This window comes from Cherax quadricarinatus, chromosome 48 (assembly GCF_038502225.1).
Source record: "Cherax quadricarinatus isolate ZL_2023a chromosome 48, ASM3850222v1, whole genome shotgun sequence".
Lineage (NCBI taxonomy): Eukaryota > Metazoa > Arthropoda > Malacostraca > Decapoda > Parastacidae > Cherax > Cherax quadricarinatus.
This window is the reverse complement of record NC_091339.1, coordinates 31571952-31714451: the sequence shown is the minus strand read 5'-3', so window position 1 is coordinate 31714451 and position 142500 is coordinate 31571952. Positions and strand designations below refer to the sequence as shown.

At 42.5% G+C, this 142500-nt stretch overlaps 1 long non-coding RNA gene across 1 annotated transcript; it reads left to right on the top strand.

The window, feature by feature from the left end:
- Positions 1 to 43922: 43922 nt before the first annotated feature.
- On the top strand, positions 43923 to 120903 carry LOC128696156 (uncharacterized). Its single transcript, XR_011393289.1, has 2 exons — positions 43923 to 44007; positions 116288 to 120903. It is a non-coding gene; the product is annotated as an uncharacterized lncRNA (long non-coding RNA).
- Positions 120904 to 142500: the final 21597 nt, after the last annotated feature.

Sequence of the window (142500 nt, the reverse complement as noted above, 5' to 3'; positions counted from 1 at the left end):
TGCAAGAGAAAGCAAGACTGAGGGACAAAGAGGGGTACCAGAGAGTATACCTCGACCGCGACAGAACACAAGAAGAAAGGACTACACTGAAAGAGAGGGTACAGAGACGCAAGGAGGAACGAGAAGCAATGAAAATGAGCAGGACCCAGACACAGGAGGAAGGGCAAACACACCCCACAGAATCTCCCACCAAAAGACCCCACCCGCAACATTCCCAACGCAACTGAGCAACCTATACTACAACCCACTCACTGTTCCCTCTGCCACCAACCCCCATATCACAAACCTCACCCCCATCAACACATACCCCACCTACACCACAGCCCCATATAGGCCCCCACCAAGGCTCTCGCTCCCCCAACCCCAATATACTTGCATGACCACAATGATAGAAAAGAAACTAAAGGTTTGGTACACAAACGCGGATGGAATAACGAATAAACATGAGGAGTGGAATGAAAGAATCAGTGAAAAATCCCCAGACATCATAGCAGTCACAGAAACAAAACTCGCTGAGACAATAACAGACACAATCTTCCCAACAGGATATCAGATCCTGAGGAAAGATAGAAGGAGTAGAGGGGGAGGAGGGGTTGCACTGCTCATAAAACACCAATGGGGATTTGAGGAAATGGAAGGCATGGACATGATTGGAGAAAGAGACTACATTGTAGGTACAATTCAGTCCGGAGAACATAAAGTAGTCATTGGAGTGATGTATAACCCACCACAGAACTGCAGGAGGCCAAGAGAGGAGTACGAAGAAAACAACAGGGTGATGGTGGACACACTGGCTGAGGTGGCAAGAAGAGCTCACTCGAGCAGAGCAAAGTTACTGGTAATGGGCGATTTCAACCACAGGGAGATCGACTGGGAAAACCTGGAGCCACATGGGGGTCCCGAAACATGGAGAGCCAAGATGTTGGATGTGGTACTTGAAAACCTCATGCATCAACATGTCAGGGACACAACCAGAGAGAGAGGGGAGGATGAGCCAGCAAGACTGGATCTTGTGTTCACCCTGAGCAGTTCAGACATCGAGGACATCACTTACAAGAGGCCCCTTGGAGCTAGCGATCATGTGGTTCTGAGTTTTGACTATATAGTAGAGTTACAAGTGGAGAAGGTAACAGGAACTGAAGGGGACAGGCCAAACTATAAAAGGGGGGACTACACAGGTATGAGAAACTTCCTGCAGGAGGTTCAGTGGGACAGAGAAATGGTAGGAAAATCAGTAAACGAGATGATGGAATATGTGGCAACAAAGTGCAAGGAGGCAGAGGAAAGTTTTGTTCCCAAGGGAAACAGAAATAATAGGAAGACCAAAACGAGTCCTTGGTTTACCCGAAGGTGTAGGGAGGCAAAAACTAAGTGCAACAGAGAATGGAAAAGGTACAGGAGGCATAGGACCCAGGAAAACAAGGAGATTAGTAGAAGAGCCAGAAACGAGTATGCGCAGATAAGGAGGGAGGCCCAGCGACAGTATGAAAACGACATAGCATCGAAAGTCAAATTTGACCCGAAACTGCTGTATAGCCACATTAGGAGGAAGACAACAGTCAAGGACCAGGTGATAAGGCTGAGGAAAGAAGGTGGAGAACTCACAAGAAACGATCAAGAGGTATGTGAGGAGCTCAACACGAGATTTAAGGAAGTATTTACAGTAGAGACAGGAAGGACTCTGGGGGGACAGACCAGATGGGGACACCAACAAGGAATACACCAACAAGTGTTGGACGACATACATACAGATGAGGAGGAGGTGAAGAAACTGCTAAGGGACATCGATACCTCAAAGGCAATGGGACCGGACAACATCTCTCCATGGGTCCTTAGAGAGGGAGCAGATATGTTGTGCGTACCACTTACCACAATCTTCAACACATCCCTGGAAACTGGGCAACTACCTGAGGTATGGAAGACGGCAAATGTAGTTCCCATTTTCAAAAAAGGAGACAGAAAAGAGGCACTAAACTATAGACCTGTGTCATTGACGTGTATAGTATGCAAAATTATGGAGAAGATTATCAGGAGGAGAGTGGTGGAGCACCTGGAACGGAACAGGAGTATAAATGCCAACCAGCACGGATTCACGGAAGGCAAATCCTGTGTCACAAACCTTCTGGAGTTTTATGATAAAATAACAGAAGTAAGACAAGAGAGAGAGGGGTGGGTTGATTGCATCTTCTTGGACTGCAAGAAGGCTTTTGACACAGTTCCTCACAAGAGATTAGTGCAGAAGCTAGAGCATCAGGCGCATATAACAGGAAGGGCACTGCAATGGATCAGAGAATACCTGACAGGGAGGCAACAACGAGTCATGGTACGTAATGATGTATCACAGTGGGCACCTGTGACGAGCGGGGTCCCACAGGGGTCGGTCCTAGGACCAGTGCTATTTTTGGTATATGTGAACGACATGACGGAAGGGTTAGACTCAGAAGTGTCCCTGTTTGCAGATGATGTGAAGTTAATGAGGAGAATTAAATCTGATGAGGACCAGGCAGGACTTCAAAGAGACCTGGACAGACTGGACACCTGGTCCAGCAAATGGCTTCTCGAATTTAATCCTGCCAAATGCAAAGTCATGAAGATAGGGGAAGGGCACAGAAGACCACAGACAGAGTATAGGCTAGGTGGCCAAAGACTGCAAACCTCACTCAAGGAGAAAGATCTTGGGGTGAGTATAACACCGAGCATGTCTCCGGAAGCACACATCAATCAGATAACTGCTGCAGCATATGGGCGCCTGGCAAACCTGAGAACAGCATTCCGACACCTTAGTAAGGAATCATTCAAGACACTGTACACCGTGTATGTCAGGCCCATACTGGAGTATGCAGCACCTGTTTGGAACCCGCACTTGATAAAGCACGTCAAGAAACTAGAGAAAGTACAAAGGTTTGCAACAAGGTTAGTTCCAGAGCTAAGGGGAATGTCCTATGAAGAAAGATTAAGGGAAATCGGCCTGACGACACTGGAGGACAGGAGGGTCAGGGGAGACATGATAACGACATATAAAATACTGCGTGGAATAGACAAGGTGGACAAGGACAGGATGTTCCAGGGAGGGGACACAGAAACAAGAGGCCACAATTGGAAGTTGAAGACACAAATGAGTCAGAGAGATAGTAGGAAGTATTTCTTCAGTCATAGAGTTGTAAGGCAGTGGAATAGCCTAGAAAATGACGTAGTGGAGGCAGGAACCATACACAGTTTTAAGACGAGGTTTGATAAAGCTCATGGAGCGGGGAGAGAGAGGGTCTAGTAGCAACCGGTGAAGAGGCGGGGCCATGAGCTAGGACTCGACCCCTGCAACCACAAATAGGTGAGTACAAATAGGTGAGTACACACACACACACACACACACACACACACTCGTTCACCCTCTCCCTCCCCACCCCTCCCCACTCCTCTTCCACATAGTCACAGTTCCTCCACTACCTTCCCCCCCACACTCTGACATACACACTACTAACCTAACATACAGAGCTACATAGGTTTCCCACTCTGAGGCAATCTGGATAAAACAAAAATGGGTTGCCAGAGAGCAACAAGAAAAACCAAGGGACAGGAGGAGGAAGCTGCAAAGGAAGATTGGGCAGCAGAGCTCATAAAAAGGGATCATGAATGTGAAAAGAAACTAGAAGAACTCAGCATGAGAATGAAAGAGAGGATAGATATGGAAAGCAGGAAGTGGGAGGTGCATGTCAAAGCAGCAGAGGCTAGGATACAGAGTTTAGAAGAGGAACTGAAAAATCTGAAACAGCCTAAAGAACTAAAGAACATTTTGGGATTGACAACAGAGACTGCTACCTCAGCCACAAATAAGGGGACAGTAGGGAAAGAAGGAACATAACTGCATGGAGAAGCTCTATCAGAGGAGACTGTAGTAAATGAAAGAGCTAAGCTTTATGTGGAAGCCCTAACAGACAACAACAGAGCCCATGGAAAGCCAAGAAGGGAAAATGACAGGCCACTGAGCCCAAGTACATTAGCTAGTGAAACTGAAGAAAGGAAAGCTGCAGTGGAGGAAACCAAATTAAATGAGGGGATACACAGGGATATGCAGTGGGAGAATGAAAGGGTGAGGTCAGTCTTTGTGAATGGGCTCCAGGAAGTTGAAGGGGAAACATATGAAGCAAGAAAACAAGGGGAAAAAAAAGCAATTGAAAGCATCATGAAAGCAATAGGAGAAGACGACATGACCCAGCTGGAAAATTTTCGGAGAATAGGGGGGTTTGTAAAAAAAAGAACCTGGCCAGTGAAAGTGACCTTCAAGGCAGAAGCGACTCAGAACAGGATCCTGCAGGAGAAAGCACGATTAAGGGACATGCCGGCATACAGGAAGGTGTATCTTGACCGCGACAGAACACAAGAAAGGCAGAAGCTGAGAGAGATGGTACAAAGGTGAAAGGAGGAAAGAGAGGGGATGGAGAAGACAGACAGGAGATCCCAGACCCAGGAAGAAGATCAAATACAGCCTCCCTCACAACTTCCTATAGAAGCCTCCCAACCAGATCAACCCCAGTGCAACCAAACATTCTAAATCAAAACACCCATGCCACATCCAATGCCCCCACCCACTACATTACAAACTCCACCCCCACAGCAACAACCCATAGTTCCTTATCAGGTCTCCCACTTCCCCAACCCCAATACACCTCCCAGACCACAGTCTTAGAAAAGAAGTTGAAGGTGTGGTATACGAATGCAGATGGAATAACAAACAAGTATGAGGAGTGGCACGAAAGAATCAAGGAGACATCCCCAGACATGATAGCACTCACAGAAACAAAACTCACCAGAATAATAACAGATTCAATCTTTCCATTTGGATATCAAATCCTCAGGAAAGACAGAGGGAGGAGAGGGGGAGGAGGAGTTGCACTGCTCATTAAAAACCAGAGGGGTTTTGAGAAAATGGAAGGAATGGATGGCATGGGCGAAAGGGACTCCTTAGTAGGAACAATCCAGTCTGAGGGACATAAGGTGTTAATTGCAGTAATGTACAACCCACCACAGAACTGCAGGAGGCCAAGAGAAGAATATGATGAGAGCAACAGAGCAATGATCGACACACTAGCCGAGGTGGCCAGGAGAGCACACATGGGGGCAGCAAAGTTACTTGTTATGGTTGATTTCAATCACAAGGAGATTGACTGGGAAAACCTGGAGACCCATGGGGGTCCCGAAACATGGGGAGCCAAGATGATGGATGTGGTACTGGAAAACCTCATGCATCAACATGTTAGAGACACTACCAGAGAGAGAGAAGAGGATGAACCAGCAAGACTGGACCTTGTATTCACGTTCAGTAGTTCGGACATCGAGGGTATCATGTATGAAAGGTATCATGTATGAAAGGCCCCTGGGAGCTAGTGATCATGTGGTTCTGTGCTTCGACTACATAGTTGAGCTCCAAGTGGAGAGAGTAGCAGGAATAGGGTGGGAAAAACCAAACTACTAAAGGGGAAACTACTCAGGCATGAGGAACTTCCTTCAAGACATTCAGTGGGAGAGGGAACTGACAGGAAAACCAGTACAAGAAATGATGGACTATGTGGCAACAAAATGCAAGGAGGCAGAGGAAAGGTTTGTTCCCAAGGGAAACAGAAATAATGGGAAGAACAGAACGAGTCCTTGGTTCACCCAAAGGTGTAGGGAGGCAAAAACTAGGTGTACTAGAGAATGGAAAAGGTACAGAAGACAGAGAACTCAGAAGAGCCAGAAACGAATATGCACAGATAAGAAGGGAGGCTCAGAGACAATATGAAAATGACATAGCATCAAAAGTAAAGACTGACCCGAAGCTGTTGTACAGCCATATCAGGAGGAAAACAACAGTCAAGGACCAGGTAATCAGACTGAGGAAGGGTGATGGGGAATTCACAACAAACGACCGAGAGGTATGTCAGGAGCTCAACACAAGATTTAAAGAGGTATTTACAGTGGAAACCAGTAGGACTCCAGGAAATCAGAACAGGGGGGCACACCAGCAAGTGCTGGATGAGGTACATTTAACCAAGTAGGAGGTGAAGAAGCTGCTATGCGAACTTGACACCTCAAAGGCGGTGGGACCAGACAACATCTCTCCATGGGTCCTTATAGAGGGAGCAGAGATATTGTGTGAGCCATTAACAAAGATCTTCAACACATCATTTGAAACTGGGCAACTCCCTGAGGTATGGAAAATGGCAAATGTAGTCCCAATTTTTAAAAAGGGAGACAGACATGAGGCACTAAACTACAGACCTGTATCACTAACGTGTATAGTATGCAAGGTCATGGAGAAGATCATCAGGAGGAGAGTGGTGGAACACCTGGAAAGAAACAAGTGTATAATTGACAACCAGCAAGGTTTCAGGGAAGGAAAATCCTGTGTCACAAACCTAATAGAGTTTTATGACAAGGTGACAGAAGTAAGACAAGAGAGAGAGGGGTGGATAGACTGCATATTTTTGGACTGCAAGAAGGCCTTCGACACAGTTCCTCACAAGAGGTTACTGCAAAAGCTAGAGGATCAGGCACGCATAACAGGAAAGGCACTGCAATGGATCAGAGAATACCTGACAGGGAGGCAACAACGAGTCATGGTACGCGACGAGGTGTCAGAGTGGGCGCCTGTGACAAGCGAGGTTCCACAGGGATCAGTCCTAGGACCTGTGCTGTTCTTGGTATATGTGAACGACATAACGGAAGGGATAGACTCAGAAGTGTCCTTGATTGCAGATGATGCGAAGTTAATGAGAAGAATCAAATCGGATGAGGATCAGGCAGGACTACAAAGAGACCTGGACAGGCTACAAGCCTGGTCCAGCAACTGGCTCCTTGAGTTTAACCCTGCCAAATGCAAAGTCACGAAGATTGGGGAAGGGCAAAGAAGACCGCAGACACAATATAGTTTAGATGGCCAAAGACTGCAAACCTCACTCAGGGAAAAAGATCTGGGAGTGAGTATAACACCGAGCATATCTCCTGAGGCGGACATCAATCAGATAACTGCTGCAGCATACGGGCGCCTGGCAAACCTACGGATAGCGTTCCGATACCTCAGTAAGGATTTGTTTAAGACTCTGTATACCATTTACGTCAGGCCCATACTGGAGTATGCAGCACAAGTTTGGAATCCACACCTAGTCAAGCAAGTCAAGAAATTAGAGAAAGTGCAATGGTTTGCAACAAGACTAGTCCCAGAGCTACGGGGATTGTCCTACGAAGAAAGGTTGAGGGAAATCGGCCTGACGACACTGGAGGACAGGAGGGTCAGGGGAGACATGATAACGACATATAAAATACTGCACGGAATAGACAAGGTGGACAAAGTCGGGATGTTCCAGAGAAGGGACACAGACACAAGAGGTCACAATTGGAAGTTGAAGACTCAGATGAATCTAAGGGATGTTAGGAAGTATTTCTTCAGTCATAGAGTAGTCAGGCCATTGAATAGCCTAGAAAGTGACGTAGTGGAGGCGGGAACCATACATAGTTTTAAGGCGAGGTATAATAGAGCTCATGGGGCAAGGAGAGAGAGGACCTAGTAGCAATCAGCGAAGAGGCAGGGCCAGGAGCTGTGAGTCGACCCCTGCAACCACAAATAGGTGAGTACAAATAGGTGAGTACCAGAATACATGAAGGTAGGGTCCACACACCTTCAGGGTCACCAGAATACATGAAGGTAGGGTTAAGATTAGATAAGATAAGATTTCGTTCGGATTTTTAACCCCGGAGGGTTAGCCACCCAGGATAACCCAAGAAAGTCAGTGCGTCATCGAGGACTGTCTAACTTATTTTCATTGGGGTCCTTAATCTTGTCCCCCAGGATGCGACCCACACCAGTCGACTAACACCCAGGTACCTATTTGCTGCTAGGTGAACAGGACAACAGGTGTAAGGAAACGTGTCGAAATGTTTCCACCCGCCGGGAATCGAACCCGGGCCCTCTGTGTGCGAAGCAGGAGCTTTAGCCACCAGGCCACCGGGCCACCTTCATGGCCAACAGAATACATGAAGGTAGGGTCCACACACCTTCTGGGCTACAGATGAGCTAGAGAGAGGAGACAGCGGAGAAGAAAGCGATTACATAGCGGGAACGCTTCACACTTGAGGTCCCAAAGTGGTAATTGCAGTGATGTATAACCCACCACAGAACAGCAGGAGGCCAAGGCAATAGTATGATTAGAGGAACAGTTAGTTTAATATCTTTATTATGCACCCCATACCCATCCTGTGGGCGGTAGTCACCCCATACCCATCCTGTGGGCGGTAGTCAAAAGATTACAAAGGTACATAATGGGTCCAGGGACTGGACCCCAAAGTTATGATAGCTGAACTAGTTACAAAGGTAATGAACTCCAGGTAGATCTGGTCACAATCATGACCAAGTTACAGAGGTAATGAATCAGTCTCACTCCTATACATGGTTACAGTCATGAACAAATTACAAAGTAATGAGCCACTGATACGTCCACACCTGGTCACAATTGTAATGAGTTATAAATACAAATATTAAGTGTATCATACACCCACACGAGCGCACGCGCACACACATACACATACGAGGGCGCACGCACAGACACATGCACATGAGCGTACTAATATATGAATACACACAAGCATGCACACCCACACACACACACACACACACACACACACACACACACACACACACACACACACACACACACACACACACACACACACACACACACACACACACACACACACACACACACACACACACACACACACACACACACACACACACACACACACACACATACACACACACTCACACACGTGGTAATGCATTATTTATAGCTAGCAAAGTCAGGGTATTTCTCCAGAATGGTCTGTAATATACCACTGTGGATAAAATACTTTAAGAGCAATAGAGCGATGGTTGACACACTGGCTGCAGTGGCCAGAAGAGCTCATGCATGCAGGGCAAAGCTCCTGATCATGGGTGACTTTAACCACAAGGAAATCGATTGGGAGAACTTGGAGCCACATGGGGTTCAAGGTACATAGAGGGCTAAGACGATGGAGGTGGTACTGCAAAACTTCATATACCAACACGTAAGGCACACTACAAGAGAGAGAGGAGAGGATAAACCAGCAAGACTGGACCTAGTATTCACCATGAGTAGTGCAGATATTGAGGACATCACATATGAAACACCCCGGTGGCCTGGTTGCTAAAGCTCCCGCTTCACACACAGCGGGCCCGGGTTCGATTCTCGGCGGGTGGAAACATTTAGACACGTTTCCTTACACCTGTTGTCCTGTTCACCTAGCAGCAAATAGGTACCTGGGTGTTAGTCGACTGGTGCGGGTCGCATCCTGGGGGACAAGATTAAGGACCCCAATGGAAATAAGTTACACAGTCCTCGATGACGCACTGACTTTCTTGGGTTATCCTGGGTGGCTAACCCTCCGGGGTTAAAAATCTGAAGGAAATCTCTTATTCTCTTGGGGCCAGCGATCATGTGGTTTTAAGCTTCGAATACACGGTAGAGCTACAAGTGGAGGGGGGAGCAGGAGGGCCAGGGCGAATGAAGCCAAACTACAAGAAAGGGGACTACACGGCAATGAGGAACTTCGTGAACGGGGTTCAGTGGGACAGAGAACTGGCAGGGAAGAGAGTTGATGAGATGATGGAATATGTAACAACAGTGTGCGAGGAGGCTGAGGAAAGGTTTGTACCCAAGGGTAACAGGAATAATGAAAAAGCCAGGATGAGCCCATGGTTTACCCAAAGGTGCAGGGAGGCAACAACCAAGTGTGCTAGGGAATGGAAGAAATATAGAATTCAAAGGGCCCAGGAGAATAAGGAGAGCAGTCATAGAGCCATAAATGAATATACACAGATAAGGAGGGAGGCCCAACGACAGTATGAAAACGACATAGCAGTGAAAGCCAGAGCTGACCCGAAGCTGTTATACAGCCACATCAGGAGGAAAACAACAGTCAAGGACCAGGTAATCAGGCTAAGAAAGGAAGGAGGAGAGACAACAAGAAATAACCATGAAGTATGTGAGGAACTCAACAAGAGATTCAAAGAAGTGTTCACAGAGGAGACAGAAGGGGCTCCAGAAAGACGGAGAGATGGGGTACACCACCAAGTGCTGGACACAGTACACACAACCGTGGAAGAAGTGAAGAGGCTTCTGAGTGAGCTAGATACCTCAAAGGCAATGGGGCCAGATAACACCTCTCCATGGGTCCTGAGAGAGGGAGCAGAGGCACTATGTGTACCCCTAACAACAATATTCAATACATCTATCGAAACAGGGAGATTGCCAGAGGCATGGAAGACAGCAAATGTAGTCCCAATCTTTAAAAAAGGAGACAGACATAAAGCACTAAACTACAGACCAGTGTCACTGACATGTATAGTATGCAAAGTCATGGAGAAGATTATCAGAAGAGTGGTGGAACACCTAGAAAGGAATGATCTCATCAACAGCAGCCAACATGGTTTCAGGGACGGGAAATCCTGTGTCACAAACCTACTGGAGTTCCATGGCATGGTGACAGCAGTTTCTTGGAATGCAAGAAGGCGTTTGACGCAGTTCCACACAAGAGATTAGTGCAAAAACTGGAGGATCAAGCAGGGATAACAGGGAAAGCACTACGATGGATCAGGGAACACTTGTCAGGAAGACAGCAGCGAGTCATGGTACGTGGTGAGGTGTCAGAGTGGGTGCCTGTAACCAGCGGGGTCCCACAGGGGTCAGTCTTAGGACCAGTGCTGTTTCTGGTATTTGTGAACGACATGACGGAAGGAATAGACTCCGAGGTGTCCCTGTTTGCAGATGACGTGAAGTTGATGAGAAGAATTAATTCGATTGAAGACCAGGCAAAACTACAAAGGGATCTGGACAGGCTGCAGACCTGGTCCAGCAATTGGCTCCTGGAGTTCAACCCCACCAAGCGCAAAGTCATGAAGACTCTGAAAACTCTAAGAAAACTCTAGAAAACTCTAGAACTGCAGACACATTCATCACTTTCAAAACTACAGTTAGAAAACATCTTATCTTTCTGATCCACCCCGACAACTAACTACATGATAACCACCTGGTGGTTCACAATTACACTCACTCACCCACTGACTATAAACCCAGAAATATTAATCTTAATCTTAAAATAATAAATCCTAACTAGTCATAAGTTTGCCTATGATACTCCAATATAGACACTTCGTATTGTGCCAAAACAAAAACATCCACATTGCTAAACTCACAAATTATGATGTAGTCACTTAGCCTTAATACCATAATCTGTAAGGATTTAATGTTAAGAATTAATCTAAGTCTGCTTGAAATTCCTAGCCATGCTAGGTGTCCTAGTTGCCCCCTCTGTAATTAGTATTTTATAACATGTAAACCACACAGTATCCAAAACCTGTAAACCCCACATTGTAACCCTTATAGAGAATAAACTTGAATTGAATTGAATTGGGGAAGGGCAAGGAAGACCGCAGACAGAGTACAGTCTAGGGGGCCAGAGACTACAAACCTCACTCAAGGAAAAAGATCTTGGGGTGAGTATAACACCAGGCACATCTCCTGAAGCGCACATCAACCAAATAACTGCTGCAGCATATGGGCGTCTAGCAAACCTCAGAACAGCATTCCAACATCTTAATAAGGAATCGTTCAGGACCCTGTACACCGTGTACGTTAGGTCTATATTGGAGTATGCGGCACCAGTTTGGAACCCATACCTAGCCAAGCACGTAAAGAAACTAGAGAAAGTGCAGAGGTTTGCAACAAGACTAGTCCCAGAGCTAAGGGGTATGTCCTATGAGGAGAGGTTAAGGGAAATCGACCTGACGACACTGGAGGACAGGAGAGATAGGGGGGGGACATGATAACAACATACAAAATACTGAGAGGAATTGACAAGTGGACAAAGACAGGATGTTCCAGAGATTGGACACAGTAACAAGGGGACACAGTTGGAAGTTGAAGACACAGATGAATCACAGAGATGATAGGAAGTATTTATTCAGTCACAGAGTAGTCAGTAAGTGGAATAGTTTGGGAAGCAATGTAGTGGTGGCAGGATCCATACATAGCTTTAAGCAGAGATATGATAAAGCTCACGGTTCAGGGAGAGTGACCTAGTAGCGACCAGTGAAGAGGCGGGGCCAGGAGCTAGGACTCGATCCCTGCAACCTCAACTAGGTGAGAACTAGGTGAGTATAGAATACATGAATTCCTGAATTTCAGCACCCATATCCAACACATATGAAAAAAAAAAAGTATCCAAAACAGTTGGGATCCTCTCAAAGATACGATACTACGTGCCGCAAAATGCCCTTCTCACACTATACCATTCACTCATTTATCCATACCTCACTATGCTATTTGTGCTTGGGGATCACCTGCAGCAATACACCTAAAGCCAATAATAACCCAACAAAAAACCGCAGTAAGAATAATCACTAAATCCCATCCCTGGCAACACCCCCCCAACTATTCATAGATCTAAACTTACTCCCTGTTCATAGCATCCACACTTACTACTGTGCAATCTACATATACAGGACCTTAAATTCCAATATTAGCCTTGACCTAAAATGCTTTCATGATAGTTGTGACAGGACCCACGAGCATAACACCAGACACAAACATCTCTATGACATTCCCCGTGTCCTACTAAACCTTTACAAAAGTTCAATGTATGTCAAAGGCCCTAAAATCTGGAACACCCTACCTGAAAACTCAAGAACTGCAGACATCAAAACTACCATTACAAAACATCTTATCTCCCTGATACACCCCATCAACTAACTACATAAAAACCACCTGGTGATTCACACCTGCACTCACTCACTCACCCATATGACTGTAAGCACAAAAAAACGTATTTTAATCTTAAAATAATGATTCCTAACTAGTCACAAGTTTGCCTGTGATACTCCAATATAGAAACTATGTATTGTGCAAAAACAAAAGCATTCACATTTGCTAAACTCACAAACTAGAATTTAGTCACTTAGTATTTAGTCAACTTAATCCACAATTTTTAATAATTTAGGGTTAAGAATTAATCTAAGTTTGCCCGAAATGCCTAGCTATGCTAGGTGTTCTAGTGGCCCTCTCTGTAATTAGTATTTTATTACATGTAAACCACACAATAACCAAAATCTGTAAACCCCGCATTGTAATCCTTATAGAGAATAAACATTGATTTGATTTGATTTGATTTGATTTGATGAAGGTATGGGCCACACACCTTCAGGGCCACCACAATACATGAAGGGAGGGTCCATACGCCTTCAGGAGCACCAGAAGACATGAAGGTAGGGTCCACACACCTTCAGGGCGACCAGAAGACATGAAGGAAGAGTCCACACACCTTCAGGGCCACCAGAATACATGAAGTTAGGGTCCACACATATTCAGGGCTACCAGAATACGAGAAGGAAGAGTCCACACACCATCAGGGCCACCAGAATACATGAAGGTATGGTTCACACACCTTCAAGGCCACCAGAATACATGAAGGTAGGGTCAACACACCTTCAAAGCCACCAGAATACAAGAAGGTAGGGTCCACACACCGTCAGGGGCACCAAAATACACGAAGGTAGGGTCCACACACCATCAGGGCCACCAGAATACATGAAGGTAGGGTTTACATACCTTCAAGGCCACCAGAATACATGAAGGTAGGGTCCACACACCATCAGGGCCACCAGAATACATGAAGGTACGGTTCACACACCTTCAAGGCCACCAGAATACATGAAAGTACGGTCAAACCACAATCAGGGCCACCAGAATACATGAAGGTAGGGTTCACACACCTTCAAGGCCACCAGAATACATGAAGGTAGGGTCCACACACCTTCAGGGCCACCACAATACATGAAGGGAGGGTCCATACGCATTCAGGGCCACCAGAAGACATGAAGGTAGGGTCCACACACCATCAGAGCCACCAGAATACAGGAAGGTAGGGTCCACACACCATCAGGGCCACCAGAATACATGAAGGTAGGGTCCACACACCATCAGGGCCTCCAGAATACATGAAGGTAAGGTTCACACACCTTCAAGAACAACAGAATACATGAAGGTAGGGTCCACACACCTTCAGGGCGACAAGAAGACATGAAAGTAGGGTCCACACACCTTCAGGGCCACCAGAATACGAGAAGGAAGAGTCCACACACCATCAGGGCCACAATAATACATGAAGGTAGGGTCCACTCACATTCAAAGCCACCAAAATACATGAAGGTAGGGTCCAAACACCGTCAGGGGCACCAGAATACATGAAGGTAAGGTCCACATTCCATCAGGGCCACCAGAATACATGAAGGCAGGGTTTACACACCTTCAAGGCAACCAGAATACATGAAGGTAGGGACACACACCATCAGGGCCACCAGAATACATGAAGGTACGGTTCACACACCTTCAAGGCCACCAGAATACATGAAAGTATGGTCAAACCACAATCAGGGCCACCAGAATACATGAAGGTAGGGTTCACACACCTTCAAGGCCACCAGAATACATGAAGGTAGGGTCCACACACCTTCGAAGCCACCAGAAAACATGAAGGTAGGGTCCACACACCATCAGGGCGACCAGAATACATGAAGGTAGGGTCCACACACCATCAGGGCCACCAGAATACATGAAGGTAGGGTTTACACACCTTCAAGGCCACCAGAATACATGAAAGTAGGGTCAAACCACAATCAGGCCCACCAGAATACATGAAGGTAGGGTTCACACACCTTCAAGGCCACAAGAATACATGAAGGTAGGGACCAAACACCATCAGGGCCACCAGAATACATGAAGGTAGGGTCCACACACCATCAGGGCCACCAGAATACATGAAGGTAGGGTCCACACACCAACAGGGCCACCAGAATACATAAAGGTAGGGTCCACACACCATCAGGGCCACCAGAATACATGAAGGTAGGGTCCACACACCATCATGGCCACCAGAATACATGAAGGTAGGGTCCACACACCATCAGGGCCACCAGAATACATGAAGGTAGAGTCCACACACCATAAGGGCCACCAGAATACATGAAGGTAGGGACCAAACACCATCAGGGCCACCAGAATACATGAAGGTAGGGTCCACACATTATCAGGGCCACCAGAATTCATGACGGTAGGAACTACACACCAACAGGGCCACCAGAATACATGAAGGAAGGGACCAAACACCTTCAAGGTCACCAGAATGCATGAAGGTAGGGTCCAAACACCAACAGGGCCACCAGAATACATGAAGGTAGGGTCCACACACCAACAGGGCCACCAGAATACATGAAGGTAGGGACCAAACACCTTGAAGGCCACCAGAATACATGAAGGTAGGGTCCACACACCATCAGGGCCAGCACAATACATGAAGGTAGGTCCACACACCATCAGGGCCACCAGAATACATGAAGGTAGGGTACACACACCATCAGGACCACCAGAATACATGACGGTAGGGTTCACACACCTTCAAGGCCACCAGAATACATAAAGGTAGAGTTCACACACCTTCAAGGTCACCAGAATACATGAAGGTACGGTCCACACACCATCAGGGCCACCAGAATACATGAAGGTAGGGTGCACACACCATCAGGGCCATCAGAATACATGAAGGTAGAGTCCACACACCATCATGGCCACCAGAGTACATGAAGGTAGGGACCAAACACCATCAGGGCCATCAGAATACATGAAGGTAGGGTTGACACACCATCAGGGCCACCAGAATACATGAGGGGAGGGTCCACACACCATCAGGGCCACCAGAATACATGAAGGTATGGTCCACACACCATCAGGGCCACCAGAATGCATGAAGGTAGAGTCCACACACCATCAGGGCCAGCAGAATACATGAAGGTAGGGACCGAACACCATCAGGGCCACCAGAATACATAAAGGTAGGGTCCACACACCATCAGGGCCACCAGAATACATGAAGGTAGGGACCAAACACCTTCAAGGCCACCAGAATACATGAAGGTAGGGTACACACACCTTCAGGGCCACCAGAATACATGATGGTAGGGTCCACACACCATCAGGGCCACCAGAATACAGGAAGGTAGGGTTCACACACCTTCAGGGCGACCAGAATAAAAGAAGGTAGGGTCCACACACCATCAGGGCCACCAGAATACATGAAGGTAGGGTTTGCACACCTTCAAGGCCACCATAATACATGAAGGTAGGGTCAACACACCATCAGGGCCACCAGAATACATGAAGGTAGGGTTCACACACCTTCAGGGCCACCGGAATACATTAAGTTAGGGTACACACACCATCAGGGCCACCAGAATACATGAAGGTAGGGTCCACACGCCTTCAGGGCCACCAGAATACATGAAGGTAGGGTTCACACACCTTCAAGGCCACCAGAATATATGAAGGTTGGGTCCACACACCATCAGGGCCACAAGAATACATGAAGGTAGGGTACACACACTCTCAGAGCCACCAGAATGCATGAAGGTTGGGTCCACACACCATCAGGGCCACCAGAATACATGAAGGTAGGGTTCACACACCTTCAAGGCCACCAGAATACATGAAGGTAGGGTTCACACACTCTCAGGGCCACCAGAATGCATTGAAGGTGGGGTCCACACACCATCAGGGCCACCAGAATACATGAAGGTAGGGTTCACACACCATCAGGGCCACCAGAATACATGAAGGTAGGGTTCACACACCTTCAAGGCCACCAGAATACATGAAGGTAGGGTTCACACACTCTCAGAGCCACCAGAATGCATTGAAGGTGGGGTCCACACACCATCAGGGCCACCAGAATACAGGAAGGTAGGGTTCACACACCTTCAGGGCCACCTCAGGGCCACCAGAATAATTGAAGGTAGGGTTCGCACACCTTCAAGGCCACCATAATACATGAAGGTAGGGTCAACACAACATCAGGGCCACCAGAATACATGAAGGTAGGGTTCACACACCTTCAGGGCCACCGGAATACATTAAGTTAGGGTACACACACCATCAGGGCCACCAGAATACATGACGGTACGGTCCACACACCATCAGGGCCACCAGAATACATGAAGGTAGGGTGCACACACCATCAGGGACACCAGAATACTTGAAGGTAGAGTCCACACACCCTCAGGGCCACCAGAGTACATGAAGGAAGGGACCAAACACCATCAGGGCCACCAGAATACATGAAGGTAGGGTCCACACACCATCAGGGCCACCAGAATACATAAAGGTAGGGTCCACACACAATCAGGGCCACCAGAATACCTGAAGGTATGGTCCACACATTATCAGGGCCACCAGAATACATGAAGGTAGAGTCCACACACCATCAGGGCCACCAGAATACATGAAGGAAGGGACCAAACACCATCAGGGCCACCAAAATACATGAAGGTAGGGTCCACACACCATCAGGGCCACCAGAATACATGAAGGTAGGGACGAAACACCTTCAAGGCCACCAGAATACATGAAGGTAGGGTCAACACACCATCAGGGCCACCAGAATACATGAAGGTAGGGTCCACACATCATCAGGGCCACCAGAACACATGAAGGTAGGGTTCACACACCATCAGGGCCACCAGAACACATGAAGGTAGGGTCTACACACCATCAGGGTCACCAGAACACATCAAGGTAGGGTTCACACACCATCAGGGCCACAAGCACACATTAAGGTAGGGTTCACACACCATCAGGGCCACCAGAACACATGAAGGTAGGGTCCACACACCATCAGGGCCACCGGAATACATTAAGTTAGGGTACACACACCATCAGGGCCACCAGAATACATGAAGGTAAGGTTCACACCTTCAAGACCAACAGAATACATAAAGGTAGGGTCCACACACCTTCAGGGCGACCAGAAGACTTGAAAGTAGGGTCCACACACCTTCAGGGCCACCAGAATACGAGAAGGAAGAGTCCACACACTATCAGGGCCACAATAATACATGAAGGTATGGTTCACACACCTTCAAGGCCACCAGAATACTTGAAGGTAGGGTCCACACACCTTCAAAGCCACCAGAATACATGAAGGTAGGGTCCAAACACCGTCAGGGGCACCAGAATACATGAAGATAAGATCCACATACCATCAGGGCCACCAGAAGACATGAAGGTAGGGTTTACACACCTTCAAGGCCACCAGAATACATGAAGGTAGGGTCCACACACCATCAGGGCCACCAGAATACATGAAGGTACGGTTCACACACCTTCAAGGCCACCAGAATACATGAAAGTACGGTCAAACCACAATCAGGGCCACCAGAATACATGAAGGTAGGGTTCACACACCTTCAAGGCCACCAGAATACATGAAGGTATGGTCCACACACCTTCAGGGGCACCAGAAGACATGAAGGTAGGGTCCACACACCTTCGAAGCCACCAGAAAACATGAAGGTAGGGTCCACACACCATCAGGGCCACCAGAGTACATGAAGGTAGGGTTCACACACCATCAGGGCCACCAGAATACATGAAGGTAGGGTTTACACACCTTCAAGGCCACCAGAATACATGAAAGTAGGGTCAAACCACAATCAGGGCCACCAGAATACATGAAGGTAGGGTTCACACACCTTCAAGGCCACAAGAATACATGAAGGTAGGGACCAAACACCATCAGGGCCACCAGAATACATGAAGGTAGGGTCCACACACCATCAGGGCCACCAGAATACATGAAGGTAGGGTCCACACACCAACAGGGCCACAAGAATACATGAAGGTAGGGACCAAACACCTTCAAGGCCACCAGAATACATGAAGGTAGGGTCCACACACCATCAGGGCCACCAGAATAAAGGAAGGTAAGGTCCACACACCATCAGGGCCACCAGAATACATGAAGGTAGGGTCCACACACCATCTGGGCCACCAGAATACATGAAGGTAAGGTTCACACACCTTCAAGACCACCAGAATACAGGAAGGTAGGGTCCACACACCTTCAGGGCGACCAGAAGATATGAAGGTAGGGTCCACACACCTTCAGGGCCACCAGAATACATGAAGGTATGGTCCACACACATTCAGGGCCACCGGAATACGAGAAGGAAGAGTCCACACACCATCAGGGCCACCAGAATACATGAAGGTATGGTTCACACACCTTCAAGGCCACCAGAATACATGAAGGTAGAGTCCACACACCGTCAGGGGCACCAAAATACACGAAGGTAGGGTCCACACACCATCAGGGCCACCAGAATACATGAAGGTAGGGTTTACACACCTTCAAGGCCACCAGAATGCATGAAGGTAGGGTCCACACAGCATCAGGGCCACCAGAATACATGAAGGTACGGTTCACACACCTTCAAGGCCACCAGAATACATGAAAGTACGGTCAAACCACAATCAGGGCCACCAGAGTACATGAAGGTAGGGTTCACACACCTTCAAGGCCACCAGAATACATGAAGGTAGGGTCCGCACACCTTCAGGGCCACCACAATACATGAAGGGAGGGTCCATATGCATTCAAGGCCACCAGAAGACATGAAGGTAAGGTCCACACACCTTCAGAACCACCAGAATACAGGAAGGTAGGGTCCACACACCATCAGGGCCACCAGAATACATGAAGGTAGGGTCCACACACCATCACAGCCACCAGAATACATGAAGGTAAGGTTCACACACCTTCAAGACCACCAAAATACATGAAGGTAGGGTCCACACACCTTCAGGGCGACCAGAAGACATGAAAGTAGGGTCCACACACCTTCAGGGCCACCAGAATACGAGAAGGAAGAGTCCACACACCATCAGGGCCACCAGAATACATTAAGGTATGGTTCACACACCTTCAAGGCCACCAGAATACTTGAAGGTAGGGTCCACACACCTTCAAAGCCACCAGAATACATGAAGGTTAGGTCCACACACCATCAGGGCCACCAGAATACATGAAGGTAGGGTTTACACACCTTCAAGGCCACCAGAATACATGAAGGTAGGGTCCACACACCATCAGGGCCACCAGAATACATGAAGGTACGGTTCACACACCTTCAAGGCCACCAGAATTCATGAAAGTACGGTCAAACCACAATCAGGGCCACCAGAATACATGAAGGTAGGGTTCACACACCTTCAAGGCCACCAGAATACATGAAGATAGGGTCCACACACCTTCAGGGGCACAAGAAGACATGAAGGTAGGGTCCATACAACTTCGAAGCCACCAGAAAACATGTAGGTAGGGTCCACACACCATCAGGACCAGCAGAATACATGAAGGTAAGGTTTACACACCTTCAAGGCCACCAGAATACATGAAAGTAGGGTCAAACCCCAATCAGGGCCACCAGAATACATGAAGGTAGGGTTCACACACCTTCAAGGCCACAAGAATACATGAAGGTAGGGACCAAAGACCATCAGGGCCACCAGAATACATGAAGGTAGGGTCCACACACCAACTGGGCCACGAGAATACATGAAGGTAGGGACCAAACACCTTCAAGGCCACCAGAATACATGAAGGTAGGGTCCACACACAATCAGGGCCACCAGAATATATGAATGTAGGGTCCACACACCATCAGGGCCTCCAGAATACATGAAGGTAGGGTCCACACACCATCAGGGCCACCAGAATACATGAACGTAGGGTCCACACACCATCACGGCCACCAGAAGACATGAAGGTAGAGTCCACACACCATCAGGGCCTCCAGAATACATGAAAGTACGGTTCACGCACCTTCTAGGCCACCAGAATACATGAAAGTAGGGTCAAACCACAATCAGGGCCACCAGAATACATGAAGGTAGGGTTCGCACACTTTCAAGGCCACCAGAATACATGAAGGTAGGGTCCACACACCTTCAAAGCCACCAAAAAACATGAAGGTTGGGTCCACACACCATCAGGGCCACCAGAATACTTGAAGGTAGGGTCCACACACCATCAGGGCCACCAGAAAACATTAAGGTAGGGTTCACACACATTCAAGGCCTCCAGAATACATGAGTGTAGGGTCCACACACCATCAGGGAAACCAGAATACATGAAGGTAGGGACCAAACACCATCAGAGCGACCAGAATACATGAAGGTAGGGTCCACACACCATCAGGGCCACCAGAATACATGAAGGTAGGGTCCACACACCAACAGGGCCACCAGAATACATGAAGGTAGGGACCAAACACCTTCAAGGCCACCAGAATACATGAAGGTAGGGTCCACACACCAACAGGGCCACCAGAATACATAAAGGTAGGGTCCACACACCATCAGGGCCACCAGAACACATGAAGGTAGGGTCCACACACCATCATGGCCACCAGAATACATGAAGGTAGGGTCCACACACCATCAGGGCCACCAGAATACATGAAGGTAGAGTCCACACACCATAAGGGCCACCAGAATACATGAAGGTAGGGACCAAACACCATCAGGGCCACCAGAATACATGAAGGTAGGGTCCACACATCATCAGGGCCACCAGAATTCATGACGGTAGGAACCACACACCAACAGGGCCACCAGAATACATGAAGGAAGGGACCAAACAGCTTCAAGGCCACCAGAATGCATGAAGGTAGGGTCCAAACACCATCAGGGCCACCAGAATACATGAAGGTAGGGTCCACACACCAACATGGCCACCAGAATACATGAAGGTAGGGACCAAACACCTTGAAGGCCACCAGAATACATGAAGGTAGGGTCCACACACCATCAGGGCCAGCAGAATACATGAAGGTAGGTCCACACACCATCAGGGCCACCAGAATACATGAAGGTAGGGTACACACACCATCAGGACCACCAGAATACATGATGGTAGGGTTCACACACCTTCAAGGCCACCAGAATACATAAAGGTAGAGTTCACACACCTTCAAGGTCACCAGAATACATGAAGGTACGGTCCACACACTATCAGGGCCACCAGAATACATGAAGGTAGGGTGCACACACCATCAGGGCCATCAGAATACATGAAGGTAGAGTCCACACACCATCAGGGCCAACAGAGTACATGAAGGTAGGGACCAAACACCATCAGGGCCACCGGAATACATGAAGGTAGGGTCGACACACCATCAGGGCCAGCAGAATACATGAGGGGAGGGTCCACACACCATCAGGGCCACCAGAATACATGAAGGTATGGTCCACACACCATCAGGGCCACCAGAATACATGAAGGTAGAGTCCACACACCATCAGGGCCAGCAGAATACATGAAGGTAGGGACCGAACACCATCAGGGCCACCAGAATACATAAAGGTAGGGTCCACACACCATCAGGGCCACCAGAATACATGAAGGTAGGGACCAAACACCTTCAAGGCCACCAGAATACATGAAGGTAGGGTACACACACCTTCAGGGCCACCAGAATACATGATGGTAGGGTCCACACACCATCAGGGCCACCAGAATACAGGAAGGTAGGGTTCACACACCTTCAGGGCCACCACAATAAATGAAGATAAGGTCCACAGACCATCAGGGCCACCAGAATACATGAAGGTAGGGTTCGCACACCTTCAAAGCCACCATAATACATGAAGGTAGGGTCAACACACCATCAGGGCCACCAGAATACATGAAGGTAGGGTTCACACACCTTCAGGGCCACCGGAATACATTAAGTTAGGGTACACACACCATCAGGGCCACCAGAATACATGAAGGTAGGGTCCACACGCCTTCAGGGCCACCAGAATACATGAAGGTAGGGTTCACACACCTTCAAGGCCACCAGAATATATGAAGGTAGGGTCCACACACCATCAGGGCCACAAGAATACATGAAGGTAGGGTACACACACTCTCAGAGCCACCAGAATGCATGAAGGTTGGGTCCACACACCATCAGGGCAACCAGAATACATGAAGGTAGGGTTCACACACCTTCAAGGCCACCAGAATACATGAAGGTAGGGTTCACACACTCTCAGGGCCACCAGAATGCATTGAAGGTGGGGTCCACACACCTTCATGGCCACCACAATACAGACACAGTATGGTGGCCCGGTGGCCTGGTGGCTAAAGCTCCCGCTTCACACATGGAGGGCCCGGGTTCGATTCCTGGCGGGTGGAAACATTTCGACACGTTTCCTTACACTTGTTGTCCTGTTCACCTAGCAACAAATAGGTACCTGGGTGTTAGTCGACTGGGGTGGGTCGCATCCTGGGGGACAAGATTAAGGACCATAATGGACATAAGTTAGACAATCCTCGATGATGCACTGACTTTCTTGGGTTATCCTGGGTGGCTAACCCTCCGAGGTTAAAAATCCGAGCGAAATCTTATCTTATCTCTAACGTAGGGTCCACACACCATCAGCGACACCAGAACACATGAAGGTAGGGTCCACACACCATCAGGGCCACCAGAACACATGATGATAGGGTCCACACACTATCAGGGCCACCAGAACACATGAAGGTAGGGTCCACACACCATCAGGGCCACCAGAACATATGAAGGTAGGGTCCACACACCATCAGGGCCACCAGAACATATGAAGGTAGGGTCCACACACCATCAGGGCCACCAGAACACATGAAGGTAGGGTCCACACACCATCAGGGCCACCAGAACACATGAAGGTAGGGTCCACACACCATCAGGGCCACCAGAATACATGAAGGTAAGGTTCACACACCTTCAAGACCACCAGAATACAGGAAGGTAGGGTCCACACACCTTCAGGGCGACCAGAAGACATGAAGGTAGAGTCCACACACCTTCAGGGCCACCAGAATACATGAAGGTAGGGTCCACACACATTCAGGGCCACCAGAATACGAGAAGGAAGAGTCCACACACCATCAGGGCCACCAGAATACAAGAAGGTATGGTTCACACACCTTCAAGGCCACCAGAATACATGAAGGTAGGGACCACACACCTTCAAAGCCACCAGAATACATGAAGGTAGTTTTCACACACCGTCAGGGGCACCAAAATACACGAAGGTAGGGTCCACACACCATCAGGGCCACCAGAATACATGAAGGTAGGGTTTACACACCTTCAAGGCCACCAGAATACATGAAGGTAGGGTCCACACAGCATCAGGGCCACCAGAATACATGAAGGTACGGTTCACACACCTTCAAGGCCACCAGAATACATGAAAGTACGGTGAAACCACAATCAGGGCCTCCAGAGTACATGAAGGTAGGGTTCACACACCTTCAAGGCCACCAGAATACATGAAGGTAGGGTCCACACACCTTCAGGGCCACCACAATACATGAAGGGAGGGTCCATACGCATTCAAGGCCACCAGAAGACATGAAGGTAAGGTCCACACACCTTCAGAGCCACCAGAATACAGGAAGGTAGGGTCCACACACCATCAGGGCCACCAGAATACATGAAGGTAGGGTCCACACACCATCACAGCCACCTGAATACATGAAGGTAAGGTTCACACACCTTCAAGACCACCAAAATACATGAAGGTAGGGTCCACACACCTTCAGGGCGACCAGAAGACATGAAAGTAGGGTCCACACACCTTCAGGGCCACCAGAATACGAGAAGGAAGAGTCCACACACCATCAGGGCCACCAGAATACATGAAGGTATGGTTCACACACCTTCAAGGCCACCAGAATACTTGAAGGTAGGGTCCACACACCTTCAAAGCCACCAGAATACATGAAGGTAAGGTCCACACACCATCAGGGCCACCAGAATACATGAAGGTAGGGTTTACACACCTTCAAGGCCACCAGAATACATGAAGGGAGGGTCCACACACCATCAGGGCCACCAGAATACGTGAAGGTACGGTTCACACACCTTCAAGGCCACCAGAATTCATGAAAGTACGGTCAAACCACAATCAGGGCCACCAGAATACATGAAGGTAGGGTTCACACACCTTCAAGGCCACCAGAATACATGAAGATAGGGTCCACACACCTTCAGGGGCACAAGAAGACATGAAGGTAGGGTCCACACAACTTCGAAGCCACCAGAAAACATGTAGGTAGGGTCCACACACCATCAGGACCAGAAGAATACATGAAGGTAGGGTTTACACACCTTCAAGGCCACCAGAATACATGAAAGTAGGGTCAAACCACAATCAGGGCCACCTGAATACATGAAGGTAGGGTTTACACACCTTCAAGGCCACAAGAATACATGAAGGTAGGGACCAAAGTCCATCAGGGCCACCAGAATACATGAAGGTAGGGTCCACTCACCATCAGGGACACCAGAATACATGAAGGTAGGGTCCACACACCAACAGGGCCACGAGAATACATGAAGGTAGGGACCAAACACCTTCAAGGCCACCAGAATACATGAAGGTAGGGTCCACACACAATCAGGGCCACCAGAATACATGAATGTAGGGTCCACACACCATCAGGGCCACCAGAATACATGAAGGTAGGGTCCACACACCATCACGGCCACCAGAATACATGAAGGTAGAGTCCACACACCATCAGGGCCTCCAGAATACATGAAGGTATGGTTCACGCACCTTCTAGGCCACCAGAATACATGAAAGTAGGGTCAAACCACAATCAGGGCCACCAGAATACATGAAGGTAATGTTCGCACACCTTCAAGGCCACCAGAATACATGAAGGTAGGGTCCACACACCTTCAAAGCCACCAAAAAACATGAAGGTTGGGTCCACACACCATCAGGGCCACCAGAATACTTGAAGGTAGGGTCCACACACCATCAGGGCCACCAGAAAACATGACGGTAGGGTTCACACACATTCAAGGCCTCCAGAATACATGAAAGTAGGGTCCACACACCATCAGGGAAACCAGAATACATGAAGGTAGGGACCAAACACCATCAGGGCGACCAGAATACATGAAGGTAGGGTCCACACACCATCAGGGCCACCAGAATACATGAAGGTAGGGTCCACACACCAACAGGGCCACCAGAATACGTGAAGGTAGGGACCAAACACCTTCAAGGCCACCAGAATACATGAAGGTAGGGTCCACACACCAACAGGGCCACCAGAATACATAAAGGTAGGGTCCACACACCATCAGGGCCACCAGAATACATGAAGGTAGGGTCCACACACCATCAGGGCCACCAGAATACATGAAGGTAGGGTCCACACACCATCAGGGCCACCAGAATACATGAAGGTAGAGTCCACACACCATCAGGGCCACCAGAATACATGAAGGTAGGGACCAAACACCATCAGGGCCACCAGAATACATGAAGGTAGGGTCCACACATTATCAGGGCCACCAGAATTCATGACGGTATTAACCACACTCCAACAGGGCCACCAGAATACATGAAGGAAGGGACCAAACACCTTCAAGGCCACCAGAATGCATGAAGGTAGGGTCCAAACACCATCAGGGCCACCAGAATACATGAAGGTAGGGTCCACACACCAACAGGGCCACCAGAATACATGAAGGTAGGGACCAAACACCTTGAAGGCCACCAGAATACATGAAGGTAGGGTCCACACACCATCAGGGCCACCAGAATGCAGTGAAGGTAGGTCCACACACCATCAGGGCCACCAGAATACATGAAGGTAGGGTACACACACCATCAGGACCACCAGAATACATGACGGTAGGGTTCACACACCTTCAAGGCCACCAGAATACATAAAGGTAGAGTTCACACACCTTCAAGGTCACCAGAATACATGAAGGTACGGTCCACACACCATCAGGGCCACCAGAATACATGAAGGTAGGGTGCACACACCATCAGGGCCATCAGAATACATGAAGGTAGAGTCCACACACCATCAGGGCCACCAGAGTACATGAAGGTAGGGACAAAACACCATCAGGGCCACCAGAATACATGAAGGTAGGGTCCACACACCATTAGGGCCACCAGAATACATGAGGGGAGGGTCCACACACCATCAGGGCCACCAGAATACATGAAGGTATGGTCCACACACCATCAGGGCCACCAGAATACATGAAGGTAGAGTCCACACACCATCAGGGCCAGCAGAATACATGAAGGTAGGGACCAAACACCATCAGGGCCACCAGAATACATAAAGGTAGTGTCCACACACCATCAGGGCCACCAGAATACATGAAGGTAGGGACCAAACACCTTCAAGGCCACCAGAATACATGAAGGTAGGGTACACACACCTTCAGGGCCACCAGAATACATGATGGTAGGGTCCACACACCATTAGGGCCACCAGAATACAGGAAGGTAGGGTTCACACACCTTCAGGGCCACCAGAATTAATGAAGGTAGGGTCCACACACCATCAGGGCCACCAGAATACATGAAGGTAGGGTTCGCACACCTTCAAGGCCACCATAATACATGAAGGTAGGGTCAACACACCATCAGGGCCACCAGAATACATGAAGGTAGGGTTCACACACCTTCAGGGCCACTGGAATACATTAAGTTAGGGTACACACACCATCAGGGCCACCAGAATACTTGAAGGTAGGGTCCACACGCCTTCAGGGCCACCAGAATACATGAAGGTAGGGTTCACACACCTTCAAGGCCACCAGAATATATGAAGGTAGGGTCCACACACCATCAGGGCCACCAGAATACATGAAGGTAGGGTCCACACACCATCAGGGCCACCAGAACACATGAAGGTAATGTTCACTCACCATCAGGGCCTCCAGAACACATGAAGGTAGGGTTCACACACCATCAGGGCCACCAGAACACATGAAGGTAGGGTGCACACACCATCAGTGCCACCAGAACACATGAAGGTAGGGTTCACACACCATCAGGGCCACCAGAACACATGAAGGTAGGGTGCACACACCATCAGGGCCACCAGAACACATGAAGGTAGGGTTCACACACCATCAGGGCCACCAGAACACATGAAGGTAGGGTTCACACACCATCAGGGCCACCAGAACACATGAAGGTAGGGTTCACACACCATCAGGGCCACCAGAACACATGAAGGTAGGGTCCACTCACCATCAGGGCCACCAGAACACATGAAGGTAGGGTTCACACACCATCAGGGCCATCAGAACACGTGAAGGTAGGGTTCACACACCATCAGGGCCACCAGAACACATGAAGGTAGGGTCCACACACCATCAGGGTCACCAGAACACATGAAGGTAGGGTTCACACACCATCAGGGCCACCAGAACACATGAAGGTAGGGTTCACACACCATCAGGGCCACCAGAACACATGAATGTAGGGTCCACACACCATCAGGGCCACGAGAACACATGAAGGTAGGGCTCACACACCATCAGGGCCACCAGAACACATGAAGGTAGGGTTCACACACCATCAGGGCCACCAGAACACATGAAGGTAGGGTTCACACACCATCAGGGCCACGAGAACACATGAAGGTAGGGCTCACACACCATCAGGGCCACCAGAACACATGAAGTTAGGGTTCACACACCATCAGGGCCACCAGAACACATGAAGGTAGGGTCCACACACCATCAGGGCCACCAGAACTCATGAAGGTAGGGTTCACACACCATCAGGGCCACCAGAACACATGAAGGTTGGGTGCACACTGTTGCAACCCCTGAATGGGTTACAATGATTATTATGTATATATACCTGGAGTTTACCTGGAGAGAGTTCCGGGGGTCAACGCCCCCGCGGCCCGGTCTGAGACCAGGCCTCCTGGTGGATCAGAGCCTGATCAACCAGGCTGTTGCTGCTGGCTGCACGCAAACCAACATACGAGCCACAGCCCGGCTGATCCGGAACTGACTTTAGGTGCTTGTCCAGTGCCAGCTTGAAGACTGCCAGGGGTCTGTTGGTAATCCCCCTTATGTGTGCTGGGAGGCAGTTGAACAGTCTCGGGCCCCTGACACTTATTGTATGGTCTCTTAACGTGCTAGTGACACCCCTGCTTTTCATTGGGGGGATGGTGCATCGTCTGCCAAGTCTTTTGCTTTCGTAGTGGGTGATTTTCGTGTGCAAGTTCGGTACTAGTCCCTCTAGGATTTTCCAGGTGTATATAATCATGTATCTCTCCCTCCTGCGTTCCAGGGAATACAGGTTTAGGAACCTCAAGCGCTCCCAATAATTGAGGTGTTTTATCTCCGTTATGCGCGCCGTGAAAGTTCTCTGTACATTTTCTAGGTCGGCAATTTCACCTGCCTTGAAAGGTGCTGTTAGTGTGCAGCAATATTCCAGCCTAGATAGAACAAGTGACCTGAAGAGTGTCATCATGGGCTTGGCCTCCCTAGTTTTGAAGGTTCTCATTATCCATCCTGTCATTTTTCTAGCAGATGCGATTGATACAATGTTATGGTCCTTGAAGGTGAGATCCTCCGACATGATCACTCCCAGGTCTTTGACGTTGGTGTTTCGCTCTATTTTGTGGCCAGAATTTGTTTTGTACTCTGATGAAGATTTAATTTCCTCATGTTTACCATATCTGAGTAATTGAAATTTCTCATCGTTGAACTTCATATTGTTTTCTGCAGCCCACTGAAAGATTTGGTTGATGTCTGCCTGGAGCTTTGCAGTGTCTGCAATGGAAGACACTGTCATGCAGATTCGGGTGTCATCTGCAAAGGAAGACACGGTGCTGTGGCTGACATCCTTGTCTATGTCGGATATAAGGATGAGGAACAAGATGGGAGCGAGTACTGCGCCTTGTGGAACAGAGCTTTTCACCGTAGCTGCCTCGGACTTTACTCTGTTGACGACTACTCTCTGTGTTCTGTTAGTGAGGAAATTATAGATCCATCGACCGACTTTTCCTGTTATTCCTTTAGCACGCATTTTGTGCGCTATTACGCCATGGTCACACTTGTCGAAGGCTTTTGCAAAGTCTGTATATATTACATCTGCATTCTTTTTGTCTTCTAGTGCATTTAGGACCTTGTCGTAGTGGTCCAATAGTTGAGACAGACAGGAGCGACCTGTTCTAAACCCATGTTGCCCTGGGTTGTGTAACTGATGGGTTTCTAGATGCGTGGTGATCTTGCTTCTTAGGACCCTTTCAAAGATTTTTATGATATGGGATGTTAGTGCTATTGGTCTGTAGTTCTTTGCTGTTGCTTTACTGCCCCCTTTGTGGAGTGGGGCTATGTCTGTTGTTTTTAGTAACTGTGGGACGACCCCCGTGTCCATGCTCCCTCTCCATAGGATGGAAAAGGCTCGTGATAGAGGCTTCTTGCAGTTCTTGATGAACACAGAGTTCCATGAGTCTGGCCCTGGGGCAGAGTGCATGGGCATGTCATTTATCGCCTGTTCGAAGTCATTTGGCGTCAGGATAACATCGGATAGGCTTGTGTTAATCAAATTTTGTGGCTCTCTCATAAAAAATTCATTTTGATCTTCGACTCTCAGTCTGGTTAGCGGCTTGCTAAAAACTGAGTCATATTGGGACTTGAGTAGCTCACTCATTTCCTTGCTGTCATCTGTGTAGGACCCATCTTGTTTAAGTAGGGGCCCAATACTGGACGTTGTTCTCGATTTTGATTTGGCATAGGAGAAGAAATACTTTGGGTTTCTTTCGATTTCATTTATGGCTTTTAGTTCTTCCCGCGATTCCTGACTCCTAAAGGATTCTTTTAGCTTAAGTTCGATGCTTGCTATTTCTCTGACCAGTGTCTCCCTACGCATTTCAGATATATTGACCTCTTTTAGCCGCTCTGTTATTCTTTTCCGTCGCCTGTAAAGGGAGCGCCTGTCTCTTTCTGTTTTACATCTACTCCTCCTTTTTCTTAGAGGAATAAGCCTTGTGCATACATCGAGTGCCACCGAGTTAATCTGTTCTAGGCATAAGTTGGGGTCTGTGTTGCTTAGTATATCTTCCCAGCTTATATCGGTTAGGACTTGGTTTACTTGGTCCCACTTTATGTTTTTGTTATTGAAGTTGAATTTGGTGAATGCTCCCTCGTGACTAATCTCATTATGTCGGTCTGGGGCTCCGCGCATACATGACTGAACCTCAATTATGTTGTGATCTGAGTATATTGTTTTTGATATGGTGATATTTCTTATCAGATCATCATTGTTAGTGAAGATGAGGTCTAGTGTATTCTCCAGTCTAGTAGGCTCTATTATTTGCTGGTTTAAATTGAATTTTGTGCAGAGATTTAAAAGCTCGCGTGAGTGTGAGTTTTCATCAGAGCTGCCTCCTGGTGTTATTACTGCAACAATATTATTTGCTATATTCCTCCATTTTAGGTGCCTTAAGTTGAAATCCCCCAGGAGCAAGATGTTGGGTGCAGGAGCTGGAAGGTTTTCCAGACAGTGGTCAATTTTTAACAGCTGTTCCTGGAATTGCTGGGATGTTGCATCCGGAGGCTTGTAGACTATCACAATGACTAGGTTTTGGTTCTCGACCTTTACTGCTAAAACTTCCACTACATCATTTGAGGCATTTAGCAGTTCTGTGCAAACAAGTGACTCTGCAATGTACAGGCCAACCCCCATCCCTTTTGCCTGTTCACTCTGTCACATCTGTATAGGTTGTAACCTGGGATCCATATTTCGTTGTCCAAGTGATCCTTTATGTGGGTCTCAGTGAAAGCCGCGAACATTGCCTTTGCCTCTGCAAGCAGTCCACGGATGAAAGGTATTTTGTTGTTTGTTGCTGGCTTTAGACCCTGTATATTTGCAAAGAAGAATGTTATCGGACTGGTGGTATTGTTGGTACTGGGGGGGGATTTTTTTTCCGGCATTAGTATCTGTATCTGTTGGTTTGGAGTGGAGGCCATCGACTGTGGTTCCACTCCAGGAATGACTGGATTTGGTGTACGATTTCTGCCATTTCCTGCCAGTTTTTTTTCCTTCCTGGCACTAAAAAACCTCTCCCTCTTGAGTGGCTGTGGCTACCCAAGTTTTCCCATGGCCTGGATGTTTTGTATCTCTTTGTCCCCTTTAGATGGTATGCCTGGCAATTTAAGTTATAGCACAGTCTTTCCTGTACTGAAGAGGTACACAGTTCAGGGTGAAAAAGCTTACAGGAAGGGAGTTTGCGTTTTCCTGTTGTCATATGGGCATGGCATTTCCTAGGGTGGTCATAGTTGCACGTCCCATCTGTTTTTCCAGATTTCCCATGCCAGCAGATACCGAGTGCATAGTATGTGCACAGGCTTGGTTTCCGTTTGCCTTGGGTTTCTGTGACTGTATTCCCTGTTGGTGCATGTTTCCCTGTCTTACTTCTATCCTCCCTAGCACCAACAATGGAGCTCCCACCATTTGTTTTTGGTAATATATCCTCACTATTGCTAGTGGAGTCCTCTTGTTTGCTATTTCCTGCGGTATTTCTAGTTTGCAATATTGGTTTTATCTTATCTTTGACTACACTTGTTTCCCTACTATGGCTCCTGTCCCCTATGGGGTCATTTATATGTATTCCTTCCTGCGTATAATTCCCGACTACCTGGACAAAATCTCCAGCTTCACCATTACTGTCTCCCAGGACAGCATCTCCAGCTTCCCCATTACTGTCTCCCAGGACAGCATCTCCAGCTTCACCATTACTGTCTCCCAGGACAGCACCTCCAGCTTCACCATTACTGTCTCCCAGGACAGCACCTCCAGCTTCCCCATTACTGTCTCCCAGGACAGCACTATCAGCCCCCCATTTACTGACTACCAGGACATCATCTCCAGCCTTACAGTTTCTGACTACATGGCCAGTATCAAGGGCAGTACCATTCAGCCCGGACTTTTTATGTTCCCATCTGTTGTAGGAAGCTTCCAGGTTTTCTATGAAAGCAGCTTTGATGTTGACCTCTTTTAATACCCTTGTGATTTTAGTCCACAGATTTATCTCATTTGGGCATACCCAAAAACACTTCCCTGTTTTAATACTGCTTGTAGCTAGTTCTTGGATATCTGCACAAGGGGCGTGACACCAATTTCCACAGAAATGACAATTTATGCATGTGGAAGCCCGTTTGTTTGACTGACCACAAACTACACACAGCTTCATAATGATTTGAATGGTTGATTTACTGCAATTCTACTAGCAACCTCTTGAATATTCTATTAATAACCTGCTAGGTGGTGCACAGCGAAACCGTTTGAAACCAGTCCAGGGTTCGGACCAGTCAAGGGTTCGAACCAGTCAAGGGTTCGGACCAGTCTATCTGATCTGATCAGTGGGTCACTTATTTAAACCATACTGGTCGGTGATTTGAGCTAACACATGAAGGATCTACTGGAAATTATCTACCCTAGTAATATGTGATTTGATTGATACAAAAGTATAACTTGCGTGTTGAAGAGCCGGTGACTGCTGGCACTCCTACAATGACGAACGGTCGAGCCTCCACCCTTGTTTATCAATTGCTGTATCTAGCTTCTCTATTTTTTTTTTTTTTTTTTTTATTTTTTTTTTTTTTTTTTTTTTTTTTTTTTTTTTTTTTCCCGTCTCCACCACAATAAATGCTATATTATCACTATAGTTGACTGGTGCAAATTTTGGAGGAAGGGCGCTTTTTCTGTAGTAATAATTGCTTCTCGTTGTGTATATTGCGACCGCTGGTAACTACAGGTTATATGAAATTTCACAGTAACGTCTGGTATTTCAAGAAAAAGAAACTAATGAAAGTCACTCCACTCCACTAAGTACCATTATAATACTGGTTAGTTGCTACTACAACACTGTATTCTGCTATTCACTGGTATCACTAGATTATATGCGAGTACACTAGCAGGCCAGGAAGATTATTAAAAACAGCTGACCTGTGGTAAGTTTCTGGCGACTTCTGGCACCTGCCTCTATAGGCTTATCACTTCATTTACAAATTCACCTGTTTTCAAATGACACTTTAGCCTTTATCATCAATATACTAGGGAGCCACTGTAGTATACACTATACACTATGTATACTCAATGCTTTCAGGGAGACTTTCTTTCCTCTGACACAAAGTTCAATTATTATTATTTTTCCACACGGGACAGGCCTATGATTCCCCTCTGGCAGTAAACTCTGTTAGGTAGTGCACACAATTCTCCTTTTTTTACTCAGTATATAATGTTTTCCGCCCAAGATTGGTTCCAGGCGCTAGAGGGTATATGTAAAGAACCACTTGTGATTGATAATACCACTGATGATAATTATGCCATTGAAGCTTGTAGAGAGAAACCTATTTTATTTCCTCTCAGCGCAATTACTAGAGCTATGTCAAAGATTCAACAACCTTCCTTGTCTCCTGTTGAGTTAGTGGATGATAATGATTTGGGGTTGAATATGTTGTTTAGTGATGCTCTGCGCCCCGGATCATTAACACTGACTCCCCCCGGTCAACAACCTAGTCAGGACACAACTGACGTTAAATTTCTAACTCATGATGATTTAATCAAGGATCAGTTTATTGATCAGTCACTGGAAAGACTGAGAGATATAGCAGTTACTGAGAGTGAAGCAAAGGATCTCGATAATTGTTACTATTATAGTAACGGTGTACTGATGGAGAAAAATACATGTAAGTTGTCAGCTGATAGTGTTTCCACCACAGTCAAGCATCTAGTTGTGTTACCAGTTACATTTCGTGAACAAGCCATTGATTTTGCTCACAATAGTCCCATAGGAGGACATTTGGGTGTCAAGAAGACACTCGGTAAACTGGCAAAACATTTCACTTGGCCAAAGATGAAGGAAACAGTAGCTGATCATGTGCGACGTTGTCACGTGTGTCAAGTGACAGGCAAGCCAGCACACACACCTCCACCTGCACCTCTCACTGAGTTCATTAGTAACAAAGTTCAGTTCACCTGGACTAGTGATTGTTCAGATTTGTTCAAAAGGTTGAAGCATCTGCTTTCCTCTGCTCCAGTGTTGAATCCTAATTTCAATCTTTCCATCTTTTTACATATAGATGCGAGTTGTTATGCAGTGGGCGCTGTGCTGCTCCAACAGTCAACATCCACTGACATTCTCCATCCTATATGTTACTATTCATCTAAGTTTAAACGACACCAGAAAAATTATGCCACTATTGAGAAAGAGGCTCTAGCTCTTGTGGTGTCCTTGGAACATTTTGACGTGTATTTGGGCACTTCCCCATTTAAAATTAACGTTTTTTCTGACCACAATCCACTCACCTACATAAACACTATGAAAAGTAAAAATGCTAGGATCATGAGGTGGGCCCTCAGAATCCAACCTTATTCTATTAGTATAAAACACATAAGTGGTCATTGGTAATTGCTGACGCTCTGTCTCGTCCTTAATAATTATCAATTACATTAAATTAACGTAATTTTATGCCCAAATACCTTTTGTTACTTGCTATGTCAAATTCAGTAAAGTAACTTAATCCCTCCAGCCCATATTAACTATATATACTCATGTCATGTCTAATTATTATATTTATATATTCACAGTATTGTTGTGTGAGGAGGAGACAAGCTGAGTGTTGAGTGAGTAGTGTCGTGTGGGCGAGGTACTGTGTGACGCAACACTGTCCTGCCGCAGACCCCCCCCTTCACTAAACTCCTTAAGCTGTTTCATACTCAGATGTTCATACTGCCTCGCATTCCACAACCACTACTTAAGAGTGGAATGCAGTCTCCTCTACTATGATCGAGCCTCAACGTGCCCTCCTTGTCAGCGCTATCTTGTCTCTACACTGATGTACATAACCACGAGTATGAAGAGATACGATACTGTGTACTGCCCTAGTACTAGGGGCATATCCTAGTGACGGACGCTGTGAAATTGTAGAGGTGCTTGGCACAAGAGAGACTCGTTAATATTTATATTGATAATTGTATTGACATGAGTAATCAGAAATAATGTGAAAGACATTAATGCAACTCCTAGTGCGACCCTCTGTCGTGTTGGGGGGGGGGGGTGTTGCAACCCCTGAATGGGTTACAATGATTATTATGTATATATAATGTATTACCTTCTCATTTAATTTTATATTGCTTATATTTGCGATAATAGCTAAATCGTAAATATATTGCTTTATATTCTTATTTGACTTATGTTGTTAGGATGTATATAAAATGTGCTCAGTTAGTCTTGATTGTCAAACTACTGTAATTATCGCTTGTCGCTTGTTATACTGCCGGCTTCTGAGCTGTGCTGCCCACGGAGCTATCACGTGATCGAGGGGGGGGTGTCCTCACCTCTCGTGAAGTTTTCAGTCTGCTGGAGACTCGCTTGCTGGTTGGACAGATTGTCTGTCTCATTATTCTTGTTAGTTCTGTAGAACTTTGTTCACAGAACATTGTATAGACTTAGTGATTTTCGACGTTGTACTGAGGTTGTGTGTCACATTGACACTCTGAACATCTCAGGTCCCGAGCTATAGCTTCTGACCTAATTTTGTACTGGTTCCTGTGTATTGTCACAGTCACAGTTTTTCCTATGCTGAACATAGATTCAGTATTATGGGAGTTTTGTAACTTTTGTGGAGGATCTGCTGATGGTCCCTACTTAGTGTCGTTATATTATTTCCCAGTTCCTGATTCTGTGTCGCAGTCGCTTGATATTGCATTGCTATTGGGCTTAGCATTCTTTGTTGCTCAAGCAGACTGTTCGGGTTGCCAGTCGGTCAAGAAGTTAGTTTATTTGAGGACTTTGTCAGTCACTTGTTTAAGTCTTATTCGAGTCTTGAGACATAGCTAACTACTTAAGAGCACTTGCACGCATACACACACTTGTACATATTTGTAATATCTTATTAAATGTTAATGTACCTGACGGTACTTAAGAATTATAAATGTGATATGTGCTTTCAGCACAATAATATTGAACTCGAGAGATTGATTTTATTTTGATTGCTGTGATTTAATTTACTTTGATAATATACCTCTAGACAACTTATAGACTTAATAAATTTATTAAATTTTAATTTCTCTAGTTAGTAGCCTACCAGTTGTAATCCTAAAGCACTATTGAACCATACTGAATTTTAATGGATAATTGGACAAGGATACTAACTACTTGTTACGAAAACCCAGTAACAGGCTGGATGCTAGAAGGGCAGTCCTTTCTAATATTCACTGGAGATCTCTAAACTTTTAGAATCGCGTTTTTTGTAACACACACACCATCAGGGCCACCAGAACACATGAAGGTAGAGTTCACACACCATCAGGGCCACCAGAACACATGAAGGTAGGGTCCACACACCATCAGGGCCACCAGAACACATGAAGGTAGGGTTCACACACCATCAGAGCCACCAGAACACATGAAGGTAGGGTTTGCACACCATCAGGGCCACCAGAACACATGAAGGTAGGGTCCACTCACCATCAGGGCCACCAGAACACATGAAGGTAGGGTTCACACACCATCAGGGTCACCAGAACACATGAAGGTACGGTTCACACTCCATCAGGGCCACCAGAACACATGAAGGTAGGGTTCACACACCATCAGGGCCACCAGAACACATGAAGGTAGGGTTCACACACCATCAGGGCCACCAGAACACATGAAGGTAAGGTTCACACACCATCAGGGCCACCAGAACACATGAAGGTAGGGTTCACACACCATCAGGGCCACCAGAACACATGAAGGTAGGGTTCACACACCATCAGGGCCACCAGAACACATGAAGGTAGGGTTCAAACACCATCAGGGCCACCAGAACACATGAAGGTAGGGTTCACACACCATCAGGGCCACCAGAACACATGAAGGTAGGGTTCACACACCATCAGGGCCACCAGAACACGTGAAGGTAGGGTTCACACACCATCAGGGCCACCAGAACACATGAAGGTAGGGTTCACACACCATCAGGGCCACCAGAACACATGAAGGTAGGGTTCACACACCATCAGGGCCACCAGAACACATGAAGGTAGGGTCCACACACCATCAGGGCCACCAGAACACATGAAGGTAGGGTCCACACACCATCAGGTCCACCAAAACACATGAAGGTAGGGTTCACACACCATCAGTGCCACCAGAACACATGAAGGTAGGGTCCACACACCATCAGGGCCACCAGAACACATGAAGGTAGGGTCCACACACCATCAGGGCCACCAGAACACATGAAGGTAGGGTCCACACACCATCAGGGCCACCAGAACACATGAAGGTAGGGTCCACACACCATCAGGGCCACCAGAACACATGAAGGTAGGGTCCACACACCATCAGGGTAAGTAAGTAAGTAAGTAAATTTATTCAGGTATACACAATACAGTTACATAGAATTATCATACATAGCAGCATATGTGTAGAGAACCTAGGATAACCCAAAAAAGTCAGACAGAGTGACTTATTTCCATTGGGGTCCTTTTACCTTATTATTATAATATAAAGGTTATAATATTTTCTTATTATTCTATAATGAAGATAACATCTTATTATCATACTAAAAAAACTATCTACTACACGGGGGTCATTAAGACTATCTACAATACGAAGGTCAGATAAGATAAGATAAGATAAGATAAGATTTCGTTCGGATTTTTAACCCCGGAGGGTTAGCCACCCAGGATAACCCAAGAAAGTCAGTGCGTCATCGAGGACTGTCTAACTTATTTCCATTGGGGTCCTTAATCTTGTCCCCCAGGATGCGACCCACACCAGTCGACTAACACCCAGGTACCTATTTGCTGCTAGGTGAACAGGACAACAGGTGTAAGGAAACGTGTCGAATGTTTCCACCCGCCGGGAATCGAACCCGGACATTAAGACTATCTACTACCCGAGGGTCATTACGACTATCTACAATACGAGGGTCATTACTAGGGATAAGGTAAAATTTACACGTATTTTAGCTAAAAAATAGAAAATGATTCCCCTCCCTTTCTGTTGCTTCATTCATCAGACACTTTTTGGCAGTCTTCTTGAACTGGTTCAAGCTATGACTGGCCTTGACATTTGTGGGTAGTCTGTTCCATTCCTTTATTGCTGTACAATAAAAGGTGTTTGAAGCCTGGCCACTGACTGTGGGTACTACAAAGTTGTGCTGTCTCCCCCTAGTACTATGATTGCTTTGGTTCCCAACCTTGACAAAATTGACAGCAAGATATTCTGGACACTGTTCGTGAGCAATTTTATAAACATGATTTAGCTTCAGTTGTTTTACTCTGTCTTCAACATTCAGCATATCCAACTGCTGTAATTCATCCTGGCCTACATGTTCTCTTGGTCCCAGCCCCAGGATGAATCTTACGATTTTGTTCTGGGTGATTTGCAGTCTATCTTTCAGTTTTTTTGTCAAGGCAGAGTACCAAGAAGAGCAAGCGTAATCCATATGGCATTGCATAAGGGCTAGACATAGGGTCCTGCGAGCCTCAGTAGGTAGACACTGTGCTTGTCTATACAGGAACTTCAGCCTGGCATTCGCTTTCTTTACTACACTGTTACCTATCAATTCTCCTGACATGCATGGGTCAAAGGGGATTCCCAGATATTTAACTGATGAAACCAAAGTGATGGACTCCCCATTACACTGAACATTAAAATTATTTACCCTTCTCAGTTTATGTTTCGTTCCAAAGAGAATGGCTTCAGTTTTCCCTAGGTGTAATGATAGTTTGTTGTCTACTAACCATTTGCTGCAGGACTCCAGTTCCAGTGTTAAAACATTAGCAATATCTTGTGGGTCTTTACCTGTCACTAACAGAGCACTGTCATCTGCATACAGTAGGAGTTTGCACTTGACACTGATAGGCATATCATTGACATAACATAAGAATAGTAAGGGACCCAGAATACTACCTTGGGGAACTCCACATGTTATCGGCAGGGGTTCTGATTCCGTTTTGTTGATTTTGACTATTTGTCTCCTGTTGCTAAGGTAGGACTTAAACCAGTCTACAGAACCTATACCGATAGCTTGAAGTTTCTTACATAATATATTGTGGTTGACAGTATCGAAGGCCTTTTGCAGGTCTAAGGTTACCATACCTATGAGGTTCCCTTTTGACATTTCAGTTCTCAGGTAATCCATCAGATTAATAAGGGAGGTATCGGTTGAGTAGGATCTTCTAAAGCCCGATTGATAGCTATGGAGAATGCTGTTGTCATTAAGGTACTTAACTACTTGAGAATACACCGCCCTCTCCAGAATTTTAGATATTATACTGAGTATACTAACAGGTCTATAGTTGCTTACATCAGACCTATTATTTTTCTTGAAGATAGGAGTAACTCTGGCCTCCTTGAACCCCTCCGGTACGGTATTAGTGGTGATTGATAGATTTATTATGTGAGCAATAGGGATTGACAGTTCAAAAGCACCATCTTTTAGGAACTTAGACGGGATGTTATCAGGGCCTGTGCTCTTAGTTGGGTTTAACCTGCTTAGTTCTTTTTGAATGAAGTCATGAGATACACTTACTAGGTGACAACTGTTTAGGGTTACCCCTTTATTGGTATAGTATGTTTGAAACTTATCAGAGTCTGTGTTAAAGGTATTTGATGCAGCTGGTAGTTTACTTACTAGTGTTGATGCAACAGATGTGTAGTAGGAATTAAAGCAATTTGCCACCTTAGATGTTTCGTGGCATACCTCATTATCGATAGTGAGTACTATGTTAGACCTATCTACTGGCTTATGGCTATACCCCAACTGTTTTAGTTGTTGCCAGAGCTTTCTGGGGTTATGCTAATATTCTTCAATTTTTGAGCAATAGTGCTTTGCCTTTGCTCCTTTTATAAGTCTCCGCACTCTGTTCCTCACCCTTTGGAATTCATTTAGTGCTGCAATATCCTGTCTGTTTGCTTTAAATCTTTTTAGCAGCTGGTCTCTGAATTTCATATTATCTAATATCTCAGTAGTCATCCAGGGTTCAGTTCTTCGTTTAATCCTAACCTCTTTAACTGGTGCAATATTATTAAGAATGGTAGTGAACATTGTTTTGAATTTTTCCCAGGCATCGTTTACGTCCGTGCAACTTGTTATCTCTGTCCAGTCACAATTGTGTAGCCTATTTACCAGTGTTTCTTTACTGTAGTTTCTAGTTGACCTCATTTTTATTGTCCTGTGTAGGCCTATCCTATCCCTAGTGATTTTCCTGGTGCAGTAAATGATGAAATGATCACTAAGACCTGTGGTAATGACGCCTGACTGACTAATGTTCTCAGCGCGGTTGCAAAGTATGTGGTCAATTAGGGTGGCTGAGAACCGTGTGATCCGGGTTGGTTTATTAATTAGTTGGGTGTAGCTATTTAATCCTAGAATTTGCTTATACCTTTTGCATAGCTCGTTATTTTGTTGCTGAAAACAGATATTGAAGTCGCCCAGTATTATTGTTTCGCAATTGCTTTCAACTCCGGACAAGACTCTGGAAAAGTCTTCTAAGAACTGGTCCTGGGTAGGAGGGCGGTAACTAGTTCCTACTAAGATAGGTTTGGTCTTGGGAAGCAGCACTTCAAACCATAGAATCTCCAGTTTATTGTTATTTAAATCAGGTCTTGGGTTGTAAGCTAAGTCATTTCTAATGTAGGCACATACTCCACCGCCCTTTCTGTTCCTATCTAAGCGTTTTATATTGTAACCTTCTATTTTGACCTCGTCGTCAGTCACCGTATCATCCAACCAAAATTCAGAGATGGTTATAACTGCCGCCCTAATTTTGTTAGCTAGAATCCTAATCTCTGCCAATTTAGGAAGAAGTGATCTTGCATTGACATGAATAAAGTGAAGGCCTGTTTTCATAAAACAATCATAATCATCAATATATGGCAATGGGTCATTTGTATTAAAATTAGGTAAATCAATGTCATCACTGCTAAAGGGTAACTGTGCCAAAGTGCATTTGTTACACACAAAATGAATTCTGGCACCGTTACTATAATTGTACATACATCCATCATGCACCCACCCCTTACACATTTTACATAAGGTGCCTTTTCTGTTTTTCATGCGTACTTTAGTACAGTGTATGTACCTGTTTGGTAGTGTTTGAGATAATAATGGCTGTATTGTCTCACATTGACCTATGTATGCATTACATATGGAGTTAAGGTTATCATCCCTAGCTACTAGATCGTCATTATCGCCGTCATTTATCTGTCTGTTTTGCCTCTGCACAATAGTTTGAGGTCCTGGATTAATTTGGATATCACCAATTAAGAGCGCTACAATAAGAGCTGTGTGCCATTGTTTTTGTTTGGGTATGTGGTGTTGCCATACCTTGCGGCGATAGTGAGGTTTACTTTTCTGGTAGGATGGCAACTGTTGGGCTTTTACTGTCCAGGGCACTGTTACTCCATTCACCTTTTCCAACCCCCATGACTGATTTCTTTCTTCATGGAATTGAAGAAGAAATATAAATAAAATTATGGCAGCCTGTACCCCTCTAATGCCTGCCATTTTCACTCTTCGTTCTTTTACTCGTACACAATAATATTTATTTCTCTTTTCCAGTCCCTAGTACACTCAGTATCTGCTTTAATTACACTGAATTACTACACATTATTATTACACTGAATTACAGAACACATGAAGGTAGGGTTCACACACCATCAGGGCCACCAGAACACATGAAGGTAGGGTTCACACACCATCAGGGCCACCAGAACACATGAAGGTAGGGTTCACACACCATCAGGGCCACCAGAACAAATGAAGGTAGGGGTCACACACCATCAGGGCCACCAGAACACATGAAGGTAGGGTTTACACACCATCAGGGCCACCAGAACACACGAAGGTAGGGTTCACACACCATCAGGGCCACCAGAACACATGAAGGTAGGGTTCACACACCATCAGGGCCACCAGAACACATGAAGGTAGGGTTCACACACCATCAGGGCCACCAGAACACATGAAGGTAGGGTTTGCACACCATCAGGGCCACCAGAACACATGAAGGCAGGGTCCACACACCATCAGGGCCACCAGAACACATGAAGGTAGGGTTCACACACCATCAGGGCCACCAGAACACATGAAGGTAGGGTTTACACACCATCAGGGCCACCAGAACACATGAAGGTACGGTTCACACTCCATCAGGGCCACCAGAACACATGAAGGTAGGGTCCACACACCATCAGGGCCACCAGAACACATGAAGGTAGGGTTCACACACCATCAGGGCCACCAGAACACATGAAGGTAGGGTTCACACACCACCAGGGCCACCAGAACACATGAAGGTAGGGTTCACACACCATCAGGGCCACCAGAACACATGCAGGTAGGGTTCACACACCATCAGGGCCACCAGAACACATGAAGGTAGGGTTCACACACCATCAGGGCCACCAGAACACATGAAGGTAGGGTTCACACACCATCAGGGCCACCAGAACACATGAAGGTAGGGTTCACACACCATCAGGGCCACCAGAACACATGAAGGTAGGGTCCACACACCATCAGGTCCTCCAGAACACATGAAGGTAGGGTCCACACACCATCAGGGTCACCAGAACACATGAAGGTAGGGTTCACACACCATCAGGGCCACCAGAACACATGAAGGAAGTGGCCCGGTGGCCTGGTGGCTAAAGCTCCCGCTTCACACACGGAGGGCCCGGGTTCGATTCCCGGCGGGTGGAAACATTTCGACACGTTTCCTTACACCTGTTGTCCTGTTCACATAGCAGCAAATAGGTACCTGGGTGTTAGTCGACTGGTGTGGGTCGCATCCTGGGGCACAAGATTAAGGACCCCAATGGAAATAAGTTAGACAGTCCTCGATGACGCACTGACTTTCTTGGGTTATCCTGGGTGGCTAACCCTCCGGGGTTAAAAATCCGAACGAATCTTATCTTATCTTATCTTCACACACCATCAGGGCCACCAGAATACATGAAGGTAGGGTTCACACACCATCAGGGCCACCAGAATACATGAAGGTAGGGTTCACACACCATCAGGGCCACCAGAATACATGAAGGTAGGGTTCACACACCATCAGGGCCACCAGAATACATGAAGGTAGGGTTCACACACCATCAGGGCCACCAGAATACATGAAGGTAGGGTTCACACACCATCAGGGCCGTATCAACCCATCAACCCAGCAACAACACTAAATGACTAGTTGGAAAATTCTGAAGTCTGAGGGACATCACCGGAATTTACCTCCCGTAAGACACAGTGCTACATCACAGTCACAGTGCTACATCACAGTCACAGTGCTACATCACAGTCACAGTGCTACATCACAGTCACAGTGCTACATCACAGTCACAGTGCTACATCACAGTACTGTATTACAGTGCTACATCACAGTACTGTATTACAGTGCTACATCACAGTACTGTATTACAGTGCTACATCACAGTGCTACATCAGTCACAGTGCTACATCACAGTCACAGTGCTACATCACAGTCACAGTGCTACATCACTGTCACAGTGCTACATCAGTCACAGTGCTACATCACAGTCACAGTGCTACATCACTGTCACAGTGCTACATCACAGTCACAGTGCTACATCACAGTACTGTATTACAGTGCTACATCACAGTACTGTATTACAGTGCTACATCACAGTGCTACATCAGTCACAGTGCTACATCACAGTCACAGTGCTACATCACAGTCACAGTGCTACATCACTGTCACAGTGCTACATCAGTCACAGTGCTACATCACAGTCACAGTGCTACATCACTGTCACAGTGCTACATCACAGTCACAGTGCTACATCACAGTACTGTATTACAGTGCTACATCACAGTACTGTATTACAGTGCTACATCACAAGTGCTACATCAGTCACAGTGCTACATCACAGTCACAGTGCTACATCACAGTCACAGTGCTACATCACTGTCACAGTGCTACATCACAGTCACAGTGCTACATCACAGTCACAGTGCTACATCACTGTCACAGTGCTACATCACAGTCACAGTGCTACATCACAGTCACAGTGCTACATCACAGTTACAGTACTACATCACAGTCACAGTGCTACATCACTGTCACAGTGGTACATCACAGTCACAGTGCTACATCACTGTCACAGTGCTACATCACAGTACTGTATTACAGTGCTACATCACAGTGCTACATCAGTCACAGTGCTACATCACAGTCACAGTGCTACATCACAGTCACAGTGCTACATCACAGTCACAGTGCTACATCACAGTCACAGTGCTACATCACAGTCACAGTGCTACATCACAGTACTGTATTACAGTGCTACATCACAGTACTGTATTACAGTGCTACATCACAGTACTGTATTACAGTGCTACATCACAGTGCTACATCAGTCACAGTGCTACATCACAGTCACAGTGCTACATCACAGTCACAGTGCTACATCACTGTCACAGTGCTACATCAGTCACAGTGCTACATCACAGTCACAGTGCTACATCACTGTCACAGTGCTACATCACAGTCACAGTGCTACATCACTGTCACAGTGCTACATCACAGTCACAGTGCTACATCACAGTACTGTATTACAGTGCTACATCACAGTACTGTATTACAGTGCTACATCACAGTGCTACATCAGTCACAGTGCTACATCACAGTCACAGTGCTACATCACAGTCACAGTGCTACATCACTGTCACAGTGCTACATCACAGTCACAGTGCTACATCACAGTCACAGTGCTACATCACTGTCACAGTGCTACATCACAGTCACAGTGCTACATCACAGTCACAGTGCTACATCACAGTTACAGTACTACATCACAGTCACAGTGCTACATCACTGTCACAGTGGTACATCACAGTCACAGTGCTACATCACTGTCACAGTGCTACATCACAGTACTGTATTACAGTGCTACATCACAGTGCTACATCAGTCACAGTGCTACATCACTGTCACAGTGCTACATCACAGTCACAGTGCTACATCACAGTCACAGTGCTACATCACTGTCACAGTGCTACATCACAGTCACAGTGCTACATCACAGTCACAGTGCTACATCACAGACAGTGCTACATCACAGTCACAGTGCTACATCAGTCACAGTGCTACATCACAGATACAGTACTACATCACAGTCACAGTGCTACATCACAGTCACAGTGCTACATCACAGTCACAGTGCTACATCACAGTTACAGTACTACATCACAGTCACAGTGCTACATCACTGTCACAGTACTACATCACAGACACAGTGCTACATCACTGTCACAGTGCTACATCACAGTTACAGTGCTACATCACAGTTACAGTGCTACATCACAGTCACAGTGCTACATCACAGTCACAGTGCTACATCACAGTCACAGTGCTATATGACAGACACAGGCTACATCACAGTCACAGTGCTACATCACAGTCACAGTGCTACATCACAGTTACAGGACTACATCACAGTCACAGTGCTACATCACTGTCACAGTGCTACATCAGTCACAGTGCTACATCACAGTCACAGTGCTATTTCACAGACACAGGCTACATCACAGTCACAGTGCTACATCACAGTCACAGTGCTACATCAGTCACAGTGCTACATCACAGTCACAGTGCTACATCACAGTCACAGTGCTACATCACAGTCACAGTGCTACATCACAGTCACAGTGCTACATCACAGTCACAGTGCTACATCACAGTCACAGTGCTGCATCACAGATACAGTGCTACATCACAGATACAGTGCTACATTACAGTCACAGTGCTATATCACAGATACAGTGCTACATCACAGTCACAGTGCTACATCACAGTCACAGTGCTACATTACAGTCACAGTGCTATATCACAGACAGGCTACATCACAGTCACAGTGCTACATCACAGTCATAGTGCTACATCACAGTCACAGTGCTACATCACAGTCACAGTGCTGCATCACAGTCACAGTGCTACATCACAGTCACAGTGCTATATCACAGTCACAGTGCTACATCACAGTCACAGTGCTACATCACAGATACAGTGCTGCATCACAGTCACAGTGCTACATCACAGATACAGTGCTACATCACAGTCACAGTGCTACATCATAGTCACAGTGCTACTTCACAGATACAGTGCTACATCACAGATACAGTGCTACATCACAGTCACAGTGCTACATCACAGATACAGTGCTACATCACAGTCACAGTGCTACATCATAGATACAGTGCTACATCACAGTCACAGTGCTACATCCCAGCCACAGTGCTGCATCACAGACACTGTGCTACATCACAGTCACAGTGCTACATCACAGTCACAGTGCTACATCACAGATACAGTGCTACATCACAGATACAGTGCTACAGCCCAGTCACAGTGCTACATCACAGACACAGTGCTACATCACAGTCACAGTGCTACATCATAATCACAGTGCTATATCACAGACACAGTGCTACATCATGGTCACAGTGCCATATCGTGGTCACAATACTACATCACAAACACAGTGCTATATCACAGTCACAGTCTACGTCAGTCATCGTACTACATCACAGTCACAGTGCTACATCACAGATAAGAACCTAAGAAAGAAGGAACACTGCATCAGGCCTTCTGGCCTTTACGTAATTAGGTCAGGTCACGTTCTGTTGAGAAAGGAGCATTGCATCTGACCTAGTAGCACAAGATAGTCAGGTCAAACTCACACCCACTCATGAATTTTTCTAACCTAGTTTTTAAAACTACACAATGTCTTAGCTTCTACGGCTGTACATTGGAGTTTGTTCCTATTGTCCACATCTCTATTACCAAATTATTGCTTTCCTATTTCCTATATCCATTGCTGCAAGTCCTGTCTAGGCTAGATATTTTTAGCACGCTATTTACTTCCCCTTTATTCATTCCATTTTTCCACTTATACACCTCAATCATATTCGCCCATATTTCTATACCTTTCTAGAGAGTGCAATTTCAGGGCCCTCATAGGGAAGATTTCTGATACATGGGATCAACTTTATCATCATCCTTGGTATGTTTTCCGGTGCATTTATATCCATTCTGTAATACAGTGACTAGAGCTGAGCAGCATAATCTAAATGAGGCCTAACCAAAGATATATAGAGTTGAAGAACAGCCTGAGGACTTATATTATTTATACTTATTGATATGAAGCCAAGGATTCTGTTAGCTTTATTGTGAACAGTCATGCACTTTTGTTTTGGTTTCAGATTACTGCTAACCAGAATTCCTGAATGTTTTTTGCAGTTAGTAAAATTAAGATCTACATTATTTAGTTTATGTGTGGCATGGTTATTTTCCTGCCCAGCATTTAGAACTTTGCATTTGTCTATATTAAACTACATCTGCCACTTCTCTGACCACTGCAGTAGTCAGTTCAAATCATCCTGGAGTGCTCTAATATCTTCATTAGAATGAATTGGACAGCATATTTTGGTGTCCTCAGCAAATTTGCTTATGTCGCTATTTATTCCTTCATCTATATCGTTTATATAAATTGTAAGCAACAAGAGGCCCAACACTGACCCCTGTGGAACACCGCTTGGAATGTGCTCCCATTCTGATTTCTCTCCATGTATGCAAACTCTCTGCTGCCTATTTGTCAACCATACCTCTACCCAGGAAAAAATTTCTCCTATTCCATGTGCCTTAAGTTTCCTTAGTAGCCTTTGATGTGGAACTCCATTGAAAGCCTTACTGAAGTCCATATACACAATATCAAATATCTTAGTGAAGAAAGTTGGTAAATTCGTAAGACAGGAGCGCACGCCCCTTTGTAAAATCTTGCTGAGATTCATTAATTAATTTATGCCTTTCAAGATGGCAATTATTGATTCCTTAAATTTTCACAGTCTGGAGGAAAGGCTTATTGAAGCTAAAGACCTGTCACCTGCCTTGTAAATAGTTGTTACTTTTGCCATTTTCCACTTGTCTGGCACCATTCCAGTTTGCAGTGATATATTGAAAAAATTAGTAACAGGTATGCAAAATTCCACTCTACATTCCTTTAAATCCCTTGCAAATGGTTCATCAGGGCCTCATGAACCATCTGAGGTTTTTAGTTTAATATGTTTATTATGCACCCCATACCCATCCTGTGGGCGGTAGTCAAAAGATTACAGAGGTACATAATTGGTCCAGGGACTGGACTCCAAAGTTTTGATAGCTGAGAAAGTTACAGAGGTAATGAACTCACAATTTACAAAGGTAATGAACTCACAATTTACAAAGGTAATGAACTCACAATTTACAAAGGTAATGAACTCACAATTTACAAAGGTAATGAACTCACAATTTACAAAGGTAATGAACTCCAGGTAAGTCTGGTCACAATCATGACAAGTTACAAAGGTATTTACAGATTACAGAGGTACGTAATGGGTCCAGGGACTGGGCCCCCAAAGTTTTGATAGCTGAACTAGGTACAAAGGTAATGAGCTCACAAGTTACAAAGGTAATGAATTCTGTAGAATGGTTACTTACGTTTATACTTTGGCTACAATCATGAACAAATTATAGAGTAATGAGCAATTCACACTTCCACACCCGGTCACAACTGTAATGAGTTATTGGTGCAAATATTGATTGTTGAGTCACACACACACACACACACACACACACACACACACACACACACACACACACACACACACACACACACACACACACACACACACACACACACACACACACACACACACACACACTCACACACTCACACACTTTAGTTTAATATCTTTATGCACCCCATACCCATCCTGTGGGCGGTAGTCAAAAGATTACAAAGGTACATAATGGGTCCAGTGACTGGACCCCAAAGTTATGATAGCTGAACTAGTTACAAAGGTAATGAACTCCAGGTAGATCTGGTCACTAATCATGGCAAGTTACAGAGGTAATGAATCAGCTTCACTCCTATACATGGTTACAGTCATGAACAAATTACAAAGTAATGAACCACTGATACGTCCACACCTGGTCACAGTTGTAATGAGTTATAAATACAAATATTAAGTGGATCATACACCCACACTAGCGCGCGCGCGCACATACACACACGAGGGCGCACGCACGGACATGTGCACACGAGCGTACAAATATATGCATACACACAAGGACGCACACCCACACACACACACCCACACACACACACACCAACACCCACACACACACACCCTCACACACACCCACACACACACCCTCACACACACACACCCACACACACCCACACACACATACACACACACCCACACACCCACACACCCACACACGCACACACACACTCACACACGCACACACACACACACACACACACACACACGCACACACACACACACACCCTCACACACACCCGCACACACACCCTCACACACACACACACACACACACACACACACACACACACACACACACACACACACACACACACACACACACACACACACACACACACACACACACACACACACACACACACACACACACACACACACACACACACACACACACACACACACACACACACACACACACACACACACACACACACACACACACACACACACACACACACACACACACACACACACACACATGCACACATGTGGTAATGCTTTATTTACAGCTAGCAAAGTCAGGGTATTTCTCCAGAATGGTCTGCAATATACCACTGTGGATAAAATACTTAGCCATTTCTTGAACACTTCTGAGTGAGTTGTTTCTAAATTCATTAATTTTATCACACTCCAGTACATAATGACGCAATGTGTGACAATAGTCCATCTGGCAAAGTTTACATTTCGTTTGGTCTACATCTGGTGGTGGTGATTTAACCTGCCAAAGATACTTGTAACCCAGCCGGAGCCGGGCAGTAGTGACATCCAAGAGTCTGCTTATCTTGTTGGATGCACCATAGACATGTGGCTCCTCCTGCATGATGGAATGATGATAGATGGACTGACTTGTGTCAATCTCCCTAAGTCTTAAGTCAATAAAGTTCATTTGAAGTTCTTTTCGTATTATTGTTCTCAAACTGCTAACTGACAACCCAAGATTGTAATCTACCCCCTCTTTGAAAGCATACAGCTTAGCCAATTTATCAGTTCTATCATGCATCTGAAGACCAATGTGAGATGGAATCCACAGCATGTGCACTCTGACTCCACTGTCCACAATCTTACCATATCTATGTCTGGCTTCTGACACAAGCATGCCACAATTTATACTTAATGAGTTGAGAGCATTTATGGATGACAGAGAATCAGTTACAATTAAAGTGTCAACCTTAGATACATGGACACATTTGAGTGCAAGGAGTATGGCAAACAGTTCTGTTTGAAGGGTAGAGGCCCAGTTATTGATGCGTGCTCCAATTTCTTTATGAGAGCCATCACTCTGTGTGACAACAGCAGCACTACCAGCTGCACCAGTGGACTGGTGAACAGAACCATCGACGTAAATAATTTGTGAAAGATTGTTCTGTGTGACTAAGTTATCAATACAGCTTAAGGCATCATGTTTGGCTTCAAGACGAAGCTTTGGTTGTGATTTAAGAAGAGTTTTGGGGGGAAATGGAGGAATGGTAGTTTGGAATGGGGTAATATCCCATGGAGCAGGGAAATGTCTCTGTTGTCCAACTTGATATAGATCATGTAGCTGGTTCATGCGGAGGTCGGTTCCAGTTTTTTCGATCCATCTGGAAGGATGTTCACCAGTGCTGAGGAAAGTTTGGAGGGCTTCTGTGCAGGGGTTTGAATGGGCTAGCCTAAGCATATTGACCCCAATAAGGATATTTCTTTCAGTAACACGATCTCTAATGCTTGGAATATTAAGTTCTTTCCGCATATTTAAAATTTTGGCAGTACGAGGGCATCCTAGGATGATCCTCATTGCTTCGTTTTGCAGTTTTTCCAGCCCTCCAAGCTTCCAGTCAGACACGAGTGCAAGTAGTGGCGCTGCATAATCAACCAATGATCTAATATAAGCAAGATACATCATTTTCACAATTTTAACATTAGCACCATACCTGGGATGAAAACCTGCCACAACTCTAAGTGCTCTCAGCCTTTCTTTGTATTGGCGACAAAGTCTCGTTACAACAGGTCCAAGTAGTGGAACCTCAAAGCCTAGATACCTGTATCTGCTTACATATTCTAGAAGAGACCCATCATGCAACTGGATCTGACGAACTGTGCCTCTCTGCCGAGGAGGACGCCTGTTGAGTATCTTTGTTTTATCCCCTGAGATTATTAACCCCAGGTCCTGACACGAGGCTAAAACATGATTAAGAATGTTTTGGGTGTTGGAGAATCCGGTAGTGTGAATCATTATGTCATCAGCAAAACTAACCATATAATGATGGGGCTGGCTAGGCATGGCATTAAGTAAGGCATTAATCAAAATGTTGAAAAGGGTGGGACTAAGCACACCTCCCTGTGGGGTTCCTAATTCAAAATCTTTAGTTACACTTCTATGTCCCTGGAACAACACAGACGACTTTCTGTTGGACAGGTAACCTTTAATCCAGCGGAGAAGCCATCCTCCAACATCCATTCTGGCAAGTTCACTAATGATTACATGTCTGTTGGCTACATCAAAAGCGGATTTAAGGTCAAGGAACGTAGTGTATGAGCTGTCAGTGTGCAGAGTGAGAAAGGTGGTAATGCAATGATGCACATTCCTTCCATGCATGAAGCCATGCAACCGGGGTGACAAGAATTCCTTAATTCTGTGCATAAGACGATTAAGAATCATCCTTTCAAATGTTTTACACAAGCAGCTAGTAAGGGATATTGGGCGAAATGAGTTTTGTTGATTGGGCTTTGGAATGGGAATAATGAGGCTATTGGTCCATGATTTAGGGAGCTCCCCAGTGACATAACTCATGTTATATAATTCAAGTAAAGGATTACCTGGTACTCGACACAGCAATCTGAGTATGTTGTAAGTAATACCATCCTCACCAGGCGACGTGGAGTTGCCCTTAGTTAGTGCTGCATCAAGTTCATAATTAGTGAAAGGAATGTTGCAGTCATCTGCCTTGCTGAGCATAAAGCAAACAAGTCTCTCCCTTGCATCATATTTGTCCATTAATTTCTCCTGTGTGGTCCATCTGAGGACCATGTCACTAGTTACCCTAATCATGCATAGTTTATTATCATACTGTTCTCCATAATTTATTATTTCAGGAATTTCACTAGTATTTTCCTGAGTAAAAACTGAGAGGAAGTAAGTGTTGAAAAGTTCAGACATTTCCTTATCACTGTTAGTGATCTGACCTGAGTTACTCTTAAGTGGGCCTATCTTGTCCCTAACCTTAAATCTGTATACCTGAAAGAACCCTTTTGGGTTAGTCTTCAAATTCTTTGTGACTTTAGCCTCTTAATCCCTTTTTGCTTTTCTTATTCCTTTTTTGATTTCTCTCTTTAATTGAATATATTGATTTCTTAACTGCCCATCCCCTCTTTTCATATGCCTATATATGCCTCTCTTTTTTACCAATGAGATTTTTAATCTATTGTTTATCCATTTGGGATCATTTCTGATAGATCTAATTTCCCTACTCGGAACAAACATTGTCTGAGAAGTTATAACTGTGCTCTAAAACACATCATATTGGCATCCAACACCACCTACTTGACCCAAAGTCAGATCATCCCAATTTAGCCCACCCAGGTAATTTCTGAGTCCCATGAAGTCGGCCAAGCGAAGTCTGGAACAGAGACTTGATTGTAGTTATCTGGGTACTTCCATGATATGTTGAAACTAAGTGATTTGTGATCTCTTTCCCCCAGGCTCATCATTAAATATGAAAAAAAGGCACAATACCGTGACTAAAACGCTACACAAATAACCCGCACATAGAAGAGAGGAGCTTACGATGATGTTTCGGTTGTGCACCACCTAGCAGGTTATTAATAGAATATTCAAGAGGTTGCTAGTAGAATTGCAGTAAATCAACCATTCAAATCATTATGAAGCTGTGTGTAGTCTGTGGTCAGTCAAACAAACGGGCTTCCACATGCATAAATTGTCATTTCTGTGGAAATTGGTGTCACGCCCCTTGTGCAGATATCCAAGAACTAGCTACAAGCAGTATTAAAACAGGGAAGTGTTTTTGGGTATGCCCAAATGAGATAAATTTGTGGACTAAAATCACAAGGGTATTAAAAGAGGTCAACATCAAAGCTGCTTTCATAGAAAACCTGGAAGCTTTCTACAACAGATGGGAACATAAAAAGTCCGGGCTGAATGGTACTGCCCTTGATACTGGCCATGTAGTCAGAAACTGGAAGGCTGGAGATGATGTCCTGGTAGTCAGTAAATGGGGGGCTGATAGTGCTGTCCTGGGAGACAGTAATGGGGAAGCTGGAGGTGCTGTCCTGGGAGACAGTAATGGTGAAGCTGGAGGTGCTGTCCTGGGAGACAGTAATGGTGAAGCTGGAGATGCTGTCCTGGGAGACAGTAATGGGGAAGCTGGAGATGCTGTCCTGGGAGACAGTAATGGTGAAGCTGGAGATTTTGTCCAGGTAGTCGGGAATTATACGCAGGAAGGAATACATATAAATGACCTCATAGGGGACAGGAGCCATAGTAGGGAAACAAGTGTAGTCAAAGATAAGATAAAACCAATATTGCAAACTAGAAATACTGCAGGAAATAGCAAACAAGAGGACTCCACTAGCAATAGTGAGGATATATTACCAAAAACAAATGGTGGGAGCTCCATTGTTGGTGCTAGGGAGGATAGAAGTAAGACAGGGAAACATGCACCAACAGGGAATACAGTCACAGAAACCCAAGGCAAACGGAAACCAAGCCTGTGCACATACTATGCACTCGGTATCTGCTGGCATGGGAAATCTGGAAAAACAGATGGGACGTGCAACTATGACCACCCTAGGAAATGCCATGCCCATATGACAACAGGAAAATGCAAACTCCCTTCCTGTAAGCTTTTTCACCCTGAACTGTGTACCTCTTCAGTACAGGAAAGACTGTGCTATAACTTAAATTGCCAGGCATACCATCTAAAGGGGACAAAAAGATACAAAACATCCAGGCCATGGGAAAACCTGGGTAGCCACAGCCACTCAAGAGGGAGAGGTTTTTTAGTGCCAGGAAGGAAAAAAAACTGGCAGGAAATGGCAGAAATCGTACACCAAATCCAGTCATTCCTGGAGTGGAACCACAGTCGATGGCCTCCACTCCAAACCAACAGATACAGATACTAATGCCGGAAAAAAAATCCCCCCCCAGTACCAACAATACCACCTGTCCGATAACATTCTTCTTTGCAAATATACAGGGTCTAAAGCCAGCAACAAACAACAAAATACCTTTCATCCGTGGACTGCTTGCAGAGGCAAAGGCAATGTTCGCGGCTTTCACTGAGACCCACATAAAGGATCACTTGGACAACGAAATATGGATCCCAGGTTACAACCTATACAGATGTGACAGAGTGAACAGGCAAAAGGGGGGGGGGGTTGGCCTGTACATTGCAGAGTCACTTGTTTGCACAGAACTGCTAAATGCCTCAAATGATGTAGTGGAAGTTTTAGCAGTAAAGGTCGAGAACCAAAACCTAGTCATTGTGATAGTCTACAAGCCTCCGGATGCAACATCCCAGCAATTCCAGGAACAGCTGTTAAAAATTGACCACTGTCTGGAAAACCTTCCAGCTCCTGCACCCAACATCTTGCTCCTGGGGGATTTCAACTTAAGGCACCTAAAATGGAGGAATATAGCAAATAATATTGTTGCAGTAATAACACCAGGAGGCAGCTCTGATGAAAACTCACACTCACGCGAGCTTTTAAATCTCTGCACAAAATTCAATTTAAACCAGCAAATAATAGAGCCTACTAGACTGGAGAATACACTAGACCTCATCTTCACTAACAATGATGATCTGATAAGAAATATCACCATATCAAAAACAATATACTCAGATCACAACATAATTGAGGTTCAGTCATGTATGCGCGGAGCCCCAGACCGACATAATGAGATTAGTCACGAGGGAGCATTCACCAAATTCAACTTCAATAACAAAAACATAAAGTGGGACCAAGTAAACCAAGTCCTAACCGATATAAGCTGGGAAGATATACTAAGCAACACAGACCCCAACTTATGCCTAGAACAGATTAACTCGGTGGCACTCGATGTATGCACAAGGCTTATTCCTCTAAGAAAAAGGAGGAGTAGATGTAAAACAGAAAGAGACAGGCGCTCCCTTTACAGGCGATGGAAAAGAATAACAGAGCGGCTAAAAGAGGTCAATATATCTGAAATGCGTAGGGAGACACTGGTCAGAGAAATAGCAAGCATCGAACTTAAGCTAAAAGAATCCTTTAGGAGTCAGGAATCGCGGGAAGAACTAAAAGCCATAAATGAAATCAAAAGAAACCCAAAGTATTTCTTCTCCTATGCCAAATCAAAATCGAGAACAACGTCCAGTATTGGGCCCCTACTTAAACAAGATGGGTCCTACACAGATGACAGCAAGGAAATGAGTGAGCTACTCAAGTCCCAATATGACTCAGTTTTTAGCAAGCCGCTAACCAGACTGAGAGTCGAAGATCAAAATTAATTTTTTATGAGAGAGCCACAAAATTTGATTAACACAAGCCTGTCCGATGTTATCCTGACGCCAAATGACTTCGAACAGGCGATAAATGACATGCCCATGCACTCTGCCCCAGGGCCAGACTCATGGAACTCTGTGTTCATCAAGAACTGCAAGAAGCCCCTATCACGAGCCTTTTCCATCCTATGGAGAGGGAGCATGGACACGGGGGTCGTCCCACAGTTACTAAAAACAACAGACATAGCCCCACTCCACAAAGGGGGCAGTAAAGCAACAGCAAAGAACTACAGACCAATAGCACTAACATCCCATATCATAAAAATCTTTGAAAGGGTCCTGAGAAGCAAGATCACCACGCATCTAGAAACCCATCAGTTACACAACCCAGGGCAACATGGGTTTAGAACAGGTCGCTCCTGTCTGTCTCAACTATTGGACCACTACGACAAGGTCCTAAATGCACTAGAAGACAAAAAGAATGCAGATGTAATATATACAGACTTTGCAAAAGCCTTCGACAAGTGTGACCATGGCGTAATAGCGCACAAAATGCGTGCTAAAGGAATAACAGGAAAAGTCGGTCGATGGATCTATAATTTTCTCACTAACAGAACACAGAGAGTAGTCGTCAACAGAGTAAAGTCCGAGGCAGCTACGGTGAAAAGCTCTGTTCCACAAGGCACAGTACTCGCTCCCATCTTGTTCCTCATCCTTATATCCGACATAGACAAGGATGTCAGCCACAGCACCGTGTCTTCCTTTGCAGATGACACCCGAATCTGCATGACAGTGTCTTCCATTGCAGACACTGCAAAGCTCCAGGCAGACATCAACCAAATCTTTCAGTGGGCTGCAGAAAACAATATGAAGTTCAACGATGAGAAATTTCAATAACTCAGATATGGTAAACATGAGGAAATTAAATCTTCATCAGAGTACAAAACAAATTCTGGCCACAAAATAGAGCGAAACACCAACGTCAAAGACCTGGGAGTGATCATGTCGGAGGATCTCACCTTCAAGGACCATAACATTGTATCAATCGCATCTGCTAGAAAAATGACAGGATGGATTTATTTATTTATTTATTTATTTATAATTTGAGCACACTTACAGAGGTACAAAAAAAAATACAGATAAGAGCAGCATGCCAAAGCCACTTATACTATGCATAGCATTACGGGCTGGCTTAAAATTAACTTAAGATTAACTAAGCAATGATGAAATCAGTGAAAAACATTAATGTAAACTGATTACTATAAAGCACAAGTGAGTATTACAAAGACAGGTCATATGGTTGCATGCATTGTTGTAAATTCAGTAGAATGGAGTATTCTGTTAGGTAGTGAATTTAAAAAATAATAAAGTTAGATTGGGTTTTAGGTTTAACATTTATGTGATATAATTGTGAGAAACATTTAAGATATACAATTTATAAGGTTCAGTTATTCAGTATTTATTTGGTTTTGGGTGAGTAAGTGATCTTTGAGAAGAGACTTGAATTTATAAACAGGTAGTGTTTCTTTTATATTTACAGGTAATGAATTCCAGATTTTAGGGCCTTTTATGTGCATTGAGTTTTTGCATAGCGTGAGATGGACACGAGGAATATCAAAGAGTGATCTGTGCCTTGTGTTATGGTCATGTGTTCTGTTGAGGTTGGCAAGGAGATGTTTGAGGGGAGGGTTAATATCAGAGTTTAGTGTTCTATGTATGTAATAGGTGCAGTAATAAGTATGGATGTTTTGTATGGTGAGTAGGTTGAGTGTATTGAATATTGGTGGAGTGTGCTGCCTGTAGTGAGAATTTGTTATCATTCTAACTGCAGCCTTTTGTTGGGTAATTAGTGGTCTGAGATGGTTACTTGTTGTTGAGCCCCATGCACAAATTCCATAGGTGAGATAGGGGTAAATAAGAGAGTGATATAGGGCCAGGAGGGCTGACTGTGGAGCATAGTACCGTATCTTCGATAGTATGCCTACAGTCTTGGAAATTTTCTTAGAAATTTGTTGTATATGTGTATGAAATTTGAGTCTATTATCAAGGTGGATTCCTAAGAATTTTCCCTCTGTTAGCTTTGTGATAGGTGATCCGTTTATCATTATGTTAAGAGGGACATCTGTAGCTCTGTTACCAAACTGAATGAAGTAGGTTTTGTCAATGTTTAGTGTAAGTTTGTTAAATGAGAACCTTCAAAACTAGGGAGGCCAAGCCCATGATGACACTCTTCAGGTCACTTGTTCTATCTAGGCTGGAATATTGCTGCACACTAACAGCACCTTTCAAGGCAGGTGAAATTGCCGACCTAGAAAATGTACAGAGAACTTTCACGGCGCGCATAACGGAGATAAAACACCTCAATTATTGGGAGCGCTTGAGGTTCCTAAACCTGTATTCCCTGGAACGCAGGAGGGAGAGATACATGATTATATACACCTGGAAAATCCTAGAGGGACTAGTACCGAACTTGCACACGAAAATCACTCACTACGAAAGCAAAAGACTTGGCAGACGATGCACCATCCCCCCAATGAAAAGCAGGGGTGTCACTAGCACGTTAAGAGACCATACAATAAGTGTCAGGGGCCCGAGACTGTTCAACTGCCTCCCAGCACACATAAGGGGGATTACCAACAGACCCCTGGCAGTCTTCAAGCTGGCACTGGACAAGCACCTAAAGTCAGTTCCGGATCAGCCGGGCTGTGGCTCGTATGTTGGTTTGCGTGCAGCCAGCAGCAACAGCCTGGTTGATCAGGCTCTGATCCACCAGGAGGCCTGGTCTCAGACCGGGCCGCGGGGGCGTTGACCCCCGGAACTCTCTCCAGGTAAACTCCAGGACCATTTACAAAGTCACACTAACGAGAACTGAACTGAACTGAGGACTCACAGGTAAGGGCCCACTAGGGGCGAGGGGCAAGTGGGGACAGGATGAAGAAGATAGTTGTAGAGAGGAAAAAAATCTTAAGAAGGAGGAAAAGTGTCAGGACTATACCCAACTACTAATCAAAGAAAACATAATATTCAGCATTATCTCTCTCGTGAGCATATCAACTCGCAATGACTGGATATGGCTCAGGGACATGTTACTGCAAAAGGCAACGCAAACGAACGTCGCAAGCAATTCAGCTTGAAACGCACAAAGACACAGCTCTACGACAATGGCACTTTTAAGTTATTTGAATATTTAAGCTAAATAAGTCAGGTAGTTTATTTGTATTGTGGTGGAGGTGCCGGATCATACAACGTTTGAAAGAGATTTACATCATTGTAAGGACGTCTGAGAGTATCAGCTAAGTATGTAGTCCAGTGGTCGTGATATGCTTCAAGTCTGTCAAGTTGTTTGTCACTGAGTGTCTTCCAGTATACGTTCAAAGCTGGTGTGTTTGTCGTGAGGTGGAGAGATTCACTGGTGGCAAATTCGTCCCACCTCACTCCCAACACCCAACGTAATGCTTGATTCTGGATGCGTTGGAATTTTAGTGCGTTTGTCTTGGCGGTTAATGTCAGAGCGAGTGGAGAGTAAGAGAGTAGAGGACGAATGAGTGCTTTGTAGAGATGTAGTTTTGTCTTGGGACTGGCTCCTCTCAGCTTATATAACCTTGAGAGTGCAATTCCCGCCTGTGTGGTCTTAGCAGTAATGTGAGATTTTAGGTTCAGTGTGTTGTCGAGGGTAACACCAAGGACAACTGTCGAGAAGGAGCGTGGGATGGGGGTACGGGAGGTGCTTGTTTTGAGTTCGACAGGAGTCGGGACATCACGCATTCTATGGAAGTAAGGGATCTTTGACTTACTTGGGTTGGTTTTGATGCACCATAATAATTCCCAGGCGGTAATCCTGTCGACCTCTCTTTGTGTTCTGCGTGCTAGGAAACGAATGTTTTCATGTGTTGTGAGTTGAGTGATGTCATCTGCCTAAGAAAGGGTAAGTGTGTTTGGGTAAAGAGGTTCAGGTAAATCATTCGTGTAGAGTATATATAGGGTGGGAGACAGGACAAAGCCTTGGGGTACACCCGCTTTTAATGTGAAATAGTCCGAATAATGATCTCTGAACCGTATACGCATCGTTCGGCCATCTAAAAAGTTACATAATTTCATCATATTTACAGTTAATTCAAAGGACGTGCAAAGTTTGTATTTTAATCCTTCATGCCAAACAGTGTTAAAAGCTTTCTCAACATCTTTGGTGACAAGGGTGGAGGTACAGTTCTGGGCTTTATTGATACGTATATAGTTCAGGATTATATTCAAAACGTCTTGAGTAGAACGTTGTTGTCGGAAACCGAATTGTCTTTCAGTAAGCAAGTTATTTGTCTCTAGGTGAGTCCTGAGTCACATATTTACAAGTCGTTCAAAGGTCTTACCCAAAATTTCAAGGAGGCTAATAGGTCTATAGTTCTTGGGGTCAGTCAAGTCTTTTCCAGGTTTTGGTATGAGACATGCAGTTGCAGATTTAAAGAATGGAGGGAAATAGCCAGATGCAAGGGAGGCATTAAAGAGGTCAGTGATAGCGGAAGCAACAGAAAGTGGAAGGTGACGAAGGACTGAATATGATAGACCAGAAGCACCTGGAGCTTTTTTTGGAAGGTGTGTTAGTAAAGAGCGAACATCATCTACAGTAAAAGGAGAGTTTAGAGAATGCATGGAAGATAGGGTGTTTAGGCTTATGATTGGATCAGGATTGGTTAAATCTTCATGGTTGGATACCCATCTCTCTATGTCTAATGTATGTGCTATGACAGCTTGGTCTGGTGGATGTGGGTGGAAGATGTTTTCCCATATGTCTTTGAAAATATGTACAGCTTCAGCAGGGTCAAAGATCTGTCTGTTGTTGTGATTTATGTGTCTAAAGGTTGTGGATCGAGGGGTGCCTGTAAGTCTCCGAATGGATGACCAGAATGCTTTGGGATCTCTTGTACGCTGGACATCTGTTGTGTTTATAACTGATTGCCAATGTCGGGCATGGTCATCATCTAGGCTATGGATGATATGTGTACATAAAATAGTGAGGTCCCATCGGATGATATTTAGTCTGCTTTGGTTTGCTAGGAAACGGTGTCTGTAACATGTGAGTAGTCTTTTTGTTCTTTCTGATGGGTGGAAAGAGTAATGTACTTTGTGGCGTGTCATTGGGACAACCTCTGTAGCGGTTTGGGTAATTGATTGTTGAATGCGTTGAATTTGTGTGTTTATGTCTGATACTGGTCTATTGTCATAGTTGTGTGTGAGATCAAGAGTATTTAGGCGTTGTTTGAACAGATCCCAATCCGCCTGAGAATAAGCTGGAGAGGGGCGAACTGGAATGAGTATAGGATTTGAGGAAATATGGAAAATGATAGGAATGTGGTCAGATCCAGAGAGCAGTCCTGGTGTTGTGTAGTGATGTAAGCGATTACTAGCTCTGTTTGTAAAAATTTTATCAGGGGTGCCTTGGCCATTGTGTGTATAGACTGTTGGGAAGTAAGGTCCAAGGTGTATGAGATGTTTCTGTGTTACAAGTGTATGAAGTTGCCTACCATGCAAATTTGTGGAGTTGTCATGGAAGTCAGTGTGTTTGGCATTGAGATCGGCAAGTAGGTATACAGGGAGATGTGTGTGATTAAAAAGAATTCGTTAAATCATGAATGTTATGTTCTGGTTGGGTCTGGTATATGTCATGTACAGGATGATGGGTCCGTGTATCGTGTAAATTTTCACAGCCATGCTGTGAGAATATGTAAATGGAAGGGATAAGAACTCATGTTTAATGGTGCCTTTAACAAGAATAGCTACGCCATTCCAGTTTTCAGCAGGGGATTGACGGGCTGTATATCCTAAGTGTCTGACACGTTGATCATCACGAACACACGTGCTGTTTAATAACAACATGTGCTGTTTAATAACACGTGCTGTTTAATAACAACACATGCTGTTTAATAACAACACGTCTGGTTGTTCAGATTCAACGAGGTCAGCAAGAATGTGTTTGTTTGCGTTATAAGCTCGTATGTTAAACTGAATAACCTTAAGGGCCATGGTTGGGGTTACTTGATGGTGGGAAATGTAAGTCTTTATCGTGATAACCCATCATGTGTGTACCATCACCTGATCTGTATTTGATCGGTTGTGTTTTACGGTTTCTGGATTCAGAACGGGGAGGGGAAGATGAGAGAGGGCGGGAGGAGGAGGTGGGACTAGATGTAGTGGTAAGATGAGAGGATGAGTTGGGGCGAGAGGGAGAGGACGAGGGTTGATTTATTAAGTGCTGAACTTTATTCAGACAGTCGTTGAATTTGGGAGAGTCAGTATAATTTGGTTTCATAGTAGGAGATCAAGACTTGTGAGTAGGAGAACGAGAAGGACGAGTAGAGGAAGAACGAGATTGAGATCTTTTGGAGCTGAGGCCAGAGCTGGTGGAAGGATTAGAAGGAAAGGATTTTGGCATATGGGTGGAAAGAGAAGGGTCTGCCTGAGTAGAAGCATGAAGAGGAGTTTCTGGAGTGGAGAGAGAGGAGTTGGGAAAAAGTTCATCCTTGGGAAGAAAGAAATCAGGAGGGAAAATGATGGGGTCAAAATTGTTGGCTTTCAAAAGATCATTCAGCATCGTGGGATAGTTGGCACTTTTAAATGCTTTATGACAGTATACAGCAGTGAGCACAATGGTCTCAAGGATATTAGATTGTTTTGAGGATGTAGAAGCCGAGGGAAGGTTTGTTTGTGCAGCAGCAGCATAGGAAGGATAAGTTGTAGAAGTGGTAGCAGGAGGAACAGAAGAATTTGGTTGGTAAGTGGATGAGGAAGTTGTCTGTGTTTGTGAGCATGGAGTCAAGACTGGGTTTGGAAGGTTCAGAGGTTGATCTTTTCATAAGGAAGAAACATATTCCTTACGAGTAGGGCAGTTGAAAGAAGTACCAGAATGTGACTGAGAGCAGTGCAAGCATTTAGGAGGGTTGATACATTTCTGCCATGTGTGGCCTGGAGAAGAACACTTAGAACACAGCTGGTGCTTGTTACAAGTATTCTTTAAATGTCCAAACTCAAGGCATTTGTAGCACTGATGAATAGCAACATAGTTAGGTAGAAACAATGAAGTAGGTGGAAGAAGAAAGTAGTTAGCTCGAACACCATGTTTGAACAATTTATCAGCCTCATCTGGAGTGGAACATCTGATCTTAAGAATGTTAGAACGTTCAGGATGGAAAAGTTCCTCAACTGTGACATGATTTTGAGATGAAATGTCTGTCACCAAGGCGTCTTTGTTCTGGTTGTATTCGTTAAGCAGGGATGAGTCAACAAATTTTGCCACAACTGTACTCCTGGCCTTATGATCAGGAGCCCAATTGATAGCAAAACTTGCCTGAAAGAGCTTTTCTCGGACTTCCTTACTGGTACATAGGTCATAATTGACAGGATCAAGATTTACTTTACATCCGGTTTGTGTCTTGAAGATGTTTATCATCCGAGCCTGGGTAATGTTGAAAAAGGTAGATGCATAATCAATCGTATCCTTGTCAGCTTTAGAGTACTTTAACATCAAGGCCATTGTCGGAAAACTGGGTCTCTGTGCAGTTGCCATGATGACAACAGCACAGGTGAGTATGCTGCTTGAATCGTAAGTGGCATCTAAGGGGCGTCAAGTGCGTAATTCTGACAGGTCATGTTTGTGTTGTACAGTGTACCTGCCAAGATGAGGCTTCCCGTGCGTTAATTACAAGGAATGCAGCCACGGGCACCGGACCAGATGAATACTCCTACCGACGCAGGAGCAGGTCCAGCCGATCCAGAAAAAAAGAAGAAAATTTTAGAGGAGAGAAAGGTGCTGGTGTCTCCAGAGCGATGTAGTCAAGCTGATCCACTGTGTGGGGATCTTTAACCACCTCAATGAAGAGGGCTTGACTGGCCTCTGAGGAGATTACGGCACAACAGAGAGCTAAACCCGTGTCACACAAAAGAAAGATATTGGTTTAAAAAAAAAGCTGTCTAATTCTCCGAGATGCCTTCACAACCGAACATGGGTAAGAGGATGTCGGTACGCAAGGATTACACATACACAGAGTGCAGAGGTGTGGTGGTGTTGCTCTTGAACAATATATCAGCAGGTGACATCCAACAGGATGAGGTGGGAAGACTTCACCCAGCTGCAAGAGTGCAGAGGCCAACAGTCTGCCCTGGGGCAGGCAGCCAGCGACGCACAGAATCCTGGAGCCAAGATGAAGAATCTCCAGAAACCAACCAATCAGGCAATGTCTTCTTGAAACAAGAAAATCAATGCAATATTTCCTCAACAAACACACCAAAAGCTTCTTCCAGCATGGGGATCGCAAGGCAGCCAATCAGGAGCAAGCAAAGCATGCAGCCAATCAGGAGCAAGCAAAGCATACAGCCAATCGGGAGCAGGTACGTCTGTCCAGTGCGGAAGCTAGCAGAGGAATGCTTCTCTTCCTCTTCCACTAACGAGAAGTAGAGCAGGACGGGTATATATAGGCAGGAAGTGGCAGCGGCGGCGGAAGGAACTAGTAGTGGGGAAGTAAGGAGGAGGAGCCAGTCAAATACAGAAAAAGGGGAGCACTGCAAGGGAGCTAGGTGCCCACAGAGGGAGAGTGAGAACACAGAGGGGGGGATTAATAAAATAAATAATGAAGGAATGGAAACACAAAGCAGGGGAAAGAAAGGCAACCCAGAAGAGAAAAAGGAAAGAGGAAAGGGGAAGAGGGAGAAGAAGAAAAAAAAAAAATGCTCCAAACTTCAGAACACCCATGACTTAACCTGATTCCCCCTTTTTTCTTCTTCTCCCTCTTCCCCTTTCCTCTTTCCTTTTTCTCTTCTGGGTTGTCTTTCTTTCCTCTGCCTTATGTTTCTGTTCCTTCATTATTTATTTTATTATTTCCCCTCCCCCCACCTCTGTGTTCTCGCTCTCCCTCTGTGGGCACCTAGCTCCCTTGCAGTGCTCCCCTTTTTTTGTATTTGACTGGTTCCTCCTCCTTACTTCCCCACTACTACTTAATTCCACCTCCGCTGCTGCTGCTGCCGCTGCTGCCGCCACCGCGCCACTGCCGCCACCACTTCCTCCCTATATATGCCCATCCTGCTCTACTTCTCGTTAGTGTGACTTTGTAAATGGTCAAAGTCGGACCGAAACGTCGTCGAAGCTCCTCTCTTCTATGTGCTCATCATTAACCACAAGAATATTAATTAGTGATTCTTTGTTGGCAAGAACCAAGTCAAGCAGGTTGTTTCCTCTAGTTGGTTCTGTCACAAAGTGTTTTAAAAAGCAATCCTGAACTGTATCAAGAAAATCACTAGACTCAAGATTTCCTGTCACATTGTTCGAATCAATTTGTCTCAAGTTAAAATCTCCTATTAACACAACATTTTCATATCTAGATGCTTTATGAATTTCGTCCCATAGCAGTGTGCAGAGCTCCTTATCAAGACTTGGGGGTGTCTACATCACACCCAAAATTAATATTTCAAGACCCTTGAGAAACTGTAGCCAAACAGATTCTGTGTCCGATGTTTCTAATCTTATATCTTGTCTAACACAATTAAAATTACCTCTGACATGCATCACCACTCCACCACCCTGTTGACCCTATGAGTGTGGAATATTTTATTACCCTTTATGTTGTATTCAGAAGGCATTTTCCTATCTTACCTGCACTTGCAAGTAATCTTCGCTCTTCTATCTTATTTCTTAGACTCTTACTATTTGTATAGTAAACCTTAAGGTAGCTAGTTACTCGATGTCCTCTACTAACTCTGTTTGTTGAACAATTGCTTTGCCTTTATCAGCAACTTTATTTTGAATATTGTCTTTCACAGTATCCTGGTAATATCTGTTATCGTGGTATTGAGGCATCCTGGTAATATCTACTTTCAACCCTAATATGCAGCCTGATTGTTTCCCACAGACACCCATACCTCTATACTGTATCAGTTTAAAGTCCTAGACAAGTCACCAATGACCCCCTTAATTGAACTGCCTAATGCAGCCAATCTAGCCTCAGAGAGATGAACCCCATTGCTGTATAGTCCTTGTGGCTTAGCGCTTCTTTTTTTATTATAATAATAATGCCATTGAATTTGTCCCAGTTATCAATGAATGGGATTGCAAGTGCCTTGCAGTACCTGTCTAGCCAGCAATTTATACCAATTACCCTAGACATCCATTCATTGCCCTCTCCTCATCTAGGCAAGATGCTACATATAATTGGGATCCTTCCCTTCAAAATGACTACATCTATGGCTGACCTGTAATTATCCAGCAGCTCCTGTCTCGTGCCCTTCCCGATGTCATTTCCACCAGCATTAAGATAATGGGCTTGTTCCCATTACATGATGTAATATTATCCCACCTGCTGACTCTGTCACCAACACCAGTTACTGGGAGGCATACCCTCTGATCTTCCTATCTCTGTTACAAAAAGCACGGTCCATATATCTTACCTGAGAGTCTCCCACAATCAGAATATTCTTATCTTGATTAGCAGGGCAATCAATGATCCCTTTAACCTCACTAACCACTGAAATACACTTGTCCTAGAGAGCGTAGAATCGATTTCCTACCTTCACATCTCTCTTAACCTTATCTTCCTTCTTCCTGAAATGTGAAACTCTTGCTAGTTAAAGCAGCTGACACTCCACCTCACTGCGGGTAACCGTTTCCTCCTTACCAGCTCCAACCATCTCATACTCGCTCCCAAACCCATCTAGGTGAAGCTTCAGCCTCCTATTTTTCTCCTGGAGAAGTAGAACCACCTTCTTTAACACTTAAATCTGAGTTTCTAAAACACTACAGCAAGCCATGGTGCTCAGTAACACCCCAAGCCAATTCCCAGACAGCTTAGGACAGGGAGGGAGGGGAGTGTTAACAGGCCGTGGTCAAGGTACAGTGCTACATCACACAGTGCTACATCACACAGTGCTACATCACAGTCACAGTGCTACATCACACAGTGCTACATCACAGTCACAGTGCTACATCACAATCACAGTGCTACATCACAGTCACAGTGCTACATCACAGTCACAGTGCTACATCACAGTCACAGTGCTACATCACAGGCACAGTGCTACATCACAGTCACAGTGCTACATCACAGACACAGTGCTACATCACAGACACAGGCTACATCACAGTCACAGTGCTACATCACAGTCACAGTGCAACATCACAGTCACAGTGCTACATCACAGTCACAGTGCTACATCACAGACACAGTGCTACATCACAGACACAGGCTACATCACAGTCACAGTGCTACATCACAGTCACAGTGCTACATCACAGACACAGGCTACATCACAGTCACAGTGCTACATCACAGACACAGTGCTACATTACAGATACAGTGCTACATCAGACAGTACTACATCACAGACTCAGTGCTACATCACAAACACAGTGCTACATCACAGACGTTGCTATATCAGATACAGTACTACATCACAGTCACAATGCTACATCACAGTCACAGTGCTACATCACAGTTACAGTGCTACATCACAGACACAGTGCAACATCACAGACCAGGCTTCTGTTGTTAGATCAGACTGTTGTTGTTGGACCAGGTTGTTGTTGTGAGACAAGAATGAGGTGGCCCCATGGCCTGGCTGGCAAAGCTCTCACTTCACATGTGGAGGGCCCGGGTTCGATTCCCGGCAGGGTGGAAACACTTTGACGTGTTTCCGTACACCTACTGTCCTGTTCACCTAGGAGCAACTAGGTACCTGGGTGTTAGTCGACTGGAGTGGGTCGCATCGTGGGGGACAAGATTGAGGACCTCATTGGAAATAAGACAGACAGTCCTTGATGATGATGTGCTACTAGATATAATAATTGATGAAACAGTATTTAGGTGTACCTGAATAAACTTACTCTTAGATGTCATCATAAATGAGAGAGAGATGCTAAGAATGTAAACACGGACAAACACTCCAGCTAACCGCTTTACAGTGTACAATGTATGTCGTTTGTAATACAGTACACTGTCGTTTAACACGGTAGCTACATTCCTGAAAACGCCGTGTTAGTCAAAACCGTGTTCGACAAACTGAAGAACTTATGGGAAAATTAAGGTTATGTTCCTAGTAGCCCCCAAAAAGTCAAACATTTTTTTAGATGAACAGATCTTGTAAAAATAAAAGTGAATATGTAATTGTAGTTCATTGTCGTGATGAATTATGTTGTTTTTACTGCACAAGACTACAAATACAGCAGAAATAATAATATTTCTTAAATTGTGAGTGCTGTTGATTGTGGATGATTGTGAAGAGAGAGGAGAGTTATGCTGTGGCCCTACTGGCCTGAGGTGGATGATAGAGGTACTGGTACTAAAGTTGTTGATTGTACTAAAGTGTGCACAAATTCCGTAAGGGATTTCTGTTCTATTTTACCCTACAGTACATTATACAATTGACGGTAAGGTATCAGCTGCTCTAGATACCGTTTCAGGGTCCTCTTCAGTGAAAAAGTATAACTTTGGGTCGTTCAGTAAGTCAGTCAAGTCATTCAGTCCAGTCAGTCAAGTCATTCAGTCAGTCAAGTCGGTAAGTCAAGCCAATATGTTATTCAGTCAAGTCAGTAAGTTGTTCAGTCAAGTCATTCAGCAAGTCTTTCAAGTCATTCAGTCAGTCAGTCAGTCAAGTCAGAAAGTCATTCAGTCAAGTCAGAAAGTCATTCAGTCAAGTCAGTAAGTCATTCAGTTAAGTCAATAGGTCAGTCAGGTCATTCAGTAAGCCAATCAAGTCATTCAGTAAGTCAATCTAGTCATTCAGTCAGTAAGTCCATCTAGTCATTCAGTCAGCCAAGTCATTCAGTCAGTCAGTCAAGTCAGTAAGTTATTCAGGCAAGTCATATGTTATTCAGTCAAGGCAGTCATTCAGTCAATAAGTCAAGGCAGTAAGTTAGTCATCACACAAACTCATATTTTCCTCATTCTTTTTGTGTACAAAATGCTTCATTCCAGCTACAGGCTATCTCTCGTCTAATATCTCAATTTTCTTCGCTAATTCTAAGACTTAAATGCTTAAATCTTTTCTTGCAACTTTCAGCAACACTACTGGGTGCCATGATTGCCTGGCAGATAATATTACTGTCATCTAGCTCTCTCTGCCAGTCAATGGCACCTAGTGCTAGTTTTAGGTTGTTTATCGATGTCTCATCATGCAGGTGAAATGAGATCTTTCTTGTTTCTTGAGGCAGTTTAGATAAGTTGGTTATGAGAAAGGTAGGGTAGTGGTCTGTGGTGTTGTCTTTGATTATACCTGCTTGTAGTGGGGATATCGTGTTGGTCCAGATATGGTCAAGTAACGAGGCACTTGTCTCAGAGATTCATGTTGGCTTCGTTATAGAGGGTAGCAACAAGCTGTTGTTCATAGCATTTGTGAAATCAGCTACTGGAGGGTCAGTTGCTTGGATAAGGTTTATGTTGAAGTCTTCTGCTAGTGTCAGATGGTGTTTATTCAACTCTGACTCAGTTATCACGTTTCTAAGGTTACTGCTAAAAGTGTAAGTATTTGAGTGTGGTAGTCTGTAGACTGCGCCAACTGTTATAGGTTTCTTAAGTGTTCTTGATGTGAATTTAGCTATTATATATTCACCGTTTTCATCCCGTACATTAGTTGAATTTATACATTCCAGTTCATCAGAGTAATAGATGACAGTGCCTCCTCCTGATTGGTCAGGCCTGCAGTTATGTATGGCTGTGTAACCAGGTATGGTAAATATGTCTACCACATTTTGTCTGAGCCAGGTTTCAGTAAGTACAGTGGACCCCCGTTAACGATATTTTTTCACTCCATAAGTATGTTCAGGTGCCAGTACTGACCAAATTTATTCCCATAAGGAATATTGTGAAGTAGATTATTCCTTTCAGACCCCCAAACATACACGTACAAACGCACTTACATAAATACACTTACATAATTGGTCGCATTTGGAGGTAATCGTTATGCGGGGGTCCACTGTATAATGAAAGTGTGACTGGCTATAGCTGTTTGTAGAGAATTGTCAAAATCAGTAATTCCAGATGTTGTAATCTTCTCTTCAAGGTTGAGGATCCTACTCTCGAGGTGGGCTATCTTGGCCTCATGTTGTGCTAGTGTTGACTGAAGATTTGTATTATCAGTTGTTAGTGCAACAATGTATGACTTAACAGTATTTGGATTTATTTATTTATTTATTTAATGGCTTTGCAAACAGTATATTGAGATTGTGTATATACAATAGCGGGTTGCAATGCAAAGAGAGCCTCTATTATGCCTTGGCATTATCGGCCAACTTAACATTATTGGCTTACATTCTACTTAATACTAAGGAGTAGTACAGTGGACCCCCGCATAGCGACTTTAATCCGGGCAAGAGGGCTCATTGTTATGCGAAATGATCGGTATGCGAATGAATTTTCCCCATAAGAAATAATGGAAATCAAATTAATCCGTGCAAGACACCCAAAAGTATGAAAAAAAAAATTTTTACCACACGAAATGTTAATTTTAATACACACAAACTGAAAAAGGCATGCACAATTACATGACACTTACTTTTATTGAAGATCTGGTGATGATTGATGGGATGGGAGGAGGAGAGAGAGAGTGTTAGTGTTTAGAAGGGGAATCCCCTTCCATTAAGACTTGAGGTGTCGAGTCCTTTTCTGGGGTTACTTCCCTTCTTCTTTTAATGCCACTAGGACCAGCTTCAGAGTCACTGGACTTCTTTCGCACAACATATCTGTCCATAGTGGCCTGTACCTCTCGTTCCTTTATGACTTCCCTAAAGTGTTTCACAACATTGTCAGTGTAATAGTCACCAGCACGGCTTGCAATAGCTGTGTGAGGGTGATTTTCATCCATGAAGGTTTGCACTTCAAGCCACTTTGCACAGATTTCCTTAATCTTTGTAGTAGGCAATTTCTTCAATTTCTCTCTCCCCTCCTTCAAACCAGTTTCCTCAGGTCTGGCCTCTTGCTGTTGAAGTTGATCTATCAGCTCATCAGTGGTTAGTTCTTCATTGTCCTCCTCCACCAACTCTTCCACATCATCCCCACTAACCTCCAACCCCAAGGACTTTCCCAATGCCATAATGGATTCCTCAACTGGCATAATCCTCTCAGGGTTAGCCTCAAACCCTTCAAAATCCCTTTGGTCTACACATTCTGGCCACAGTTTCTTCCAAGCAGAGTTCAAGGTCTTCTTAGTCACTCCCTCCCAAGCCTTACCTATAAGGTTTACACAATTGAGGATATTAAAGTGCTCTCTCCAAAACTCTCTTAGAGTCAGTTGAGTTTCTGAGGTCACTACAAAGCACCTTTCAAACAGAGCTTTTGTGTACAGTTTTTTGAAGTTTGCAATAACCTGCTGGTCCATGGGCTGCAGGAGAGGAGTGGTATTAAGAGGCAAAAACTTCACCTTAATGAATTTCATGTCCCCATAAAGTCGCTCTGCCATGTCTGTAGGATGACCAGGGGCATTGTCTAACACCAGGAGGCACTTAAGTTCTAATTTCTTTTCAGTTAGGTAATCTTTCACATTGGGGGCAAATGCATAGTGTAACCAGTCATAGAAAAAGTCCCTAGTGACCCATGCCTTACTGTTTGCCCTCCACAGCACACACAAATTCTCCTTGAGGACATTCTTTTGCCTGAACGGTCTGGGAGTTTCAGAGTGATACACTAATAAAGGCTTTACTTTGCAATCACCAGTAGCATTGGAACACATCAATGAAGTAAGCCTGTCTTTCATAGGCTTATGTCCTGGGAGTGCCTTTTCCTCCTGAGTAATGTAGGTCCTGCTTGGCATTTTCTTCCAAAACAGGCCTGTTTCATCACAATTAAACACTTGTTCAGGTTTCAGTCCTTCACTGTCTATGTACTCCTTGAATTCCTGCATATATTTTTCAGCTGCTTTGTGGTCCGAACTGGCAGCCTCACCATGCCTTATCACACTATGTATGCCACTACGCTTCTTAAATCTCTCAAACCAACCTTTGCTGGCCTTAAATTCACTCACATCATCACTAGTTGCAGGCATTTTTTTAATTAAATCCTCATGCAACTTCCTAGCCTTTTCGCTTATGATCGCTTGAGAGATGCTATCTCCTGCTAGCTGTTTTTCATTTATCCACACCAATAAGAGTCTCTCGACATCTTCCATCACTTGCGATCTCTGTTTCGAAAACACAGTTAAACCTTTGGCAAGAACAGCTTCCTTGATTGCCTTTCTGTTGCCCACAATAGTAGCGATGGTTGATTTGGGTTTCTTGTACAACCTGGCCAGGTCGGCGACACGCACTCCACTTTCATACTTATCAATGATCTCTTTCTTCATCTCTATAGTAATTCTCACCCTTATTGCTGTAGGGTTGGCACTAGAAGCTTTCTTGGGGCCCATGGTCACTTATTTTGCAGATAAAATCACCAAAAACACTGTAATAATACGAAATGTTTCGATTGTATGCTTGGATGTTACCGCGGAGGCTGGCTGGTAAACAATGCCACCGGCGGCACATGTGAGGCTGGCTAAGGGCGCACATTGGACGCGTCTCGGATGAAGAGCGGTGAGCGGGTTTTTGAGCGGTATGCGAGGCAAAATTTTTGCGATAAAAGCGAGCGGTATGCGGATTGAACGTTATGTGATGCCGACGGTATGCAGGGGTCCACTATATATCATGGTTGTACAGTAGGAAAGTAATTATTTCGTAGTTGTACAGTAGAATATTAATTATAAATGAATCAAAATTTGTATAATACGAAGATATACATATTTATATTCTAAAATACTTTTGTGAAAAACAATGATTCAATTATATTCCTGTCAACAATGGATAAAAGGTTCAATGTGATTGTTTCAGTTATGATGTGGGAGTACATAGATGAGTAAATGTGTACTGAGTATTTAGCATTTAGTCTAGGGTGATTAAGTGGCTTTTGAGAAGAGTCTTAAATTGATTTTCAGACTGGGTTACTTTAATATCTTCTGGTAATGAATTCCATATTTTGGGGCCCTTGATGTGTATAGAGTTTTTACACAGTATGATATGGACACGAGGTATATAAAAAAGAGATCTGTGTCTTGTGTTGTGGTCATGTGTCCTGTTTAGGTCGGTGAGGAAAAGTTTGAGTGGGGGGTTTATATTTGCGTGTATTGTTCTGTGTATGTAGTAGGCACATGAATAAGTATGGATGTTCTTAATGGTAAGCAGATTCAGACTTTTGAAAATTGGTGGAGTATGCTGGCGGGAGTGGGAATTTGTTATCATTCTTACTGCTGCCTTTTGCTGGGTTATTAGGGGTTTTAGGTGATTTGATGTTGTTGATCCCCATGCACAAATTCCATATGTAAGATAAGGGTATATGAGTGAATGGTACGTACAGTGCCAGGAGAGCTGATTGTGGAATGTAGTACCTTATCTTTGATAGTATGCCTACAGTCTTGGAGATTTACTTGGTGATTTGTTGTATGCGTGTGTCCGGAACTTTAGGCTACTTTCAAGGTGGATACCTAGGAATTTTCCATATCTGAGTCTTGTGACTGATGATCCATTTAGCGTAATGTTAATTGGATCATTTGCAGCTTTGTTTCCAAACTGAATGAAATAGGTTTTATCAGTGTTCAGGGTAAGTTTGTTAGCCATCATCCAGGCAGATATTTTCTGTAATTCAGCATTGACTGTGTTTGCTAGTATGACTGCGTTTGGGTGGGAAAATACATATGTAGTGTCATCTGCAAATAATATGGGTTTGAGTAGCTGTGATGCATTCGGTAGATCATTGATGTTGATGAGAAAGAGGAGTGGTCCAAGAACGCTTCCTTGTGGGACTCCTACTGTGATTGGTTGGGTGGAGGAGCTTGCATCATTTGCATACACATATTGAGTTCTGTTACTAAGGTATGACTTTAGGTAGTTGAGGGAGTGGCCTCTGATACCATAGTGCATTAATTTGGAGTACAGTAGTTCATGGTCGACTGTATCAAAAGCTATACGTAAATCAATGAAAATGCCCAGCGGGACTTCTTTCTTTTCAAGTGCGGTATATATTAGTTCTAGCATGTGTATGATAGCATCATTTGTGCTTTTATCATTCCTGAATCCAAACTGACAAGGGTTTAATATGTTGTGTGAAACGAGGTAGGAATAGATCCGTCTATGAATTAATTTTTCAAAGATTTTAGAGAGCAGTGGTAAGTTAGATATTGGTCTATAGTTATTCAAGTCAGCTTGGTCACCTCCTTTATGGATCGGAGTGACCCTCTCTATTTTGAGGATTGTTGGGAAGGTAGATGATTCAGTGGATTTGTTAAAGAGCATAGCAATAATTGGTGACAATACATGAGAAGCTTTTTTGTACATAAAAGCAGGCAAGTTGTTTATGTCTCCTGCCTTGTTTTTAAGGGTGTTTATGATGAGCATAACTTCAGTGGGGTTGGTTGGAGCTAGGAATAGTGTATTTGGGTAGGTTCCTTTGAAGTAGTCTGATGGACGGGCATTTGTGCTTGTTATTTTGTTTGCTAGATTTTTTTCTAAAGTGGAGAAGAAAACATTAAGTCTGCTGTTTCGGTTGGAGTGAGTAGGGGTTCGTCTGATTTTGTTAGTTTGATTGCTTTGTTTTTGGATAACTTTTTAGTTCCAAGAATTTCAGATAGAGTTTTCCAGGTTTTTTTCATATCACCTTTGTTGTTATGTAATCTGTTTTCATAATACAATTTTTTTGACCTTATCAGGCTGGTAAGTGCTGACGAGTAATTTCTTGACTGTTCTCTAGTTATTTGACCCATTCTATACTGTTTTCATATTTGTGCTTTGTGTTAATGAATTTGAGGATGCTTGGTGTTAGCCAGGGATTATTCAGTCTCTTTGCTGTGATCTGTTTAGTTTTTCTGGGGCAATGTCTGTTATAGAGGCATTGGGCATTTTTTAGAAAATTATTTATACATTCATTCATATCTGTATATGTTTCAAGCTCATTTTGCCAATCGATGTTATTCCTAGTTGCTATAAAGTTGTTAACTATGTCTCGTTATGTAGTCTGATGGTTACTTTAGTAATGTCTTGTCGTAGTTTGCCCAGATTAGTTATGAGAAAGGTTGGGTAGTGGTCTGTAGTGTTGTCTGTGATTATGCCTGATTTTAAAGGGGATATGGTGTTTGTCCAGATGTGGTCTATTAAGGAGATGCTTGTCTCGGAGATTCTTGTAAGTTTAGATATTGCTGGTAGCAACAGGCAGTTACTCATTGTGTTTGTGAATTCGGTTACTTGTGGGTCCTGGTCGTGTAGTATGTTTATGTTGAAATCACCTGTTAGTAGTAGGTGGTCTTTATTCATGTGTGCATCAGTAATCATGTTTCCTAGTTTTTCACTAAAGTGATAAATGTTTGACTGTGGTACTCTGTAGATGTTTATAACTGTGAGGGGTTTTTGCAGGTCTTTTGATTTAAATTTGGCTATGATATATCTGGATTGTTGGTCATACCTGAGAGATCAACTGGAGTGCTGAATCCCATGAATTATATGAGAGGGAGTCAGTCATGTTTGGTGTTGCTGTTGTATTGTGTAGCCCTGGGCAGTGGTGTTTTCTTGCTGTTACTGTTGTTGTTTCTTCTGCGATTTCCTCTTATAGTATCATGGGAGAAGTTATTGGTGAGGTGATGAAAGAGAGAGCTTTATTTCACAGAGCTTGGATTAAGTGTTCATCTGGTAGCAGGGCAGTGCTAGGGTTTGCAGGGCTCTCTTCCTTAGCTCAGTGGTGACGTGTACTTAGCTCAGTGGTGATGTGTACTTAGCTCAGTGGTGATGTGTACTTAGCTCAGTGGTGACGTGTACTTAGCTCAGTGGTGACGTGTAATTAGCTTGAGTGGTGACGTGTACTTAGCTCAGTGGTGACGTGTACTTAGCTCAGTGGTGACGTATACTTAGCTCAGTGGTGACGTGTACTTAGCTCTGTGAAGACCTGTTTGCGCGCTCTCTACGAATTGAAGCAAGATGCCCTCCATCGAGCAACTTTACCAACAGCTTAAGGAAGAATTGAGGATGGCGAAGATGGAGATTCGGCGACTGACCGAGGAAAACAAGAAGATTCGTAGTAGTCCTCCTGTTTTGAGTCCTCAGGTCAAGAAAGGAAACTGGTCAGTGGCTGGACAGCAGGGAACGAAGTTGACGATCAAGAAGACGAATGGAAAGGTAGAAACGATGAAGAAGAAGGAGACTGCCGTGGAAACTGTTGTGGAAACATCTAATACATTCTCAGTGCTACCCGACGAATGTGAGTCGACTACTGGGAATGTCAAGACGAACGACACCAAGGAAAGTAAGAATATTGTTGTTGTTGGGGATAGCCAAGTTAGGTATATGGATAGGGCGTTCTGCTTGAAGGACAGGAGTAGGAGACAGAGGGTTTGCTTTCCTGGGGCTGGGATGGAGGATATTGTTAGCCGTCTGGATGACATGAGAGGTAATGGGAGCAATCCTATTATCTGTCTCAGTGCTGGAGGCAACGATGTTGGCAGACATAGGAGTGAAGACCTGATTAGCAGGTATAGGTCAGCAATAGAAATAATTAGGAAGAAGGGTGGGAACCCTGTCATATGTGGTATTTTGCCAAGGAGAGGAGTTGGAAATAAATGGTTGTCCAGGGCAATTGGTGTCAATTGCAGGCTGGACAAATACTGTAAGGAAAATGTGGTAACATTCATTGACAACTGGGACCTCTTCTATGGCAGAAATGACATATATGCCAGGGATGGGGTTCACTTATCTAGGTCTGGGGTGGGAGCACTGGCAACTGCAGTGGAGGGAGCTGTTAGGACTTTAAACTAGGAATAGTTAGTGGTATGGGTTTTGGCAGGAAAACAGCGAAGTCCCAGTGTAGTAATATTATGAGTTCTAGGGGAACTAGTATTAAGCAGAACGAGGTAGATATTGAAAAGCCAGTGACATTGGGTGATAAGGACAGTAATAGGTTTAGTAGAAAAACAGAAATGAGCAGGAAGGGTAAAGAGAAAGGAGAGTCTTTCAATGTTTATTATGCTAATAGCCGTAGTGCTAGGAATAAGATGGACGAGTTGAGATTAGTTGCTAGTGCAGGTAACATTGATGTATTTGCCTTAACTGAGAAGTGGTTTAATTCAAAAAGTCGGGACATGCCTGCGGAATGTCACATTCAGGGTTTTAAATTGTTCCAAGTAGATAGAAGTATCAGGAAGGGGGGTGGGGTGGCATTGTATGTCCGAGATCGCTTGAACTGTTGTATAAAAACGGGTATTAAGTCTGAAGTAACACATGCAGAGTCTGGATAGAATTTTCAGAGGGGCATGAAAAACTGATTTTAGGAGTTATATACCGTCTCCCAAACTTAGATAGGGACCAAGGGAGACTACTATGGGAGGAAATTGTTAAGGCCACAGGGCACGATAATGTAGTAATTCTAGGAGACTTTAACTTTAGTCATATTGATTGGAATTTCTTGACTGGGAATTTAGAATCATGCGACTTATTAGAAGTAGTTCAGGATTGTTTTTTGAAGCAGTTTGTGACAGAACCTACAAGGGGAAATAACCTGCTTGACTTAGTTCTGGCAAACAATGAATCCCTTGTTAATAATTTAGAAATTTCAGAGGCACTGGGTGCTAGCGACCACAAATCAATCTCATTTAGCATTGAATGGAAGTACGATAGTAGGGATAACTCAGTAACAGTCCCAGATTTTCGCTTAGCAGATTACGATGGGCTTAGAGAACACTTATCATCTGTTGACTGGGGTAACAAAGAGAGCTATCAATATGACAGTTTTCTGAACACTATACATGCTGCTCAAAGAACGTTTATCCCATATAAAGAAATTAGATCAAATAGAAATGACCCAAAATTGATGAATAATAGGCTCAAATATCTACTAGGGCATAAGAAAGGAATTTATAGGCGTATCAAAAGAGGTGAGGGTCGTCTTATGAATCGGTATATTGACATTAAGAGGGACATTAAAAAGGGGATAAGAAAAGCTAAAAGGGACTATGAAATTAAAGTTGCTAGGGATTCTAAAACTAACCCAAAAAGTTTTTTCCAGGTATATAGAACAAAAGTTAGAGATAAGATAGGTCCCCTTAAAAATAACTATGGGCATCTTACTGACAAAGAGAATGAAATGTGTTCGATTTTAAATAATTATTTTCTCTCAGTTTTTACACAGGAAGACACTAACAATATTCCAGTAATAAATTTTTATAGTGGGCTAGAAGAGGATAAATCATGTAACATCACAGTCACTAGTGAAATGGTTGTGAAGCAGATAGACAGACTGAAGCAAAATAAGTCGCCGGATCCTGATGAGGATTTTTCAAGGGTTTTTAAGGAATGCAGAATGGAACTCTGTGAATCATTAACTAATATTTTTAATTTATCTCTTCAAACAGGTGTAGTGTCTGATAAGTGGAAGATGGCTAATGTAATTCCTATTTTTAAAACAGGGGACAAGTCATTACCGTCAAATTACCGCCCAATAAGCCTGACCTCAATTGTAGGCAAATTACTAGAGTCAATTATAGCTTAGATTATAAGAAGCCATCTCGATAAGCATAGCTTGATTAATGATACTCAGCATGGAATCACAAGAGGCCGGTCTTGTCTAACTAATTTATTAACTTTCTTCAGTAAAGCTTTTGAGGCTGTTGACCACGATAAAGAGTTTGATATTATTTACTTAGATTTTAGTAAGGCTTCTGATAGAGTTCTGCACCAAAGACTGTTAAAGAAAGTGGCAGCTCATGGCATTGGGGGAAAAGTGCTCTCATGGATCGAGTCATGGCTCACAGATCACCACCCATCTAGAGCAAGATCACCACCCATCTAGAAACCCATCAGTTACACAACCCAGGGCAACATGGGTTTAGAACAGGTCGCTCCTGTCTGTCTCAACTATTGGATCACTACGACAAGGTCCTAAATGCACTAGAAGACAAAAAGAATGCAGATGTAATATATACAGACTTTGCAAAAGCCTTCGACAAGTGTGACCATGGCGTAATAGCGCACAAAATGCGTGCTAAAGGAATAACAGGAAAAGTCGGTCGATGGATCTATAATTTCCTCACTAACAGAACACAGAGAGTAGTCGTCAACAGAGTAAAGTCCGAGGCAGCTACGGTGAAAAGCTCTGTTCCACAAGGCACAGTACTAGCTCCCATCTTGTTCCTCATCCTCATATCCGACATAGACAAGGATGTCAGCCACAGCACCGTGTCTTCCTTTGCAGATGACACCCGAATCTGCATGACAGTGTCTTCCATTGCAGACACTGCAAGGCTCCAGGTGGACATCAACCAAATCTTTCAGTGGGCTGCGGAAAACAATATGAAGTTCAACGATGAGAAATTTCAATTACTCAGATATGGTAAACATGAGGAAATTAAATCTTCATCAGAGTACAAAACAAATTCTGGCCACAAAATAGAGCGAAACACCAACGTCAAAGACCTGGGAGTGATTATGTCGGAGGATCTCACCTTCAAGGACCATAACATTGTATCAATCGCATCTGCTAGAAAAATGACAGGATGGATAATGAGAACCTTCAAAACTAGGGAGGCCAAGCCCATGATGACACTCTTCAGGTCACTTGTTCTATCTAGGCTGGAATATTGCTGCACTCTAACAGCACCTTTCAAGGCAGGTGAAATTGCCGACCTAGAAAATGTACAGAGAACTTTCACGGCGCGCATAACGGAGATAAAACACCTCAATTACTGGGAGCGCTTGAGGTTTCTAAACCTGTATTCCCTGGAACCCAGGAGGGAGAGATACATGATTATATACACCTGGAAAATCCTAGAGGGACTAGTACCGAACTTGCACACGAAAATCACTCACTACGAAAGCAAAAGACTTGGCAGACGATGCACCATCCCCCCAATGAAAAGCAGGGGTGTCACTAGCACGTTAAGAGACCATACAATAAGTGTCAGGGGCCCGAGACTGTTCAACTGCCTCCCAGCACACATAAGGGGGATTACCAACAGACCCCTGGCAGTCTTCAAGCTGGCACTGGACAAGCACCTAAAGTCAGTTCCTGATCAGCCGGGCTGTGGCTCGTACGTTGGTTTGCGTGCAGCCAGCAGCAACAGCCTGGTTGATCAGGGGCTGATCCACCAGGAGGCCTGGTCACAGACCGGGCCGCGGGGGCGTTGACCCCCGAAACTCTCTCCAGGTAAACTCCAGGTAAACAGACAGGAAGCAGAGAGTGTCCATAAATGGGGTTAAATCCGAGTGGGGATCTGTAACAAGTGGCGTTCCACAGGGATCAGTCTTGGGCACGTTGTTGTTTATAATATATATCAGTGACCTTGATGAGGGAATTACTAGTGATATGAGCAAATTCGCCGATGACACAAAGATAGGTAGGATAATTGATTCAAACGTAGATGTTAGGGAACTTCAGGAGGATTTAAACAAACTATATTCTTGGCCAGAAAAGTGGCAGATGCAGTTCAATGTAGATAAATGCAAGGTTCTGAAGCTCGGGAGTGTCTATAACCCTAGCACTTATAAGTTAAATGATGTAGAACTTAGCCATACAGATTGCGAAAAGGACTTGGGGGTTATGGTGAGCAGCAACCTTAAACCAAGACAGCAATGCCTAAGCGTACATAATAAGGCAAATAGATTATTGGGATTTATATCAAGAAGTGTAAGCAACAGAAGTCCAGAGGTCATACTGCAGCTTTATACATCATTAGTAAGGCCTCACCTAGATTATGCAGCTCAATTCTGGTGTCCATATTACAGAAAGGACATAAATTCGTTAGAAAACATTCAGCATAGGATAACTTAATTAATACATAGAATTAGAAATCTTCCTTATGAAGAAAGATTGAAGACTCTTAAGTTACATTCACTTGTTAGACGAAGAATGAGGGGAGACCTGATTGAAGTGTATAAGTGGAAGATAGGTATTAATAAAGGGGATATTAATAAGGTCTTGAGGATATCTCTCCAAGAGAGAACCCGCAGTAATGGATTTAAATTAGATAAGTTTAGATTTAGAAAGGACATAGGAAAGTATTGGTTTGGAAATAGGGTAGTTGAGTGGAACAGTCTACCTAGTTGGGTTATTGAGGCTAGGACTTTGGGTACTTTCAAATTTAGGTTGGATAAGTACATGAGTGGGAGGGGTTGGATTTGAGTGGGACTTGCACATCAGAGCTTATTTTTTGGGTAACATTGAAAATTGGGTTGGTCAAATGTTTTGTTAGTGGGATCAGTTGTAAAGGACCTGCCTAGTATGGGCCAACAGGCCTGCTGCAGTGTTCCTCCTTTCTTATGTTCTTATCAGTTTTATCAAATTATAGGTAGCAGTGTTAGTATTCTTGGGTCATTTTGAGTTCTACGTGGGCTTGTGCAGTTGTACCTGCAGTTAGGCCATCAGAAGCTTTGATGGACCCTGGTTGTTGGAGAAAATAGCTGTGCTAGGATGCCGCTGCGATAGTTCATCCCAGTTCTGAATACATACATGTATAATAGTTGTGTGTACATGCCAAGAGCCCCTTAATTTCAGAGCATTGTGGGTAAACTTAAAACTAACTTAAGATTAATAAGGCAATAACAGAACATTTGGTCTTTAGATGAGTTATAGTGCATACAAGGGAATTGAGTATTCTATTGGGTCATGCAATATGGCTTTGATAAGTCTTGTAGAAAAGACGTACAATTTTGATTATTAACTTTAGGTGGACACAATGGAATGATTAACATTTGAGATGAATACAGATATTGAGAATAAGTATATATTGATTATAAAGTTTTTACCTGTATTCATGATATTGAGCAAATTCATGTATAGATTGGCATGTATGGATGTATGATGTATGGATGTATGGATGTATGGATTGGCAGAGAGCATGTATAGTCCCTTTATATAAAGGGAAAGGGGACAAAAGAGACTGTAAAAATTATAGAGGAATAAGCTTACTGAGTATACCAGGAAAAGTGTACGGTAGGGTTATAATTGAAAGAATTAGAGATAAGACAGAATGTAGGATTGCGGATGAGCAAGGAGGTTTCAGAGTGGGTAGGGGATGTGTAGATCAGGTGTTTACATTGAAGCATATATGTGAACAGTATTTAGATAAAGATAGGGAAGTTTTTATTGCATTTATGGATTTAGAAAAGGCATATGATAGAGTGGATAGAGGAGCAATGTGGCAGATGTTGCAAGTATATGGAATAGGTGGTAAGTTATTAAATGCTGTAAAGAGTTTTTATGAGGATAGTGAGGCTCAGGTTAGGGTGTGTAGAAGAGAGGGAGACTACTTCCCGGTAAAAGTAGGTCTTAGACAGGGATGTGTAATGTCACCATGGTTGTTTAATATATTTATAGATGGGGTTGTAAAGGAAGTAAATGCTAGGGTGTTCGGGAGAGGGGTGGGATTAAATTTTGGGGAATCAAATTCAAAATGGGAATTGACACAGTTACTTTTTGCTGATGATACTGTGCTTATGGGAGATTCTAAAGAAAAATTGCAAAGGTTAGTGGATGAGTTTGGGAATGTGTGTAAAGGTAGAAAGTTGAAAGTGAACATAGAAAAGAGTAAGGTGATGAGGGTGTCAAATGATTTAGATAAAGAAAAATTGGATATCAAATTGGGGAGGAGGAGTATGGAAGAAGTGAATGTTTTCAGATACTTGGGAGTTGACGTGTCGGCGGATGGATTTATGAAGGATGAGGTTAATCACAGAATTGATGAGGGAAAAAAGGTGAGTGGTGCATTGAGGTATATGTGGAGTCAAAAAACGTTATCTATGGAGGCAAAGAAGGGAATGTATGAAAGTATAGTAGTACCAACACTCTTATATGGGTGTGAAGCTTGGGTGGTAAATGCAGCAGCGAGGAGACGGTTGGAGGCAGTGGAGATGTCCTGTTTAAGGGCAATGTGTGGTGTAAATATTATGCAGAAAATTCGGAGTGTGGAAATTAGGAGAAGGTGTGGAGTTAATAAAAGTATTAGTCAGAGGGCAGAAGAGGGGTTGTTGAGGTGGTTTGGTCATTTAGAGAGAATGGATCAAAGTAGAATGACATGGAAAGCATATAAATCTATAGGGGAAGGAAGGCGGGGTAGGGTTCGTCCTCGAAAGGGTTGGAGAGAGGGGGTAAAGGAGGTTTTGTGGGCAAGGGGCTTGGACTTCCAGCAAGCGTGCGTGAGCGTGTTAGATAGGAGTGAATGGAGACGAATGTTACTTGGGACCTGACGATCTGTTGGAGTGTGAGCAGGGTAATATTTAGTGAAGGGATTCAGGGAAACCGGTTATTTTCATATAGTCGGACTTGAGTCCTGGAAATGGGAAGTACAATGCCTGCACTTTAAAGGAGGGGTTTGGGATATTGGCAGTTTGGAGGGATATGTTGTGTATCTTTATATGTGTATGCTTCTAGACTGTTGTATTCTGAGCACCTCTGCAAAAGCAGTGATAATGTGCGAGTGTGGTGAAAGTGTTGAATGATGATGAAAGTATTTTCTTTTTGGGGATTTTCTTTCTTTTTTTTGGGTCACCCTGCCTCGGTGGGAGACGGCCGACTTGTTGAAAAAAAAAATTATGATGGGTTGGGATAGATTAAGGAGATAAGGCATTTTTTAATTGTATTTTTAAAAATGCTTGCCGAGCCAGTGGTTCTGGAGATTTCTGGCAGAGAGTTCCAGATTTTGGGCCCTTTTATATACAACGAGTTTTTGAAAAGATTTAGCCTACACGGGAATGTCATAGAGCTTTTTGTGCCTAGTGTTGTGTCTATGAGTCCTATTGCAACTGACAAGAAAGTGTTTCAAGTCAGGATTTATATTTGAATTGATTATTCTGTGAATGTAGGTTGCACAATAGTATGAGTGAATATTTTATATAGTGAGTAGGTTTAGGTCTTTGAAGAGTGGAGGGGCTGGGGTGTTGTCTAGTAGTGGATTGTGTGATCATATGCACTGCAGCTTTTTGTTGGGTTATTTTTGGGTTTAGGTGATTTGTCATTGTGGAACCCCAGGCACAAATAACATAGGTGAGGTACAGGTAGATCAGTGAACAGTATAGTGTAAGCAGTGCTGTTTGTGGTACATAGTAACGTATCTTAGAGAGGATGCAAACTGTTTTAGATATTTTTTATGTTATGTGTTGGACATGGGTGTTGAATTTCAGGTTGCTATCAAGGTGCAGACCTCACTTGCTCTACTCCCAAACATAAGTTAAGTGTAAATTTATTGACAGTCAACCAGGTAGCTATTTTTGTGAGTTTTTTGTTAACAGTAGTGTTGAGTGAGGCTAAATTTTGGTCATGTTGACTTTTCTCTGACTACACTGAAAAAAAATACTGGAATAAATGATGAATGATCCTATAATATTTTTTAACACAACATCCATTTCCCACCAAGTCAGGGTGACCCAACAAAGAAGAAATACTGTCATCATCATTCACTCCATCACTGTCTTGCCAGAAGCATGCCTACACTATAGTTAAAAAACTGCAACATATCAACACTTCTCCTTCAGAGGGCAAGCAGTGTACATCCCACCTCCAGGACTCAAGTCCGGCCTGTTGGTTTCCCTGAATCCCTTCATAATTGTTACTTTGCTCACACTCCAACAGCACATCAAGTCATAAAATCCATTTGTCTCCACTCGCTCCTATCTAAAACACTCACGCATACTTGCTGGAAGTCGAAGCCCCTTGTACATAAAACCTCCTTTACTCTCTTCCTCCAACCTTTCCTAGGCCAACCCCTGCCCCAGCTTCCTTTGCCCCAGCTTCCTTTGCTCTAGCTTCCTTCCACTACAGATTTATACACTCTTTAAGTCCTTCTACAGTGGAACCTTAGTTGTCGAATTTAATTTGTTACAGATGCTGATTCTACAACCAAAATTGATGACAACCAAAGTGATTTTTCCCATAAAGAATAATGCAAATAGAATTAATCCATTCCAGATCCCAAATGACAATGTATATACTAACTACGTACTACATAAAAGAATGTATAAAATTATTCACCACAGGGAAACAGTAAAAATGAATACTAAATAAAAATTTAACTGAAATACTCTACAGTAAATGAAAATTTAACTGCCTCTTACATGTCAGATGAGAGCTAATGGCAAAATTTTAGCACTTTCTAATACAATCAAGCAAAAAAAGGGAGCTTCATCATCTCTGAAGTATTAGCAAAAATCCTGCTCAGAACAAACCCTGCCATCACATAGTCTCTGCTGCTAATACTGCACAAGAACATAGCAGAGGAGAAACAATGAAACGGGCCTTTTCAAATCCAACCACTAATATAAATATTTGTCTAACCTATTTTTATGCTACCCAAATAATAGCTTTAACCCTTTCAGGGTTTCGGCCATACTAGTACGGCTTACGCACCAGGGTCCATGACATACTAGTACCCATAAATTCTAGCGCCTTCAAATCTAGTGAGAGAAGGCTGGTAGGCCTACATATGAAAGAATGGGTCTATGTGGTGAGTGTGCGCAGTATAAAAAAAATCCTGCAGCACACAGTGCGTAATGAGAAAAAAAAAACTTTGACCATGTTTTGGGATTAACCCGTAAACAGTCCAAGCAGATCTACGTTCACATGTGTAGTGCTACAAAAGTAGATCTACTTTTTTTTACATATTTTCAAATATAACAAAAAAAAGAGTAGATCAAAGTTTTTTTTACACATTTTCAAATGTAAAAAAACAAAAAGAAGATCTACTTTTTTTTACATACTTTCAAATGTTGAAAAAACATATATATACATTTGGACCGTTTATGGGTTAACCCTTTCAGGGTCCATCCCGTAGATCTATGGCTTTACGGTGAGTGTCCAAACCGTAGATCTACGTCATGAGCTCAGCTCACTCTGATAAACTGTGAGTGGTACATTTGGGCCTAGATATGAGAGAATACATCTATGTGGTATGTGTGCACCACATAAAACGGATCCTGCAGCACACTGTGTATAATGAGAGAAAAAAAACTGAAATCATGATTTTTCGATTAAAACAGCGACTTTGCAGTGTTTTTTCGTATGTTTTTTATAGTTGTATTTGTGATTTCTTGGTCTCATTTGATAGAATGGAAGACATATTACAGAAATAGAGATGATTTTGATTGGTTTTAGCACTGGAAATGGCTTGAAACTGAGCTCAAAGTAGCGGAAATGTTAAATTTTTGCCGATATTCAAGGGTAAACAAACGACCTCACACGTCTAATACACACCAGCTGGTGGGTCTAATATACATTCACAAATATGGTGATGATATTTATACAATTATTACAGTATTGCATAACAGTAAATCTTCTATTTTTTGGTGTGAATAAAAATTCATTATGTGAATAAATAATCAAAATGGAATTTATTTGTAAAGCCTCAAAATGTAACTAATGAACAGAGGAAATGTTAGTTTAGTTCCAGGAATACCTACATTGTTTATTCTGGAGCCTATTTTGAAATTGGAATATTTTGAACTTTGTGTTAAATTGGCCAAATTAACAATTTCCGATCACTTTATTTTGTAGTTGAAACAGTTGATTTGGCGATTTCTTGTACTCAATCGATAGAATAGAAGTAATACTAGTGAAATAGCTAAGAATTTGGTTGATTGGAATAATGTAATTGGCCTAAAATGGGAGTCAAAGTCGGCAAAATCGCCGACTCGTAAATATCGCTGACACATCAAAATTCGCGAGAGCATAATTTCGTCAATTTTCCACCAAATTTCGTACTTTTTGTTTTATTACCTTCACAAAAAGATTCTCTACGATTTCATAAGAAAAAATAACAAATTTTTTTTTTGAAAATTCTTGGACACTGGTGCGTGACTTCAGATTTTGGCCTTGGACCCTGAAAGGGTTAAAACAGCGACTTTGCACTGTATTTTTGTATGGTATTTATTGTTGTATTCTAGTTTTCCTGGTCTCATTTGTATAGAATGGAAGACATATTACAGAAATTGAGATGATTTTGACTGGATTTACAATGAAAAGTACCTTGAAATTGAGCTCAAAGTAGGAGAAATGTTCGATTTTTACCAAAGTTCAAAAGTAAACAAATCATGCTAAGCGTCCAATACACATCTACTGGCGAGTCTAATATTCTTTCACATGTGTGCCAATATTATTTATACCATTTCTACACTAATGCAGTAGTCTGCATAACAGTAAATCTTCTATTTTTTGTGAGAATAAAAATTTAAAATGGAAAACAAAAGAATGTAAGAGGGGCATGGGGACGTGACTAGTGAACAGAGGAAATGGTATTTTAGTGCCAGGAATGTCTTTCTTGTTTATTCTGGACCCTATTTGGAAATTGACATCTTTTGAAATTTGTGTGAAATTGGCAAAATTGCTAAATTCTGACCACTGTATTGGGTAGTTGAAATTTGTAAACTGGTGGTTTCTTGTACTCATTCGATAGAAAAAATGGAGTTCTAGCGAAATAGTTATGATTTTTGTCGACTAGTACATTGGAATTGGCCGAAAATATGGCTCAAAGTGGGCAAAATTGCCAATGCGTAAACATCGTCGAGGCCGCTAATTTCACGAGAGCATAATTCCGTAAGTTTTTCATCAAATTTCAAACTTTTGTGTCATTATGATCGAGAAAAGATTCTCTGTCTTTTCATAAGAAAAAATTTTTTTTTTTTTTTTTTTGAAATTTGGGGGACCCTGAGAACAAGTCTCTGAGAGGGCCTGTGGACCCTGAAAGGGTTAATAACCTTTTACTCATATGCAAGTTAATACTATTACTACTATAACTAATATTACTACTACCACTAGTATAACACCTCACTCTAAGCCTATATATACCCTCTATGTCTATGTATTGTTAGTAACAGCTTTATAAATCTCCTGGAGAGTGAAGCGTTGCCACAGTAAAATGTCACATTAGTTGTAATTGTGTCCTTTTACCTAACATGCATGAACATGTAAGGTAAAAGGACACATGAGCATGAGCATATTAAGAGAGAATGGAGACAAATCGTTTTTAGGACTTGATGTGTTGAGATGAATGGTTTTGAAAACTGACAAATTGAAGAATTGAGACATTTATGCAACATATGGGAATCTTTATTGAAGAAATGTTTTGCCACACAGTGGCTTCATCAGTCTTTTACAAAGCAGGAAGGTGTAAGGAGAGGAGTAGTTTGGGGTAATCAGTCCCTCAACCTGGAGTTGATGTGTTCAGTCCATCAGTCTTGTATAAAGTACAGCACAGGGCCATAGCAGTGGCTTATGTACTGTAGTCAGGTGAGGCAAAGCAGGAAGAGGTGGGGTCATAGTGAAACCATCCACTAGTCTAAGTAGGTCTTCGTCCAAAGATTGGACAAGTTTTGAAGAATAAGAGGATGATGCCCATTGAATTAAAGCATGAAATCATAGAAAAACATGAGCGAGGTGTACGTGTAGTGGACTTGGCGAAACAGTACGAGCGTAGTATTTCTATAATAGGTACCATTCTAAAGCAGGAGTAGTCAATAAAGGCTATAATCTCAGCCAAGGGCATTAAAATAATTTCTACGCTGCAGATATCTGTCTATGAAAAGATGGAGAAGCTGCTGGAGTTTATGATGAATGAGAGCAACCGAAAAAGCACAAAACGAAATGAGCTCCTCCAATCTCCTCTGCCTATCTTTTGCACCCTCCACCTCTGCCAGCATTTTTCGTTAGCCCAAGTTGTCTGATCTCCAAGGTAAATACACTTTATAAAACCAGTTTATTTCTTTACATTCTCTTTTATTATATTTTATTATGTTTTTAAACAATATTTCTTATTTATAAATACATTTTTCTTACTTAAAAACTTGTAACAAAAAAATTGGGGTGGGTCTTTGGGGGCTGGAATGGATTAATGGCATTTCAATTAATTTCAGTGAGGAAAATTGGTTTGATGTACAATATAGTACAATACAGTTTTTATTTCTTTGCAAATTTACATTGAGATTCTGTAGTTAAAATAATGAGTTGCAGTGCAAAGAGAACCACTATCATGCCACGGCATTATGGGCAGACTAAATTAATGGCTTACAGACTACTTAATACTAGAGAAATTGATCATGGTTTGTTTAAGTTGTACATTTGTTTTTATTTAAAGCAGACAGTAAGTTAACTCAAGTTATAATCTGGGAATATTACATTAGGACAATTTGAAGGTATTTCGTAGGTTGTGTATATCAATAGTAAATATTTAAGTTATATTATTGGAATATAATATTGAGCGCTGGTGAAAGTAGTTTACAGTATGAGAATGCTACAATATGGTGTAAGGCAGTATAGTTTTGTGCAGGTATTTATTCTACAGTGTAGAATATTAAGTTATGTGTGAACTTTGTGTATTTAAATTTTGAAATGTTAAGATTTAGGTAATTGGGAGCTTTTTGGTAAATTTAAGTATATTGAGTACTGAATATTTAGTTTAGGGTGAGTAGATGGTTTTTGAGAAGAGTCTTAAATTAATGTTCAGACCAGGTTACTTTAGTATTCACTGGTAATGAGTTCAAAATGTTGGGGCCCTTTATGTGCGCAGAGTTCTTACATAGTGTGATGTGGACACAGGGTACATCGAAAAGTGATCTGCGTCTTGTGTAATGGTCGTGCATTCTATCAAGGTTGGTGAGGAGAAGTGTGAGTGAAGGGTTTATGTTTGAGTGTATTGTTCTATGTATGTAGTAGGCACAAGAATAATTATGGATGTTCTTTATGATGAGTAGTTTTAGACCTTTGAATATTGGTGGAGTATGCTGTCTGGAGTGGGAATTTGTTATCATTCTGACTGCAGCCTTTTGCTGGGTTATTAGTGGTTTTAGGTGATTTAATGTTGATCCCCATGCACAAATTCCATAGGTGAGATAAGGGTAGATGAGTGAGTGATACAGTGCAAGGAGAGCTGATTGTGAAACATAGTACTGTATCTTTGATAGTATGCCTACTGTCTTAGAGATTTTCTTGGAAATTTTTTTGTATATGGGTGTGGAATTTAAGGCTACTGTCAAGGTGGATTCTTAGGAATTTTCCCTCTGTGCATCTTGTGATGGGTGATCCATTTAGCGCTTTGTTAGTGGAACATTTGTGGCTCTGTTTCCAAACTGAATGTAATAGGTTTTGTCAGTATTGAGTGTAAGCTTGTTAGTTATCATCCAGGTAGATATTTTCTGCAATTCAGCATTAACAGTGTTGTCCAGTATGACTGGGTTTGGGTTAGAGGAGACATATGTTGTGTCATCTGCAAATATGGGTTTGAGTAGTTGTGATGCATTCGGTAGGTCATTGATGTAAATGAGAAAGAGGAGAGGGCCAAGGACACTTCCTTGTGGGACCCGAACTGTAATTGGTTGTGTGGAAGAGTTAACTCCATCTGTGTACACATATTGGCTTCTGTTATCAAAGCAACCCGAGTTTCGGCCATAATCCGTTCCAGCAGCTACGCCTAAAGTCGAAGCAATATTTCCCATAAGAAATATTGTAAATCCAATTAATCCGTTCCACCCAAAAAATATTCAGATAAAAATCTTTTTTTTTAAAGAATAAATGCTATAGACTTACATAAAACAACGAGAAATAAAATGAAGCACTAATTTTAATGGATAAATGAACATTTAAATCAGTTTTACCTTTATTGAAGACTCTTGATGGCATATGAGAGAGGCAGGAGAGTTTGGAGGCAGGACAAGGCAGTCCTTCAATATGACACTAATATCAGCTCTGTAGCTTATTTATCTAGCACTATTCATCTATTTTGACATAATAAGCAATATTAATAACATATAAACATGATATACAGTGGGCCCTCGCATAACGCTATTAATCCGTTCCTGAGAGCTCAATGTTATGCGAAATTATCGTTATGCGAATTAATTTTCCCCATATGAAATAATGGAAATCAAATTAATCCGTGCAAGACACCCAAAAGTATGAAAATTTTTTTTTTTTACCACATGAAATATTAATTTTAATGCACACAAACTAAAGAAGACATGCACAGTTACATGACACTTACCTTTATTGAAGATCTGGTGATGATTGATGGGATGGAAGGAGGGGAGTGTGTTGATGGTCTTAGTGTTTAGAAGGGGAATCCCCTTCCATTAGGACTTGAGGTGTCAAGTCCTTTTCCAGGGTTACTTAGCTTCTTCTTTTAATGCCACTAGGACCAGCTTGAGAGTCACTGGACCTCTGTCGCACAACATATCTGTCCATAGAGGCCTGTACCTCTCGTTCCTTTATGACTTTCCTAAAGTGTTTCACAACATTGCCAGTGTAATAGTCACCAGCACGGCTTGCAATAGCTGTGTGAGGGTGATTTTCATCAAAAAAGGTTTGCACTTTAAGCCACATTGCACACATTTCCTTAATCTTTGAAGTAAGCAACTTCTTCAATTTCTCTATCCCCTCCTCCGGAGCAGTTTCCTCAGGTGTGGCCTCTTACTGTTGAAGATGATCTAGCAGCTCATCAATGGTTAGTTCTTCATTGTCCTCCTCCACCAACTCTTCCACATCCTCCCCACTAACCTCACCAATATGAGCACTAGTTCCAGGCATTTTTTCCTGTTCACCTGGGTGTTAGTCAACTGTTGTGGGTCGCATCCTGGGGGACAAGACCCCAATGGAAATAAGTTAGACAGTCCTCGATGATGCACTGACTTTCTTGGGTTATCCTGGGTGGCTAACATTCCGGGGTTAATCGTTTCTCGGTAATTGTTTCGCGTTAAGCCACACCAACAACACTCTCCACATCTTCGAGTAATACAGCTGATGGTGGTGCAGCAACAACAACATCTGACTGTGGTGCAGCAACAGCTGACCATGGTGCAGCAACAGCTGACCATGGTGCAGCAGCAGCTGTGGTGCAGCAACAGCTGACCATGGTGTAGCAGCAGCTGTGGTGCAGCAACAGCTGACCATGGTGCAGCAGCAGCTGTGGTGCAACAACAGCTGACCATGGTGCAGCAGCAGCTGTGGTGCAGCAACAGCTGACCATGGTGCAGCAACAGCTGACCATGGTGCAGCAACAGCTGACCATGGTGCAGCAGCAGCTGACCATGGTGCAGCAACAGCTGACCATGGTGCAGCAGCAGCTGTGGTGCAGCAACAGCTGACCATGGTGCAGCAGCAGCTGTGGTGCAGCAACAGCTGACCGTGGTGAAGCAGCTGACTGTGGTACGATAGTATTTATCACCCTTTTTACCACAGGGTTGGCACTAGAAGCTTTCTTTGGGCCCATGGTGGCTTATTTAGCAGTTACAAGCACTATAAATAATGGAATAATAAAAAATGTATCGAATGTATGCATGCAACCAGCCACCCTGGCTTGTAAACAATGACGGCAAGGCAGGCACTCAGGCTGGACGGACAGGTTCGGGACGAGTCATGTTCAGAAACAGCTGATGGTGGTGCAACAGCAGCTGACTGTGGTGCAGCAGCAGCTGACTGATCCAGCAACAGCTGACTGGTCCAGCAACATCTGACTGATCCAGCAACAGCTGACTGATCCAGCAACAGACGACTGGTCCAGCAACAGCTGACTGATCCAGCAACAGCTGACTGGTCCAGCAACAGCTGATCATGGTGCAGCAGCAGCTGACTGATCCAGCAACAGCTGACTGGTCCAGCAACAGCTGATCGTAGTGCAGCAGCAGCTGACTTATCCAGCAACAGCTGACTGGTCCAGCAACAGCTGACTGGTCCAGCAACAGCTGATCGTGGTGCAGCAGCAGCTGACTGATGCAGCAACAGCTGACTGGTCCAGCAACAGCTGATTGCAGTGCAGCAGCAGCTGACTGATCCAGCAACAGCTGATCGTGGTGTAGCAGCAGCTGACTGATCCAGCAACAGCTGACTGGTCCAGCAACAGCTGACTGGTCCAGCAACAGCTGATCATGGTGCAGCAGCAGCTGACTGATCCAGCAACAGCTGACTGGTCCAGCAACAGCTGATCGTGGTGCAGCAGCAGCTGACTGATCCAGCAACAGCTGACTGGTCCAGCAACAGCTGATCGTAGTGCAGCAGCAGCAGCTGACTGATCCAGCAACAGCTGACTGGTCCATCAACAGCTGACTGTGGTGCAGTAGCATCTGACTGTGGTATGATAGTATTTCTCACCCTTTTTAGCACAGGGTTAGCACTAGAAGCTTTCTTGGGGCCCATGGTCACTTATTTTGCAGATGATATCACCAAAAACGCTGTAATAATACGAAATGTTCCGATTGTATGCTTGGATGTTAACGCGGAGGCTGGCTCGTAAACAATGCCAGCGACGGAACATGTGAGGCTGGCTCAGGCCGCACATTAGACGCCTCTCGGACGAATAGCGTTGAGCGAGTTTTTTAGCGGTATGCGAGGCAAAATTTTAGTGATAAAATGTATCGGTATGCGGATTTAACATTATGTGATGCCAACGGTATGCGAGGGTCCACTGTATAGTCTAGAATGAATAAAATATATCATATGTCTCTCTCCCTAACCAACGAGTGTTGCTGTGTTGTTTGTTGTTGGGTGTATAAAGGCCACTGAAAGATAAGTACAGTGGACCCCCGGATAACGATATTTTTTCACTCCAGAAGTATGTTCAGGTGCCAGTACTGACCAAATTTGTTCCGATAAGGAATATTGTGAAGTAGATTAGTCCATTTCAGACCCCCAAACATACACGTACAAACGCACTTACATAAATACACTTACATAATTGGTCGCATTCGGAGGTGATCGTTATGCGGGGGTCCACTGTATTACATAGTGGTGATGATGGCAGCAGCAGAGACGGCAGTGTTGTCAGTCACCCTGTATAACTCCAACAGCATTGGATGAGTCAGTTTTCTGCTGTCCTTTTTCTGTTGATTAATTGCTTAACTAACTTGCTACACTGTTAATGCTACACTTCATCGCTGACTGGCACTGTAGCCTTTATCAACTCATGCTGCTTTAGTATTGTACATATCCACTTTGGCACTTTGCTACAATTTCTTTCTTCAATTCTATTGTGTTTCTCACTTTCTTTACCAAAGGGCTGCCACTGTGAACTTTCTTTGGGCCCATTGTGGCTTGTTTCACAGTCACAATCAATAAACAAGCACTAAACACAATGAACTTATTGTGAAATGTTTCGATGAGCATGCAGGGTAATGTTCACTTAAGGATAAATAAAGCTAGACTGGCTCACAAAGCCTGCGTGGACAACCACACAGGTGTATGCAGGCAGACAGGTCTGGTATGTCAGCCGAAACACAGGGCACAGGCCAAAACTCGAGACAAAATTTAGCTGAAAAAAGTGGTCAAAACTCGAAGCAGCTGATACTCAGGGCGACCGAAACTCGAGGTTCCACTGTACTAGCAAATTGAGTTACAAGCTTGGTCACAGATTGAATTTAACTCATAAGTCAAGGTACCACTATATGTCCAGTATATCCAGTATATATCCAATATAATATATCCAGTATTATATATCCATTATAATATAACCAACACATAAAATATCCACTATGCTCTTCATGTATAAGCAGTATATCAGTAGTATGTGAACAAGACAATATATACAGTTTATGGTACAGTGGACCCCTAAGTTTCATGATTAATCTGTTGCAGAGAGTCTGCCGAATGTCAGAATTCGTGAATGTCGAAACCATTTTCCCCATAAGAAATAATGTAAATCCAATTAACCCTTTGAGGGTTTTCGTCGTACTAGTACGTCTTACGCGTAGGGGTTTTTGACGTACTAGTACTCATAAATTCTAGCGACCTCAAATCTAGTGGGAGAAAGCTGGTAGGCCTTCATATGAAAGAATGGGTCTATGTGGTCAGTGTGCACAGTCTAAAAAAAATCCTGCAGCACACGGTGCATAATGAGAAAAAAAAAACTTTTTCCATTTTTTTTTAATAAATCAGCGACTTTGCAGTGTATTTTCGTATAGTATTTATTGTTGTATTCTAGTTTTCTTGGTCTCATTTTATAGAATGGAAGACATATTACTGAAATTGAGATGATTTTGACTGGTTTTACAATGAAACGTGCCTTGAAATTGAGCTCAAAGTAGCAGAAATGTTCGATTTTTACCAAACTTCAAAAGTAAACAAATCGTGCCAAGCGTGCAATACACGTCAACTGGTGAGTCTAATATTCTTTCACAAGTGCACCAATAATATTTATACCATTTTTTACACTAATGCAGTAGTCTGCATAACAGTAAATCTTATATTTTTTGTGAGAATAAAAATTCAAAGTGGAAAGCAAAAGAATATAAGAGGGGCCTTGAGACGTGACTAATGACTAGAGGAAATGTCATTTTAGTGCCAGGAATGTCTTTCTTGTTTATTCTGGACCCTATTCCGAAATTGGCATCTTTTGAAATTTGTGTGAAATTGGCAAAATTGCTAAATTCTGACCACTGTACTGGATAGTTGAATTTATAAATGGGTGGTTTCTTGCACCCATTCGATAGAAAAAATGGAGTTCTAGCGAAATATTCATGTTTTTTGTCGACTAGTACAGTGAAATTGGCCGAAAATGGGGCTCAAAGTGGGCAAAATCGCCGATCCGTAAACATCGCCGAGACCGCTAACTTTGCGAGAGTATAATTCCGTAAGTTTTCTATCAAATTTCAAACTTTTGGTGTCGTTATGATCGGGAAAAGATTCTCTATCTTTTCATAAGAGAAAATAATTTTTTTTTTTTTTTAAATTTGGCCGACCCTGAGAACGAGTTTCGGAGAGGGCCTGTCGACCCTCAAAGGGTTAATCCATTCCAGACACCCAAAAGTATTAACAAAAATTATTTTTTCTTTAGATTAAATAAAAATTTACATACAGAAAAGAATGAGAAATCAAGTATAAAAGAATAATATCACACCTTTATTGAAGACTCTTTTTGGAGTATGGAACACAGGAGGAGGGGAGGCGATGGAGAAGTAACACTTGTTTGGAAGGGGAATCCTCTTCCATAAAGACTTTATGTACCAAGTCCTTATCTGGTGGCCTGGTTGCTAAAGCTCCCGCTTTGCACATGGAGGGCCCAGGTTCGATTCCCGGTAGGTGGAAACATTTCAGCGTGTTTCCTTATACCTGTTGTCCTGTTCACCTAGCAGCAAATAGGTACCTGGGTGTTAGTTGACTGGTATGGGTCACATCCTGAGAGCATTGAGGACCCCAATGGAAATAAGTTAGATAGTCCTTGATGATGCACTGACTTTCTTGGGTTATCCTGGGTGGTTAACCTTCAGGGGTTAAAAATCCGAACAAAATTTTATCTTAATGCCACTGGGACCACCTTGAGAGTCACCGGACCCCTTTCGCTCCAAAGTCTGTTTCTGGCATCTCTTTAAAATTTGCCTCAAATGGGACAAGGCACTGTCATTGTACATGTTGCCAACACGGCTTGCAACAGCTTTGTCAGGGTGATGTTCCTCCATAAACATATGCACCTAACTCCATTTGCACAAATCTCCTTAATCTTTGAAGGCATCTTCCATCTCTCTTCCTCCTCCTCCTCTGAAGCAATTTCAGCTGTGGTCTGTTGCTGTTGCAGATGAAGCTCTTGCAGCTCTTCAGTGGTTAGCTCTTCATTGTGGTCCTCCACCAACTCTTTCCACATCCTCAAAACTCACATCCAACCCCATGGAATTCTCCAATGCCACAATAGATTCCACAACTGGCATAAAGTTGTCAGGGTCAGCCTCAAACCCTTCAAAATCTTTGTTGAGGACACAATTTGGCTACAATTTTCTCCAAGCAGAATTCAAAGTCCTGGAAGTCACTCCCTGCCAAGCCTTATGGAGGATATTGAAGGGATTTTTCCAGAACTCTCTTACGGTCAATTGAGTGTGTGAGGTCAAATCAAAGCACATTTGAAACATTCCTTTTGACGTAGAGTTTTTTGAATTTTGAAGTGATCTGCTGTTCCATGGGTGGGATGAGAGGAGTGGTATTAGGGGGCAACAACTTCACTGTGATGAAACTAAACTTCTCCACCAATTGGTCATCCAAGTCTGGAAGATGAGCAGGAACATTGTCCATTACCAGGAGGCACTTGACTGGCAGTTTATTACCCAGAATGTTTTTCTTCACACTCGGACCAAACACTTCATTGAACCAATCGAGGAAAATTTCCCTTGTGTTAGCCTTACTGTTAGCCTTCCATATCTCACACAGTTTACTCTTGGTGACACTGTTTTTCTTGAACACTCTGAGATTTTCAGAGTGATACACCAGTAAAGGCTTCACTTTGAAATCCCCACTAGCATTACCACAGAGAACGAGAGTTAGCCTGTCTTTCATAGACTTGTGTCCTACAGTGCTGTTTCCTCCTGTGTAATGTGGGTCCTCTTTGACATTTTCTTCCAAAAGAGGCCTGTTTCGTCACAATTGAGCACTTGTTGGGGGACGAATCCTTCAGTCGTTACATAGTCCTTGAATTCCTGCACGAATTTTTCAGCCACACATTTGTAAAGTAAAAGGACACAAAGCTCCTGGAGAGCAAAACGTTGCCACAATAAAAATGGAGCAAAACGTTGCCACAATAAAAATGCCACATTAGTTGTACTTGTGTCCTTTTACTTTACATATTGTCGGTAATTCTACCAACATTACACAAATAACCCGCACATAGAAGAGAGGAGCTTACGACGACGTTTCGGTCCGACTTGGACCATTTACAAAGTCACACTAACCAGAAGTGGAGCACAATGGCTATGTATAGGCAGGAAGAGGTAGTGGTAGTAGTAGTAGTAGTAGTAGTAGTAATAGTGGTAGTAGTGGGGAACTAAGGAGGAGGAGCCAGTCAAATATAAAGACAGGAGAGCACTGCAAGGGAGCTAGGTGCCCACAGAGGGAGAGCAAGTGCACAGAGGTGGGGGGAAGGGGAAGTGATGAAATAAATAATGAAGTAGCAGAAACACGCGACAGAAGAAAGACAAAAAAAGGAAAGAGGAAAGGGTTAGTGTGACATTGTAAATGGTCCAAGTCGGACCGAAACGTCGTCTTAAGCTCCTCTCTTCTATGTGCGGGTTATTTGTGTATTATTACAACCCAGGATTCCAAATGGCCTATTATCCCGGGTGTAATGGGAGCAAAATAAACACAGTAGAAAAAGTTTAGACTTATATTATCCTTCACCAATTTAGAACAGCAATATGTACACTATGTACAGTGATAAGTATAGTGCACTCCATGGTAAGCAAGGCAGAAATAGAAGCCACAAGATAGCAGACCGTGCTTCAACCAGCTCTAGAATGGGAATGACAAGGGCAGACAGGAGAGCGGTACCCACATAACCTCTGCGATTGCCAAAACCATCTTCTTATTGGCTAGAACCTGGTCACTAGTTGAACGACGGGGCCCCATCATCAACTCTTAGCAACCTGGTTCGCTGGTTGGGGGAGATAGCCTGTAAATGAGGGTGTGTACATGCGCCGAATAAAGGTTACGTACTCTTTGCATGCCACACCCCCACCCCGAGAAGGCTCAGGATTAGGCTGCCACCTCCCAGTGGTAACCGTGCCGCCATGGCACAAAATAATGGGACCGCCTTTCCTCTCCACCATCCAACTCTTAGATAGAGCTCAGCTTTTCTCGTGACCAAAAGCCAAACCCTAAACTTAGAGTGAGACAGCAGTCAGACAGGCTAGCATAGGTCCAAGATACAGGCGGACGGTAGCCCGCATCCCCTCACTAAAAAAAAACCCCACACCAGGGGATAAAAAAAAAGAGCGTGAAAAGGGGTTACCACAAATAACATCCTAACCTAAATAAAATATTATACTCTAGATAAAGAGTCTGCCAACATATTTTCTTTGCCGGCAATATTTTTAATGGAAATATTATAGGGCTGCAGCCTTAGTGTCCAGCGCATAAGCCTTGTGTTGTGGTTCTTCATGGCTTGGAGATATACTAGAGGATTGTGATCACTGTAGACTGTGACCACCTGCGATGTCTGGCCCACATAAACATCGAAATGCTCCAAAGCCAGTACCAGCACGAGGGCTTCTTTTTCAATGGTAGAGTAAGCCCTCTGATGTGGTTGGAACTTGGCTGAAAAGTATGCTACAGGCTGCAACTCCTTGTTCCCGATTTGTAATAGTACTGCCCCAACCCCAGACTCACAAGCATCAACCTGTAATGAAAAAGGTTTGGAGAAGTCTGGAGACAAGAGAATGGGTGCAGTACACAATAATCTTTTTGCTTTATTAAAAGCAGTGTTACAGTCTGAGGTCCAATTAAAGGGAACTTTGTGACTGGTAAGAGAGGTAAGAGGGGCTACAATATCTGAGAAATTCTTACAGAATCTTCTGTAAAGTCCTATCATGCCTAGGAAACGTTGAAGAGATTTCCTATCATGAGGAACTGGATAATCTTTAATAGAAAGAACTTTAGCAAGTTTAGGTGCAACTTTACCACTACCTACTTCATGGCCTAGAAAAGTGACAGTGGCCTGGCCAAAGGAAGATTTGGATAAATTAACTGTTAAATGGGAACTCTTAAAGGTCTCAAACAGAGCCTTAAGTCTAAGTAGGTGTTGATACCAAGTATCAGACACCACAACAATATCATCTAGGTACGCTGCCGTGCCTTCAAGTCCTTTAATAGCCTGATGGATAAGTTTCTGGAATGAAGAGGGGGAATTTTTCATTCCGAAGGGGGTAACTGTGTATTGATAATGACCTCCTGGAATTATGAAGGCAGAGATTTCCTTTGCCTTATCCGTCAAAGGTACCTGATAGTAGCCTTTAAGGAGATCTAACTTGGACACAAAAGTAGCCTTACCCACAAAGTTAATTACGTCATCCAGACGAGGAAGAGGGTAAGCATCTGTAATGGTGACCTCGTTCACCTTACGGTAGTCTGTACACATACGAAACCCTCCATCAGCCTTCTTCACAAGGATGCACGGTGAAGCCCATGGACTAGATGACTCCTCCACTAAACCATGCTTTAACAAAAATTCTACTTCCTGCTGAAGTAGCCTTTGCTTTTCAGGATTAGCTCTGTAGGGGGAGAGTTTAATTAGTTTAGAGTTTCCCACATCTACATCATGGTAACCTAACGTACATTTTTTCGGCACATCCGAAAAAATATTAGGATATGACTGTAGAAGCTCAGTTAAATTTGTTGCTTGCATTTCAGATAATCTCTCCATTAAAGGGCTAGGATTCTTGAGGAGGACAGAATTTGAAAGTTTAATATTAATTTCAGAGATAGAGTGCAAAGAGTCAGAGTTGTCCTCAGAGGTAGAGGACAGAGTCATTACTGGGACTTTATCTGGTGTATGAAAAGCCTTTATTTGATTAATGTGGTAAGTTATAGTTTTTGAGGTCTTATCAATGGGAGCTACCACATAATTTACATCAGATAATCTACTTACAATCTGCATAGGTCCCGTAAATCTAGCTTTCAAGGTGTGGCCAGGTATAGGTTCCTGCACCAACACCTTGTCTCCTGGATGGAAGGAGCGGAATTGTGCACTTCTGTCATACCTCTGTTTCATCTTGCTTTGGGCTGTCTTTAGGTTAGCCTTGGCTAACTGACGTGTCACCTGCAACCTTGAAGACGGGTTGTAGAGTGTTGAGCTAACGTCTTCTCCCATCCATCCTTCTTTAACCCTTTGACTGTCGCGGTCGTATATGTACGCCATAGGAGATACCGTGTTTGACGTATCTATATGCATAAATTCTAGCGGCTTCAAATCAAGCAGGAGAAAGCTGGTAGGCCCACATGTGAGAGAATGGGTCTCCATGGTCAGTGTGCACCATATAAAAAAAATCGGGGAGCCAGTGGTGCATTGTGGGAATACCATTTCAGTCGTCCTTTTTCAGCATGTCTAGCGGTAAGAAATATGTGACTTCCCTTCAAATCTGGGACTCTTCTCTTCCCAAGTGATGCTCTAACACGATGGAAGTGTCAATGAAGATCAATTTCATGATTTCGAGGAGTTTGAGACCAAAAGCAATGGAGGAGGAGGAGGAGGAGGAAGAGGAGGAGGAGGAAGAGGAGGAGGAAGAAGAGAAGGAGGAAGAAGAGGAGGAGGAAGAAGAGGAGGAGGAAGGAAGGAGGAAGAGGAAGGAAGGAGGAAGAGGAAGGAAGGAGGGAGGAGGAGGAAGGAGGGAGGAGGAAGGAGGGAGGAGGAAGAAGGAGGGAGGAGGTGGGAGGGAGGAGGAGGAAGGAGGGAGGGAGGAAGAAGGAGGGAGGAGGAGGAAGGAGGGAGGGAGGAGAAAGGAGGGAGGGAGGAGGAGGGAGGGAGGAGGAGGAAGGTGGAAGGAGGAGGAGGAAGAAGAAGAAGAAGAAGAAGAAGAAGAAGAAGAAGAAGAAGAATACCTAATACCTAATAATAATAATATGTAATAATATGTTCCCTTGAGGCATGAAAACAGTTCACCCCATGACAGTGACAAGATAAGGGGAGATAACATCTGATAAGAGCTGACCTTTGATGAGCGTAAACGAGGGTGGAGGGAGGGGGGGCAGCTGTCCATCTGTCAAGAGCCAGGATGAGGATGAGGAGGAGGAAGAGGAGGAGGAAGAGGAGGAGGAAGAGGAGGAGGAAGAAGAGGAGGAAGAGGAGGAGGAAGAGGAGGAGGAAGAGGAGGAGGAAGAGGAGGAGGAAGAGGAGGAGGAAGAGGAGGAGGAAGAGGAGGAGGAAGAGGAGGAGGAAGAGGAGGAGGAAGAGGAGGAGGAAGAGGAGGAGGAAGAGGAGGAAGAAGAAGAAGAAGAAGAAGAAGAAGAAGAAGAAGAAGAAGAGGAGGAGGAGGAAGAAGAGGAGGAGGAGGAGGAACAGGAGGAGGAGGAGGAGGAACATTTGTCTGTCTGTCTATTTGTCTGTCTGCCAAACTCCCTGTCTATCCGTCTAGCTCTGTCTCAGAGAGAGCCACAAGACTGTGTCATCATCACGTTTACTCACATCTTCAAGCAGAGTATAGCACTTTGTCTGGATTTTTTGGGTTATCCTAGGTAATTTACACTATGTATAGTTGTATTTATGTGTACCTGTGAGACAGAGATAGACAGAGAGAGAGAAAGAGAGACAGATTGAAAGAGATAGAATGAGGGAGAAAGATAATTAGATAGAATGGAGGGGGAAGCAGCATCCGACCCCATTGTTTTGACAGGCGGTAGTGGCAGTGACTAATGAGACAATATGTCATTTTGACAGCTGCCCACTCCTGACTCAAAACAATTATAAGCCACACACTCGCACACAAGACAAGCTTGCTGAAGGGTGATAATAGCAGTTTTATGAAAGTATCTAGTGACTATATATGTGTATATATATTATAGAAACCAGAAGCAAGAAGGGAAGGCAGGAATGAAGGAAGGACTAGATGAAAGGAAGGAAAAAAGTAATGAAGGACAGATGAAGGAATGTAGGAAGAGAGGTGGAATGCCCTCCAGGTAGCCTCCAGGTAGGAAAGGAATGAAGGAAATTAGGAAGGAATGATGACACACGACCATTTACCTAGGATAACTACATAACACAACTGCCTGCTAATACTGTGAAGAAAGCTGCTCAGACAAGGTGTTTTGTCTTTGCACATAAAAAAAAAATTCAACAAAAATGCACACACACTGATTTTATGTGTGAGAGTGTAAAACACCACTGTGTATGACACCATGTTTTATGTGTGAGAGTGTAAAACACCATTGTGTATGACACCATGTTTTATGTGTGAGGAGTGTAAAACACCATTGTGTATGACACCATGTTTTATGTGTGAGAGTGTAAAACACCATTGTGTATGACACCATGTTTTATGTGTGAGAGTGTAAAACACCACTGTGTATGACACCATGTTTTATGTGTGAGAGTGTAAAACACCATTGTGTATGACACCATGTTTTATGTGTAAGAGTGTAAAACACCATTGTGTATGACACCATGTTTTATGTGTAAGAGTGTAAAACACCATTGTGTATGACACCATGTTTTATGTGTAAGAGTGTAAAACACCATTGTGTATGACACCATGTTTTATGTGTAAGAGTGTAAAACACCACTGTGTATGACACCATGTTTTATGTGTAAGAGTGTAAAACACCACTGTGTATGACACCATGTTTCACAGAGTTCCACAAGCTACAGAACTTCTAGGAGTATGTTCAGTGACTGTATATTGGTATATATATTATAGAACAATAGTAATAAACAATTTTTTGTATTGTTTGTTTTTGTAAACAAGTTTTGTAAACAATATATTGATAATTATGTTTGTGTGCTTATTGTGTTGTATACAACGAGTGTATATATGTACATTGCACCTTACTTTGGTCTCACAGGCCACATAAGTTATGTAAAAAAATAAAATAGTGAAAAAAACAACAAACCTTCAAATACAAGTAAACCAAAGTTTACCGGGTGAGCGGCAGTCGCCGCTGTTGCCATACGCGGCTCATTTTCTGCAAACTTCATGCCTCTATATCTCGGTAAGTACTGATGGGAAAAATTTTTTTTGGGGACTAAAACAATCAGAAAAATAATCTTAACATTTTCATAAGAAAAAATATTTTTTTTTTTTTTCGAATATTTTGCGACACCAGGAGCAACTTCAGGATTGGGCCCTTCGACAGTCAAAGGGTTAAGCACCCGAAGAGGACCTCGTACATTGTGCCCAAAGATCAGCTCAAACGGACTATACCCTGTAGACTCTTGCACCGTCTCTCGTACTGAGAACAGCAACATAGGTAGCGATTCATTCCAGTCTGTAGGAAAGTGCATGCAAAAACTTCTCATCATTGTTTTTAATGTCTGGTGGAATCTTTCCAAGGCGCCTTGGGACTGAGGATGATAGGCAGTGGATAAGTTGTGGATTATCCCTAACCTAGTTAATACTTCCCTAAATGCTTTGGCAGTGAAGTTAGTACCTTGATCACTTTGAATAGTTTTAGGAATGCCAAAACAAGAAATGAATTTTGTTAAAGCTTTGAGAATAGCTTTAGTATTAATACTACGCATGGGAATTGCTTCAGGATATCTGGTTACTTTATCCATAATCATAAATAAATATTGATTTCCAGACTTTGACCTAGGTAGTGGACCTACACAATCTATAATTAAATCTGCAAAAGGTCCTCCATCAGCAGGTATAGGTTGGAGAGGTGCAGGTTTAATGGAATGTCCAGGTTTCCCAACTTGCTGACATTCTCGGCAACACCTAATATGATTCTTCACATCTTTCTTTAATTTTGGCCAATAAAATTCTTTTGTGATTCTTTACAAGGTTTTTGTAATTCCTAAGTGACCTCCTAATGACGTGTTATGAGCTATATTTAATATTTGAGGTCTATACTTTGTTGGAACCACTAACCTGTTAAACAATTGCCGGCCCTCTATCTCCTTACCAGTCTCAGTGCAGATCAAATAATCGTTTTTAACTTCATACTTGACTGGATGATCCAAAGAGGATTTACCCATGGCTGCCTCAAAAGCGAATTTTAAAGAAGGGTCCTTTCGTTGTTCCTCCTGGAAGGACAGTCCCTCGGGCATGGAAACAGAGACATCTGGCAATCCTGCAACCTGGGAATAGGAAGGCTTGATCGGGGTCTGTTCACTTGATTTACGAGGCTCCGGCCGGTGTGCCTCATAAAACAACGTGGCTATTCCGAGATCGGAGTCGTCCAAGGATAGGTCAACATTCTCTCCAGACAACCCTTGGGATGTTGCCCGAGTTTTATTTATTTATTTATTTATTTATAAATTTTAGCATACATACAGAGGTACAAAAAAATACAGATAAGAGCAGCATGCCAAAGCCACTTATACTATGCATAGCATTACGGGCTGGCTTAAAATTAACTTAAGATTAACTAAGCGAAGATGAAATCAGTGATAAGACATTATTGTAAACAGATAACTATAAAATACAAATGAGTATTACAAAGACAGGTTATATGGTTGCATGCATTGCTGTTCATTCAGGTAGTGTATTTAAAAAAAAAAAAAATAACAAAGTTAGGTTTAACATTTGTGTGATATAATTGTGTGTTATAATTGTGAGTAACATTTAGGATATACAATTTATATGGTTCAGTTATTCAGTATTTATTTGGTTTTGAGTGAGTAAGTGAACTTTGAGAAGAGACTTGAATTTATAAACAGGTAGTGTTTCTTTTATATTTACAGGTAATGAATTCCAGATTTTAGGGCCTTTTATGTGCATCGAGTTTTTGCATAGCGTGAGATGGACACGAGGAACATCAAAGAGTGATCTGTGCCTTGTGTTATGGTCATGTGTTCTGTTGAGGTTGGCAAGGAGATGTTTGAGGGGAGGGTTAATATCAGAGTTAAGTGTTCTATGTATGTAATAAGTGCAATAATAAGTATGGATGTTTTGTATGGTGAGTAGGTTGAGTGTTTTGAATATTGGTGGAGTGTGCTGCCTGTAGTGAGAATTTGTTATCATTCTAACTGCAACCTTTTGTTGGGTAATTAGTGGTCTGAGATGGTTAGTTGTTGTTGAGCCCCATGCGCAAATTCCATAGGTGAGATAGGGGTAAATAAGAGAGTGATAAAGGGCCAGGAGGGCTGACTGTGGAACATAGTACCGTATCTTCGATAGTATGCCTACAGTCTTGGAAATTTTCTTAGAAATTTGTTGTATATGTGTATGAAATTTGAGTCTATTATCGAGGTGGATTCCTAAGAATTTTCCCTCTGTTAGCTTTGTGATAGGTGATCCATTTATCGTTATGTTAAGAGGTACATCTGTAGCTCTGCTACCAAACTGAATGAAGTAGGTTTTGTCAATGTTTAGTGTAAGTTTGTTAGTCCTCATCCAGGTAGATATTTTCTGTAATTCGGCATTTACAGTATTGACTAGCGTGACTGGGCTCGGGTGAGAGAAGACGTATGTGGTGTCATCTGCAAAAAGTGTGGGTTTGAGTAATTGCGAAGCATTTAGTAGGTCATTTATGTATAGGAGAAAGAGAAGAGGGCCAAGGACACTTCCCTGTGGGACACCAACTGTAATTGGTTGTGCGGAAGAGCTTGCCCCATTTGCGTACACATATTGGCTTCTGTTGCTGAGGTAAGACTTGAGGTAGTTGAGGGAGTGCCCTCTAATACCATAGTGTGACAATTTTACGTGGAGCAAGTCATGGTCAACTGTATCAAAAGCTTTACGTAAGTCAATGAAGATCCCCAGTGGGACTTCTTTTTTCTCTATTGCAGTGTATATATGTTCTAGCATGTGTATAATAGCATCATTAGTATTTTTATTAGGCCTGAATCCAAATTGGCAGGGGTTGAGAATGTTATGGGAGATGAGGTAGGAGTAGATTCGTTTATGAATTAATTTTTCGAAGATTTTTGAGAGAGGGTGTAAATTGGATATTGGCCTATAGTTATTCAACTCTGTTTGATCTCCTCCTTTATGAATCGGGGTGACCCTTGCTATTTTGAGAACTGTAGGGAAGGTGGAGGATTCAATGGATTTGTTAAAGAGTGTTGCAATGATTGGTGATAGTACTTGTGATGCTTTTTTGTATATAAAGGGTGGTAAGGTATTTAAATCTCCTGCCTTGTTTTTCAGTGCGTTGATAATAAGGGAGACTTCGTATGGGTTAGTCGGAGCTAGGAAAGTGTGTTCGGGTAGTTGCCAGTGAGGTAGTCATTTGGTGGGGTATCTGAGCTTGGGATATTATTGGCAAGGTTTTGGCCTATAGTGGAGAAGAAATCATTGAGTCTGTTTGCTGTTTCTGTTGGTGGGAGTTGGGGTTCATCTGATTTTGCTAATTTTATTTCGCTATGTCGTAATATCTTTTTTGTTCCTAGAATTTCTGATAGGGTCTTCCAGGTCTTTTTTATATCACCTCGTAAGTTGGATAATCTGTTCTCATAATACAATTTTTTTGCCCTTCTTATCAGGCTGGTTAGGATTGACGAGTAACGTTTTGTTTGGTCTCTGGTTATGTGACCCATTCTGTACTGTTTTTCATATCGGTGTTTTGTATTTATGGATTTGAGAATGCTGGGTGTTAGCCAGGGACTGTTCAGTCTCTTAAGATAAGATAAGATAAGATTTTGTTCGGATTTTTAACCCCGGAGGGTTAGCCACCCAGGATAACCCAAGAAAGTCAGTGCGTCATCGAGGACTGTCTAACTTATTTCCATTGGGGTCCTTAATCTTGTCCCCCAGGATGCGACCCACACCAGTCGACTAACACCCAGGTGCTTGTTATAAAGGTATTGGGTCTTTTTTAGAAAATTATTAAAACAATCGTCAATATCTGTATAGATTTCTAGCTCAGTGTGCCAGTCAATGTTTGTTACTGCTGTTGTGAAGTTATTAATGGCTGCCTCATTGTGAAGTCTGAAGGTGACTTTTGTAGTGTCTTGGGGTATTTTACCAAGAGTTGTTATGAGGAAAGTAGGGTAGTGATCTGTTGTATTATCTGTAATTATGCCTGATTTTAAAGGGGATATGGTGTTGGTCCAGATGTGGTCAAGTAGGGAAACACTAGTCTCTGTAACTCTTGTAGGTTTTGTTACTGTTGGTAGCAACATGCAGTTACTCATTGTGTTTGTGAATTCAGTAACGTGTGGGTCCTGGTCTTGCAGGAGATTTATACTGAAGTCACCTGAGAGTAGTAAGTGATCTTTGTTCATGCGTGCATCAGTTATCATACTTCCTAGGTTTTGACTAAATTGGCTAATGTTTGATTGTGGAATTCTGTAGATGTTTATCACTGTGAGAGGTTTTTGTATGGACTAATATAAGTTGTGGTGAACAATAAAGTGGTAATCAAATAAATGAGCTTTGGAGTATAATGGCAGAATAGTGAACTTATTAACTTTAGCACCTGAGAATAGCACCTTGATTAGTTTAACAATTGCGAATATATGATCTAAGGTAGTTATATAAAGCTAAAATAAAGGACAAAAAAATATATAAGGGACTACAATTAGGTAATGGTAAACAAGTTAAATGGACTGATAGTCACTATGAGATAATATTGGTTTAGGAGTAAGATCTGATTTGTAATATTAAATAAGTTGAGCAGTTTATTGCACAATAAAAAGTAAAATAAAAAATGAGGTTGTTGGTACTAGCTAGCAAAAGATAGTTTTGGTACTTGCAAAAAAGTAATTGGAATATACACTAATTGCACACACAATAAAAAGTGACTAAAAAAACAAGTAGTGGTAAACAAAATTAAATGGACAGGTAAGAACAATGAATAATGGTAATGTCTTGGTTATAATATGATAGTAAGATGGTAGACAGGTACAAAGGATAATATAAAGGTTGGAGTTGAATATACAAACTTGAAAAATTGGCAACAAAATGTTATGGGAAGTATAAAATAATGTTTAATGTACAAAAGTAAAATTGGCTGGTAGTAAATATGGTGTTTAATAAAATTTTAGTAAGTAATAATGATTACAAAAAAGTGAAAAAGTAATGTTTATTTCATTCAATATTGCACTGGTAGTTATTCTAGAGGTTATATGGCAGTACAAGGTAATTAAGAGTACTCTAAGATAGTAAATGTGGTATAAAACAGGTAAAGGTAATTAGACAAGTAATGGTTATTAAATGTCAAAAATGTTAAGAGTAAATTGAAATTATAGTAAGAATGATAATTATTAATTTTAGTAGGTAATATCAATTGATAGTATTTAAAAAAATATGAGGTAGTAATATGGACAGAGAAAGTATCAATTCAGCTAATGTTTAAGCAAACAATAGTAAATAAGAAAATTACATAAGGTGACTTATGCTTACTAGTAAAATCACAAGATGAGGTAGTTGATTATTTAAATACTAAGAGATTGTACAATGAAATTTGAAAAATAATGGAGCAAAACATACACTACACTACGTAGGCTTTTAGGTTGGACATTGTTTAGTTATTCTCTGTAAGATTAGTATCCCTGAGAAATCGTGATAGATCATTCTCGTTCATGATTGTGTACAGTTGACCTACATTTGTTTTCCTGACAAGAATTTTCCCATCCCGTGTGAAGCATTGGTGTATTGTGTCATTATTCTCCCGCTTAAGTTTTCTGACTCTATACAGGAGGTTCTGACGTTTTTTGGTAAGACACTCGTTTATGTATACCTCTTTCTTTACTTTAATAGATGCAATAATTAAGTCTTTTTTCCTGTCATGTGAGTGGAATCTAAGCATAACACTTTTTCTACCATGGGATCCTAGTAACCTGGCTTCTTTTATTTCTGACTCTGGTACAATAACACTTGTTTGGTCCTTTATGATCTGCAGAGTAATTTCTTTACTGTTTGTTTGGTTCATATCACTGGGAAAAAGTGGACTGTTAACTATTACTGCGTCCGATAGTTTATCTTGTTCAGTTTTATCTTCTTGGAGAGCAAAGTAGTCACTGAATTGGTTATCTAAGTTGTTCTTCCAGTCATTTACTGCTTCTTCAACCTTTGTATTAAGAGATATTATTTGTTGGGTATGGCTATCTATGACTGTTTGGATGGTCTTGTCACAGTTAGTCATTCCTGGTGTTGATAACTTTTGTTCAAGACTGAGGATTTTGTTCTCGAGTTGTGTCATCCTGGTGTCTTGTTTTGTTAGCGTCTCTCGAAGATTCATATTTTCAATATCTAAGTTGGAGATGCATGACTTTAGGGTATCTGGATCGTTGGTCATACCTGAGAGACTACTTGGTAGGTTGAATCCGGGGAAGAGAGGGGAGGATGGGCTGGTGGCAGCCATGTTTGTTGTTATTGTTGTGGTGTGGCCTTGAGTGGTGGAGAGTGGGGTGGTAGCTGGGCCGGCGTCCTCCTGGCTACACTTGTTGAATAGTTGATTTTTCGGCGTTTTCTTGCTGGCCTTGGTGCTGTTTCCTCTTAGATTGCGCCAACACCAGAGAAGAATTAATCATTATAGGTTCAGGACACGAACTAACAGTAGTAATGTTATTACCCAGTAATAACATTGCATCTTTCATGGAGAATCCTTTTGAGACACCTACAGTCAAGTACCCAGTGTAATATTTGCACTGTACATAAATTTTATGCAAAGGAACAGAATATATAGCTCCTCCAAATGCTTCCAATAAAACAGAGGAATTCAAAGAAGTATTATCTGAAAGGGGTAATATTCCCTTCTTACAAGTGAGCAATATGTTCCAGTATCTCTAAAGGTCTTTACTTTAGTTGTTTCTGAGTTTTCCTGAAGGGAAATAAGACTCTTGCAATAATAAGGGGCCATACCTATTTCTACTTCTCTCGGGGACATGTTACTAGGGATATTAGAGATTTTCCCAATGGGTTGGGGTTTATGGGGGCAGTTGGGATGGATGTGACCTACTTTGTTGCAGAGGAAGCAGACAACAGGCTTGCCCTTTACTCCCTGCTGACATTGCAAATGGTGTCGTTCTGGCTGGTGTCTCTCTGGATACTGTTGTCGAGATGCACCATGAGTAGTTTGCCTCTCCGCAGGTGGACCGTATGTTGAGAAGCGTGGCTCACCAGGTGACTTAGTTGGCTGACGTAGACGTTCTCCCTCCGGCTGGCACTTCATTCTCCAAGGTTGACGATCTCTGCTCATGCCAGGCTGTTGAAAAGAGAGACGGGACCGCTCAGACAAGGAGCGGTTAGTTTCGAAGGTATCAGCCAACCTGGTTGCCTCCAATGCAGTGGTTAAGTCACGATCCTGCAGAAAGACTCGAACCTCTGGTCCCACAGACTCCAGCAGGTTATCAATCAGAATAAGCTGCACCAGCTCCTCAAAGGTAGAGACACCACTTGCTTTATACCAGCTGGTAAAAGCTTTGGTTTGCTGTCTCACAAAGTCCACTAGGGATTGACCAAGCTGCCACCTGCTTAATTTAAAATTCTTGCGGTATTTGGCTGGGATACATGTATATGCTCCCAACACTGTGGTCTTCACTACTTGATAATCAGAAAATTCAGCTTCATTTAATACTGACATAAATTCCTGTGCCTTACCCAATAATGCTGTATGAACCAACGATGCCCAATGCTGTTCCGGCCACCTCAAGGCTCGAGCCTGATTTTCGAAGCTTTCGAAAAATTGCTCTGGTTCGGCCTCATTGAAGCGGGGAACAAGCTGTACTGCTTTTTGTAAACTAAAATCATTTACAGAATGCGAAAACTGCCTCCTTTCTCCTTCCCTATCAAATTCTTCCCTTGCGAATGCTCTCTGTTCCCTAGTTTGCTCAAGATTGATTTTTGCCAGCTCAAGTGCCAACGACTCTGATTCACCTTGAGACAACCCAGCTGCACTATACTGACCATTTTGCTCCGTAGGTGTATCTTCCTCCTGCGAGAACATAGGAGTTTTTGCCCTAGCTCCCGTAGAGGGAGGAGTCTGATGTGCCATCTCTTCTTCTATAAGTTTGTCAGCAATCAGTGAACGCAGTTGCGCAGCTGTGAGAGTGCGTTTGTATGTAATGCCAATGGAACGAGCAATTTGCCAACAACGCTGTAGGGACAATTTAGGTAGGTTATGCAAAGTATATGCCGACACCAGACGTCTGACTCGTCTAGGTGGCATAAGTTATTCGCTATGCACAGTAAGATTGCAGGATACCCCAACGTAACACGTTAATTTGCAGAACACGCTTAGCTATGCACAGTACGATTGCAGAATACGCATACAAGCAAAGCCAACTGCAAAATTCTCCACACCGAACAGGCTAGTAACAACTGACACGCAAAATTTGTAAAGCAATGCCAGACAGCTACACTGTTCTAGAAGATTGACCGTAGCGAAGCGAGCACACCGAACAAGCTAGTAGCGAGCTGTTGAATGATCACACAATAGCAAGGCTGATCATAAAGCAACTGACACGCAAAATTTGTAAAGCAATGCCAGACAGCAAGCTGCACAATGTTCCTGCTACGAGCTTCACCCTAAACTCAACCGTTTCTCTAAGTCCAGCTCCAGCTCTCGGACAGGCTACCCATATTACAACCCAGGATTCCAAATGGCCTGTTATCCCGGGTGTAATGGCAGCAAAATAAACACAGTAGAAAAAGTTTAGACTTATATTATCCTTCACCAATTTAGAACAGCAATATGTACACTATGTACAGTGATAAGTATAGTGCACTCCACGGTAAGCAAGGCAGAAATAGAAGCCACAAGATAGCAGACCGTGCTTCAACCAGCTCTAGAATGGGAATGACAAGGGCAGACAGGAGAGCGGTACCCACATAACCTCTGCGATTGCCAAAACCATCTTCTTATTGGCTAGAACCTGGTCACTAGTTGAATGACGGGGCCCCATCATCAACTCTTAGCAACCTGGTTCGCTGGTTGGGGGAGATAGCCTGTAAATGAGGGTGTGTACATGCGGCGAATAAAGGTTACGTACTCTTTGCATGCCACATGTATCGTTCCAGTCACGGTATTGTGCCTTTTTTTTTTGTTATCTACCAACATATTACAACCACACATTTTTCAGAACTGGCAGCCTCGCCATGCATTACCACACTGTGTATGCCACTACGCATCTTAAATCTCTCAAAGCAGCCTTTGCTGGCCTTTAATTCACTAACATCAGCGCTTTTTATTCAGGCATTTTCTATTCGAGATTGGTATGCAACTGCCTTGCCTTTTCACAAATTATCGACTGCATAACACTGTCTCCTGTTAATTGTTTTTGGTTGATCCACTCTAACAACAAATTCTCAACATCTTCAAGTATTTGTGATCTCTTTTTGGTGAGCATATCTACCCCTTTCGCAACAACAGTTTCCTTGATTTCCTTTTTCTTAGACATGATGGAAGTGATTGTTGAATGGGGATTCCTGTACATCCTGCTGAGCTTGGCCACATGCACTCCACTTTCATATTTTCTGATGATTTCTTTCTTTAATTCTATCATGTTTCTCACCTTCTGCACCAAAGGGCTGGCACTAGAAGCTTTCTTTGGGCCATGATGGCTTATTATAACGAGATTGTTTGGTAGAGCTGAAAGCAGGGTGTAAAAGATACGTCTTCGGAGGCTTCTTACTTTATTGTTAAGTCGTGGTGGGTACACAGGCTTGTGTGTTTGTGCCCATGGCCCGGGCAGGGCCATCCCACGAGAGAGAGCTAGGGAGTACTTGTGTCTTGCTGCTAGGCTGCTGTGTGAGTGAGAGCGAGGCAAGGGCAGGCAGGCTGAAGTGGCAACACCTATAGGTGGCAGCACCAGCATGGTGCGAAATATGAACTAAGCTGGCAGACAGCATAGGCTGTCTGTGCAGACAGTACAGGCTGTCTACATACGCTCGGCCACCTACAGCACGTCGTCCCGACGCGACAATACTGGTGGTAAAAGAAACTCGGTCTCTCTCTCGTAGGAACAGGGCACAGAACACAAAATAAAAACATATATATACATATGAACATGGAAAAAAAACTTCCTACAGGGAGGGAAGAAAAAAACATGTGGGGTGTGCTAAACATCGTGGTCAAAGGCAGTGAGCATCGATGGGCATCACTGCACGCCTTCCTGCGTCTGGACAGATACTGCAACACGGGAGACATTGCTGCGGCTGAACTGTGACGTAACAGGTTACGGTCTCCTCTGGAACGGTGAAGCAGTCATCGTAGGAGTCGCTGCAGGTTTTCACTCAACCTGGGGCACGACATGCTGGTGCCCTCGAGTGAGGAGTCGACAAAACTCGGCAATTGGGCAGGACTTCTGGCAAGCGACTCAGGAGGACACTTCTCGACTGGTACTGTCGCTGGGCTGTCACTGCCGGCGAGTGTGGAGCGAGTCGTGGCAGAGACGACTGGGCGAAACATCTGGGAGTCGTAACATCATACACCAGACTGCAGTGAGAGAGCTAGCAGTCAAAGTGACATCTTCTTTGTGCAGGCTGCTCACTGAAGCTTGTGACACGAGGCTGACACAGCGCCTGCCGACAGGGCTGACTGCGGCTTGACGAGTATCATTCTCTCGACAGTTGGAGTTATAGCAGAGGTTAGTCTAAGCGTCCCCAGACTTGTTTCTCTACATATAACTGCACTCTGACGGTCTGGAGGTGAAGTGAAACAAATCTCGATGGGAATCGTAGCAGGTACGATTCTGCAGAACATCACGAGCGACGAGCATAAAAGCTTTCTGTTCAAGAGGGCTCGGTCACTCGGGGACTGACTTGACATCAGCTGTCAAACGTACTGGTCACATCGGGTGACTTAGCACAGTGGTGCTACTCAGGTCTGGCTCAGACCTCACTGGGCACACGGAATCTTTAAACACACCGCGGTACATGCGGTACAACATGGCTTAAACTAGCAAATGATGCTTTTCTGTGCATAAAACTGACACTAAGACATATACTAAAATGTGAGAACACTGACTGAGAGGAATTAACACACGACATATATCTTCTCTTAGTCTTCTCGACAATATTTTAATAATTACTGAACACTCGATGGTGACATCATGTGATGTCAGGCGTGATGACATCAGCAGCACTGTGATGTCAGCAGACATCTCGAGGTGAAGTCGGCCAGCATCGTGGGTGACGTTGATGTGATGCGGGCAGCAGACCACAGCATGTGGCCTGGGACATCTGGTAACTCACTTGGCTGGTACATCCACGTGACATCGCCCACACCCACGTGGCGTCGTGATCCACATGGCGTCATGATCCACGTGGCATGCTGATCTAGGTTAGGTGGCATGCTGATCTACGTGGCTTGCTGATCTACGTGGCATGCTGATCCACGTAGCTTCGAGTGGCCTCGGGCACTCGGATACACAGCTCTGGCAATGAATCACATGAAAAACAGCAGAAAACACAGCAGAGGGAGTGGGCAGTGGTGAGTGGTGTATGGTAGGCTGATGAGGTGTGAGAGTACAGCAGGGCGAGGCAAGGAGCTGCCACTTCCTCCTCCCACAAGCACGTGGAGAACTCACACTGGACACAGAAATTGCCACAAAACTCACCTCTGGCTTGCTGAAACAGCTGTGCTGAGCTGAACAACAACAGCAACATGCAAGTGACGCTGAACACGTGACTTGAGAAACAGCGTGGGACGCTGTAGCGTGGGGTCACTTACAATTCTTGGAGAATTTCGGCAAATTTCGGCCTGGATCCTGCTTGTACCTGTGTCTGGATGCTCAAACGTGCAGACATGACATCAGGATAACTCCTTGAGAGACGGATGCTTCTTGTATAGGGTGATGACGTGAAGATGACTTCATACCTCTTCCTTCCTCTCTCTGGGCAAACAACTGCTGCAACCACCGCTTTCTGTCATTTATACCGAGATTGTTTGGTAGAGCTGAAAGCGGGGTGTAAAAGATACGTCTTCGGAGGCTTCTTACTTTATTGTTAAGTCATGGTGGGTACACAGGCTTGTGTGTTTGTGCCCATGGCCCGGGCAGGGCCATCGCACGAGAGAGCTAGGGAGTACTTGTGTCTTGCTGCTAGGCCGCTGTGTGAGTGAGAGCGAGGCAAGAGCAGGCAGGCTGAAGTGGCAACGCCTATAGATGGCAGCACCAGCATGGCGCGAAATATGAACTAAGCTGGCAGACAGCATAGGCTGTCTGTGCAGACAGTACAGGCTGTCTACATTATTTAGCAGTTTCAAGTACCAAAAACATTGGATTATTATAAAATGTATTGTATGAATGCATGGGGTTATGGTCATTCTCTCAGAAACAATGCCACAATGATTCCTGAATTGTGTGGGAGCCTTTGTGTACTCCTGGCCGCACGGACGCGTTCCATATGACAGATGAATTGCGAGGCAAATCACGAACCGCGAGGCTTTATTTTGACGAAAAAAGTTGCTGAAAGTCGAAATTCATGAAGTGCAAGGCTCACCAAACTCGGGTCCACTGTATGTAGTTTATGGTGGATAAAATGTTTTCTAAATAACGTCGTCAACCACATATATTGTCTCTTGCCCACAAGTGTTATTTCCAAAGTGAACTGACCACCATTTCTGAAAACAGTATTATTATAGTAGAAGTTTTACAGAAGATTCTCATTCATGTTTTTCTTTTACAGTTTGTGCTGACACTGTCAGTACAGCAGTGACTCTCAGTGTTACCCAACTCAAATAAATGTCAGCAACACTGAGGATAGCTACTGTCAGCAGCAAGTTTAATGGAACACTGTCAGACTATTGACTGAAGTTTCCTTGATGCCAGAGACTAGCTTTTGATCCAAGAACTAGAGCCTGACTTCTCCTTCCTTGGATCAGTGGTGATTTCTCCTCAAGGTGACGTACAACTCCTTGGGGTTTAGTGTTCCATCCTCCCCTGAGTATATCAAGAATGTAATACATTCTCAGATAAAATATATATTACTAAGTTACACTATCTTGAGTACACATGTACTTTTAAGTGTGTTTTAATACACACTGTACTTATCCAAGCTTCTCATGTACATAGTTATCAACTCATGTAGTACAATAATCAGCCTTGCATGAAGGTCGATGTTATTATGAATAAGTTGGAAATTTCTCTTGTAAATTAAGGGCAGCATCATAAGAGCAGAAGAGGGATTTATTAAGAATGTAAAAATGTTGGAATGAATTAGACACAACTCTTCATAAGTTGTACAGTGTGTGTTGCAGTTTGTATTGAACATTGTGTGTTGCAGTTTGTATTGAACATTGTGTGTTGCAGTTTGTATTGAACATTGTGTGTTGCAGTTTGTATTGAACATTGTGTGTTGCAGTTAGTGTTGAACATTGTGTGTTGCAGTTAGTATTGAACATTGTGTGCTGCAGTTAGTATTGAACATTGTGTGTTGCAGTTAGTATTGAACATTGTGTGCTGCAGTTAGTATTGAACATTGTGTGCTGCAGTTAGTATTGAACATTGTGTGCTGCAGTTAGTATTGAACATTGTGTGCTGCAGTTAGTATTGAACATTGTGTGCTGCAGTTAGTATTGAACATTGTGTGCTGCAGTTAGTATTGAACATTGTGTGCTGCAGTTAGTATTGAACATTGTGTGCTGCAGTTAGTATTGAACATTGTGTGCTGCAGTTAGTATTGAACATTGTGTGTTGCAGTTAGTATTGAACATTGTGTGCTGCAGTTAGTATTGAACATTGTGTGTTGCAGTTAGTATTGAACATTGTGTGCTGCAGTTAGTATTGAACATTGTGTGCTGCAGTTAGTATTGAACATTGTGTGTTGCAGTTAGTATTTAACTGAGCTACTCTAGGTAAATCCCTAGTCTTGAACTGTTCTTTAGAATTAGTGTAACCAAGAGTGTGTTAGAGTGTACACATTATATCTCATGTTCACTACTGTAAATGACCAGTTAAAACACTCGTTATAAATGCCAGTTTGCCTTTTTTACAGAATTCTCAGTTTTTTCCCTTCATGGAAATATTAGTCATAATCTTACCCCTGCTATGAAAATATTAGCTATAATATTATCCCTACTTTTGAAATATTATTCGTAGTATTATTACTACTTATGGCTTTTAGATATATTCATTAATCTTATTTTATTTCCTGATATTTTCCTCATTTACAGTACTTTAGAATTTTTTGTTTTGTCATAAGAGTTAATATTTATGTATTTGTTTATTTTACTAATAATCATGATAATAAAACTTGAACTTGAAAAAGTTTGTTGATGCAAACTTTACTGACTACAGTGTATTGTCTTTATATTCAACTTTACTGACTACAGTGTATTGTCTTTATATTCAACTTTACTGACTACAGTGTATTGTCTTTATATTCAACTTTACTGACTACAGTGTATTGTCTTTATATTCAACTTTACTGACTACATTATATTACTTTATTTTCAACTTTTTAAAACTGTGTTATTTTTATTTCTATTTGATTTATATTTATAAAGTTGAATATTGATACACATATATTGGTGAAATTAGAATTAAGTGTTGAATATGTAACATAATTTGATGTTATGTGAGTTTCACTAACTCCCATTTAAACAATAACTTCCTAGCACCATTTAAACAATAACTTCCTAGCACCATTTAAACAATAACTTCCTAGCACCATTTAAACAATAACTTCCTAGCACCATTTAAACAATAACTTCCTAGCACCATTTAAACAATAACTTCCTAGCACCATTTAAACAATAACCTAGCAACATTTAAACAATAACTTCCTAGCACCATTTAAACACTAACTTCCTAGCACCATTTAAACAATAACTTCCTAGCACCATTTAAACAATAACTTCCTAGCACCATTTAAACAATAACCTAGCAACATTTAAACAATAACCTCCTAGCACCATTTAAACAATAACCTCCTTGCACCATTTAAACAATAACTTCCTAGCACCATTTAAACAATAACCTCCTAGCACCATTTAAACAATAACCTCCTAGCACCATTTAAACAATAACCTCCTAGCACCATTTAAACAATAACTTCCTAACACCATTTAAACAATAACCTCCTAGCACCATTTAAACAATAACCTCCTAGCACCATTTAAACAATAACCTCCTAGCACCATTTAAACAATAACTTCCTAGCACCATTTAAACAATAACCTCCTAGCACCATTTAAACAATAACCTCCTAGCACCATTTAAACAATAACTTCCTAGCACCATTTAAACAATAACCTCCTAGCACCATTTAAACAATAACCTCCTAGCACCATTTAAACAATAACTTCCTAACACCATTTAAACAATAACCTCCTTGCACCATTTAAACAATAACCTCCTAGCACTATTTAAACAATAACCTCCTAGCACCATTTAAACAATAACCTCCTAGCACCATTTAAACAATAACCTCCTAGCACCATTTAAACAATAACTTCCTAGCACCATTTAAACAATAACCTCCTAGCATCCACTTAAACAGTAACCTTTCCTAGCATCACTTAAGTTAATAACCTCCCTAGCATGCACTTAAACAATAACCTCCCCTAGTATCCATCTAAACAAGTACATGACCTGGTGTAGCACCTACTTAAACAAGTGCATGACCTAGTGTACCACCTACTTAAACAGGTTAATGACCTATCTTAGCACCCACTTGAAGAAACATTTTTGTTCTTTAAACAACTATAGCTAAGCACATTGGAAAGTTATTATATTATTCAATAAGATTTAAAATAAAAGCAACTGAAGTACATTGTAATAGTTGCTTTTGTTAGTGAATACAAACCCTCTTAATTCTTTAATATTTACACATTAATGTGTTGTTTACAAGAGTTCATTAGGAAAGAATTTCCTGTCAGTCGCTTAATTATTTTTTTGGAAAAGTCTTCATTAAGAGAATACATTAAATGTGAAGCAGTGTACTCTAGAAATGAATGCTCAAAAATTTCAGAGTAATGTAGTGTTGTCTATGTGAATGTCTTAATTTGATAAAAATAAATCTATTGACTTTGACAAAAATATTAAAGTATTTGTTATAGATCTATTTCGTGTTTAAAACTTGAAATAAAATATAGCAGACATGAGTGTTCATGCAGCCAAGAAATTGTTTCAATGTCAGTTTTGTCAAAAAGTGCTTCCATGTAATTCTAAATTCTTGAGACACCTTAGAAGTCACACAGGGGAGAAGCCATATCATTGTTCAATTTGCCAGAAAGACTTTATTGAGATAACCTTATTAAAACAACATCAGAGGATTCATACTGGAGAGAAACCATACCAGTGTCCACAATGTCTTAAAAACTTCAACTATATAGCCTCACTTAAACAACATCAGAGAATTCATACTGGAGAAAAACCATTTCAGTGTTTAATATGTCAAAATAACTTTAAACAGAGAGGTCATCTTAGCACACACATGAGAATTCATACAGGAGAGAAACCATACCAATGTTCATTGTGTCCAAAAAAGTTTACCACCAAAACTTCTCTAGTGAAACACACATACAGTCATACTGGAGAGAAACCATACCAATGCTCAGAGTGTCCAAAAGCATACTCAAAACAATGTGCTCTGGTTGCTCATTCAGCAATCCACACAGGACATAGACCATTCAAGTGTTCAGAGTGTCAGAAAGATTTCTCAGCAAAATCAAGATTAGCAAAACATATAAAAACTCACACTAAAGAGAGACGATATAATTGCTCAGTGTGTTCAGAAAGGTTTTCAAGAAAATTGTGTTTAGAAAAACACATGAAAACTCATGCTGGGCACCAGTATCGATGTTCAAGGTGTCTAGAAAGTTTCTTGAATAAGACTAACCTAGTAGATCACATGAGGACTCATATACAAGAAGGAATAAATATTAATGATTAGTGTCCAAAAATCTTTAAATAAAATTGTATCTTGTTAAACTTATGATGATTCTGGCTTTGGCTAAAAGCCCAAGTATTGTAGTTTGAAATGTTATTTGTGTAGTTTGAAGGGTTATTGGTGTAGTTTGAAGGGTCATTTGTGCAGTTTGAAGGGTTATTGGTGTGTTTGAAGGGACATTGGCAGTTTGAAAGGTTATTGGTGAATTTGAAGGGACATTCTCAAATTATGATGACTATGCATTAATGACAAAGCAGCTTTTTAATGTATAGTTGTGATTTTTATTGTTTTTGTCACCCTGCCTGGGTAGGGGAGAGCTGGTGGGCTCAAGAAACAATGTATCAGGTTTGGCCCATGTGTTAAAAGATGATGTAACAAGAATAAACTAACAATAAAGTAGACTAAAGTTGGTTGAGTGTTTTTTAATTGTAATGATAACAAAGTAGACTAACCTTATAGTTATGCAAAAATGCAAGTTTGTTTATTCCTACCAAATTACAAATGAATGAAGTCATTGATTGTTTGAATTTAGAACATTGGCTAGTGAAAGAAATACAGGTTGGCCATCACTAATCCAGCAATCAGTTATCCGGTTCCATCAGTAATCCGGCACTAATTTTGGCTAGCATAATTTCAAATTTCATCATTTCATCATTATACTGACTCAAATCATTATACTGATTCGAATTTCATCGTTATATTGGCTCAGAAGTTGTGCAGATGGTTGTAAATCCACAACAGCAAGCCAGAGGAGGAGAAAGCAGTGATGAAAATGAGGAAGATGTAGCAGAGTCTCTATTAATAGGTTAATCAAGTGTATTCTAACCTAAGCACTCTGAAATGCAGCAAACTCAATAATCTGGCACACTACAGGTCCCAGTGATGCCAGATTATGGCTGACCTGTAACTGCAGTTATTAGAGGTATTGATCCATTTAGGCGGTGCATTTTAAAGTAATGAAGGGCTCTTTATCCACGAACTTTATATCTTTGTGTAGTACAGTGGAACCTTGGTACTCGAACAATTCGGTATTTAAATGCTTTGTTTAGTAAACAGATCGCTCGGTAGTCGACCGTTTGCTAGGCACTCAACCAAACAAACATCCCTGCCAGAACTTAACTGTAAACTATTTCATGTTTCTTTGCAATTTTTGGTGTTTTTCCATATTTGTATAAATAAGTCACCATTGGGCCTAAGAGGGTTCGGATAACAGCCAGCCAAAAAGGAAAGTGGTTGGGGAAATTTGTTCTGTACTCAAACACATCAACACTCGAACGGCCTTCTGGAACCAATTAAGTTTGAGTGCCGAGGTTTCACTGTATACAAAGTGTAGAAATCTTTCTTCTCTCACAAAAAACTGGCCATATCCTGCCGAGGCATGGTAGCCCAAAATGAAAAGCGAAAGTTTCTCTTTTTAACTTTTGTAATGTATACAGGAGAAAAGGTTACTAGCCCCTTGCTGCTGGCATTTTAGTCGCCTCTCACAACACACATGGCTTACACAGGAAGAATTCTGTTTCACTTCCCCATGGAGATAAGAGGAAATAAACAAGAACAAGAACTAGTAAGAAAATGGAAAAAACCCTGAGGGGTGTGTGTATGTGTATCTTTTCTTTCTTTCAACACACCGGCCGTATCCCACCGAGGTGGGGTGGCCCAAAAGGAAAAACGAAAGTTTCTTCTTTTACATTTAGTATTATATACAGGAGAAGAGGTTACTAGCCCCTTGCTCCCAGCATTTTAGTCGCCTCCTACAACACACATGGCTTACAGAGGAAGAATTCTGTTCCACTTCCCCATGGAAAACATATACATACATACATACATATATATATATATATATATATATATATATATATATATATATATATATATATATATATATATATATATATATATATATATATATATATGCAAAACAACCACTCTGAAAGAATAGAGAAATTCCAAGCGCTTTCGTGACTACTCACATTATCAAGGATAATGTGAGTAGTCACGAAACCGATTGGAATTTCTCTATTCTTTCAGAGTGGTTGTTTTGCATATTTTGAAATCACCTGTTTACTGTGATCTTATTGCATATATATATATATATATATATATATATATATATATATATATATATATATATATATATATATATATATATATATATATATATACATGTATATATATATATACATGTATATATATATATACATGTATATATATATATACATGTATATATATATATATATACATACATGTATATATATATATATATATATATATATATATATATATATATATATATATATATATATATATATATATATATATATATATATATATATCTTTCTTCTTTCAACGTACCAGCCGTATCCCACTGAGGTGGGGTGGCCCAAAAGAAAAAACTGAAGTTTCTCCTTTTAAATTTAGTAATATACAGGAGAAGGGGTTACTAGCCCCATGCTCCCGGCATTTTAGTCGCCATATATATATATATACATTATATATATATATATAATGTATATATATATATATATATATATATATATATATATAATATATATATAATATATATATATATATATATAATATATATATATATATAGCGATTTTTCCGCATACCGATTACTTTTATCGCAAAATTTTTGCCGCGCATACCGATTAAAAACCCGCTTACCGATTTTCGTCCGAGACGCGTCCAATGTGCCCTCACATGTGCCGGCCGTCCCATTGTTTACCAGCCAGCCTCCGCGGTAACATCCAAGCATACACTCGGAATATTTCGTATTATTACAGTGTTTTCGGTGCTGTTTCTGGAAAATAAGTGACCATGGCCCCAAGAAAGCTTCTAGTGCCAACCCTGTGGTAAAAAGGGTGAGAATTAGTATGGAAATTAAGAAAGATTTTGAAGGGTTTGGGGCTAACCCTGAGAAGCCTATGCCAGTTGTGGAATCCATTGTGCCTACTTCAAAGATTAAGGAAATGTGTGCACAGTGGGTTGAACTGCAAACCTTTATAGATGAAAATCACCCTGACACAGCTGTTGCAAGCCGTGCTGGTGACTATTTCAATGACAATGTTATGGCCCATTTTAGGAAAGTCTTGAAGGAACGGGAGGTACAGAGCTCTATGGACAGATTTGTTGTGCGACAGAGGTCCAGTGACTCTCAAGCTGGTCCTAGTGGCATTAAAAGAAGAAGGGAAGTAACCCCAGAAAAGGACTTGCTACCTCAAGTCCTAATGGAAGGGGATTCCCCTTCTAAACAGTAAGAAGATAATGCTCTCCCCTCCTCCCATCCCATCAATCATCACCAGATCTTCAATAAAAGTAAGTGTCATTTAATTGTGCATGCCTTTTTCAGTTTGTGTGTATTAAAATTAACATTTCATGTGGTAAAAAAAATTTTTTTTCATACTTTTGGGCGTCTTGCACGGATTAATTTTATTTCCATTATTTCTTATGGGGAAAATTCATTCGCATAACGATTATTTCGCATAACGATGAGCCCTCTTGCACGGATTAAAATCGTTAACCGGGGGTCCACTGTATATATATATAATATAATATATATATATATATATATATATATATATATATATATATATATGTATATATATATACACATACATACATACATACAGTGGACCCTCGCCTAACGAACACATCGCATAACGTTAAATTCGCTTAACGATACTTTTAACGCTAACATTTTGCCTCGGCTAACTCTAAAAAACTCGCCTAACGATATTCGTTCTCGGGTACCAATTAATATCGTTAGGTGAGGGTCCACTGTGTGTATATATATATATATATATATATATATATATATATATATATATATATATATATATATATATATATATATATATATATATATATATATATTTTTTTTTTTTTTTAACAAGTCTGCCATCTCCCACTGAGGCAGGGTGACCCAAAAAAGAAAAACTTTCACCATCATTTACTCCATCACTGTCTTGCCAGAAGGGTGCTTTACACTACAGTTTTTAAACTGCAACATTAACACCCCTCCTTCAGAGTGCAGGCACTGTATTTCCCATCTCCAGGACTCAAGTCCGGCCTGCCGGTTTCCCTGAATCCCTTCATAAATGTTACTTTGCTCACTCTCCAACAGCACGTCAAGTATTAAAAACCATTTGTCTCCATTCACTCCTATCAAACACGCTCACGCATGCCTGCTGGAAGTCCAAGCCCCTCGCACACAAAACCTCCTTTACCCCCTCCCTCCAACCTTTCCTAGGCCGACCCCTACCCCGCCTTCCTTCCACTACAGACTGATACACTCTTGAAGTCATTCTGTTTCGCTCCATTCTCTCTACATGTCCGAACCACCTCAACAACCCTTCCTCAGCCCTCTGGACAACAGTTTTGGTAATCCCGCACCTCCTCCTAACTTCCAAACTACGAATTCTCTGCATTATATTCACACCACACATTGCCCTCAGACATGACATCTCCACTGCCTCCAGTCTTCTCCTCGCTGCAACATTCATCACCCACGCTTCACACCCATATAAGAGCGTTGGTAAAACTATACTCTCATACATTCCCCTCTTTGCCTCCAAGGACAAAGTTCTTTCTCTCCACAGACTCCTAAGTGCACCACTCACTCTTTTTCCCTCATCAATTCTATGATTCACCTCATCTTTCATAGACCCATCCGCTGACACGTCCACTCCCAAATATCTGAATACGTTCACCTCCTCCATACTCTCTCCCTCCAATCTGATATCCAATCTTTCATCACCTAATCTTTTTGTTATCCTCATAACCTTACTCTTTCCTGTATTCACCTTTAATTTTCTTCTTTTGCACACCCTACCAAATTCATCCACCAATCTCTGCAACTTCTCTTCAGAATCTCCCAAGAGCACAGTGTCATCAGCAAAGAGCAGCTGTGACAACTCCCACTTTGTGTGTGATTCTTTATCTTTTAACTCCACGCATCTTGCCAAGACCCTCGCATTTACTTCTCTTACAACCCCATCCATAAATATATTAAACAACCACGGTGACATCACACATCCTTGTCTAAGGCCTACTTTTACTGGGAAAAAATTTCCCTCTTTCCTACATTCTCTAACTTGAGCCTCACTATCCTCGTAAAAACTCTTCACTGCTTTCAGTAACCTACCTCCTACACCATACACTTGCAACATCTGCCACATTGCCCCCCTATCCACCCTGTCATACGCCTTTTCCAAATCCATAAATGCCAAAAAGACCTCTTTAGCCTTATCCAAATACTGTTCACTTACATGTTTCACTGTTAACACCTGGTCCACATACCCCCTACCTTTCCTAAAGCCTCCTTGTTCATCTGCTATCCTATTCTCCATCTTACTCTTAATTCTTTCAATTATAACTCTACCATACACTTTACCAGGTATACTCAACAGACTTATCCCCCTATAATTTTTGCAATCTCTTTTATCCCCTTTGCCTTTATACAAAGGAACTATGCATGCTCTCTGCCAATCCCTAGGTACCTTACCCTCTTCCATACATTTATTAAATAATTGCACCAACCACTCCAAAACTATATCCCCACCTGCTTTTAACATTTCTATCTTTATCCCATCAATCCCGGCTGCCTTACCCCCTTTCATTTTACCTACTGCCTCACGAACTTCCCCCACACTCACAACTGGCTCTTCCTCACTCCTACAAGATGTTATTCCTCCTTGCCCTATACACGAAATCACAGCTTCCCTATCTTCATCAACATTTAACAATTCCTCAAAATATTCCCTCCATCTTCCCAATACCTCTAACTCTCCATTTAATAACTCTCCTCTCCTATTTTTAACTGACAAATCCATTTGTTCTCTAGGCTTTCTTAACTTGTTAATCTCACTCCAAAACTTTTTCTTATTTTCAACAAAATTTGTTGATAACATCTCACCCACTCTCTCATTTGCTCTCTTTTTACATTGCTTCACCACTCTCTTAACCTCTCTCTTTTTCTCCATGTACTCTTCCCTCCTTGCATCACTTCTACTTTGTAAAAACTTCTCATATGCTAACTTTTTCTCCCTTACTACTCTCTTTACATCATCATTCCACCAATCGCTCCTCTTCCCTCCCGCACCCACTTTCCTGTAACCACAAACTTCTGCTGAACACTCTAACACTACATTTTTAAACCTACCCCATACCTCTTCGACCCCATTGCCTATGCTCTCATTAGCCCATCTATCCTCCAATAGCTGTTTATATCTTACCCTAACTGCCTCCTCTTTTAGTTTATAAACCTTCACCTCTCTCTTCCCTGATGCTTCTATTCTCCTTGTATCCCATCTACCTTTTTCTCTCAGTGTAGCTACAACTAGAAAGTGATCTGATATATCTGTCGCCCCTCTATAAACATGTACATCCTGAAGTCTACTCAACAGTCTTTTATCTACTAATACATAATCCAACAAACTACTGTCATTTCGCCCTACATCATATCTTGTATACTTATTTATCCTCTTTTTCTTAAAATATGTATTACCTATAACTAAACCCCTTTCTATACAAAGTTCAATCAAAGGGCTCCCATTATCATTTACACCTGGCACCCCAAACTTACCTACCACACCCTCTCTAAAAGTTTCTCCTACTTTAGCATTCAGGTCCCCTACCACAATTACTCTCTCACTTGGTTCAAAGGCTCCTATACATTCACTTAACATCTCCCAAAATCTCTCTCTCTCCTCTGCATTCCTCTCTTCTCCAGGTGCATACACGCTTATTATGACCCACTTCTCGCATCCAACCTTTACTTTAATCCACATAATTCTTGAATTTACACATTCATATTCTCTTTTCTCCTTCCATAACTGATCATTTAACATTACTGCTACCCCTTCCTTTGCTCTAACTCTCTCAGATACTCCAGATTTAATCCCATTTATTTTCCCCCACTGAAACTCTCCTACCCCCTTCAGCTTTGTTTCGCTTAGGGCCAGGACATCCAACTTCTTTTCATTCATGACATCAGCAATCATCTGTTTCTTGTCATCCGCACTACATTCACACACATTTAAGCATCCCAGTTTTATAAAGTTTTTCTTCTTCTCTTTTTTAGTAAGTGTCTACAGGAGAAGGGGTTACTAGCCCATTGCTCCCGGCATTTTAGTCGCCTCATACGACACGCATGGCTTACGGAGGAAAGATTCTTTTCCACTTCCCCATGGACAATAGAAGAAATAAAGAAGAACAAGAGCTATTTAGAAAAAGGAGAAAAACCTAGATGTATGTATATATATATGCATGTGCGTGTCTGTGAAGTGTGACCAAAGTGTAAGTAGGAGTAGCAAGATATCCCTGTTATCTAGCGTATTTATGAGACAGAAAAAGAAACCAGCAATCCTACCATCATGCAAAACAGTTACAGGTTTTTGTTTCACAGTCATCTGGCAGGACGGTAGTACTTCCCTGGGTGGTTGCTGTCTACCAACCTACTACCATATATATAAATATATATATATATATATATATATATATTTATATATATATATATATATATATATATATATATATATATATATATATATATATAGGAGGCCCGGTGGTCTGGTGGCTAAAGCTCCCGCTTCACACACGGAGGGCCCGGGTTCGATTCCCGGCGGGTGGAAATTCCGACACATTTCCTTACACCTATTGTCCTGTTCACCTAGCAGCAAATAGGTACCTGGGTGTTAGTCGACTGGTGTGGGTCGCATCCTGGGGGACAAGATTAAGGACCCCAATGGAAATAAGTTAGACAGTCCTCGATGACGCACTGACTTTCTTGGGTTATCCTGGGTGGCTAACCCTCCGGGGTTAAAAATCCGAACGAAATCTTATCTTATCTTATCTTATAAGTTTTACACTCAGAAGTTTGGTATGGCAATGGGAAATCCTCTTTCACCTGTTCTTAGTAACCTATACATGGAATTTTTTGAAACAAGGTTGCTTAACACAATCCTCCCTAATAGAGCTAAATGGTTCAGATATGTTGATGATATTTTGTGTCTTATGCCCAAAAATGTAGATAAACACCATTTCCTCGGCAAATTAAATAGCTTAGCCCATTCTATAAACTTTACTGTTGAGTTTGAAGAAAATAACTCATTGCCTTTTCTAGATGTTTTAATTATTAAGGGTAATAATGAATTCAAATTTAAAATTTACAGTAAACCTACAAATAACTGTTCCTATGTCCACTATTATTCCTCACATCAAGATAGAGTCAAACTGTCTGTTTTCTCATCAATGTTTTTGAGAGCTTTACGAATTTGTAGTCCTGAGTTCATAGATGAGGAAATATCCAAAATTTATGAAATAGGTAATGATTTAAAATACCCAAGGAATGTAATTGATAAATCTTTTAAAGTTGCTAGAAATACTTTTTACAATCCAAAAAAGGGACAACCAGCCTTATTCAACTAAAAATATGTTGGTTCTCCCTTACCATGAAAACTTGGTTGATATGCCTTCTCTTCTTAAGACTTTTAATATTAAAGTTGTATTCAAAAATCTTGATACAGTAAAAAAACTTTTGATAAAGAATTCCCCCCAAAATGCTGATGGATGTGTCTATAAGATTCCTTGTAAATTTTGCGATAAAGTTTATTACGGTCAAATTGGTAAAAATCTCGAACTAAGATTAAAACAACATAAATATATCATTAGAACTGGACAAGATTCCAATGCTCTATTTATTCATGTAAGAGATTTTAACCATCCAATTGATTTTCAAAAAGTTGAGAAAGTAGTATCAAGCAAGTCCATGGTCGACAGGAATATAATTGAATCTTGTTTCATAAAAAGCAGTTTTGACAATAATATGAATATTTCCTTTGGTTTATATAAATTAGATCCATTTATAATTAATAGAATTTGGGAAGAATTTAATAATACACTGGACAAATAATTTTTAAATTTTCTTGGGTAGAATAGTTTGTGGGTGAGTTGTGCAAAGGACCTATCCAAGTTGGGTCGGCGCGCGTCAGGTGTTTAACCATTGTGGGATCTGATAGTGAGGTGCTGGCCAGACCCCTTATATAGCTTCCTTGGATGCTTTACTTTCATAGTTCCTTGATAATGTGAGTAGTCACGAAAGCGCTTGGAATTTCTCTATTCTTTCAGAGTGGTTGTTTTTACATATTCTGAAATCACCTGTTTACTGTGATCTTATTGCATGCATATATATATATATATATATATATATATATATATATATATATATATATATATATATATATATATTGGTCCCTCGTTTTTCGTAATTAATCCGTTCCTGGAACCGTTACTATAAACGAAATTTACGATTTATGAATCAATTTTCTCCATAAGAAATATTTTATTATTATTTTTTTTATTATCACACTGGCCGATTCCCACCAAGGCAGGGTGGCCCGAAAAAGAAAAACTTTCACCATCATTCACTCCATCACTGTCTTGCCAGAAGGGTGCTTTACACTACAGTTTTTAAACTGCAACATTAACACCCCTCCTTCAGAGTGCAGGCACTGTACTTCCCATCTCCAGGACTCAAGTCCGGCCTGCCGGTTTCCCTGAATCCCTTCATAAATGTTACTTTGCTCACACTCCAACAGCACGTCAAGTATTAAAAACCATTTGTCTCCATTCACTCCTATCAAACACACTCACGCATGCCTGCTGGAAGTCCAAGCCCCTCGCACACAAAACCTCCTTTACCCCCTCCCTCCAACCCTTCCTAGGCCGACCCCTACCCCGCCTTCCTTCCACTACAGACTGATACACTCTTGAAGTCATTCTGTTTCGCTCCATTCTCTCTACATGTCCGAACCACCTCAACAACCCTTCCTCAGCCCTCTGGACAACAGTTTTGGTAATCCCGCACCTCCTCCTAACTTCCAAACTACGAATTCTCTGCATTATATTCACACCACACATTGCCCTCAGACATGACATCTCCCCTGCCTCCAGCCTTCTCCTCGCTGCAACATTCATCACCCACGCTTCACACCCATATAAGAGCGTTGGTAAAACTATACTCTCATACATTCCCCTCTTTGCCTCCAAGGACAAAGTTCTTTGTCTCCACAGACTCCTAAGTGCACCACTCACTCTTTTTCCCTCATCAATTCTATGATTCACCTCATCTTTCATAGACCCATCCGCTGACACGTCCACTCCCAAATATCTGAATACGTTCACCTCCTCCATACTCTCTCCCTCCAATCTGATATTCAATCTTTCATCACCTAATCTTTTTGTTATCCTCATAACCTTACTCTTTCCTGTATTCACCTTTAATTTTCTTCTTTTGCACACCCTACCAAATTCATCCACCAATCTCTGCAGCTTCTCTTCAGAATCACCCAAGAGCACAGTGTCATCAGCAAAGAGCAGCTGTGACAACTCCCACCCTGTGTGTGATTCTTTATCTTTTAACTCCACGCCTCTTGCCAAGACCTTCGCATTTACTTCTCTTACAACCCCATCTATAAATATATTAAACAACCACGGTGACATCACACATCCTTGTCTAAGGCCTACTTTTACTGGGAAAAAATTTCCCTCTTTCCTACATACTCTAACTTGAGCCTCACTGTCCTCGTAAAAACTCTTCACTGCTTTCAGTAACCTACCTCCTACACCATACACTTGCAACATCTGCCACATTGCCCCCCTATCCACCCTGTCATACGCCTTTTCCAAATCCATAAATGCCACAAAGACCTCTTTAGCCTTATCTAAATACTGTTCACTTATATGTTTCACTGTAAACACCTGGTCCACACACCCCCTACCTTTCCTAAAGCCTCCTTGTTCATCTGCTATCCTATTCTCCGTCTTACTCTTAATTCTTTCAATTATAACTCTACCATACACTTTACCAGGTACACTCAACAGACTTTTCCCCCTATAATTTTTGCACTCTCTTTTATCCCCTTTGCCTTTATACAAAGGAACTATGCATGCTCTCTGCCAATCCCTAGGTACCTTACCCTCTTCCATACATTTATTAAATAATTGCACCAACCACTCCAAAACTATATCCCCACCTGCTTTTAACATTTCTATCTTTATCCCATCAATCCCGGCTGCCTTACCCCCTTTCATTTTACCTACTGCCTCACGAACTTCCCCCACACTCACAACTGGCTCTTCCTCACTCCTACAAGATGTTATTCCTCCTTGCCCTATACAATTAATCCGTTCCTGACACCCAGAAGCATTAAAACAAAAAAATTTTTTACCTGAAATATACATGTAGTACATAAACAATACAATGGGAAATGATGAATGAAACATTAACAGCATAACACTTACCTTTATTGGCGATTCTTCTTAGTGTAAGGGAGACTGGAGGAGGAGAGAGACTGGATTGTTTACAGTTTGGAAGGGGAATCCCCTTCCAGCAACACCTCAGGTACCAATTGCTTCTCTGGGGTTGCTTCTCTTCTCTGTTTCTTAATGCCACTAGGACCACCTTGAGAGTCACTGGAGTCCTCTCTCGCAAAATAACTGTGGAGAGAGCTCTGTTTCTGGCGTCTCTTTAACACTTCCCTAAAATGGCCCAAGACTTTGCCACTGTACATGATGCCAACATGGCTTGCAACAACCTTGTTAGGGTGATGTTTCTCCATAAAGCTTTCCATCTTACCCCACATAGTAAAAATCTCTTTAATTTCTGAAGAACCACCTTCTTCCGTCTCTCTTCCTCCTCCTCTGCAGCAAGATTCTGAGCTGCGATGTGTTGCTCTTCCTGCTGAAGCTCTTGCAGCTCCTCAGTGGTGAGATCTTCGTTATGGTCTTCCACCAATTCTTCCACATCCTCCAAACTCACATCCAACCCCATGGAACTCCCCAGTGCCACAATTGATTTTACAACAGACATAGGCTCATTAGGGTCAGTCCCAAACCCTTCAAAATCCCTTTTGTCGACGCAATCTGGCCACAATTTTCTCCAGGCAGAGTTCAAAGTCCTGGTAGTCACTCCCTCCCAAGCCATACCTATAAGGGTTATGCAATGGAGGATGCTGAAGTGTTCTCTCCAAAATTCCCGTAGGGTCAAGTGAGTGTCTGTGGTCACAGTCAAGCACCTGTGAAACATTGCTTTTGTGTAGTTTTTTTTAACCCTTTGACTGTCGCAACCCCCAATCCTGAGGTGTCTCCTGGTGTCGCAAAATTTAAAAAAAAAAATATTTTTCTTATGAAATGATAGAGAATCATTTCCCGATTGTAATGACACCAAAAAAACAAAATTTGATGGAAAACTGACGGAATTATGCTCTTGCGAAGTTAGCGACCTCGGCGCTGTTTACAAATCGGCGATTTCGCCCACTTTGAGCCCTATTTTCGGCTAATTCCTTTGTTCCAGTCGCCCAAACTCATAGCTATTTCTTTAGAACTCCATTTTTTTCTATCGATTGAGTACAAGAAACTGCCCATTTACCAATTTCAACTACCTAATAATGTGGTCAGAAATTTGCAATTTGGCCAATTTCACGAAAACTAAAAAATATGACAATTTCAAAATAAGGTCCAGAATGAACAATGCAGACATTCCTGGCTCTAAAATAACATTTTCTTTGTTCATCAGTCATGTCTCCAGGCCCCTCTGATAATGTCTCCAGGCCCCTCTGATATTACTCTTGCTTTCTATTTTGAATTTTTATTCAAACAAAAAATATAAGACTTACTATTATGCAGACTACTGCAATACTGTAATAATTGTATAAATAACATCAACCCATTCATGACTGCATATTAGAATGGCTAGTTGGACATTTATTGGACAATGGCATCATTTGTTTACTTTTGAACATTGGCAAAAATCAAACATTTCCCCTACTTTGAGCTCCATTTCTAGGTTCTTTTTATAGTAAAATCAATTAAAATCACCTCTATTTCTATAACATGTTTTTCATTCTATCAAATGAGACCAAGAAAACGAGAATACAACCATAAATACTATACGAAAATAGACCACTAAGTTGGCATCTTAATTAAAAAAAACGGTCGGAATTTTTTTTTTCTCATTATGCACTGCGTGCTCCAGGATTTTTTTTATATGGTGCACACTGACCACACAGACCCATTCTCTCACATGTGGGCCTACCAGCTTTCTCCTGCTTGATTTGAAACCGTTAGAATTTATGAGTATATATACGTCAAACACGGCACCTCGTAAGACGTACAGTGGACCCCCACATACCGTTGGCATCACATAACGTTACATCCGCATACCGATACATTTTATCGCTAAGATTTTGCCTCGCATTCCGCTAAAAAACCCCCTCAATCCTATTCGTCCGAGACGCGTCTAATGTGCGGCCTGAGCCAGCCTCACATGTTCCACCGGTGGCATTGTTTACCAGCCAGCCTCTGCGGTAACATCCAAGCATACAATTGGAGCATTTCGTATTATTACAGTGTTTTTGGTGATTTTATCTGCAAAATAAATGACCACGGTCCCCAAGAAAGCTTATAGTGCCAACCCTACAGGAATGAGGGTGAGAAACCATACCCCAGACCGGGATTGAACCCGCAGTCATAGAGTCTCAAAACTCCAGACCGTCGCGTTAATTTAAGGCTAATGCGACGGGCTGGAGTTTTGAGACTATGACCGTGGGTTCAATCCTGGCCGGGGGTATGGTTTGTTTGCAATCGTGTCATTACGATTTCTTGAGTCATGAGGGTTAGAATTACTATAGAGATGAAGAAAGAGATCATTGCTAAGTATGAAAGTGGAGTGCGTGTCTCCGAGCTGGCCAGGTTGTATAGTAAACCCCAATCAACCATCGCTACTATTGTGTCCAAGAAAACGGCAATCAAGGAAGCTGTTCTTGCCAAAGGTTCAACTGTGTTTTCGAAACAGAGATCGCAAGTGATAGAAGATGTTGAGAAACTCTTATTGGTATGGATAAACGAAAAACAGATAGCAGGAGATAGCATCTCTCAAGCGATCATATGTGAAAAGGCTAGGAAGGTGCATGAGGATTTAATTAGAAAAATGCCTGCAACTAGTGACGTGAGTGAATTTAAGGCCAACAAAGGTTGGTTTGAGAGATTTAAGAAGCGTAGTGGCATACATAGTGTGATAAGGCATGGTGAGGCTGCCAGTTCGGACCACAAAGCAGCTGAAAAATGTGTGCATGAATTCAAGGAGTACATAGACAGTGAAGGACTGAAACCTGAACAATTTTTTAATTGTGACGAAACAGGCCTGTTTTGGAAGAAAATGCCAAGCAGGACCTACATTACTCAGGAGAAAAAGGCACTCCCAGGACATAAGCCTATGAAAGACAGGCTTACTCTGTTGATGTGTGCCAATGCTAGTGGTGATTGCAAAGTGAAGCCTTTGTTGGTGTATCACTCAAACTCCCAGAGCGTTCAGGCAAAAGAATATCCTCAAGGCTAATTTGTGTGTGCTGTGGAGGGCAAACAGTAAGGCATGGGTCACTAGGGACTTTTTCTATGACTGGTAACACCATGCATTTGCCTCCACTGTGAAAAATTACCTAATTGAAAAGAAATTAGACCTTAAGTGCCTCCTGGTGTTAGACAATGCCCCTGGTCATCCTACAGACTTGGGAGAGCGACTTTGTGGGGACATGAGCTTCATTAAGGTCAAGTTTTTGCCTCCTAATACCACTCCTCTCCTGCAGCCCATGGACCAGCAGGTCATTGCAAACTTCAAAAAACTGTACACAAAAGCTCTGAAAGGTGTTTTGTAGTGACCTCAGAAACTCAGTTGACTCTAAGAGAGTTTTGGAGAGATCACTTTAATATCCTCAATTGTGTAAACCTTATAGGTAAGGCTTGGGAAGGAGTGACTAAGAGGACCTTGACCTCTGCTTGGAAGAAACTGTGGCCAGAATGTGTAGACCAAAGGGATTTTGAAGGATTTGAGGCTAACCCTGAGAAGCGTATGCCAGTTGAGGAATCAATTGGAGCATTGGGGAAGTCCTTGGGGTTGGAGGTTAGTGGGGAGGATGTGGAAGAGTTGGTGGAGGAGGACAATGAAGAACTAACCACTGATGAGCTGCTAGATCATCTTCAACAGCAAGAGGCCACACCTGAGGAAACTGCTTCGGAGGAGGGGAGAGAGAAATTGAAGAAGTTGCCTACTTGAAAGATAAAGGAAATATGTGCAAAGTGGCTTGAAGTGCAAACCTTTATGGATGAAAATCACCTTCACACAGCTATTGCAAGCCGTGCTGGTGACTATTACACTGACAATGTTTGAAACACTTTAGGAAAGTCATAAAGGAACGAGAGGTACAGGCCTCTATGGACAGATATGTTGTGCAACAGAAGTCCAGTGACTCTGAAGCTGGTCCTAGTGCCATTAAAACAAGAAGGGAAGTAACCCCGGAAAAGGACTTGACACCTCAAATCCTAATGGAAGGGGATTCCCCTTCTGAACACTAAGACCATCCACACTCTCCCCTCCTCCCATCCCATCAGTCATCACCAGATCTTCAATAAAGGTAAGTGTCATGTAGCTGTGCATGTCTTCTTCAGTTTGTGTGTATTAAAGTTAATATTTCATGTGGTAAACAATTTTTTTTTTCATACTTTTGGGTGTCTTGCACGGATTAATTTGATTTCCATTATTTCTTATGGGGAAAATTAATTCGCCAAACGATAATTTCACCTAACATTGAGCTCTCAGGAACGGATTAATAGCATTAGGCAAGGGTCCACTGTATATGTATGTGTGTGTGTGTGTGTGTGTGTGTGTGTGTGTGTGTGTGTGTGTGTTTGTATATATATATATATATATATATATATATATATATGTAATGTCGTGCCGAATAGGCAGAATTTGCGATCTTGGCTTAAATAGCAACGCTCCTCTTGCCATATAGGACAAGTAAAAATTTGTGTATGCAATAATTTCGCCAAAATCATTCTGAACCTAACGAAAAAAAAATATTTCACTGTTTGTTTAGTATTAAATTACTGTAAACAAATCTAAAATATATTTAGTTGGGTTAGGCTAAAATAAATTGTTTTTGTTATTATAAGGTTAGGTAAGTTTTCTAAGATTCTTTTGGAGCAAAATTAAAAATTTTTACATTAACATTAATGAAAAAAATATATCTTTAAACGTATGAGAGAAAATTTTAGAAAGGACTTAATTTTAAATGAGTTCTTGCTAATTGATCAGTTTTACATATTCGGCATGACATATATATATATATATACATATATATATATATATATATATATATATATATATATATATATATATATATATATATATATATATATATATATATATATATATATATACAGCAGGGCCCCGCTTTACGGCGTTTCGCTTTACGGCGTTCCGCTAATACGGACATTTCAAATTATGACCAAAACTCGCTATACGGCTCCCCCCACCTGTCTTTCTAATACGGTCAAAGGGGCCCACCGAGTTTGTTTACATTCTCCCTGAGCACATCTTCTTATTATGTCTGGAAACTTTCCAAAATTTCAAGTGTTTTAAAGTTATTGTATATTTTATATGTATTATACTTGATAATTAAACTTGTGTACACCTGTACCTAAATAAACTTACACACTGTGCTGGCATGTAGGTACACATTAAAATCACTAAGAGTCTCTCTACTCTTGATGCAATAATAATAATAATAATAATAATAATAATAATAATAATAATCTCTTGGGCACATTAATGTCGCATATTACGTTAATATAGACATTTCCCTTAATCTATCTATGATATTTTTTCAAAATTATATAAGAAACACATTATGTAACACACAAACATGATACATGCACCCACAGTATAAAAATTTATACAAATATTTATGAGATGTTTACCAAACGGTTTGTAGAAGTGTCGGAAGAATTACGTTTTCTCTAGCCCGTCACCTGTTACTAGGGATAACTGTAGAAAAATATTCCTTTCGTATGCCTTCACTTTATAGCTATAATTCTGTACTAACTTGTACACAGTGTAAGAGTATTTGTTTCGTGATTTAATTATTATAATAATAATAAAAATATTATAAGGTAAAAGTTTCACAAACTCTTACAAATGTACATGAATGAACTAAAACTGGACACGTATTAATGCCGTCTATTTCGCCTGACCGAGTGATCGTCCACAACCTGTTCAGTTTGTTTGTTTACGCTGTCTGAGCTCGGTGTATCATTAAATGTTGTATATTACGTTAATATACACATTTTCATTAATCCATCCGTGATATTTTTTTCAAAATTATATAATAAACACGATACATAACATATGTGTAGAGAACCTAGGATAACCCAAAAAAGTCAGAGTGACTTACTTCCATTGCCTTCACTCAGCATCATTTCTTCTCAAAATGATGTTACATGAGAATGGGAGTGTTCTTCTTTATTTATTCTACCGTATCAATGTAGAGACAACCTGTACACAATGTAACTTGTACACAAACCAGACGTGTACACTGTTTACAAAACTTACCTTCTCCTGGTTTGTTTACATAACTCTGCGCCTGTCCTCTCTCATGCACTCATTCTTTCTCTCTGGCATGGTAGCCTGGCTGACTACCATACATACCACACTTGATTTTTTACAATAAATACTACTCATCTCACCCTATATTTTAAGGTAAGTAATGAGTGAACTGTATATACATTTTATTGCTCTGGGATGCTTAAATATCATAGAATAGTATGTGTGGGTGGGGTGGCCTGGTATGGTAGCCTGGCTGACACCATACATACCACACTTGATTTCTTACAATAAATACTACTTGTCTCACCCTAGATTAAGACTATAAATATTTTAAAGTAAGTAATGAGTGCACTATGTGTGTATTGTACTTTTTTATTGTTTTTTGATGCCTGGTTCTATTGCTAACATAATACAGTGGACCCCCGGTTAACGATTTTAATCCGTGCAAGAGGGCTCATCGTTATGCGAAATAATCGTTATGCGAATGAATTTTCCCCATAAGAAATAATGGAAATAAAATTAATCCGTGCAAGACGCCCAAAAGTATGAAAAAAAATTTTTTTTACCACATGAAATGTTAATTTTAATACACACAAACTGAAAAAGGCATGCACAATTAAATGACACTTACTTTTATTGAAGATCTGGTGATGATTGATGGGATGGGAGGAGGGGAGAGAGTGTGTTAGTGTTTAGAAGGGGAATCCCCTTCCATTAGGACTTGAGGTAGTAAGTCCTTTTCTGGGGTTACTTCCCTTCTTCTTTTAATGCCACTAGGGCCAGCTTCAGAGTCACTGGACTTCTTTCGCACAAGATATCTGTCCATAGTGGCCTGTACCTCTCGTTCCTTTATGACTTGCCTAAAGTGTTTCACAACATTGTCAGTGTAATAATCACCAGCACGGCTTGCAATAGCTGTGTGAGGGTGATTTTCATCCATGAAGGTTTGCACTTCAAGCCACTTTGCACAGATTTCCTTAATCTTTGAAGTAGGCAACTTCTTCAATTTCTCTCTCCCCTCCTCCGAAGCAATTTCCTCAGGTGTGGCCTCTTGCTGTTGAAGTTGATCTAGCAGCTCATCAGTGGTTAGTTCTTCATTGTCCTCCTCCACCAACTCTTCCACATCCTCCCCACTAACCTCCAACCCCAAGGACTTTCCCAATGCCACAATGGATTCCTCAACTGGCACAGGATTCTCAGGGTTAGCCTCAAACCCTTCAAAATCCCTTTTGTCTACACATTCTGGCCACAGTTTCTTCCAAGCAGAGTTCAAGGTCCTCTTTGTCACTTCCTCCCAAGCCTTACCTATAAGGTTTACACAATTGAGGATATTAAAGTGATCTCTCCAAAACTCTCTTAGAGTCAGTTGAGTTTCTGAGGTCATTACAAAGCACCTTTCAAACAGAGCTTTTGTGTACAGTTTCTTGAAGTTGGAAATAACCTGCTGGTCCATGGGCTGCAGGAGAGGAGTGGTATTAGGAGGCAAAAACTTCACCTTAATGAAGCTCATGTCCCCATAAAGTCGCTCTGCCACGTCTGTAGGATGACCAGGGGCATTGTCTAACACCAGGAGGCACTTAAGTTCTAATTTCTTTTCAGTTAGGTAATTTTTCACATTGGGGGCAAATGCATGGTGTAACCAGTTATAGAAAAATTCCCTAGTGACCCATGCCTTACTGTTTGCCCTCCACAGCACACACAAATTATCCTTGAGGACATTCTTTTGCCTGAACGCTCTGGGAGTTTCAGAGTGATACACTAATAAAGGCTTCACTTTGCAATCACCAGTAGCATTGGCACACATCAACAAAGTAAGCCTGTCTTTCATAGGCTTATGTCCTGGGAGTGCCTTTTCCTCCTGAGTAATGTAGGTCCTGCTTGGCATTTTCTTCCAGAACAGGCCTGTTTCATCACAATTAAACACTTGTTCAGGTTTCAGTCCTTCAGTTTCTATGTACTCCTTGAATTCCTGCACATATTTTTCAGCCGCTTTGTGGTCCGAACTGGCAGCCTCACCATGCCTTATCACACTATGGATGCCACTACGCTTCTTAAATCTCTCAAACCAACCTTTGCTGGCCTTAAATTCACTCACATCATCACTAGTTGCAGGCATTTTTTTAATTAAATCGTCATGCAACTTCCTAGCCTTTTCACATATGATCGCTTGAGAGACGCTATCTCCTGCTATCTGTTTTTCATTTATCCACACCAATAAGAGTCTCTCAACATCTTCCATCAATTGCGATCTTTGTTTCGAAAACACAGTTGAACCTTTGGCAAGAACAGCTTCCTTGATTGTCTTTCTGGTGCCCACAATAGTAGCGATGGTTGATTGGGGTTTCTTGTACAGCTTGACTAGGTCGGCTATACGCACTCCACTTTCATACTTATCAATTATCTCTTTCTTCATCTCTATAGTAATTCTTACCCTTTGAGGTGTAGGGTTGGCACTAGAAGCTTTCTTGGGGCCCATGGTCACTTATTTTCCAGAAACAGCACCGAAAATACTGTAATAATACGAAATATTCCGAGTGTATGCTTGGATGTTACCGCGGAGGCTGGCTGGTAAACAATGGGACGGAGCGGCACATGTGAGGCTGGCTGAGGGCACATTGGACGCGTCTCGGACGAAAATCGGTATGCGGGTTTTTAATCGGTATGCGGGGCAAAAATTTTGCGATAAAAGTAATCGTTATGCGGAAAAATCGCTATGCGATGCCATCGTTATGCGGGGGTCCACTGTATATGTTAGTGTAAACTTGTTATCTAGTGTTTGTATGCATTTGTAAGTGGAAAAAAAGGGTGTTCCACTTTACGGTGGTTTCTGCTTTACGGCGGTCGCCTGGAACCTAACCCGCCGTATAAGTGGGGCCCCCTCCTGATAATATATATATATATATATATATATATATATATATATATATATATGTGATTTGGCCAGTGTGATAATAATATATATATATATATATATATATATATATATAGTTCCTTGATAATGTGAGTAGTCACGAGAGCTCTTGGAATTTCTCTATTCTTTCAGAGTGGTTGTTTTGCATATATATATATATATATATTATATATATATATATATATATATATATATATATATATATATATATATATATATATATATATTTCATATATATATGTATATATATATATTGCATATATATATATATATATATATATATATATTGCATATATATATATATATATATATATATACAGTGGACCCCCGCATAGTGATTTTAATCCGTGCAAGAGGGCTCATTGTTATGCGAAATGATCGGTATGCGAATGAATTTTCCCCATAAGAAATAATGGAAATCAAATTAATCCGTGCAAGACACCCAAAAGTATGAAAAAAAAAATTTTTTACCACATGAAATGTTAATTTTAATACAAACAAGCTGAAAAAGGCATGCACAATTACATGACACTTACTTTTATTGAAGATCTGGTGATGATTGATGGGATGGGAGGAGGAGAGAGAGAGTGTTAGTGTTTAGAAGGGGAATCCCCTTCCATTAAGACTTGAGGTGTCGAGTCCTTTTCTGGGGTTACTTCCCTTCTTCTTTTAATGCCACTAGGACCAGCTTCAGAGTCACTGGACTTCTTTCGCACAACATATCTGTCCATAGTGGCCTGTACCTCTCGTTCCTTTATGACTTCCCTTAAGTGTTTCACAACATTGTCAGTGTAATAATCACCAGCACGGCTTGCAATAGCTGTGTGAGGGTGATTCTCATCCATAAAGGTTTGCACTTTCAGCCACATTGCACAGATTTCCTTAATCTTTGTAGTAGGCAACTTCTTCAATTTCTCTCTCCCCTCCTCTGAACCAGTTTCCTCAGGTATGGCCTCTTGCTGTTGAAGTTGATCTATCAGCTCATCAGTGGTTAGTTCTTCATTATCCTCCTCCACCAACTCTCCCACATCCTCCCCACTAACCTCCAACCCCAAGGACTTTCCCAATGCCACAATGGATTCCTCAACTGGCATAATCCTCTCAGGGTTAGCCTCAAACCCTTCAAAATCCCTTTTGTCTACACATTCTGGCCACAGTTTCTTCCAAGCAGAGTTCAAGGTCTTCTTAGTCACTCCCTCCCAAGCCTTACCTATAAGGTTTACACAATTGAGGATATTAAAGTGCTCTCTCCAAAACTCTCTTAGAGTCAGCTGAGTTTCTGAGGTCACTACAAAGCACCTTTCAAACAGAGCTTTTGTGTACAGTTTTTTGAAGTTTGCAATAACCTGCTGGTCCATGGGCTGCAGGAGAGGAGTGGTATTAGGAGGCAAAAACTTCACCTTTATGAATTTCATGTCCCCATAAAGTCGCTCTGCCACGTCTGTAGGATGGCTAGGGGCATTGTCTAACACCTGGAGGCACTTAAGTTCTAATTTCTTTTCAGTTAGGTAATCTTTCACATTGGGGGCAAATGCATGGTGTAAACAGTCATAGAAAAAGTCCCTAGTGACCCATGCCTTACTGTTGGCCCTCCACAGCACACACAAATTCTCCTTGAGGACATTCTTTTGCCTGAACGGTCTGGGAGTTTCTGA